This window comes from Tachypleus tridentatus, chromosome 6 (assembly GCF_004210375.1).
Source record: "Tachypleus tridentatus isolate NWPU-2018 chromosome 6, ASM421037v1, whole genome shotgun sequence".
NCBI lineage: Eukaryota > Metazoa > Arthropoda > Merostomata > Xiphosura > Limulidae > Tachypleus > Tachypleus tridentatus.
Window position 1 is genome coordinate 134,383,602 of NC_134830.1, and position 144,179 is coordinate 134,527,780.

The window sequence follows — 144,179 nt, forward strand, 5'->3', positions numbered from 1 at the left end:
AGTAACTTGGAAAACCAGTCTCACATAAAAATTCACCTCCCACCATCTTGGATGACTCTGCGGTAAATCTGAAGGCTTACATCACTAAAAACTTGATTTATGTACTCATGACGGTAACATTTAACTCACTGCTTGGCAAAAAAAACAAACAAACATAAGAATTTCTTGGTAGTATTAAATTCTTTATTCAAGACCTCATATGTGTTAGATAAATACACAATGAAATAATATTTTGACCAAATTGACGTCACATTATAACGCCCTCACGGTTGAAAAGACGAGTATGTTTGGTTGGAGAGGGATTACGAGTCGAGTGCCTTAACCACCTGGCCATGCCGGGCCTCTCCTTGGTAGAATTAAATACTTTATTTAAAACGTCATTTGTGTTAGATATATATTTACAATGAAATAACATTTGGACTAAATTTTCTTCAAAACTATTTGGAATGAGATTTGCGAAGTTAAAATTCATTCATCATTCATTCACCACTCGATTCCATCAAGGAACATAGGGCCCAATCGCTTGCAGGAAGTTGAAATACAAGCTTATAAATGTTTTTCTATGATATATTTCACATTCAAATTAAAGTGACCAAAAAAAGAAAGTTTCAGACAGAATGATGTTTCAAAATAAATTTAACACTGCTACATCTACTATTAACATGATGAAGAAATTAGGAAAAGTGATCCGAGTTCCCGTAGATGGCAAATATCTCACCACCATTCTTCTGTTGACAATAGATCGCGTGAAACAGATAAAGTTCACTTCAGAAATGCCTGTGTTATATAACTTTTATCAGTGATGTGTAGATTTAGTTACTAACCCAGGAGCTCTGACCTTTAGCGTCAAAGAAACAGTGTTACACTCGACACGAATGAAACCAAACTGAATACAGACCAGTTATGATTCACTTCAGTGCTTCTCAATTGGTTGATTGGCTCATCCACTGGTTAATGTGACCAGAATCAGGGTGAGAATAATGAAGTGAGTGGCAGGTCGAATGAGTTTTATCAATGATATAGTTCATCAGTTTTACCAAGTTCATCATCAGGCTCTGCATGTACCAAACATATATAATTTAATCATCTGCGTTCACGTAAAAAAAACAAACAACAAATCTGTCTTAAACTCTAATTATCTCTAAGTTGTCCAAACCCAAACAGTAAATCCGATATGTTTGAAGATAAACAAGTAATAGCTTTTTCAGAATGTTGTTTAGTTAAACAAAATTAAGTTAATATGTATTTATTGTTTCCTTTTTGTAATCGTGAATGTATAAGAATTAAGAGCAGGTGTAGCACATATAGAGTTGCGAACAAGTACCACTGATATCAGCTGAACACATTAAAATTAATTAAACTCATCCTGAGTGAAACCAGTTGGTGGTTAAGATGCCTGACTCGCAGTCTATGAATCACGGGATCGAATCCTATTGTCAAACATGCTATCCCTTTCAATCGAGGAGAAATTATAATATGACGGTCAAGCTCACTATTCGTTGACAAAGAGCAGTCAAAGAGCTAGCTGTGGGTGGTGTTGGCTAGCTGACTACCGTCTAATCTATCACTGTAAAACTAGAAGGACAACTAGCACAAATAGACATCGAATAACTTTGCGTGAAATTCAACAACATTAACAACAACAAAATAATGAGGAGAAAGAATGCAAGTCGGTAAATCGATGAATTTAATTCTGGTGACATTGAGACGAACATTCAGTGCCATATGCAGTGTATCAAATGCCACATTCATAAAAATAAACGCAGCTGATATTTACATACACTGCCTGCCAAAATCTTAAGGCCAATGAGCAAAACGAAAAAAACATGCATTTTGCAAAGTTAGACTCAACCACTTATTTGAGTAGAGCTTCGAAAGATTAACATAAGAAAAAGGAAAATAAAAATAAAAAACCTTTTAGCATTTAATAGGGAAAAAGTGAATACTAAAATTAGCCTAAATACCAGCTGGTTAAAAGTTTAAGACCAAACTGAAATGAAGCGTTAATTGGTAAACATGTAACGAAATTTAGTCCTTTGTGTTCAAGCATTAGCGTTGTCAACATCTCCCACTGACATCTCCTGTGTTACATTGAGTAAAAACATGGCAAAGGCTAAAAAGTTGACAGAGTTTGAACGTGGCAGAACTGTCGAGCTGCAAAAGCAAGGTCTCTCTCAACGTGTCATTGCTGGTGAGATTTGGCGAAGTAAAACTGCTGTTGCAGATTTCTTAAAAGACCCTGAGGGATACGGAACAAGAATTTCAAGTGGTTGGTCCGAGAAAATTTCGCCAGCGTTGAGCAGGAGATTTCTACGGGTTGTCCGGCAAGACACCAGCCGATCATCGAACCAGATTAAGACCCTTACGGACGCAGAATGCAGCTCAAGAACAATAAGACGGCATCTACGAGAGAAAGGCTTTAAAAGCCGTAAACGTCTTCAAAGGCTACGCCTCCTTCCACACCACGAAACAGCTCGGTTAAACTTTGCTAAGAAGCACTAAGCATGGGACGTAGAAAAGTGGACGAAGATTTTGTTCTCTGATGAGAAAAACTTTAACCTGGGACGATAAGGATATCCCACCGGAGACATTTTCTACATGAGACAGTGGAGGAAGTTTCATCATGATCTGGGGTGCTTTCTCCTTCCATGGACCAATGGAGCTTCAGGTTATACAGCGGCGTCAAACAGCAGCTGGCTACATTGGCATGCTGGAGAGAGCATTCTTATTGAATGAAAGCCTTCGCTTGTGTGGAAATGACTGGATCTTTCAGCAGGACAACGCTGCAATCCACAATGGCCGCAGGACAGAGGACTTTTTCATGGTGAATAACGTGGTACTTTTGGACGATCCAGCGTGTTCGCCCAAACTAAACCCCATTGAAAATGTTTGGGGGTGGATGGCAAGGGAAGTCTATAGAAATGGACGTCAATTCCAAACAGTGCATGATCTTCGTAAAGCCATCCTCCCCACGTGGAATAACATTCCAGCCAGCCTTCTGCAAACGCTTATATCGACCATGCGAAAGCGAATGTTTGAAGTTATTCGCAATGACGGCCGTGCAACTCACTACTGAGACCTCTTGTTGGGGCATTTCCTACCCTGTTTAGGACTTCTTTATTGTATGGACTTAATCTTTTGACCAGCTAGTATTTAGACTAATTTCATATTGTTCACATTTTCCCTGTTAAATGTTAAAAAAGTTTTTTTTTTATTTTTTCCCCCTTTTCTTATTTTCATCTTTCAAAGCTCTACTCAAATAAGTGGTTGAGTCTAACAACACAAAATGCATATATTTTCTTTATGTTCATTGGCCTTAAGATTTTGGCCAGCAGAGTATCTGAAGATACTTATAGATACAAGTATGAATAAGTATATCATAAACTAAACGTATTATCTTCTAAATCATATTATTATAATAGTTTGTCTGCTAACTTAATTAAGTTATTCAGTTACAATAGTTGGTTGGGTTTGTTTGAACAATTTTAATTTCATGACATTGTTTTAATATGATCTAAGTTTTTAAGACTAATGTATTATTGTTAGACTTACTGATAACTGTATGAACCATCCTAAAATTAATTAATAATAAACATAGATAAATATATACAATTAAAACAATTCAGTCAGTACTTTTGTATCGTAAATTATTTCCCGAACATCTGGTTTAGGATTGACTTAAAAATTTGATTATAATTGCTATAAAGTTTCTTAATTTGCCTTATAACAATAACGATTGTTGTTCATAGAAACTGAATGTAAGTGACTGTATCTGTTAAACCCTGGTTTTACAGGAGAGCTTTTGTTGGCACTGAATATGACATATGTAGTATGGTTGAAACTGAACGTAAGTGACTGTATCTGTTAAACCCTGGTTTTACAGGAGAGCTTTTGTTGGCACTGAATATGACATATGTAGTATGGTTGAAACTGAACGTAAGTGACTGTATCTGTTAAACCCTGGTTTTACAGGAGAGCTTTTGTTGGCACTGAATATGACATATGTAGTATGGTTCAAACTGAATGTAAGTGACTGTATCTGTTAAACCCTGGTTTTACAGGAGAGCTTTTGTTGGCACTGAATATGACATATGTAGTATGGTTGAAACTGAATGTAAGTGACTGTATCTGTTAAACCCTGGTTTTACAGGAGAGCTTTTGTTGGCACTGAATATGACATATGTAGTATGGTTCAAACTGAATGTAAGTGATTGTATCTGTTAAACCCTGGTTTTACAGGAGAGCTTTTGTTGGCACTAAATATGACATATGTTGCATGGTTGAAACTAAATGTAAGTGACTGTATCTGTTAAACCCTGGTTTTACAGGAGAGCTCTTGTTGGCACTAAATATGACATATGTTGTATGGTTGAAACTAAATGTAAGTGACTGTATCTGTTAAACCCTGGTTTTACAGGAGAGCTTTTGTTGGCACTAAATATGACATATGTTGTATGGTTGAAATATTATATCATATTCTCCTTTGCTTTCATGTATAGGTTCTCAGAATTTCAGTTTATTTCAACTGGTTTAACGGACTGGGTGTTTGTAACAATGAAATGTTGAGTTATTGCGTTACGTAGATGTCATACACGGAAAAACAAATCCCAGGGTGATCTGACTTTTATTACACACTTCACTGTCCACTTCATATCACCTGTAACATATACGTAGCAAGCCAATGAGATGAGTAAGTTCCGTGTTGTTTGTTTTCGATGACGTTTCGAACACTGCGTAGTTCTTCCTTTGTAATATGACCATATGAGATCAACTGAAAAAAAAAAAACCTATACAAATACCGAAAGATATATAAACAACGGTTGCGGACTCAAGTTTCATAAAGCGCTGATCATAAAACATTTTAAACACTTTTGTTGTGACTTTTGTTCCCGTTATGTGTCTGAAGAATGAAGAAGAGACAGCTGTTTCGGCTGGAAGATGCCCGATTGTTCACGGGACTCCACCGATCAAACTGACTAACGTAACCACTGGTAAACAAGTATACGACAGTTTATATCTTCGTTCACAGGTAAAGGAAACGTTCATTTAAGTGTTTAACTCTCCATCAAATTCTAAACTGAATTAACACTGAAAAAATTATAAAACTATATTATGGACGAGTGTTAACTTCAATACGTTTCTTCCGAACTATAGATTTCAGGGATACTTTGCAAACATTTGATGTAGTCAAATCATGAAAGTGCCAGTTTACGTCACAACACTAACTATGTTTATAGATGTTTCTAATGATCATCGTCTTTTGTTTTATCGTTTTCTAATTTCTAATAATAGCATCAGTTCTTTCACTTAGGTTAACCTATGTTATTTTCTTTTTACCCTTTTTTATAATTTGGACAAAGGTGAGTTTTTGGTTTTCACTTCCATTGTTAACGGAATAAACTTATAATAAGCACATCACACATTTCTATCTATATATGCACCTAACTATATTCTGAACTGTGTCATTTCATGTTATTATGTTGTTATGTCTCCTACTCTAGAAAAAAATTTAAAATACCAAAAATGTTTCAATTTTCCTGCTGACTTCAGCGTTAAATACGTTTTGTTCTAAACATAAAACTGTGTGCTTCACTTCATCTTGATCTCAGTTTTTTTTTTAAATTTCATTTGATATGCTAGACTCCACTTGTTGTTTAGTGTAAATACAAGACATGTAATAGCTGGACTTCACTTGTTTAGTGTAAATACAAGACCTGTAAAAGCTAGACTTCACTTGTTTATAGTAAATACAAAACTTGTAACAGCTAGACTTCACTTGTTGTTAAGTGTAACTACAAGACATGTAATAGCTAGACTTCACATCTTTTTGACTTCTGTGTAAATACAGTATTTGCTGTCGCTGGGTTCCACACATTTTATCGGATTGAAAATATATCACCTTTTTATCTCTCTAGTTAGTGGAAATATTAAATTTTCAAGTGTCATGAAAAATCTTTGCGTTTATCTAAAACTATCATACAAGTAGTGATATAAACATGCTTCTGGCCACCTAAGTTGTCCAACCTATCTTCAGACTACAAACAGTATAAATAAGTCTCATTGTTATTATGAACGTATATAAACCAATGTTTAAACGTGTCATTTAATTTCGTTTTGAAATGTTTAAAATATATAATGGTTTATCACCACTTTGAAAATCAAAGTAACGGCAGATCACAAGTTTTGTGTACCGATAACCTTAACGAACCATGACCTTTATAAACACTACTCTTATAATTATACTTGCAATAGGACTGTTTACTTCCGCAACTTTCGATTTCACATGTTTTACTACATCAGAAACTGTACTTTGTTTTTACCCAATGACTCACATTATTTTGTCAACAATGGTCACGTGTTGTTTATGCATGTAAAAATGTATAGAATACGTGAGTGATGACGTCACATATACAAGCACAACTCCTCGTAGAAAACCAATATCACTGTTTTGTGTCTTCAAGTTTTAACCAGTCAAATGTACAAAACGTTAAGAAAATATATGTTATTTAGCATAGAGTAAATATGAAATAGATCAGACTTGTTATGCTATGCAGACAGTAAAGTTATGCGAGTTAAGAGAAAGTTCGATTACCATATGAATAATAAGGGTTGGCTTTAAGATTTGTTAAGATTTACTTAATAGTTTTAGTTTAAGTTAGTGGATGGGACAGTCGAAATATGCCACTATGTCCTTTACTGTCCCCAAATATTGTTATAAACTATGGGGATTTTATGTCGTTTAGTAAAAAAACGATTAAACTTAATTTTTTCTTTCATCTGAAAAGCATTATTTAAAGAAATGGCTTCTTTCTATGATGACATTGTAACATAGTATAACATAGTATTAAAGAAATGGCTTCCTTCTATGATGACATTATGCTATGGAAGAGACTTAATGCTTTATTTAGAGACAGTGAAATGAAAAAAATAAAAATGTTGATTGTCATCATAAAATATTTGTTTTTTAAACAAAATGTAGCCAATCGCCTGTAAGTCACAGTATTGTTATGGTTCACTAATGTCGGGACAATCAGGAGCCCGACCTCCAGGGTGTGTTCGGCCGCCACAGGAAATGTTAAAAGAGGCGAAAGAATTTTTAGAACAACACTACGTGCCTATAGAATCGTAAGTTTTCAGTTTGTAATATAAAAGATGTCTTGATTTAATAGCAAAAATTATTTAGACCATGCATTTTAATATTTCTTGTTTGACCCAGAGACCTTTCCGTATCTAACATAGAATTATTAAAATTGATAAATTGTTTATCATTTAATGAGGAGGGTAATTTCAAAGGATTATTTATATAGTAAAGAAGTGAATATTCATGGTATTGGTATTATGACAATGGCAGCCTATTCGAACTGTACAACAATTTTTAATTTATAAAGTACATTTGAGGTATTTTCACGGCTATTTTAAAATTGTGTGTGTGTGTGTCTTATAGCAAAGCCACCTCGGACTATCTGCTGAGCCCACCGAGGGGAAGCAAACCCCTGATTTTAGCGTTGTAAATCCGTAGACATACCGCTGTACTGGCGGGGGGCATTTTAAAATTAAATTAACTCAAAAAATGTTTGGTCTTTAAAATTACTTCTGGCGAGAATCATGGAAATAATATAAATGTTGTTTTTCACATTAGGCTTACCTTACTGTTGATTTTTTTAGTAATTTTTCTATATCTGCTGTTGGGCTTTTTCTACTGTTGTATTAACTTAAATTATGAACATAGGAAAACATCTCAATATTTGAACGTTAACTATTTGTAGGGAAACTCAGGATGAGTTCTTCAAACGGTGGGAAGAAGTAAAAACTGAAGTGGAAAAAACCGGTACTTACAACCTCACCTCAGAAGAATTAGAGTTTGGGGTTAGGCTAGCTTGGAGAAACGCCTCGCGCTGCATTGGACGTATCCATTGGAAAAAGCTTGTGGTGCAGGATGCAAGACACGTGAAGACCACGCGAGAAATGTTCGAGGCTCTGTGTTGTCATCTAGAATATGCTACAAATGGAGGAAATTTAAGGTTTGACCGATAAAAATTTATGCGAATAATTAATAAATTCTTGGTGTTTTTTCAAGAGAAGCCCAAAAAGAAGAATTGAATATTGGTATTTAAATAACAGTACAATATATTGACTTTTAGAGATTTATTTAATTTGTATAACTTGCCAAACTCTTTGCGCAATTCAACGACCATTTAACAAAAAATTTGTAAATTTCATGCTTTATTTGTTTGCTTCGTATGACGTCAAAAGAAAAATATGTTTGTTGGTTAGATATTAATTTTTATATCAAACATGTGATAATTCAGTGGGTGTCTTTTATCAGGTCTATGATCACTGTTTTCCCACCAAGAAAAAACGAACAGGAAGATTTTCTGCTATGGAACCCTCAACTACTTAGTTACGCTGGTTATCTACAACCAGATGGCAGTGTGATCGGAGATCCAGGTCACGTACAGTTCACTTGGGTACGAGATTTTGAAAACTTAAAAATTTATTTTATTTACTAGAATAAGTCCTTTGGTAAAACATCTTCAACCAAGCTCTTAATGCGTATGTCCTGAAGCTTTCTCTATATCATTCAAGTATATGAGCAAGTATGTATAAGAGAAAACTCTATAAAATAAGAAGCGTTGGTGTAACGCCTTCTCGCATCTCTCATTTCCTAGGTGTGTCAGAGGCTGGGGTGGAAGGGAAAAGGTGGACGTTTTGATATTTTGCCCTGGATATTCTCGGCACCGGGAGAAGGCCCAAAGTTCTACGACATCCCAGACGAACTAGTACTGACAGTCAAGCTTGAACATCCTCGTTATGAATGGTTTGCAGAGCTGGGATTGGAATGGTATGCAGTTCCTGCAGTAGCGAACATGCTCTTTGATTGTGGAGGTATTGAGTTTCCTGCTGCTCCTTTCAATGGGTGGTACATGGGTACCGAGATTGGAGCCCGCGATCTATGTGACCCTCAACGTTATAACATCACTGAGGTAACGGAACTAGATCACTCAATACATTACCAAAAGCTGTATCTGATAGGCCTATGAGTTGATGAAAAAATGCTTCTATATACCATATCAATTTTCACAGGAGAAAGGCACACATGAGTAAAGCAATCTAGATCATAAACAATCTTTTAAATGATCGTTGCTTAATAACATCAACGTCTTTTATCTTGTATTCACTTTTGAACAATTAATACAACATTACTTAATAACTGCCTATTCAACAAGTTTTGAATGGAACACTTTATTGTCAATAGTAATATGTGTAGGTTGTGAGATCAACTATAAATTTAATAAAATCCATAGTCTGGATTTATTAAGAAATATGTTATAAGTGTCAATGGTCATGATCGTCCAGAATATAAGCTAGATAAAATACAGATTATCGTCAATATTGAACAATCTGTGATTTAATACATGGTATTTTTAACGTGGTTTATCCAGGAAGTGGCCCAGAAGATGGGGTTAGATACATCAACACCGGCAACTCTATGGAAGGACCGAGTACTGGTTGAAATCAATATTGCTGTTTTACACAGCTATCAGGTAACGATTGTCCTTCTTCTTTATGTTTAATGTAGAATTTGTTGTTGCACAGAGGCCTAACAACTGCAGTGACACGCACCACTGTTTCTGCTTAGCCTTGATACTATGTCGTGCACTGTTTTATCTTGGTTTTAGTTGTTGTTGTATGTGGGCCTAACAACTGTAGTGACACGTTTCGTTGTTTCTGCTTAGCTTGAATCTATGTCACTGAACGTTTTTTTGTTTCGTGTTTTTGTTGTTGTATATGGGCCTGACAACTGTAGTGACACGTTTCACTGTTCTGTTTAGTTGTAAATACGTTTCTGATATAACATTTGAAAGTTTTCGAGTCTAACCTGTTTATTCTCTTGTATGTCTTTAATTGTACATTTCGCAAACTGGAAACATTATATGGAGACAATAAAAAATATTTAATGCTACAGATGTCAATAATAGCATCTATTTACATCAAATATTGAAATACCTAAGACAATATTATTATTAATGTACTAGTACGCGGGTTAAAAATATAATAGGTTATTCTAAAGAATTTTGTTTACTTCCTTTGTTCCAATACTTTTAGAACATCTAAGAACGATGACTTAAAATATTCTAGCAAAGCAAATTTTATTTAACTTTCAAGTTGTAATTGTTTCAAGTTTGGTAGTCAGTTATTTAACTTTTTGTTGTACTACTGCCGTTCAGGTGGTACTTAAACATTTTATTTTATCGTATTCACTTATTTTTCTTTTTGTTCTCATAAAGTTATAAAAAAGGATTACTTCAACAAAGTCAAATATGTTTTACTAAAGCAAGAGTTCGTTTTTCTAAGTACTTGAATCCAGTTTTTAAAAAGTCAAATTTACATTCCAACAAAAGAGAAGCGTGGTATTCAGAACATTTCCTTACAAGCTTGCTATTTACCAGAAAAATCAGACTTACCGATTAATTCAATTTCTATAAAATGTTTAATAAATACACGGTCCATACACTAGCAGAGCGTTTCGATATCTGTGGTAGACTTGAGTACAGATGTGCTTAACTACAAACAACCAACATTTTTCTTACGCCGCGAAAAGAACAATATTTATCACCACTCAACCATTGTTAACGAATTGATGTTAATGGCATTGTTATATGTAAAAGTATATTTGTATTTCTGAACTCTTGGTTTGTTTTGAATTTTGAATTTCGCGCAAAGCTACAAGAGGGCTATCTGCGCTAGCCGTCCCTAATTTAGTAGTGTAAGACTAGAGGGAAGGCAGCTAGTCATCACCACCCACCGCCAACTTTCGGGCTATTCTTTTATCAACTAATAGTGGGATTGTCTGTCACATTATAACGCCCCCACGGCTGAAACGGCGTGCATGTTTGGTATGATGGGGATTCGAACACATGATTCTCGGATTACGAATCAAGTGCTTTAACCACCTGGCCATGAACAGGCCTTTTGAAATCTTTACATTAATCAGTGTCGTACATGCTATTACAATTTGCAGCTTTTACGGTAAGATCTTACTTACTGTTAAAGGCATAAATTATAATAAAATGTACTATCAATGAGTAAACTCAAAATGAAACTGTTAGAATAAAACTCTGTTTCTCAATCATTTGGATGCAAGGAAACAGCTCGCATCGTTTCCGAACTGTCGCGGAACTTTAAAATGCAACAACAAAACACATGAATATTTTGTTGTTATGTTTGTTCCTTTTTTGTTGTGTGAAATTCTATGAACCGACAAGATGGTTGCGTTGCTTGAGAGAGTAACATCATTCTAGAATACATAATAACATAAAACTGAAAGTTTTCACTTAGCTCATTGGAGCTTTGACTGTGAAGTAAAACTGTTTAAGAATTACTTAGACAAACTCATCAATAGTTTTTGTGTTGTGTGTGTGTGTGTGTTTTTTTTTGGGGGGGAGTTTCTGAAAATAGTCTTCAATTATTAAGTGGACCTCTCATATAACATGACACAGTGCACATTAATATATCATCAGAAATAAGTGTTTCACTTTCACCAGATAGCCTGATGTGGCTTTGCTACAAGAAAAACACACACACACTAAAAAACGTTTTTCTAAAAATCCGTTTTTAAGAAGGTCGGTTTTTCTTTACCGTAGAAACAAAACATCACCATTGTCGACCATCACACCGCTGCAGAAAGTTTTATGAAACATATGGAAAATGAACAACAACAGAGGAGTGGTTGTCCTGCAGATTGGGTGTGGATTGTACCCGCTATGTCGAGCAGTATTACGCCCGTATTTCACCAAGAAATGTTGAATTACGTTCTCAAACCAAGCTATGAATATCAGGTTAGTTCATATTTCTATTACCTACTCTCACTAAAGAAAGACAACCACATTTATGTTAGCGAAATATTTCTTTGAGTTGTAACAAGAACACATTCAATACCGAAATTCTAGTACTCCAGTTCATTTTACAAAGTGTTGGGTTTCACAAATTATAAAATTTAAATGAAGATTAGCATGAGTGTATTTTTTTATAATTTCGAACAGGAAAAAGCATGGAAGAAATTTGACTGGAAGAAAATCTGCAATGTCGTTCTCAAATATAAATTTGTAGCGGTTGCAAAGTAAGTAACAAATTTTTAAATATATTACCATTGTAACTGCAAATAAAACCTATTTAAGTACGAACTTTCTGGTGTCACAGCAGCAATAAGTTAAGATATCTCAACAATAGAATTCTTCCATCCCACAGTTCATCCGAGTGCGGACTTTTGTGGTTCGCTGATTATCGTACGAGTTGGAGAAATACTGTAAATAACTAGATATTCGAAAAATTTTAGAACCGAAACCTTAACTTGACTGAGTAGAGACTGAAGAAAATGTTGAATCAGTTTTTATTTACAACAAAAGACAAGATGTCTGACTGATCTTCTAGATATTCTGACAGAAATCTCCAAAACATTTAAAATCTGGACTAAGAAAGTTGACATTATATACTGTGTTTGTGAGGTAATTTATTTAATAACCAGGGCTCACAAACAAATTCACCAGACATTTTAAATTTAAATTCGGCAATATTCGGTTTGAATACTTTTCAGTAAATCTTTTGTATATAAGGACTTCAAACTGTACAGTATTCCAAATTAGGCTTAATTAGTGATTTGTGAAGAGGTAATAGTCTCTTGTGAGTTGTTATCAACATGTAAATTAACACTTCAAATAATTCTGTTAGCACTGCTTCGGTGGCTTGGCCTGTTCACCACATCCTCTGTGTTAACACTAATGTATAATCTCACACTGTTAGGACGAAACGTTTTCAAGATCGAACGTTTCTAGGAACAGAATACTTTCAATATTACAAACGATTCCTGATTGTGATCCTACAAGTGATTTAAACATTGCAATAAAGTTCGAAATATAAATTAATCCGGTGAAGAAAGCTGTTTCTCTGAGCTTTTATTTAAAATATACTTTTTTTTATGTAAACCAACACTTCTAAATTTTCACAGTTAACTAAAAAAAACCAAAAAACGAGTGTTACGCTGGAAGGTGAAGCAATATCGGTTTTGTGATTATTATTGTTATAATTATTGTTTTCTCTTTTGTGGTCTTGCATGTTCTATTTCATATAAGAATAGTTAACTTTAATGTTTTAGGGCTTTGTGGTTTTCCACCTGTTTGATGGCCAAAGTTCGAAAGAGTAGAGTTAGAGCAACTATCCTATACGGTACTGAGACAGGAAAATCCGAAATGTTTGCACAGCGCTTGGGGCGTCTTCTAGGAAAACATTTCAACACTACAGTGAGTACTTATTTGTTGAAAATTTTCACAATAACTGTATGATCAGTTTTAGATATATATAACTTTCAGATGTACGTTAAGTGATTTTCAAATTTTCTAACTGGAGTCAACATGATGAAACAACAGAATAAATGTCGTCACTTTGGTATTTATTGATGTTATGTACTTGGCATAACATGTTCTAACAAATATTAATAATATATCATTGTTTCAATATTATGTTTTATTATATTATTTGTTTTAACACTTGGACGACCTTCATCTTTGTTAAGGTCATGTGTATGGAGGACTATGAAGTCAGAAACCTAGAACTGGAATCACTGTTTATTGTAGTTACGAGTACGTTTGGCAGCGGGAATCCCCCTGACAACGGAAAAGTGAGTTATCTACATGACCGTTTCTTAAAGTTTGTATGAGTTAGAAAATTTAATCGGTAAGATATTTTTATGTATCTAAGAAAATCGTGAGCCTTACATAAAAATAAGAAGACAATTTAAGTAAAAGTTAAAAAATAATATATTTAGTAAATCAGTTTTTGTGTAACTCAGTTAAATCACAATATTTATTAATCAAGAATCTCTACCATTAAAACATCTGTATTTTTTTATTTATTACACAGCCTTTTTGGAAGCGACTGTTACAAGTGAAGAAAGAACATTTAGTTACTTTAAACCAAATGAAGTAAGTGGTATTATTTAAAATAGTGTTACTGGTTACTTTGAACTATTTGAATTAAATAACGTTAGGTATTTGTCACATTAAATGAGAGTGACTAACATCTGTTATTATCTTTGAAATTATTTACTGAGAGACTAATTATTACGTGGTTATTACTTTGTTAGGTCGGTAGATGGAGGAACAGAAAAGTATCAACTTTTTTTTATTGTTATTGTGATGCATCAACTGGAATAGAAATAGACATTTAGTGTTTATAAACTGCTACACTTACTGGGAGCGAGATTAATCAACTCGCACAAGTGACATTAAGTTTGTTGATGTTTTATAAAAACGTAAATTTCACATGACAATACTTCAAACTGCACTTTATGAGAAAATATAAAGTTTAATTGTTTATAAAAAATTCAAAATTAATTGAGAAACAAATTATAAATTGAAGCTTCTCTAATTTACAGTTTTTCTCCTGGTGGGTCAGTCGTTTGTGGCTCCTTAAGCCAAAATGTTAGTTTCGGTTCCCAGCATTAGACAAAATGCAGACAATCCTGTATGCAATTTTGGGCAAAAAAAATCCAAACACATAATAGCTAGAACCCAGTTTAGAGGTTTAAAAAACAAAAACAAAGTTTTATACACATCTATTATTTTGTTAAAGATCGCCCGAATTTTCTGCTCAAAATTTGCGTTATTTACAATAATAACACAACTTGGGTCATATTTTATTTTTATTTTCACATAAGTGTCATTCCTATTGGGTTTCCACAGAATAGCGCTGTGTGGTATCTTGCTTATATGTATATAAATATACAATGATTTACGTTAAATATACAACTTTTTATTTGCTTAGATTCGAAACCAAATAAACAAGAAGTAACCTTTACTCTTTTAACTACATCTGTCCAAGAAAAAAAAACTGTCTTCTCTTATCACATTATAGAAATGTATACAACAGCGTTTCAAATGAACTTACATCACCACAAGGGGTGGGTTCAGATGCAAGATCAAGCTGGTGTAAGCTTCTGAGTGATAGCCGTTTAAAAAAGTAAATTTTCGTTTACAAACAATGTTTGGAGTGTGTTCACGACCTTTTACATGAAATGTAGATGGAAGACTTCATCTCTATGAAAATTTATAAAATCACCTGAATTGGTGTGAGTAAAGATACATTATACGCATGTTACAAAAAAGGTAAAATATAATGACGCCAGTATCACCACACCAAAGTATCTAGATGGTTAAAGAAGGATAATACACTAATCTTGATTGAAAAAACGTTACGTCGTGACATTTTCATTAAAACCGTTGAAAATATTTTCCTGCTTTGCATTGCATGCATACTAACACTTTTGAATACACCCATATCAACTCTCTATTTTGTTAAAATTTAACACAGACTCATTGCTATCTCTAAAATACGTATATAATAATCCTGTAGTGTTAACATGTTAACTTTTGTTATATGTTATTACAGGTATGGTGTTTTCGCTCTGGGATCGAGTCAGTATCCAACGTTCTGTGCTTTCGGTAAAAATGTCGACGAAACATTAAACGCTCTTCAAGCGAAGCGCCTCCTGGCGGTTGGCTTAGGAGATGAGCTTCGGGGTCAGGAACAAACTTTCAACAAATGGGCAAAAGAATTCTACGAGGTTTGTGCATAAAGTTAACAAAGAATCGTTTATGAAACCGTTTAATATTTCATTAAAATAAACTTAAATAGGTCGATAGATGTATTAAGTAAGAATGTAAATAGCTTTATTTTATGCTGTATTCAAATCATGTAAAAGAAGTCGATATAATGTGTTATATCATGTTCCAACATGCTTGTTAACTCAACATGTAGCCTGATTCTGAATGCAAACAACTTTATATTCCTATACTATTTAAATTAATAAACAAATTGTTTGAAAGAAGTCGATATTGTTTGTAGTATAGGTAAACATTTCCTTATTTCACCGATAGGTGGCCTGCAGTTCCTACAATTTTGCTCTCAGTAGTGACTCTTCCATGATATCCCTGGAATCAGTAAACCAGTGGAATAAAGACAACTTTAGGACATCTGTAGTAGAAGGAATACATCATGATATATGTGAAGGTAAAATATAACACGTGCGATACTCTAATGTAGAGATAAATGAAGTCTTTTTATATTGCTATTTATTAACAAATGGAATAGTGAAACCATCCTGTTTCAGTATAATAAAACTGTGAAATTCAGAATAGTATAGATAAAAAACCATTTTCTAGGTTACAGTAATACAGTTTAGTAGGATATTTAATGTTATTATATTAAATGAATCTTTGTACCATCATGTCAGGTCTGACCAAGGTTCATAATAAGAAGATACAACCATGTAGGGTCCTGTCCAGAGTACGACTCCAACCTCCATGTTCTGAGTAAGTTCGATACAGCGTTATATTATAGAAAACACTTTTTTGAAGTGTCTTATTATATTTTATTTAAAATTACGTTTCGACTTAAAATAAAAAGTACGTTAATCATAATGGCTGTAATAATGTTATTAGATTTCAGTGTTGCAGTTAATATTTCAGTGAGATTACAGATGTCGCTATTTCATGAAGAAATGTATTATTGTTGTCACGTTTTAAGTGACATCTTTTAGAGAAGCTAAAGAATGTGAAGTGATGTTGTGTTAAAAGTACAGAATATACTGACAGATTGTTTTATTTCACGATGGATTTAACTGAAAAGTTTAAGATTAACACTGTCTGAAGATGTTTCAGTTCTTTAAACTTTATTTCAGACGGCAGACAATTTTAGTTCGACTAGACGCAAGAGAAGCCACAAATTTCAAATACGAACCTGGAGATCACCTGAGCGTCTTTCCTGTTAATCCCTCAAAGGTTGTTAACCAAATCATGTCATTTCTGAATGTTTTGGACAAGGCTGAGTCAAACTTAGTTCAAGTAGAAACATTTGTAGGTAAGCTTGGCAAAAAATGGTTGATGTGGTTATTTAGAAACAAACAAACAAACTGGGTATCATAATAATATCCTAAACATCGCTGAATTCCCATGGTAATATTTTAATGATAATGAAAGTTCCCAGGGTAATACCTAAAGAACTCTAAGAGTTGTTATAGTAATGTTGTAATTTATCATGTTATGAATGTAAGTGTTTTAAAGACAAAGGTACTAAGCGATAACATTATTCCAGATGGTGTCTGGCAGCCATATAAACGACTTCCTCCGTGCACTGTTCGCACGGCCCTCTCCAAATATCTAGACATCACAACTCCTCTGACACCTACGATACTAGAACACCTTGCAGCCACAGCAAAAGATAGATGTGATGAAGTTAGGCTTAAAAAATTGAGTGAGGTAAGATAAATAAGTTTGTTCTCAGTTGAGCCTTTACTGTTTTGTTTGATTCAGAATTGACCAGAAGGAAGAACAATAAACAAAGAAGCCTATATTATATTCAGTTTTAATATGTCCAAGAAACTCTACAGTGTGCTTTATCTGTTTTGTTTGTTTTTGTTTTCTATTTGTATGGTAGAAAATCTTTAAGAGTTTATTAATCAAATGGAAAAGATTATGACGAAACATGAAGCCTTTATTTGGTTAAAAATTGTTCACTCTCCGAGTGGCTCAGCGGTATGTCTGCGGACTTGCAACGCTAGAAGCTGAGTTGCAATGCTCGTTTTGAGCACATCGTAAATAGCCCACGGTGCAGCTTTGTATTTAACTCTAAACAAATAAGTAATTGTTCCAAATAAAACTTACTTAGGTGCGATCGTTTCGAAATATTTCAAACGTTTATAATGTTTCGTATGAATGTTGTTTAATAAGTGATTAAATAACCAATATTCACATTAATTTAATTCTCACATATATTTAGAACATTATTAATAATGTCCTGTCTCTAATGATAATTCTTCCAGAATGTAGAAGAATATGAAAAATGGAAGAAGTTCAAATATCCAACAGTAGGGGATGTTCTTGAACAGTTTCCATCAGTTAAAGTCAACGCTGCGTTTTTGCTAAGTCAGTTGCCCCTGCTACAGCCCCGTTACTACAGTATTAGCAGTTCACCTAATGTGACAAAAAATGAAGTTCATCTAACCATGTCCCTGGTCACGTTTCGTACAGAAGGTAAGGAAATAATCAAATCTTTGTACTATCTGAACTCTAATGTATTCGGTTAGTTCATGTTCACATTATTTAACAATTTATTAGATTTACAGTGTTGAAGTGATGACCTGTTATTAATGTATGATAAATAATTTTACCCTACTGGAGATTTTGTGGGCCTGTTTGTTTGTTTTTTTTTGTCTCTCGGTTAAGGCATGACAATCTGTGAGTCTAGGGTTCGAATTCCCATCTTCGAACATGCTCGCTATCTCAGCTAAGTGACGGTCAATTCCAAAACTTTTTGGTAAAATAGTAGTCCGAGAATAGGAGGTGTGCGGTGTTGACTTGAAGCCCGTAGACTGAGAAATATATCATTTTGTTGTAATGTAGCTGAATGTAATATTGTTGAATTTTTATCGTACGCATTCTATGCAATCATTATATTTTCAACCATTAGTGATTTAGCTGGTTGTCAGCCATATTTTACGTCAGTTCGATAATCACATTTATCTTTATTACATAAGAGAAGAAAATAATAACTACCAACAGTTGGAACGTGAGAGGTATTTATTTATTTTGTAACTTTTGTTATTCAGACGGTAGAGGGCCTACTCGATTTGGCGTTTGTACATCATATATGGATGGCCTACCCCATCATGAAGTTTCTTGTTTCATTAGAAGGTGAGTGTGTCAGCATTATGTGAATAACCAAAATGTTAACTTTTAAATTTAACTTTTAACTTTTAAATAATGTAAACATTAATGTTTCGTTGTTTACTTCGGAAATGTATTTCGTAACATGGATAATTATTTTTCCCAGTGTTACTAGATTATGACCACACGATAACAGCAGAACATTACAAGTCACACAAACAAATAAAAAATTTAACAGTATGATACATGTTTGATGGTCGTGGGTTTGAATTTCGCCCACTTTCACCTATAAAAGTTTTAATAATTAATGCATTTAATATTGGTTCTAATAAAACAAAAGGCCTTGTCATGGCCAGGTGGTTAAGGCGCTCAGCTCGTAATCTGAGGGTCGCGAGTTCGAATCTCCGCGCATCAAACATGCTACCCCTTTCAGCCTTGGGGGCGTTATAATGTCACTTTTAATTCCACAATTCGTTGATAAAAGAGTAACCCATGAGCTGGCGGTGGGTAGTGATTACTAGCTTCCTTCCTCTAGTCTTACACTGCTAAATTAGGGACGGCTAGCGCAGATAGCCCTCGTATAGCCTTGTGCGAAATTCGAAAACAAACAATAAAACAAATGACAAACAACTTTACAAGCCACCTATCATATGCTACTTTAATCCGAAATATAAAGGGTTTTAGGTGCAGTATTTCGGTAATGTGATGTACCTACCCATTTAGTAGAGTACCAGGTTTCAATCTGTCAAATCTAAATTTTCATTTATCTGAAATTTTCTTGTTTTGCACAATAGAGTGCGCCACCTTTAAAACTTCTTGTATTTGTAAATAATTTGCAAACAACGGGGGAAGAGTTCTAAAAACGTCATTTGTGTCATTATTATGATTAATATCTAACTATAAATACATTATATCCACCATTATTACGATGAACATAACAGACAATTTGTCTATTTTTGTTTTTATTAGTTCGAAGAATTTCCACCTTCCTGTTGACCAGTCACTACCGGTCATCATGGTCGGAGCCGGAAGTGGCATAGCTCCGTTCAGAGGTTTCTGGCAACAGCGAGAACACGAGATAAAGAAACGATACATCAGTGAAGAAAATAATAACAGGTTAACTTCTACATTTGGGAAGATGGTGTTGTTTTTCGGCTGTCGGAAACCAGGGGTGGATACACTCTATGAGTACGAAACATCTGATTTGATTAATAAAGGTGTTTTACATAAAGTCTTTTACGCTTTCTCAAGACAACCCCTAAAACCAAAGGTAAACACTCCTAGTTTTTAATGTCAGTTGATCTTTAAGAAATATTTATTACGTTGACTGGGTTTAAGAAATGTTCAGTTGCCATTCGATATAGTTATGCTTTAAAGTGCTTTGAATGAAAGCAGTGAAACATTTAAGATCCGGTTAAAACTTTATTATAAATCATTGTGTCGGACTTGTCTAACAAATATTTATCTTTCATTTTGTTTTCTACGTTTTAGAAGTATGTTCAAGATATTTTAAAGGAAAAGAACTTGCTAGTCACCAAGCTTCTCTCAGAAGGTGGCCATGTTTATGTTTGTGGCGACGCAGTCATGGCGGATGGTGTCAAAAAGGCGTTCAAGTCCATTCTTTATGACAGACAGTCAAAAGACGGCAATGATCTGTTTGAAAGACTGATGGTAAGACAGCATTTTGATTTTCTCGATACGAGTGCTATTTTCTCTTGGTCTAATTTCTCCTATGTTCTCTAATTCGTAAATGTAAAAAACAAAACAAAAAACTTCCATAATCTAAATATAATCTAAATAAAGTTCAAGAATTTTTACAAAAATTAATTAAAGGTCATTTTATGAAAATATATTGTCATTGTAAAGTGCTGTAGATTAAAAATTGGTCTAATATATCAAGTTTTTAAAATCTGTTGTTCTCTTATTTAAAAGGCTTAACTTGGGATGGAATGTATACTGTGATGACGTTTTGAATTTCTCGCGTTAATTTTAACTTTGTAATGTAACTCAATAAGTACTTTTAAAATTCTTTTAGATTTAATATTTATTTCTCAAACGGAATTTCTTCCTTGTTAATAGTTTACAATTTAATGTAACAAGAAAATTATTCTATTTGTAATTGTGATAATGACACAGATCTTGTTAGCCTTTAAATTAGAATATATTCTATGTAGTTAGAACTCTATCATTTTTTTTAAAAGCTGTGTTATAAGAAGCTGTGATGTTATTGAGATGTAATTTCGAAAAATAGAAGAAAGTTAATTAAAGTTGTACAAGCTTCATCCACACGTTTAAATTTTGTTTTATTTTCTCAGGCTGAGGATCGTTATCACGAGGATGTCTTTGGAGTTCTTCGTGTGTAAGGTTTCATCAAGTGAAAGAAATATAAATATTATTCGACAGTTTCGTTTTTATTGATATAAATAATATTGGTCCTTAATTTATGTGCTACGTTACAATATATTTTTACAAGGAGGCTAGATTTTATATCGTTGTTATTTAACACGAGCGGAAATTATTTATATCAACTTGTAGATTGATGATATATTGTCATTGTTGTAGCTATGTATAGAAGAAAATCGTTTGTTTTTTTAATAGATTTTGTATTTAAATTAAAATTTTGTAAAAGAGCTGTATCTATATATTTTTGAGATATTTAATAAATGTTATTTGAGGCACAATTTTAGTATGGGTTATTTTTACAACAACATTTATTGAACTAACAAAGAAACAATACATTTTAATATTGTTTCCTTACTTTACTTACTGTACCAACGTTTGACTGTGCAACAATCATGCTTTCACTTATACATGGCCCGGCATGGCCAGGTGGTTAAAGCACTCGACTCGTAGCCAGAGGGTTGCGGGTTCAAATCCCCGTCACACCAAACATGTTCTCCCTTTCAGCCATGGGGGCGTTATAATGGTACGGTCAATCCCACTATTCCTTGGGTGACGATGATTAGCTGCCTTCCCTCTAGTCTTACACTGCTAAATTAGGGACGGCTAGCGCAAATAGTCTTGGAGCAGCTTTGCTCGAAATTTAAAACAAACAAACCATTTAAACACTAAGATTTCCGCAACAAACATTTTTAATCATAGCACAACAGCGTGCAACTTTCTGTATTCAGTAAATATATTTTAATTTCAAAAATCCAAAATTTTCTACAAATTTCTTGGAAGTTTATTACACAGGTAATATATGTATGAAGGTCAAAAAAAGATTATTAGTTTGATAGTACGCGTACCAATGGCTTCAGTCACCTAATTCACAGGTACACCAATTATACATTGTAAATCGAATTTCTTAATCAAATTATTAAATATAAAGCAGAATATCATGGTATTTTTAACATCAAATCGTTGAAGTATTCTTTGTGTTACTATAGTTCTCAGTTTCCAAACAAAAGGTGTAAAGACATAAAATTTAGTAACGTATGTCAAAATTAACCTGATAATTAAAACGGTTATTTTTGTTAAACACAAAGCCTCACGATGAGTTGTCTGTGCTGTTACAATCACCCTGTTTTTAACTTTAGTTACAAGAACTATATGGAACAAATAGTTTGTATATTTAAACTGATTTTCGTGTTACATGTTATTATAAAGGATTAGTTTGATTGATTTTTGTCTTAAAGAAGATTTTACCCCACGATGGTTCAACGGCAAGGCTAATGACTTATAACATTAAAAATCGAGTTTCGATACCAGCTATGAGAAACGCGAAGATAGCTTGTTGTGTAGCTTTGAGCTTAGTAGCAACAACAACGAAGCTTTGTAATTAAAACTGTTTTGTGTTTGTGAACGTCATACCTTTTCACGGTCCAGCATGGCTAAGCGGTTAGGGCGCTCGACTCGTAATCTGAAGGTCATAGGATCGAATCACTATCACACTAAACATACTCGCCCTTTCCTCCCTTGGGACGTTATAATCTGACGGTCAATCTCACTATTCGTTGGTAAAAGTGTAGCCCAGTAGTCGATGGTTGGTGGTTATGACTAGCTGCCTTCCCTCACACTGCAAAATTAGAGACGGCTAGCGCAGATAGTTCCCATATAGCTTTACCCAAAATTCAAACAAAACCGTAACTCTTTACAATGTTACATCTTTTCATATAATGTTTAAATATAACTTCAGTCTGTATGAGGACTTAGGGAAAATAAACCTACGTTGTTTATCAGTGAAGATGCCAACGATTGATAGGACATACAACATGAATCTGAACGTTTCAGAATAACTCGATCAACAAAATCTGAAAGTTTATTACACAGACGATTATTGGTACAATTATAATATAAGATAATCATTAGGAAAATATGAAGTAGATTGATAAAACATGGTTTTTATATATATTACACAGTCAAGTGTGAGCTAATCTCTACTCAGCTTGCAAATAAGCATTCCAATTGAACACATATATACATACATAGCTGACTGGTTTAAGTAGCGAGAACTGAGCTAGTGAAAGGCCATCATATAATTTTAGCTAACGAAATACTTACTGGCCTAACTAACATCCAACAGATGGCGATACAAACCTATTATATATATAAATATTGAAAATGAGATGTTATTAACTAATTAGCACTCGAATAACTGAACGTTTCTGTATTAACACATGGAGATAGGAAAGACATGTTGTGCTTGCATATCACACTTTTACTCCAAGCATTATTTCCAGAACATTCCTAATTTAAAAATTTACAACCAAGCACAATTATGTAATCATCAATAGAGAAGCAATGTAATTTTCTCTCACTCCTGTAAAACTCTAATACAGATGACACCATTCTTCACAAAAATATCTTTTGCCTAATAAACATTACAAATAAAACCGTTTGACACTAATTCACAGACAATATTTACATGATAAAAATACATCCTTTAATAATGAAAAATGATTTCAAGTTCCCATTACAAGAATATCATTTAGAACAATAATCATAAAAGAAATTCAAGCAATGGTGCCGGCATGGCCAGGTGGGTTAAGGCGTTCAACTCGTAATCTGAGGATCATGGGTTTGAATCCCTATCAAACCAAACATGCTCGCCCTTTTAGCCGTGGGGGCGTTGTAATGTGACGGTCTGTGCCACTATTCGTTGGCAGTGAGTGGTGATGTCTAGCTCCTTCCATGTAGTCTAGCAAGGTGATAACTTTAATGGACTCTTGTGTCTCGTCTATCTACGTCCACAGTTTTGGAGTTTCTCCTCTGGCTGGGAAGATGTTGATAGTATTTTCCCAAAGCCAGAACTCCTTCCTGTTGCGCAGGGCTCAGACCTCAGTTCACCATGTTGCCATTTCTTGGCAATGATGTTCTTGATGTTGATTATCATTCCAGTTGTCTTCCTGTTTGTTGATGTGGATGTCCCTATTTCACTTACTGCCGATAGTAGTGTCATCCATGTAACTGGTGTGGCCATGGCGGCTGGATTGATAGCAGTGACCAGAATAATCACAGGAGCTTGTTGGTAATCCAGTGTTGTCTCACTTGGACATTCCCACACCAGATCACCTGATGGCGATAACAATAACTTAGGCTTTTTAAATGTTTGATCTCCAGATCGTTTGTGATTGATGGGAGCTGTTCAGTCCACCTTTCCGGATTAACCAAACAACGGATTAAATAAGATCTTCTATGTCACATGCATTAACTAGCGATGAACTTTCTCCGATGGAATGGTCCTGCATGCTCAGGTGGTTAGAACGCTTGACCCGTAATCTGAGGTTGTGGGTTCGAATCCCCGTTACACCTAATATGCTCGCCCTTTAAGCTGTGGGGCGTTATACGTTACGCTCAATCCCACTATTCGTTAGCCAAAGAGTTGGTGATTATGACTAGTTTCCTTTCCTCTAGTCTTGCACTGCTACATTAGAGATGGCCAGCGCAGATGGCTATCGTGTAGGTTTGCGCGAAATTCAAAAACAAACAAATAATCAATGGACTCCACGAGATTAATAGTCAAGGAGTCTTAGAGTTAGTTATGAAATCCAAGTCCTCGCTTAACATAAAATTCTGAGCATATGGTTTTCATCATAATTATTACCTGTCTTTATATGTAATAATTATTTCAGTATATAAGCACATAAAAAGAATGAACTCGCTACTGGCTAATCGAAAAACAAGTTAGCATGAAGGATCTTCCATAACAAAAGCTGTTAATGTAAAAGGTAAAGTCAGATGAATTCTCATGATCAGAAGCTCAGCAAACGTGAAGTTTGGAAATTCTATAAATGCTCTGTAACAACAATATTTTACTATTAAATTATCTTTAAAGATAGATTACGAAAGCTATTACTGTGGTTAAGTGATATTTCTACAGGCTCATTTATATATCATCTGTACAATGTCTTTCCAAAACATTTTTTGGATGTCTTGGTCCCTAAGGCTTTATTACATCTTCACCAAGATCATCATCATGAGTAAACCTTATTCTCCAACCCAGTTACATTCTCCCCACCACTGCCTGGTTGTTCTGTAAACAAAGGCTGAGCCCAGTGAGAAAGAAATGGGTCGAAAGTGCAGACTAGTTCCTACACAGAACAGCTGACTCAGGTTAGCTGCTGTACAATATTTCACAACTGACTTTGCTTTTCCCTGTAGAATGTCTTCGAGATAAAAGCTTAACAATAGCCAGGTGAGACTACAAAAAAAACAAAAAACACTCCACATTGTTTTTACTGTCCGCCTGAAGCAGTAAAATTTTAGCCTGAATTTCATGCATCAAAACTGCATCATGTATAAAACCATGTCAAGAAATAACCAAATAAAATAATAGGTGCACTAAGTTTAGCTTTTATATGAGATCTAAGTTACTATCTATGAATTTCATTTTATATATTGAAAATTTCACCCAATAAGTAATATTTTGATATGATATTAAAGAAAAGGGCTACAACAGGAATACTGTAGATAATTAACAGTGGGAATAAGATTATGAGTAGGTCACTAGAGATAAATGTTAGGCTTAGTTTAATATATAGTGATAAGAATTGGGCTTGTAGGATCAGTTTAATGGGAGAAAAGGGCTTTTTGGAATGGATAGTTTATATTTAAATGGAGTAGGGTCTGGCGTATTTACAGGGGCTATTAACCCACTTGTAACATAACAAAACGTTTTAGAACAGCACGGGACCTATTGATTCATCTGAGCTGTTACATCCTCTAAACTAAACTAAAACTATTAATACATTAATTTTAGAAATTATTAAAACCAGTTCGTATCTTTCATGTACTTATCAAGCTTTCTCTTCAATCTACTTGAATTTACTGCTCCTCAACATCTGAAAGCCAACCAACCTGTTAAAAAAATAATACCGTCTAGCTCACGATAACTTTTACCTTGCCAAAATTGATACTTGTGTCCTTTAGTTCTAATATTATCACTTTTAAAGTATGGAAAATGATGAAGAATCAACACTATCATCTTCCTATATAGTCATAAATATCTCAATCCGATCTCCCACAGCTCTTTTTTTTCAAGAGTAAACAATTTGACAGATTTCAACCTCTCCTCGTATGACAATCCCTCCGTCCCAGGTACTATTCTAGTAACCCCTCTCTGAACCCTTTTAAAAAATTATGTCTTGCCTAAGGTACGAATCCGAAGAATTAACACAATATTTTACATGTGGCCAAGCTAGTGACTATACAAAGAAACTGTGTTCTTTAAACACGTATTAGTTATTTCTATAGATATAACCTAAAATCCCATTCGCCTTCTCACTAGAAACAGCACGCTGCTTGGACAGCTTTAGAGACTGATCAGTTACTACACCAAGATCCCTTTTTATGACACTGTTAAGGTTATTTCAATCCAAATTCTACTTATAATTCAAATTATGATAACCCATGTGCATTATCATGCAGTTATCATAATTAAAAGCCATTTGTCATTTGTTTGCCTAACTCACTAAATGATCTAAATCCTTTGTAAATCAGCAGCATTTTCTTCCCAACTACCAATAACCAATACTTTAATATAATCAGAAAATTTAAGTAATCTATCGACTATTTCTTCATCTGTGTCATTTGTGTAAATCAAAAGGAGCAAAGGTCCTAAGACTGAGACCTAAGGTTTCCAATCCACTTGCAACATTAATCCGGTTAAGACTGAATTCCATTTGTAACAACCCTCTGCTTTCTTCCGTCCAGCCACTCTTCTTTCTAACTTGCTAACTTATCTCCTGTATAATTTTTACAAGCCTTTTATATAACACCTTATCCAATGCTTTCTGAAAATCCAGATATGCCAAATATACACCCTTACCCTAATATTTCCAAAAATGTCAAAAAATTTGTAAGACAAAATTTTTCTTTGGTGAAATCATGATGAATATCCAGTAAAATTCTAAAGTTTGTTAAATTTATTTGAATAGACTTTTCAAAACGTTTCCCACAACTGGTGTAAGACTAATGGATTTATAATTACTGAGACAATTTTTATCATCTCCTTTGAAAATAGGAGTTATAATCCTTCCAATCCGCTGGTACCTGCCTACTATTTAAGGACTGGAAAAATAGTAGGAAGTGGTTTACATATCCGATCTTTAACCTACTTAAAGACCATTGGTGAAATGTTATGTGGCATAGAAACTTTATCGGTTTTTAAATTCTCCAATTTATCTTAACCAGTTCAGAATTAATGCAGTCGTCTATTTCAGTCTTCTTCCATCTATCAACTGTTCATGATGTAGAATACTGCTTAAATCGTTGTAAATAAAAACCATAGAAAAATAAAATTTAATAACGTAACCATCTCATAATCATCAGACACAACCATTTGGTTATCTTTTCTAAAGGGACTTATCTTCAGTTTGACATTCTGTTTACACTTAACCTATTTATATAAATCCTTACTATTAATTTTTACATTTTTAGTTAACCTTCTCTCATAAATCCTTTTTGATGTCACAATTTCCTGTTTCACCACCTTTCTTAAAATTCTATAATCTTCTGTTTCCTGTCATACCAGTCAATTTAAATTTCTTAAATTTAAAATGTTTTTAATTCTATTTCTTAAACTCTTTGTGAGCCACCTTGGCCTTTTACTTGCAGCTACCTTTTCTTTCTATAACGAATGCTTTTCCTTAAGTATTTTAAAAATATTTTTAAAATCAATATCTTCAAATAACTCAGCTGCCCACGTCAAACAGATAGTTCTTTTCGCATTCTTTCAAAATTTGCTTTTTTGAAATTGATAACTAAAATATCGTTATTTCTTATCTTAATATGCAAAAAACATCAAACTTAGTAGAGCAACGATTACTTGCACCCAGATGTTCCCCAATTTCGACACTCTAAATCATTTCTAGACATGAAGTTAACATTAAATGTAAAATAGCATTGTTGTAATAGACTCCTTGATTAATTGGTGAAGAAAGGCATTTTGAACAGTTTCCTTAAACCCTTTTCCCTCACAGTACGGCTCCAACATTTCCCAGTTTGTATAGCCAATATTAAAATAATACATAATTATTACTTTATTAACAGTTGAATTTTTAATCTCATGGTAAATTTTCTCACTAATTTAATCAGTACCATCCGTGGTCTGTAAGAAGTTTCCACTAAATGCGTTTTCCCTTTTATTACTAATGATCAAAATATTTTTTTTTTCATCTATTGGCTAAATATCTTGCTAGGAACGATGCTATTTTAGATTTATTTTAAATTTCGAATATGCAAATAGTTGAGAAGTTAAAAAAGGAAGGAGGGGCACCTGAGTGGAAGGCAATTATTTTTCTATCAGATCTGGTGTTTTCCTGCATACGGAGATGAGGAATAATGATATTTTGGATACAAATACCAAATAAGCAAAAGTTGAAGGGATGCAACAAGATTTATCTGTTGTGAATTAGGTAACTGAGGTATTTGGAGACACTGATCAAATACATATTCCTTATAAAAAGAAAACGATTGCTGCAAGTAAGAAACCAGGTTGGCTCACAAAGCTTAAAAGAATTAATAAATTAATAAATAATTAAAATAAAGGAATAAAGTAGAAAAACATCACAAAATTAAAAAATTAACTGACTTGATGAAAAATCTAAAAGATCATACAGTATCAAGAAAGTTGGTCAAATAGTAAATTCAGACTTCAAAAACGAAATTTGAAAAAGTTGTTATAAATGTAACATCTTTGAAGAACGATGTAAAAGAAGGCTCATATTCAGTGATTATTACATGACTGATTTATTAAATTCTGTTTTTTCTTCAGATTTAATTATAAAAATTAAAGCAAAATTCCTCCTCTTGAACAGTTGATAAATGGAAATACTATCGGACAAGACGATCATTTTAATTCTGAGCTTCTTAATACAAAATATTGGGAGTTTAATGAATAGTAAGTCTCCTAAGTCCGCAAGGGTTTTGAAGGAAGTTAAGGATATGTGAGCCAAGTAGCAAGTACTACAATTATTGTTTGTAAGTTCTTGAACAGTGGGCAGGTGCCAGAGGACTGAAAGTTGGTTTATGTTACTTCTCTTTTTAAGGGAGGTGATAAAATGTGTTCCAGTAATTATAGGCTTATTAGTCTCACATCAATTGCAGGAAAAGTTTTGGAAAGTCTGGTAAAAGGTGCTTTGCAAAGACACTTAACAGAGTTTAGAATTTCGCCGAGTAGTCATCCTACAGTGGCACAGTGGTATGTGTGCAGACTCACACGACTAGAAACTAGATTTCGATACCCGTGGTGGGCAGAGCACAGATAGCCCATTGTGTAGCTTTGTGTTTAATTCCATTCAATCAATCACTAAGGAAAAATCTTGACTTACAAATCTTTTGACATTCTTTGAAAAGGTTCTGCTTATGTAGATGACAGTAAGAGTGTAGTTTTTGTGCATCTGGATTTCTAGAAAGTATTTGATAAGATGCTACATGAAAAGCTTGTAGATAAAATTATTTCTATTTTTGTGGGGATAAGTTAGCAAATTGGATAGAAAAGTGGCTAGATGGAAGAAAGCATAGTGCTGCTAGAAATGTTCAGTCAAACTGGATTAACGTCACAAGTGAGGTATCTCAGGACTCAGCGCTGGGACTTTGTTCTTGTTTATTTACATTAATTATGTAAAGCAGGAAAGGTCAATAAATTATTTAGATTTGCTTTTGATATTCAGGTCTCAAGTGATGCTGGCTATAAGGAAAATGTTGCTACTTTAGATCATTTAGTGACCCAGGTAACTAAATAAGAGATGGTTTTTCGTTATAATAAATGCAAAATAATGCATGTGAATTATCATAACTTGAACTATAAGTATAATTTGGATCGAAACAACGTTAACTGTGTTAGGAAAGTAAGGGACTTGCTGTAGTGGTTGATCAGTCTATAAACCAACCAAGAAGTGTGCTATTGCTAACAGTTGGGTAAGTAAGATTTCAAACTATATCTATAGAAATGTTGAATATAAGCCTGAAGAGGTTATAATTTCGTTGTATAGGTCACTAGTTAGGCCACATTTCTAGTACTATGTTTAGTCCTAGGCTCTTTATCTCAGGAAGGACATTGAATTGTTGAAAATGGTTCTTAATAAAGCTACTGTAGTGGTGCCTGGGATGGAGGGAATGTCATACAAGTATGGGTTAAAATCTCTGAAATTGTTTTCCCTAAAAAAAAAACAAGAATTAGAGGGGCTCTGATTGAATTGTTTAAGATTTTTAGGAAATTTATTGGTCAATTGGCCTTTGGAATGGGTTGCCTTCAGGCAATAAATATAAGTGAGTTTAAGAGAAAAATTCATAATCGCATCAATGATAATAGGTGGTTTTGAGGGGTTTTAAAATATAGTTTTACTTTAGTTTGGAGCTTAGATGAACCATAAGCCCCTTCTTGTCCCCAAACATCACATTACATAATATAATTTATGTAATTAGAACCTCTGTATTTTCTAACCCTTCAATGATTGTTAGCCTAGTCTATGTGACCAGTATTTATTACCTGATGATGTCATGAAAGGATTCTGCTCTGAACGTCAAGATAAAACTGAATAAAGTTGTCATATAAACATATTAGTTTATTCGTTAATGATTTTTAATTACTACGTTTGCCAAACACAAAGTTCTTTTGGCAATTCTACCCAATGGCAACACTATAGAAAATATCATAAGAACATACGACGTGTTACTGCTAAAGGTCTTCACGCCAGCCATTTGTCTCTGTGGTGACACTTTCTTTAAAAATCTAGTACACATCTCCACATAAGCAGTTTAAAATTACTAAAATTTTCAGAACTTAATTTTTTCGAGTTTTCTATTTCCCAGAACCAAAGATATATTTACAACACTTTGCATTTGACTCAGTCACACTAAAACATTTAAACTTACAACTTTTAAACATAAGAAATAAGCATTGGGACTAAATAGTAACGCTTTAGAAGTCAGTGGCAAAATTATTTCTTATCAAGTTACTTGTTAAATTAACAAATTACCATAATCTTGTTAAATCAATTCAAAAATAACTTTTAAGTCTAATGAAGATGTATCATTACTTCACTTCTGTATTTAAATTTTGTTTTATTAAACAGTCATCACTTAAAAACATATTTTTGGATTTATAATTTTTACAACTCTAAATTCGCCAAAAACGTACGTTTATGAATGGTAATAAATATTATATAATTCCCTTACCTAAATTTAAACAACTTAATAATCCTCCACCCCCAATGTTTCAACGTTAAGTCTAAAGGCTTATAATTTTATAAATTTTTAAAAGTGAATAACTTGTTTATTATTTGAAACAAATAGGTTAAAACCAGGAGATTTTGAGACCTTGCATTAATTCTCATGTTCTCTTAAATGTTTCATTTAATAAACTTATAAATAACGTTGTTTCGTATTCAGTGCAATATAAGCATATCAGTGTCAAATTAGGTCTGAACTCACATCATTGTAAGTAAAGTAAGGAAACAATATTAAAATGTATTGTTTCTTTGTTAGTTTAATAAATGTTGTTGTAAAAATAACCCATACTAAAATTATGCCTCAAAAAACATTTATTAAATATCTCAAAAATATATAGATACAGCTCTTTTACAAAATTTTAATTTAAATACAAAATCTATTAGAAAAACAAACGATTTTCTTCTATACATAGCTACAACAATGACAATATATCATCAATCTACAAGTTGATATAAATAATTTCCGCTCGTGTTAAATAACAACGATATAAAATCTAGCCTCCTTGTAAAAATATATTGTAACGTAGCACATAAATTAAGGACCAATATTATTTATATCAATAAAAACGAAACTGTCGAATAATATTTATATTTCTTTCACTTGATGAAACCTTACACACGAAGAACTCCAAAGACATCCTCGTGATAACGATCCTCAGCCTGAGAAAATAAAACAAAATTTAAACGTGTGGATGAAACTTGTACAACTTTAATTAACTTTTTTCTATTTTTCGAAATTACATCTCAATAACATCACAGCTTCTTATAACACAGCTTTTTAAAAAAATGATAGAGTTCTAACTACATAGAACATATTCTAATTTAAAGGCTAACAAGATCTGTGTCATTATCACAATTACAAATAGAATAATTTTCTTGTTACATTAAATTGTAAACTATTAACAAGGAAGAAATTCCGTTTGAGAAATAAATATTAAATCTAAAAGAATTTTTAAAATACTTATTGAGTTACATTACAAAGTTAAAATTAACGCGAGAAATTCAAAACGTCATCACAGTATACATTCCATCCCAAGTTAAGCCTTTTAAATAAGAGAACAACAGATTTTAAAACTTGATATATTAGACCAATTTTAATCTACAGCACTTTACAATGACAATATATTTTCATAAAATGACCTTTAATTAATTTTTGTAAAATTCTTGAACTTTATTTAGATTATATTTAGATTATGGAAGTTTTTTGTTTTGTTTTTTACATTTACGAATTAGAGAACATAGGAGAAATTAGACCAAGAGAAAATAGCACTCGTATCGAGAAAATCAAAATGCTGTCTTACCATCAGTCTTTCAAACAGATCATTGCCGTCTTTTGACTGTCTGTCATAAAGAATGGACTTGAACGCTTTTTGACACCATCCGCCATGACTGCGTCGCCACAAACATAAACATGGCCACCTTCTGAGAGAAGCTTGGTGACTAGCAAGTTCTTTTCCTTTAAAATATCTTGAACATACCTCTAAAACGTAGAAAACAAAATGAAAGATAAATATTTGTTAGACAAGTCCGACACAATGATTTATAATAAAGTTTTAACCGGATCTTAAATGTTTCACTGCTTTCATTCAAAGCACTTTAAAGCATAACTATATCGAATGGCAACTGAACATTTCTTAAACCCAGTCAACGTAATAAATAGTTCTTAAAGATCAACTGACATTAAAAACTAGGAGTGTTTACCTTTGGTTTTAGGGGTTGTCTTGAGAAAGCGTAAAAGACTTTATGTAAAACACCTTTATTAATCAAATCAGATGTTTCGTACTCATAGAGTGTATCCACCCCTGGTTTCCGACAGCCGAAAAACAACACCATCTTCCCAAATGTAGAAGTTAACCTGTTATTATTTTCTTCACTGATGTATCGTTTCTTTATCTCGTGTTCTCGCTGTTGCCAGAAACCTCTGAACGGAGCTATGCCACTTCCGGCTCCGACCATGATGACCGGTAGTGACTGGTCAACAGGAAGGCGGAAATTCTTCGAACTGATAAAAACCAAAATAGACAAATTGTCTGTTATGTTCATCGTAATAATGGTGGATATAATGTATTTATAGTTAGATATTAATCATAATAATGATAAAAATGACGTTTTTAGAACTCTTCCCCCGTTGTTTGCAAATTATTTACAAATACAAGTTTTAAAGGTGGCGCACTCTATTCTGCAAAACAAGAAAATTTCAGATAAATGAAAATTTAGATTTGACAGATTGAAACCTGGTACTCTACTAAATGGATAGATACTTCAATATACCGAAATACTGCCCCTAAAAAAAACTTTATGTTTCGGATTAAAGTAGCACATGATAGGTGGCTTGTAAAATTTTTTGTCATTTGTTTTATTGTTTGTTTTCGAATTTCTCACAAGGCTACACGAGGGCTGTCTGCGCTAGCCGTCCTTAATTTAGCAATGTGAAACTGGATGGAAGGCAGCTAGTAATCGGTACCCACCGCCAGCTCTTGGATTACTCTTTTACCAACAAATTGTGGGATTAACCGTCACATTATAAAGGCCCCAAAGTTGAAAGAGATAGCATGTTTGATGCGACGGGGATTCGGACCCGCGACCCTCAGAATACGAGTAAAGCTTCCTAATTACCTAGCCATGCCGGGCCATAACAAGTAGAAATCCATCCTTTCAATTAAACAAACTCGTGATAGTTCACAACAATAAAGTTGTGTAGCTCTTGCTTTTTGAAACGAAAACCAAAAAAGCTCTAACTATAAGCAACTTTGTGATTGAACGTTACATTATAACGCCCCCATGGTTAAAAAGCGAACATGTTTGATGCGACGGGGATTCGAACCAGCGACCATCAGATTACGAGTTGAGCGCCTTAACCACCTGGCCATGACAAGGCCTTTTGTTTTATTAGAACCAATATTAAATGCATTAATTATTAAAACTTTTATAGGTGAAAGTGGGCGAAATTCAAACCCACGACCATCAAACATGTATCATACTGTTAAATTTTTTATTTGTTTGTGTGACTTGTAATGTTCTGCTGTTATCGTGTGGTCATAATCCGGTAACACTGAGAAAAATGATTATCTATGTTACGAAATACATTTCAAAAGTAAACAACGTGTGTGTGTTTGTTTTTTTCTTATAGCAACGCCACATAGGGCTATCTGCTCAGCCCACCGAGGGGAATCGAATCCCTGATTTTAGCGTTGTAAATCGGGAGACATACCGCTGTACTAGCGGGGGGCAGTAAACAACGAAACATTAATGTTTACATTATTTAAAAGTTAAAAGTTAAATTTAGAAGTTAACATATTGGTTATTCACATAATGCTGACACACTCACCTTCTAATGAAACAAGAAACTTCATGATGGGGTAGGCCATCCATATATGATGTACAAACGCCAAATCGAGTAGGCCCTCTACCGTCTGAATAACAAAAGTTACAAAATAAATAAATACCTCTCACGTTCCAACTGTTGGTAGTTATTATTTTCTTCTCTTATATAATAAAGATAAATGTGATTATCGAACTGACGTAAAATATGGCTGACAACCAGCTAAATCACTAATGGTTGAAAATATAATGATTGCATAGAATGCGTACGATAAAAATTCAACAATATTATATTCAGATACATTACAACAAAATGATATATTTCTAGGCCCACGGGCCTCAAGTCAACTAGTCAACACCACACACCACTAATTCTCGGACTACTATTTTACCAACAAATTTTGGAATTGACCATCACTAATAATGTCCCCATATCTGAGATGGCGAGCATGCTCGGAGATGGGGATTCGTACCTAGACAAATAGATTGTCAAGCCTTAACCGAGAGACAAAAAAAAAAAGGTCCACAAAATCTCCAGTGAATTAAAATTATTTATCATACATTAATAACAGATCATCACTTCAAAACTGTGAATCTAATAAATTGTTAAATAATGTGAACATGGACTAACCGAATACATTAGAGTTCAGATAGTACAAAGATTTGATTATTTCCTTACCTTCTGTACGAAACGTGACCAGGGACATGGTTAGATGAACTTCATTTTTTGTCACATTAGGTGAACTGCTAATACTGTAGTAACGGGGCTGTAGCAGGGGCAACTGACTTAGCAAAAACGCAGCGTTGACTTTAACTGATGGAAACTGTTCAAGAACATCCCCTACTGTTGGATATTTGAACTTCTTCCATTTTTCATATTCTTCTACATTCTGGAAGAATTATCATTAGAGACAGGACATTATTAATAATGTCCTAAATATATGTGAGAATTAAATTAATGTGAATATTGGTTATTTAATCACTTATTAAATAACATTCATTTATCAATAATTCTACCGAAGAAGTTACGAAACATTATAAACGTTTGAAATATTTCGAAACGATCGCACCTAAGAAAGTTTTATTTGGAACAATTACTTATTTGTTTAGAGTTAAATACAAAGCTGCACCGTGGGCTATTTACGATGTGCTCAAAACGAGCATTGCAACTCAGCTTCTAGCGTTGCAAGTCCGCAGACATACCGCTGAGCCACTCGGAGAGTGAACAATTTTTTAACCAAATAAAGGCTTCATGTTTCGTCATAATCTTTTCCATTTGATTAATAAACTCTTAAAGATTTTCTACCATACAAATAGAAAACAAAAACAAACAAAACAGATAAAGCACACTGTAGAGTTTCTTGGACATATTAAAACTGAATATAATATAGGCTTCTTTGTTTATTGTTCTTCCTTCTGGTCAATTCTGAATCAAACAAAACAGTAAAGGCTCAACTGAGAACAAACTTATTTATCTTACCTCACTCAATTTTTTTAAGCCTAACTTCATCACATCTATCTTTTGCTGTGGTTGCAAGGTGTTCTAGTATCGTAGGTGTCGGAGGAGTTGTGATGTCTAGATATCTGGAGAGGGCCGTGCGAACAGTGCACCGAGGAAGTCGTTTATATGGCTGCCAGACACCATCTGGAATAATGTTATCACTTAGTACCTTTGTCTTTAAAACACTTACATTCATAACATGATAAATTACAACATTACTATAACAACTCTTAGAGTTCTTTAGGCATTACCTTGGGAACTTCCATTATCATTAAAATATTACCATGGGAATTCAGCGATGTTTAGGATATTATTATGATACCCAGTTTGTTTGTTTGTTTCTAAATAACCACATCAACCATTTTTTGCCAAGCTTACCTACAAATGTTTCTACTTGAACTAAGTTTGACTCAGCCTTGTCCAAAACATTCAGAAATGACATGATTTGGTTAACAACCTTTGAGGGATTAACAGGAAAGACGCTCAGGTGATCTCCAGGTTCGTATTTGAAATTTGTGGCTTCTCTTGCGTCTAGTCGAACTAAAATTGTCTGCCGTCTGAAATAAAGTTTAAAGAACTGAAACATCTTCAGACAGTGTTAATCTTAAACTTTTCAGTTAAATCCATCGTGAAATAAAACAATCTGTCAGTATATTCTGTACTTTTAACACAACATCACTTCACATTCTTTAGCTTCTCTAAAAAGATGTCACTTAAAACGTGACAACAATAATACATTTCTTCATGAAATAGCGACATCTGTAATCTCACTGAAATATTAACTGCAACACTGAAATCTAATAACATTATTACAGCCATTATGATTAACGTACTTTTTATTTTAAGTCGAAACGTAATTTTAAATAAAATATAATAAGACACTTCAAAAAGTGTTTTCTATAATATAACGCTGTATCGAACTTACTCAGAACATGGAGGTTGGAGTCGTACTCTGGACAGGACCCTACATGGTTGTATCTTCTTATTATGAACCTTGGTCAGACCTGACATGATGGTACAAAGATTCATTTAATATAATAACATTAAATATCCTACTAAACTGTATTACTGTAACCTAGAAAATGGTTTTTTATCTATACTATTCTGAATTTCACAGTTTTATTATACTGAAACAGGATGGTTTCACTATTCCATTTGTTAATAAATAGCAATATAAAAAGACTTCATTTATCTCTACATTAGAGTATCGCACGTGTTATATTTTACCTTCACATATATCATGATGTATTCCTTCTACTACAGATGTCCTAAAGTTGTCTTTATTCCACTGGTTTACTGATTCCAGGGATATCATGGAAGAGTCACTACTGAGAGCAAAATTGTAGGAACTGCAGGCCACCTATCGGTGAAATAAGGAAATGTTTACCTATACTACAAACAATATCGACTTCTTTCAAACAATTTGTTTATTAATTTAAATAGTATAGGAATATAAAGTTGTTTGCATTCAGAATCAGGCTACATGTTGAGTTAACAAGCATGTTGGAACATGATATAACACATTATATCGACTTCTTTTACATGATTTGAATACAGCATAAAATAAAGCTATTTACATTCTTACTTAATACATCTATCGACCTATTTAAGTTTATTTTAATGAAATATTAAACGGTTTCATAAACGATTCTTTGTTAACTTTATGCACAAACCTCGTAGAATTCTTTTGCCCATTTGTTGAAAGTTTGTTCCTGACCCCGAAGCTCATCTCCTAAGCCAACCGCCAGGAGGCGCTTCGCTTGAAGAGCGTTTAATGTTTCGTCGACATTTTTACCGAAAGCACAGAACGTTGGATACTGACTCGATCCCAGAGCGAAAACACCATACCTGTAATAACATATAACAAAAGTTAATATGTTAACACTACAGGAGTATTATATACGTATTTTAGAGATAGCAATGAGTCTGTGTTAAATTTTAACAAAATAGAGAGTTGATGTGGGTATATTCAAAAGTGTTAGTATGCATGCAATACAAAGCAGGAAAATATTTTCAACGGTTTTAATGAATGTGTCACGACGTAACGTTTTTTTCAATGAAGATTAGTGTATTATCCTTCTTTAACCATCTAGATACTTTGGTGTGGTGATACTGGCGTCATTATATTTTACCTTTTTTGTAACATGCGTAGAATGTATCTTTACTCACACCAATTCAGGTGATTTTATAAATTTTCATAGAGATGAAGTCTTCCATCTACATTTCATGTAAAAAAGGTCGTGAACACACTCCAAACATTGTTTGTAAACGAAAATTTACTTTTTTAAACGGCTATCACTCAGAAGCTTACACCAGCTTGATCTTGCATCTGAACCCACCCCTTGTGGTGATGTAAGTTCATTTGAAACGCTGTTGTATACATTTCTATAATGTGATAAGAGAAGACAGTTTTTTTTTTCTTGGACAGATGTAGTTAAAAGAGTAAAGGTTACTTCTTGTTTATTTGGTTTCGAATCTAAGCAAATAAAAAAGTTGTATATTTAACGTAAATCATTGTATATTTATATACATATAAGCAAGATACCACACAGCGCTATTCTGTGGAAACCCAATAGGAATGACACTTATGTGAAAATAAAAATAAAATATGACCCAAGTTGTGTTATTATTGTAAATAACGCAAATTTTGAGCGGAAAATTCGGGCGATCTTTTACAAAATATTACATGTCTATAAAACTTTTATTTTGTTTTTTAAACCTCTAAACTGAGTTCTAGCTATTATGTGTTTGGATTTTTTTGCCCAAAATTACATACAGGATTGTCTGCATTTTGTTTAATGCTGGGAACCGAAACCCACATTTTGGCTTAAGTTGCCACAAACGGCTGACCCACCAGGAGAAAAACTGTAAATTAGAGAAGTTTCAATTTATAATTTGTTTCTCAATTAATTTGAATTTTTTTATAAACAATTAAACTTTATAATTTCTCATAAAGTACAGTTTGAAGTATTGTAATGCGAAAATTACGTTTTTATAAAACATCAACAAACTTAATGTCAGTTGATTAATCTCGCTCCCAGTAAGTGTAGCAGTTTATAAACACTAAATATCTATTTCTATTCCAGTTGATGCATCACAATAACAATAAAAAAAAGTTGATACTTTTCTGTTCCTCCATCTACCGACCTAACAAAGTAATAACCACGTAATAATTAGTCTCTCAGTAAATAATTTCAAAGATAATAACAGATGTTAGTCACTCTCATTTAATGTGACAAATACCTAACGTTATTTAATTCAAATAGTTCAAAGTAACCAGTAACACTATTTTAAATAATACCACTTACTTCATTTGGTTTAAAGTAACTAAATGTTCTTTCTTCACTTGTAACAGTCGCTTCCAAAAAGGCTGTGTAATAAATAAAAAAATACAGATGTTTTAATGGTAGAGATTCTTGATTAATAAATATTGTGATTTAACTGAGTTACACAAAAACTGATTTACTAAATATATTATTTTTTAACTTTTACTTAAATTGTCTTCTTATTTTTATGTAAGGCTCACGATTTTCTTAGATACATAAAAATATCTTACCGATTAAATTTTCTAACTCATACAAACTTTAAGAAACGGTCATGTAGATAACTCACTTTTCCGTTGTCAGGGGGATTCCCGCTGCCAAACGTACTCGTAACTACAATAAACAGTGATTCCAGTTCTAGGTTTCTGACTTCATAGTCCTCCATACACATGACCTTAACAAAGATGAAGGTCGTCCAAGTGTTAAAACAAATAATATAATAAAACATAATATTGAAACAATGATATATTATTAATATTTGTTAGAACATGTTATGCCAAGTACATAACATCAATAAATACCAAAGTGACGACATTTATTCTGTTGTTTCATCATGTTGACTCCAGTTAGAAAATTTGAAAATCACTTAACGTACATCTGAAAGTTATATATATCTAAAACTGATCATACAGTTATTGTGAAAATTTTCAACAAATAAGTACTCACTGTAGTGTTGAAATGTTTTTCTAGAAGACGCCCCAAGCGCTGTGCAAACATTTCGGATTTTCCTGTCTCAGTTCCGTATAGGATAGTTGCTCTAACTCTACTCTTTCGAACTTTGGCCATCAAACAGGTGGAAAACCACAAAGCCCTAAAACATTAAAGTTAACTATTCTTATATTGTTATAAAATAGAACATGTAAGACCACAAAGGAGAAAACAATAAGTATAACAATAATAATCACAAAACTCATATTATTTCACCTTCCAGTGAAAACACTCGTTTTTTTCTATTATGAGTTAACTGTGAAAATTTAGAAGTGCTGGTTTACATAAAAAAAACGTATATTTTAAATAAAAGCTCAGAGAAACAGCTTTCTTCACTGGATTAATTTATATTTCGTACTTTATTACAATGTTTAAATCACTCGTAGGAACATAATCAGGAATCGTCTGTAATATTGAAATTATTCTGTTCCTAGAAACGTTCAATCTTGAAAATGTTTTGTCCTGACAGAATGAGAAAACATGTTAGTGTTAAAAGGCCAAGGCACCGAAGCAGTGTTGATAGAATTATTTGAAGTAGTTTTGTTTGTTTTGTTTTGAATTTAGCGCAAAATTACACGAGGGCTGTCTGCGCTAATCGTTCTTAATTTAGGATTGTAAGACTAGAGGAAAGGCAGCTAATCATCACCACCCACCGCCAACTCTTGGGAACTCTTTTGCCAAAAAATAGTGGGATTGACCGACATATTATAATGCCCCCAGAGCTAAAAGAACGAATATGTTTGATGATTTGAAGTATTAATTTACATGTTGATAACAACTCACAAGAGACTATTACCTCTTCACAAATCACTAATTAAGCCTAATTTGGAATACTGTACAGTTTGAAGTCCTTATATACAAAAGATTTACTGAAAAGTATTCAAACCGAATATCGCCGAATTTAAATTTAAAATGTCTGGTGAATTTGTTTGTGAGCCCTGGTTATTAAATAAATGGCCTCACAGACACAGTACGTAAAAGATACCTTACGTTCCACATAAAGTTACAAATTTTTCTTTACCTTCATTCTTAGGTTCTTACAATCATTGTTTATATGTGTATAATGTCAAATTCCCCAGTACACTTTTTGAAATTTTTTAAGGTTTCAATTGAAATATCTAGAAGAGCAGTCAGACATCTCGTCTTTTGTCATAAATAAAAACTTATTCAACATTTTCTTCAGTCTCTATTTAATCAAATTAAGGTTTCGGTTCCAGTATATTTTGAATATCTAGTTAATTGCAGTGTTGCTCTAACTCGTACGACAATCAGCGAACCAAAGAAGTCCACACTAGGATGAACTGTGGGATGGAAGAATTCTATTATGGAGATATTTAAACTTACTGCCGCTGTGACACCAGAAAGTTAGTACTTAAATAGGTTGTTTTTTTTTCAGTTACGATGGTAATATATTGTGAATATCTCCTTTATAATAATTTAAAAATCTGTCACTTACTTTGCAATCGCTACAAATTTATATTTGAGAACAACAGTGCAGATTTTCTTCCAGTCAAATTTTTTCCATGGTCTTTCCTATTCGAAATGATAAAAAGATATACACTCATGTTAATCTCCATAAGAATTTTATAAGTTCTAAAATACCAACACTTTATAAAATGAACGGGAATACTAGAATTTCGGTAAGAAATGTGATTGCGAAACAACTCAAAGAAAAATGTCACCAATATAAATGTAGTTGTCTTTCTTTAGTGAGAGAAGGTAATAGAAACATGAACTAACCTGATGTTCGTAGCTTGGTTTGAGTACGTAATTTAACATTTCTTGGTGAAATACGGGCGTAATACTGCTCGACAAAGGGGGTACAATCCACACCCAATCTGCAGGGCAACCACCCCTCTGCTTTTGTTCATTTTCCATATGTTTCATAAAACTTTCTGCAGCGGTGTGATGGTCGACAATGGCGATGTTTTGTTTCTATGGTAAAGAAAAACCGACCTGATTAAAAATTGATTTTTAGAGAAACGATTTAGTTATGATGATATCTTAATCTGTGTTACGACATGTTATATCAGACACCCACTTAATAATTAAAGAGTATTTTCAGAATCTCAAAAGAAAATACTAAAGAATGCCACACATTTCACATAAAAATCATATTATTGGTGAGTTTGTCTAAGTAGTTTTTTAAATAGTTTGACTTCGCAGTCAAATCTCCAAGTGAGCCAAGTGAAAACTTTCAGTTCTATGTTATTAGGTATTCTAGAGCGGTGTTTCTGGTCTCTCAATAAACGCAACCACCTTGCCGGTTTGTAGGATTTCACAAAAAGGAACAAACGTAGCAACTACTGAATATTCATGTGTTTGGTTGTTCTTACATAATAAAGTTCCTCGACAGTCTCGAAAAGGATGCGAGCTGTCTCCATATAATGTTTCCAGTTTGCGAAATGAACAATTAAGGATATACAAGAGAATAGTTCATAAATATATATTCAAAAACGCAAACAGGTGGCATTCGAAAAGTTTCAAATATTACGTCAGAGACGTATTTAAAAACTGTCCATGATCAAGGTTAAACAGTGAAACGTTTCACCAGAGTTGTTAGGTCTATATAGAATGAAAAATTTCACATTAAACATAATGAAAAAGAACAATCGTTACCTGATAGCTGTGTAAAACAGCAATATTGACTTCAACCACTACTCGGTCCTTCCATAGAGTTGCCGGTGTTGATGTATCTAACCCCATCTTCTGGGCCACTTCCTGGATAAACCACGTTAAAAATACCATGTATTAAATCACAGATTGCTCAATATTGACGATAATCTGTATTTTATCTAGCTTATATTCTGGACGAACATGACTATAGACACTTGTAACATGTTTCTTAATAAATCCAGACTATGGATTTTATTAAAGTTATAGTTGATCTCACAACCTACAATATTACTATTGACAATAAACGTGACAATAAAGTGTTCCATTCAAGACTTGTTGAATAGGCAGTTATTAAGTAATGTTGTATTAATTGTTCAAAAGTGAGTACAAGATAAAAGACGATGATGTTGTTAAGCAACGATCATTTAAAAGATTGTTTATGATCTAGATTGCTTTACTCATGTGTGCCTTTCTCCTGTGAAAATTGATATGGTATATAAAAGCATTGTTTCATCAACTCATAGGCCTGTCAGATACAGCTTTTTGGTAATATATTAAGTGATATAGTTCCGTTACCTCAGTGATGTTATAACGTTGAGGGTCACATAGATCGCGGGATCCAATCTCAGTACCCATGTACCACCCATTGAAAGGAGCAGCAGGAAACTCAATACCTCCACAATCAAAGAGCATGCCCGCTACTGCAGGTAGAGCAATCCATTCCAATCCCAGCTCTGCAAACCACTCATAACGAGGATGTTCAAGCTTGACTGTCAGTACTAGTTCGTCTGGAATATCGTAAAACTTTGGGCCTTCTCCCGGTGCCGAGAATATCCAGGGCAAAATATCAAAACGTCCACCTTTTCCCTTCCACCCCAGCCTCTGGCACGCCTATAAAATGAGAGATGCGAGATGTTACAACAACACTTTTTATTTTGAGTTTTCTCTTATGCATACTTGCTCATATACTTGAATGATATAGAGAAAGCTTCAGGACATACGCATTAAGAGCTTGGTTGAAGATGTTTTACCAAAGGACTTATTCTAGTAAATAAAATATAATTTTGAGTTTTCAAAATCTCGTACCCGAGTGAACTGTACGTGACCTGGATCTCCGATCACACTGCCATCTGGTTGTAGATAACCGGCGTATCCAATAAGCTCAGAATTCCATAGTTGAAAATCTTCACAGCCGTTTTTTCTTTGCGGGAAAACAGTGATCATTACCCTGTAAAAAAAGAGTCCATTGAATTACCACATGTGTGATGTAATAATTTATTTCTGACTAATAAACATATTTTTATTCTGACGTCATACTAAACAAACAAACGAAACATGGAATTTACACATTTCTTGTTAAATGGTCGTTGAATTGCGCAAAGAGTTTGGCAAGTTATACAACATTAAAATATATATGAATTAAATAAATCTCTAAAAGTCAAGATATTGTACTGTTATTTAACTTTTCTTTGTGGGCTTCTCTTGAAAAAAAACGACAAGAATTTTATTAATTTTTTGAATAAATTTTTACAGGCCAAACCTTATATTTCCTCCGTTTGTAGCGTAGTCTACATGACGACAGAGAGCCTCGAACATTTCTCGCGTGGTCTTCACGTGTCTTGCATCCTGCACCACAATACTTTTCCAATGGATGCGTGCAATGCAACGCGAAGAGTTTCTCCAACCTAACCTAACCCCAAACTCTAATTCTTCTGAGGTGAGGTTATAGGTACCGGTTTTTTCCACTTCAGCTTTTACTTCTTCCCACCGTTTGAAGAACTCATCACGGCTTTCCCTATATAAAGTTATCGTTCAAACATTGAGATGCTCTCCTATGTTTACAACACTAGAAAAAGCCCAACAGCAGATCTAGAATAATTACTTCAAAATTCAATAGTAAGGTAAGCCTAACGTGGAAAACAACATTTATGTAACTCCTATGATATTTTGTCAGGATTAATTTAAAGACTAAACATTTTTTGAATTAATTTAATTTTAAAATAGTCGTGAAAATACCTCAAATTAGATTTTAGAAGTTAAAAATTGTTGTACAGTTCGAATAGGCCACCCTTGTCATAGTATCAACACAATGAATATTCACTTCTTTACTATATAAATAATCCTTTGAAATTACCCTCCTAAGTAAATGATAAACAATTTATCAATATTAATAATTTTTGTAGCATATAGAACAGTCTCTGGGTTAAACAAGAAATATTAAAATGTATGCTTTAAAGTATTTTTAATTATAATTTTTGTTACTAAGTGAAAAAAAATCTCTTCTTCTACAAACTGAACACTTACAATTTTTTAGGCACGTAGAACTGTTCTAAAAATTCTTTTGCATCTTCTAACACTTCCTGTGACGTCCGAACAGACCCTGGAGGTCGCTGTTGTGATTGTCCCGACATTAGTGAACCATAACAATACTGTGACTTACAGGCGATTGGCTAAAGTTGCAGTAAAAAACAAATATTTTATAATGACAATCAACATTTTTATTTTCTCATTTCATTGTATATAAATAAAGAATTAAGTCTCTTCATAGCATAATGTCATCATAGAAGGAAGCCATTTCTTTAATACTATGTTACAATGTCATCATAGAAGGAAGCCATTTCTTTAAATAATGCTTTTCAGATGAAAGAAAAATTAAGTTTAATCGTTTTTTTACTAAACGACATAAAATCCCCATAGTTTATAACAATATTTGGGGACAGTAAAGGACATAGTGGCATATTTCGACTGTCCCATCCACTAACTTAAACTAAAACTATTAAGTAAGTAAATCTTAACAAATCTTAAAGCCAACCCTTATTATTCATATGGTGATCGAACTTTCTCTTAACTCGCATAACTTTACTGTCTGCATAGCATAACAAGTCTGATCTATTTCATATTTACTCTGTGCTAAATAACATATATTTTCTTAACGTTTTGTACATTTGACTGGTTAAAACTTGAAGACACAAAACAGTGATATTGGTTTTCTACGAGGAGTTGTGCTTGTATATGTGACGTCATCACTCACGTATTCTATAAATTTTACATGCATAAACAACACGTGACCATTGTTGACAAAATAATGTGAGTCATTGAGGTAAAATCAAAGTACAGTTTCTGATGTAGTAAAACATGTGAAATCGAAAGTTGCGGAAGTAAACAGTCCTATTGTAAGTATAATTATAAGAGTAGTGTTTATAAAGGTCATGGTTCGTTAAGGTTATCGGTACACAAAACTTGTGATCTGCCGTTACTTTGATTTTCAAAGTGGTGATAAACCATTATATATTTTAAACATTTCAAAACGAAATTAAATGACACGTTTAAACATTGGTTTATATACGTTCATAATAACAATGAGAGTTATTTATACTGTTTGTGGTCGGAAGATAGGTTGGACAACTTAGGTGGCCAGAAGCATGTTTATATCACTACTTGTATGACAGTTTTAGATAAACGCAAAGATTTTTCATAATGGTCAATCTATTGAAAATTTCATATTTCCGCTAACTAGAGGGATAAAAAGGTAATATATTTTCATACCGACAAAATGTGTGGAACCCAGCGACAGCAAATACTGTATTTACACAGAAGTCAAAAAGCTGTGAAGTCTACCTGCTACAATCTTGTATATAGACTTAGCTCAACAACAAGTGAAGTCTAGCTATTACATATCTTGTATTTACACTAAACAACAAGTGTAGTGTAGCTATTACATATCTTGTATTTACACTTAACAAGTGCAGTCTAGCTATTACATGTCTTGTATTTACATTTAACAACAAGTGTAGTCTAGCTATTACAAGTCTAGTATTTACACTAAACAAGTGAAGTCTAGCTATTACATGTCTTGTATTTACACTAAACAAGTGAAGTTTAGCTATTACATATCTTGTATTTACATTAAACAACAAGTGTAGTGTAGCTATTGCAAGTCTTGTATTTACACTAAACAAGTGAAGTCTAGCTATTACATGTCTTGTATTTACACTAAACAAGTGAAGTCCAGCTATTACATGTCTTGTATTTACACTAAACAACAAGTGGAGTCTAGCATATCAAATTAAATTGAAAAATGAGATCAAGATGAAGTGAAGCACACAGTTTTATGTTTAGAACAAAACGTATTTAACGCTGAAGTCAGCAGGAAAATTGTAGCATTTTTGGTATTTTAAATCTTTTTCTAGAGTAGGAGACATAACAACATAATAACATGGAATGACACAGTTCAGAATATAGTTAGGTACATATATAGATTGAAATGTGTAATGTGTTTATTATAGGTTTACTCCGTTAACAATGGAAGTGAAAACCAAAAACTCACCTTTGTACAAATTATAAAAAAGGGTAAAAAGAAAATAACATAGGTTAATCTAAGTGAAAGAAGTGATACTATTATTAGAAATTAGAAAACGATAAAACAAAAGACGATGATCATTAGAAACATCTATAAACAGCGTTAGTGTTGTGACGTAAACCGGCACTTTCATGATTTGACTATATCGAATGTTTGCAAAGTATATTTGAAACCTATAGTTCAAAAGAAACGTATTGAAGTTAACACTCGTCCATAATGTAGTTTATAAATTTTTTTTCAGTGTTAATTCAGTTTAGAATCTGATGGAGAGTTAAACACTTAAATGAACGTTTCCTTTACCTGTGAACGAAGATATAAACTGTCGTATACTTGTTTACCAGTGGTTACGTTAGTCAGTTTGATCGGCGGAGTCCCGTGAACAATCGGGCATCTTCCAGCCGAAACCGCCGTCTCTTCTTCATTCTTCAGACACATAACAGGAACCAAAAGTCACAATGACAAAGTCTAAAAATAATTTAAAATGAGTTCGTTTGGAAACTTGAGTCCGAAACCAGTGTTTATATATCCTCCGGTCTTTCTATAATTTCCTTTTTCTTGAATATATGTAATCATATTACAAAGAAAGTATTACGTAGTGTTCGAAACGTCATTAAAACAACACGGAAATTCCTGTAGTATTTCATTGGCTTGACGAGGATATGTCGCAGGTGATGTGAAATATAGTGAAGTAACAAAAGCCGGATGTCTCAGCGGATGTAGTTTCCCTTTCTGACAACTTGGTATTGCAAGCGAACGTATTTTTTTTTTTATTAAGATAAATAAACTAGCGACTTATCTGTCTTTCTTCGTTCAACATTTTGTTATTAGAAATAGGTTATGTAGAACCACCCAGTTCGTCAAACTTGTTGAAATAAATTCTCAGAACCTATGACTAAGAACAAAGAAGAATATGATATAATATTTCAACCATACTACTTCTGTCATATTCAATGCCGACGAGGACTTTCGTATAATACCAGGGCTCAGCAGGTATAGCCACTTCTATATTATCAGTGTCTATGAACAACAATCGTTATTGTATGAGGGAAATTAAGAAACTTTATAGTAATTATTAACAACTTTTTAAGTCAATCCTAAACCAGATGTTTAAGGTAAGAATTTACGATACAAAAGTACTGACTTAATTGTATTTATTTATCTATGTTTATTGTTAATTAATTTTAGGATGGTTCATACAGTTATCAGTAAGTCGAACAATGATACATCAGTCTTAAAAATTTAGATCATATTAAAAACAATGTCATGGAATTAAAATTGTTCAAACAATCCGAACCAACTATTGTAAATGAATAATTTAAGTAAGTTAGCAGACAAAGTATTATGATAATATAATTAAAAAAAAAATACGTTCAGTTCATGATATTGTTTTTTTTTTCAATTTCGCGCAAAGCTATTCGAAGGCTACCTGCGCTAGCCGTCCCTAATTTAGCAGTGTAAGACTAGAGGGAAGGCAGCTAGTCATCACCACCCACCGCTAACTCTTGGGCTACTCTTTTACCAATGAATAGTGGGATTGACCGTAACATTATAACGCCCCCACGGTTAAAAGGGCGAACATGTTTGGTGCGACCGCGATTCGAACTCGCGACCTTCACATTGCAGGTCGAACGCCATAACCCACCTGGCCATGCCGGGCCGATTCATGATATACGAATTCATACTTATATCTATAAGTATCTTAAGATATATCTGTATTTTATCTATTCCATATATCAACACATTTTGAAATTGTATAGACATTACACTATATGGCCAAAAGTATATGGACGCCCCTTCTAATTATGGGGTTCGGCTAGTTCAGCCACATCCAGTGCTAACAGGTGCTTAAAATCAACCATACAGCCATGCAATCCCCATAGACAAACATTGAAGAGCTCAGTGACTTTCAACGTGGCACTGTCATAGAATGCCACCTTTCTAACAAGTCAGTCAAATTTCTACCCTGCTAGAGCTACCCCGGTCAACTGTAAGTACTATTATTGTGAAGTGGAAACGTCTAGAAGCAACAACAGCTCAGCCATGAAGCGGTAGGCCATACAAGTTCACAGAACGGAACTTCCGAGTGCGGAAGCGCGTAGCGCGTAAACATCATCTGCCCATAGTTGCAACGCTCACTACCGAGTTCCAAACTGCCATTAGAACCAACGTCAGTACAAGAACCGTTCGTCTGGAGCTTCATGAAACAAATTTCTATAGCCGAGCAGCTAGCTGCACACCAGCCTAAGATTACCATGCGCAATGCCAAGCGTCAGCTGAAATGGTGTAAAGCACACCACTATTGGACTCTGGAGCAGTGGAAGCGCATTCTCTGGAGTGATGAATCATGCTTCACTATCTGGCAGTCTGATGGACGAATATGGGTTTGGTGGATGCCAGGAGAACGCTACATGCCTCAATGCATAGTGCCAACTGTAAACCTTTGTGGAGGAGGAATAATGGTCTGGGGCTGTTTATCATTGTTTGGGCTAGGTTCTTTAGTTTCAATGAAGGAAAATCTTAATGCTACAGCATAAAATGACATTCTAGAGAATTGTGTGCTTCCAACTTTGTGGCAACAGTTAGGGGAAGGCCCGTTTTGTTTCAGCATGACAATACCCCCATGCACAAAGCAAGGTCTATAAAGAAATGGTTTACCGAGGTTGCGTGAAAGAACTTGACTAGCCTGCACAGAGCCCTGACCTCAACCTCCTCGAACATCTTTGGGATGAATTGGAACGCCGACTGCGAGCCAGACCTTCTCGCCTGACATCAGTGCCCGACCTCTCTAATGCTCTTGCGGCTGAATAGGAGCGAATTCCCGCAGCCATGTTCCAAAATCTGGTGAAAAGTCATCCAAGAAGAGAAGAGGCTGTTATAACAGCAAAGAGGGGACCAACTTTATATTAATGCCCAAGGTTTTAGAATGACATGTTCAACAAGTACATACGGGTGTGATGATCGGGTGTCCACATACTTTTGGCCATATAATGTATGTCATAATAAAAAAGAATTCAAATACGGTCACCCTCTGTATGAGGTCAACCTATAGGTTGTTTTAGTTTTAGGTTTAGTAGGCTTTTTTAATTAAAATTGATTATTTAACCTTTTGGCGAAAAAATTTTAACATTCAGATGATATTTGTTTCCATGTTCTTTTTATAATGCTAATCAGTAACATTGTTAGTATTGAAGTTTTGGATATTACGTTCACAATCAAATATTCAATGATTTATGGATCTACGTGTTTCTGCTATATATATGTACAAGAACACCTGCAACGTAAACAAAGCTCTTTCAATAGTCCTGATCTAGTCCATAATTAATGACTGTACGTTTATTCTTCACATATTGTGTTTTTATGTTGAACATTAATGGTGTTTGATGTCTGTATTATTTTAATATGTAGACTTAGTTTTTAATTATTCTCTTCACTTTCATGGGGATATTATCAATTATACATGTCATTACCAACATAATATAAACTTTAAAGATGCTTTCCTAATTTCCATGGTTCAAACATGTATGTTTTGTTTTTAACAGTCAAAATATCTTATTATATTTGGTATAAAATCACGTAGATAAACATTTCACTCAACTAAAAGAATTATCAATTTTGTCCTTGCCTTCTGGCGTATTTCTATTTTTTACTATAAACTTTATCAGTCCTATTTTTACTAAACAAAGATAATGTGAATGAAAACGCAAATGAACATCTTCCGTCCCACCAAACATGCTCGTCTCTTCAGCTGTGAGGATATTGTAGTGTGACGGTCAATCCCACTATTGGTTGGTAAAAGAGCAGCCCAAGAGTTAGCGGAAGGTGGTGATGACTAGCTGCCTTTCCTCTAGAATTCTACTGCTAAATTAGGGACAACTTGCTACAAACACCATTAACGATTTCCCCATCTTTAACATATGTGATGGTATCTAAATACAGTAAATCTCTACCTTGTATGGCAGAAGCAAAATGCATGCTTTATAAACTGGTGAACTAAATTCCATAATTCATGGAAACTAATAAGGGGCTCTGAATCAGTTTTCAACACTACAAATACATCACATATAAAACGATATGAAAAATAGGAAATCTCCAGGAAACGATATGATCACCAGTGACATTTTGAAAGTAAGTGGAACTAAAGCATTAAGACAGATCAAATTATTTAACAAAATATTGAAGTTAAAAAAAATATAACAAAGAAATGGAAAGAAGCCAATATCATCAATCTATTTAAGAAGATGGACAAACAAGATATAAAGAATTGCCGACCCATAAGCCTATTATCTCATTTATGGAAACTGTTTACAAGACTACTGAGAAAAGATTGGAACGAATTTTGAAGAAATACCTACAAAGAGAACAAGCAGACTTTAGGAAAAATATCTCAACAACAGATCATGTAACTAACCAAATAATAGAAAAATCAAATGAATGCAACTTACTATATGTACGAGGTCTGTTCAAAAAATACGCGGACTGTTTGAATTGCGCGGCTCCAGTTGGTTCCAGTGGAATACGCTTGCTGAAGAGTGTGGGATATCAGTTGGATTTTGTTACGAGATTTTGACCGAAATATTGAAGATGCACCGCGTTGCTGCGAAATTTGTGCCTCAGAACTCGTGCGTTTTTGGCCAAACACTCGATCACTGTTCTTCCCCACCCCCCCTACTCACCTGACCTTGCTCCTTGCGATGTTTTCTTGTTTCCCAAACTCAAAAGATCCTTGAAAGGAAGAAGATTTGAGACGATTCCCGAGATTAAGGCAAATGCGACGAAGGAGCTGAAGGACATTACAAAAGAAGCGTACCAGGACTGTTTCAACAAGTGGAAACACCGTTGGGATAAGTGTGTGCGTTGGGGAGGAGAGTACCTTGAAGGGGTCCCAGACCTGTAACTTCTAAATAAAGTACATTTTGTTTTATGACGTCAGTCCGCGTATTTTTTGAACAGCTCTCGTATGTGATTTATAGTTCATGGAAGACAATTTGAATCTGTAGAGTATAGCGCATTATCAAATGCTTTAGCTACAGTTTGTGTCAATCTAACGTACATCGAAATATTAATAGTTGTATATTTACAAACTTAACAAAAATGCAGCTTGATAATGAAGTATCACTAGTGACAGAAGGTTGAGACAGGGTGACCAAATACCTCCAAATTTGTTCACAGTAAGTTTACAAGAAATATTCAGATAAAATGAGTTAGATAATGAAAGTGTAAAAAAATAGATGATGAAACGTTAACATATCTGAAGGTTCCAGATGGTGAAACGTTAACATATCTGAAGGTTCCAGATGGTGTAACTTTCTTTACAAAATCAACAAAAAGAAAATGGAAGCCATATTAAACAGTTTGAATAAGTTGTAAGGAAGCAGGATTAAAAATTCATAAGGGAAAAAACCAGATACATGACCAACTATCGTGACACGGATACCATCAAAACTGAAAATGAAGAGAAAATGTGAGAGTTAAGATATTCAGGACAAATCCTCAAAATGAAAAAAACACGATAACAGAAGAAATTACGGTAAGAACAAAGACAACATGGTGCTGTCTTGAAATATATAAAGAAATTCTAGAGAATACGGTACATGAATTGTTAGATACTTTCTTCAATAAGAACACGGTACATGGATTGTTGGATATTTTCTTCAATAAATACATGGTTCATGGATTGTAGAATATTTTATTTAAAACCAACACATTATAGAGATCATTGGATACTTTTTCGTTACTAACACAGTGCACGGATTGTTGTAAACTTACAATAATTTAAGGATCATTGAACGTAAAATAAAATATTTAGGTAAGATTTTCCCGAAGATTAAGCGTTCTTCATTAAAAGAAATGTTCTGAAGCTAAGCCTAAACAAACTTAAAATGAAGATTAATTTATGAGAGATAAATAATTAAAAAATAAACATGTTTAACAGATATCAGTCGAGTTTACATCACTTAGCTTAGTTTTCAAAAATGAACAGCAAACATTATTTATTACACATTAATAAAATGTTTATGAATTTCTTTGAAAAATCTGAAAACAATAAGAATCTGACGTCAGAGCAAGGAGCTCTTAAAAAAAAAAATCTATATACAAGAAGCCCCTCAGTGACACAGTGGTATGTTTGCAGACTTACATTACTAGAAACCGAGTTTTGACGCTGGTGGTTGTTTGATTGGTTAGTTTGGCGTATTATGACGCAAAGCACCGGTGGATGGCAGAACACAGATAGCCCATTGTGTAGCTTTGTGCTTAACTTCAAACAAACTATATACAAGAGTGTAAACATGTGTCTCAAGATCTGAAGATGACCTAAAAAGGTCAAAACGTTGTTCTCTACTTTATTTTAATAAAAGTTTTAATACCCATACCAGCCGTCTTGAGATACATTTTTGCTTCAAATGGGTTTCTCCTCATCACATATATACAAGAGCGTTCATGTCGAGCACGGGTTTTGGGAATCATTCTCGCCGGGTCAACTTTCTCTTTTTTAACATTTATAATAATTTATTTTTAATAAAGACTCTAAGTTAGAACAGTTTGTGTTTTTGTGTGTTCTTCTTATAGCAAAGCCACATGGGCGATCTCCTGAGCCCACCGAGGGGAATCGAACCCCTGATTTTAACGTTGTAAATCCGTAGACTTACCACTGTACTAGCAAAGGGCAGTTAGAAGAGAAACGAACTCATGCACAGTGCAGTAGCCGTTGTTATCTTATAGTATAAGCGTTGAATTTTCGTTGCAACATTCGCTCGTGCCCGTGGGCAGTTGTTCCCTTTGTCCCCTTCCCGTCCTGTCAGTGGGTCTGTTTATATACCTAAAAGCGTAACGAGTGGTACGTTTTTAACCGTTTTTAAATTTCGTTGAAATAAAATAAGGAATAAGAAATACTACAAAGAGTAGACGACATGAAAGTTAGGGATGGAGGAAGAGGTCTCGTGCACCTGACCCTCCTGGGTTTTCAGAAATTAACCTAACCATATACCCACACAGAAGAAGCGGAAAAGAAATAAAGTACAGACGACGTCACCGTATGCGTAAGTTAGGGGTGGCTGTAGATTGTACTATAGATTACCAAGAAGAAATGTACATGAAGAATGAATCTATCATGCCTTAAAGCTTTATCTGAGAAAGTAGTATTTACATGTGAAGGTTTTTTGTGTGAAATTCTTTATTTGTTCAGAAACACTTAGAGTATCAGTACCGTCGCCATGTTAAGTTTTAACACTTGCTTCTGACACCCAGGTTTCGGAAGCGTCACTAGATTTAATTTCTCTTATTAGTCGATCGGTTTATTTTTGATCAGACCATTCCGCTTGAAGTATCTTTTCTACAAGGGTTGTTCTGTGAGTATCACTTATTGTGGAATAGGCTTAACTCACAAAGGTTTAACCTCGCAGTCATCAAGACGCCATGCACGGCAATCAGGTTTGTTCAACATTTTTCATACCTAACGTCATGTCATGCGTGAGTATCCCAGGCAAATCACTTTAACTGTTTAATGACTCAAATACACAACACTTTCCCTACATTTCTACCCCCTCAAAAAAGAAAATTCTTACACCAAGAATGGGGTTTTTGTTCCAGTAACAATAATAATGGCATATTTAATTAAGATTAAACAGTGATAATTCTTTAATTGTTTATTACGTACTGAGCAATATTCTTCATTTAATTGTTTATTACTTACTGAACAATATTCTTCATTTGTTTATTATGTACTGAACAATATTCTTCATTTAATTGTTTATTACCTACTGAACAATATTCTTCATTTAATTGTTTATTGGCCTGGCATGGCCAAGCGCGTAAGGCGTGCGACTCATAATTCGCGGGTTCGCGCCCGCGTCGCGCCAAACATGTTTGCCCTCCCAGCCGTGGGGGCGTTATAATGTGACGGTCAATCCCACTATTCGTTGGTACAAGAGTAGCCCAAGAGTTGGCGATGGGTGGTGATGACTAGCTGCCTTCCCTCTAGTCTTACACTGCTAAATTAGGGACGGCTCGGTGCAATGGGCTAACAACCTGCTCACTTACATACTTGTTGAAGAATCCGCAAGCGATTGCGGCCCTATGTTCCTAGATGGAATCTACTGGTGATAACTAACTAATTGTTTATTACTTACTGAACAATATTCTTCATTTAATTGTTTATTACTTACTGAACAATATTCTTCATTTAATTGTTTATTACTTACTGAACAATATTCTTCATTTAATTGTTTATTACTTACTGAACAATATTCTTCATTTAATTGTCTATTATGTACTGAACAATATTCTTAATTTAATTGTTTATTATGTACTGAACAATATTCTTCCTTTAATTGTTTATTATGTACTGAACAATATTTTTCTTTAAGTGTTTATTACTTACTGAACAATATTCTTCATTTAATTGTTTATTACTTACTGAACAATATTCTTCATTTAATTGTCTATTATGTACTGAACAATATTCTTAATTCAATTGTTTATTACTTACTGAACAATATTCTTCATTTAATTGTTTATTACTTACTGAACAATATTCTTAATTTAATTGTTTATTATGTACTGAACAATATTCTTCCTTTAATTGTTTATTATGTACTGAACAATATTTTTCTTTAATTGTTTATTACTTACTGAACAATATTCTTCATTTAATTGTTTATTACTTACTGAACAATATTCTTCATTTAATTGTCTATTATGTACTGAACAATATTCTTAATTTAATTGTTTATTATGTACTGAACAATATTCTTCCTTTAATTGTTTATTATGTACTGAACAATATTTTTCTTTAAGTGTTTATTACTTACTGAACAATATTCTTCATTTAATTGTTTATTACTTACTGAACAATATTCTTCATTTAATTGTCTATTATGTACTGAACAATATTCTTAATTCAATTGTTTATTACTTACTGAACAATATTCTTCATTTAATTGTTTATTACTTACTGAACAATATTCTTCATTTAATTGTTTATTATGTACTGAACAATGTTCTTCATTTAATTGTTTATTACGTACTGAACAATATTCTTTATTTTTTCTAGCGAATTACATTTTTCTCCCAATTTGATTTCAAAAACTTTACGTAAATTTTGCTAAATAGTTTAAAAATTTAATTTATATCATTTATTAGGTTAGAAGTTGTTTAATCAGTATTCGTTCGCTTTGTGGAATTTGTGCATATGGAAATATAAGTTTTATTAAGTAAAAAATTCCTCATATTTCACTTGTTATTACAAAATATCAGGCTATTTACTGCTAGTAGAAGTCGTGTGAGTTTCCATCCTGGTTGTGAGTTGTTGAAATTCCGGCTGACATGTTGTAAAGGCTTTACGAACTAGCTCCGTCAGGTGTTGATTTGTAAGGATTACACCTTGCTTCGACTTCACAAACTTTATCACAGTGTACAGTGATTCACAGCGGTATATTGTGCTGAAAATTGAGATGAGTCGCACACTGTTTTTTTTTTTTAATTCGGGATATTTTATTTCTGGAACTTGCTTCCAGAACTCAGTTGTAGAATGGGATTTATGGGTCATTTTTAGAACCAGATCTCCCTGTAGTTACAGCAGATGATTCTGTTACTAGAGGTTCGAGAGTTGGACAACCATCACTGATCACATCAACTGTGAATGGATTTACAAAAAAGGTGAAACAGGGCTTCAGCTTCTTCAAGTCCTCAAACCTGTCTAGGAAATTATCAAGCAGTCCTTGTAATTTATCTTTGTATTCTTCCAGTTTGTGGTCTTTTATTTCAATATCAGGGAATGTATTTACTCTCCTTTTGATATTATCCCCGCTAGTACAGCGATAAGTCTGCGGATTTACAACGCTTAAATCAGGAGTTCAACTTCCTTCGGTGGACTCGGCAGATAGCCCGATGTGACTTTGCTGTAAGAAAAGCACACACACACCCTTTTAAGATTGGGAAACATGTCTCTTTGAAGAAGTTTTATTTTACTCTAAAGAAACAATCTTATCCTTCCCCTAGAGTGCCAAGTTGAGAGTTTGTGGATGATTCATTGTATCGGTAAGGAACATTAGATCTTGCATCCATTCATCATTTGCCAGTTGAAGAAAGAATCTTTTCTTTTCTTCAAGAAAAAAGTAATAGGCTTCAACAGATCCACAAACCTACTTAAGACACTGCTGGTTGATAACCACCTCACAATGCAGTAGAAAGAGACATCACTGGGTTTATCTTCAAGCTCCAGTTCTTCAATAAAATTTTTGAACTGTCGGTGGGTCTTCCCATTTAAGCGTATGAAATTTAGTTTCAAGAACAAATTTCACAACATCTTCATACTTGAAGTATTTGGCCGCCAGGTATTCACGATGAATAATACAATAAACAGAGAGAAACTCTGGAAAGCTGGGATCACTTTTCATAAGTGTAATTAATCCTGCATTTTCCCCACCATTGCAGGTACGTTACCTGTTTCAACACCGACGAATTTTTCCAGTGGAATATCAGCATTTGCTAAGATTATTTTTAATGTCAACATCACGAGTTGTTTCTTTTAATGCCATTAAGTTCAACATCTCTTCTTTCACAATTTCATCAGAGGAAACATAACGAACAAACACCGTCAGTTGTGGGTTCTCTTGTATGTCTATAGCTTCGTCAAGGGCTAAGCTGAATGCAAAGGAATTCTTTAAATCATTTTGCATTTTGCCTGCAACATCAGCACTGACCTAGGAGATACCTGTCTCTGTAGTGTGGCGTGGAGCTGGTGTTTTTGCTATTAGTTGTTGAAGTTTTGTGTTATTTGGATCTAACACTGCAACAACTTCAGCTATATTCTTCTTAACAAATTCACCATCAGAATATGGGTGTTTAGCACGAGCAATATTCTATGATATAACAAAACTAGCTTCAGTCGTTGTATCAACTTCCTTACTGAACGTTGTCAACAGTGTCTGTTGGCTATTTAGTGATGATTTTAACATAGTTAACTTGTATTTACATAATTCTGATTTAGATGAATAACCAGACGAAATGTTTTGTGATTTGTTTCATTGTGGCGTTTCAGGTTATGGCTTTATAATGGCTGAGTAATACATTGCAGATAAGACACAAAGGTTTACCTCCTTTAACGGTGAATACAAAATCTTCCTCCTACCCTGGTTTAAAATTTCTGTTTTCATCTTCAGACTTTTGCTTCTTACAATTTGATGACCCTCTTCCTTCACAAAATATTCACAGACACTTTTGAAAATTTAAAGTGAAAAGAAACAATAAGTTCCAACAAACGCATCGAAACAAAACTTTACAGCACCCAGTATCACACTAATCCTCCGTTAATATCATTGCCCGCAACTTAGCCACACACGCCACAATCACGCGATCGCAAGTCACGCCCACTAAAACTAACTTCGTCAGCACCAGCTTGCACGATTACTAATTCTCCAGCACAATTTCTCTGTAATCCTTGATGATCCGAAATTTCTTTAATTCCTGGCTCAAATTTAGCACTAAAATTAGGAAAACATATTTTCGCGAGCCGCACATTATATGTCAAAGAGCCGCGGTTCTGCCACCCCTGATATAGATAACGGTGGAAATTAGGAGTCATGCAAATGTAAATCTATAGGGTATTTATTTCTACTGCAAATTTATTTTAATACCTGTATTTTATGTCAAACTAGTTAACTGTTACAGGTGATTAAATAAAGGGTTAGGAGTGGGGAGTGCCTTCACCCACAATGTCTCAACTCGTTCTCCCTTTCATTGTCTTCAGCTATCTGTGTAGGTAGTATGAGTTGAGTCGTTGTGGGTAAAGGCACTCCCCACTCCTAACCCTTTATTTAATCACCTGTAACAGTTAACTAGTTAGTTAGTTAACTAACCCGTTATTTGATCATCTGTAACGGTTAACTCTTTTGAGACATGTGTGTTTGGATCACGTCTAATAGATGTAATATCCCTAGTTTGAAACGTGTGTTTGGATCACGTCTGATACATAGAATATCCCCAACGCCTCCGAGTAGCGTAATCACAGATATTTACCGTTATGAGAATAACTACAGGAACTACAGCATTGCATATATATATTAGGTTGCCCAGAAATATATGTCGTTTTTGAACTGCGAAGTTTAGAAAACTATAAACCAGGTTTGTAAAACATGCTTTAATCAAAGTAAGCACCATTTGTTTCAACACACTTTTGCGAACGTGTAATGATGCTGTTTATGCTCCTGCTGTAGAAATCAGAGTTTCTATGGTCAATTAACTCCCTGAAAGCTGCTTCTACAGCTGACTGGTTTTGAAAGCGTTTATTGTTCAAAAGGTTGTCAAAGTGCTTGAAAACATAAAACTCTGTAGGGGAAAGGCCTGTGAAATAAGGTGGATGAGGCAGAACCTTGATTCTCGATTCGTTCAGTTTTTGAGTGTCTTCCTTGGCAGGTCTCATAACGCCGATTTTGGTGATCTTTAGTCAGCTCATGCGGAACCTACTTATCCAACTTTTTTGTCTTTCCAACCAGCTGAGTGCGATTGGTTTTCAAGACTTTCATCTCCATGTCAAAACCTTTAGAACCAACAATGAACTATACCTTCAGTAACATATCCATGGCCGAACGCCTAGCTGATGTTCCGTGTAGTTTCGGTAGCTTTTCGTCCAAGTTCGAAGTCGTAGAAGAAAATCAGACGAAAGTCCTTGTTGTCCATACTACCTTGGGGATTGCGAAACTTACTCTGAGTAAAGTTGAAACAGCAGACAAATAAAACATCTTGTTAGTGACAAACGTTGGATTAAACCAACCAACTATAAGTTACTCAATATTCAGCTTCTAAATGTCATCTTGATAATCCCGACATTTATTTCTGGACAACTTAATATATCTAGTCTCGTAACAGACATCTTAGTTTTGGTTTTTATATTAACTTTCGTCATTGTTATATGTACTGATTTTATTACCTATATTCTTTTGTTGTAATCGATAGCGTTAGTACAGTTTATTCATATACCGCATTTACCGGAGTCGAAGACGCTATTTTTTTCCCCAGTATAAGTCTAAAAAAAATTACCCTGATTCTTCCAGACTGAGAGTTACGTTGCTCATAGGCGTAACCCTAAGCCTAGGGGAAGCGTTTCGACACTAGGCAGTAATCCAAGCCCCACTATACGACCCAGAATGAAATGTATAAGATACTTAGTATCAAATGACAAATAAATAAACAAGAATAGGTCGCCTTACATACGGTGTTGTAATACCGGCATCCTTTTTATCTCCTTAGGCTTAGAATAACGTTGTTAGTGATAATAATACAGATATGCCAGTTGTAAAATAAAGTATACACTTTCAAAGGTAGATATGACAAGCATATAGGTCACAAAAACAAGAAGTGAGCAACAGGATTTATGTACTACAATTCACTAAACAATCCACAAAACAATCTTGGTAAGATTGGTGGAAGTGCTCCTACCTTATTCTTATGTTTATCTTTTTTTCAAAATTTAGCTAATCGAAATAGGGTGCGTCTTTAACGCTGAGAAATACAGTATATATTTATTTAAACCTCAATCGTTTATTTCGATGATCAACTACTTGATTTTGTACAAATTAGAGTACTATGACACTCAGTAAATAAATAAAACAGTTACATTATTTTAAGATACATTTAACAGACTCCTTTTTTTATACGTTAATCAATCCAATATTTGCAATTACTAGAGTCCAGACTTGTTTTTATTATTACACATTGCGTAAGTGTTTCGTAAGAACTCCCATTCTGCTGGTGGACCGGAGTTCGGTGACCGGCAATTGGCACAACACAAATAATCCGTTGTGCAGATTTCGCTTTAATTTAAACAAATATATAGTAAAGCGCCTTTTACCAACTCATAGCAGACTTGTAAGTGAAGTTTTATTATAATACATATATTTTTGTGTGTATTGTCATTTCTAGCAAACATGAAGCAAAATTATTTTTAGTAAGAGAAGAACTAGCTGTCGTTAGATTTTTGTTATTACTGAAAATTTTCTCTTAACGTGAGAATTACTGTTAAACGAATATTTTGTGTTTTAGCACAGTCGTAATATTTCCAAACTGTGGTGTCGAGAAAACCCACTTCAAGAGAAAAATATATATGTAAAAACGAGCCGTTTTTACATATATATTTCCAAACCGAAACATCAAATATACCATATTTAACGTTGTTTCTTTAGAGTCTCCCGCTAGTACAGCGGTATGCCTACGGATTTACAACGCTGAAATCAGGGATTCGATTCCCCTCGGTGGGCTCAGCAGATAGCCCGATGTGGCTTTGCTAGAAGAAAACACACACACACACACACACACGTTTCTTTATAACATGTTCACTACACCGGAATACTTGAAATGAGGTACAAAAATTCGCCTAGTTTGTTGTAATTTATATAAAGTAGCTAATAATTATATGTTATTTATTTTTACTTGTTCATAAGCGGGAAGTGATGGTATTACGATCCACCAATAGGTGCAACTCATAAAACTAGTTCTGAAAAGAATTCACCACCCACTGTCCTAGTGACTGACATCACTAAAAATTGAGTTTATATACTCACGGTGGACACAATAAGCCTCTTTCATAGTTTATGTTTTTCAACAAAAAAACAAGCATAAGAATTCCTTGGTAGATTTATTTGTTTTGAAATTCACGCAAAGCTTCACAAGGCTATCTGCGTTAGTCGTCCCTAATTTAGTAGTGTAAGAGTAGAGGGAAGGCAGCTAGTCATCACCACCCACCGCCAATTCTCGGTCTACTCTTTTACCAACGAATAGTGGAATTGACGTCACATTATAACTCCCCACGGCTGAAAGAGCGAGTATGTTTGGTTGGAGAGGGATTACGAGTCGAGTGCCTTAACCACCTGGCCATGCCGGGCCTCTCCTTGGTAGAATTAAATACTTTATTTAAAACGTCATTTGTGTTAGATATATATTTACAATGACATAATATTTGGGCTAAATTTTCTTCCAAAATATTTGGAATGAGATTTGCGAGTTGAAATACAAGCTTATAAATGTTTTTCTATGAGATATTTCACATTCAAATTAAAGTGACCAAAAAAAGAAAGTTTCAGACAGAATGATGTTTCAAAATAAATTTAACACTGTTACATCTACTATTAACATGATGAAGAAATTAGGAAAAGTGATCCGAGTTCTCGTAGATGGCAAATATCTCACCACCATTCTTCTGTTGACAAATAAGTTTAAATAAATTTGGGTATCTTTCCAATCACTGTCTTTGAAGAAAACATAGAAATAAATTGGCCGAGGGAGGTACTAGTCTCGAAAACATAGGAAAGCCATCAACTTCATTACACAGTTTTCCAATCAATAGAAAATTATAGTCTTTAGTAGCAAATCTCGTTGGGTTGATATGGCGTTGGAAATACTTTATTATCGTGTATTGAATAAATAATCATACCACACGTTTTATTATGGACTTACAACGTTACTTGCAATGTTTTTTTTTTATGATATCTAAACCATTTTAGATTAAAAGTAATAAAAATAGATTTACATAGTTTGCAAGTTATTGTACTCAAATATGTTATATAAATGGTCCAACTGTAATGAAACAATTTTTATACATTCAAATGCTTTTTTAGTTTATTTGTTTTGAAATTCTCGCAAAGATACACTGCGTTATCCGTCCCAAATATATCAGTGATAGATTAGTAAATACCACCCACCGCCAACTTTTGAGCTATTATTTTATAAACGAATAGTGGGATTGATAGTCACATTATGAAGTCTCAACGGCTAAAAAAAGGCGAGGATGTAGAAAGCTTCAACCCCCAACCCTCAGATAGATAATCGAGCGTCTTAATAGCCAAGTTATACCATGTTTTTTAATTACCACTCTTAAAGTGAAACTATAAATTTGATATTGCTGAAACTAATATCCTCTTAAAAGTGATAAAGAATGAAAGTTTTTTGTTTTTTTTTAGTAATGAGAGGCGTACGATATAAATGTCGGATTTGAATGTTTTATATTAATATCTAAAACACGTTTTTATGAAGTTTTTCAGTTAAAACTAGTATTTGGTTATGATATCATCATCCACTTCCTAGTGAAGCACTTTGGAAGTATAAACCACTAGCGATACAACTTGAAACTAACTGCTCCTAGTAATATAATTTGGAAGTATCCACCCCTAGCGATACAACGTGAAACTAACGGCTCCTAGTAATACAATTTGGAATTATCCGCCTCTAGCGATACAACTGATTGTCATTTAGAACACCCAAATGATTTACAGTGTGCATTCTAATCGGGTCAAGTACCCACACTGACTAGTAACTAGGAATATGTGTGTTTCCTCATAGCAAAGCCACATTGGGCTATCTGTTGAGTCCCGAAGAGGAATCGAACCCCTCATTCAGTAACTAGGAGCCGCCTCAATGTTTTACAACTATCTGCCCCTTTGACACCACTCTACGCAACTATGATGTCTCATGATCTTCAATGTTGGATGTTACATTGGAACTCAGCCAAAAATAGTATTAGGCAATTTCCTAAGGAAAATACTTTCTTCTTCAAAGAAGCGTTTTCGTTTATGGGGTTTTTTTCTAGTATGTCATGGGTGTTACATCTGTTTTCGTAGAATGCGAGTAATCTTTTTCCCATGAAAATCCACAAAACGTTGCAAACTACACGTTGCACGCATCAAATACGTGTGCTTCTCCATATATGTAGTAATAGCATGTCGTTCAAAATTACACAGCTAACATTTTTTCCTTTTAGCGGATTATGCTTCTGCACATATGTAGCCATAGTACGTCTTTGTTGAATATTACGTGGAAAGAGTTTATTTTATAAATTATTTACCATTAGATGATACCCGAAACCAATAGTGTCGCAACAAAACGGACAGTTATAAACTCGTTCCTGGGAAGACACTTTTAGTATTAACTACTTTTCATGGGTATTTCCAGTCTAGAATGATAACTAAACACCTAGTTAAAAACAAGTTTGATGTTATAAAATTTCTGGGGCTGAATACATTATTTTAATCACAGAATACTTCCAAAAATATTATCAAAACTGAAAAAAAAATTGCTGTAATTATGCGAGTCTTTTTGTTTTGTGTGTTTTATCATAGCAAAGCCATCTTGAGCTATCTGCTGTGTTCACCGTAGTGAATAGTTTGTTTTGAATGTGTGCAAAGCTATACGAGAGTTATCTGCGCTAGCCGTCCCTAATTTAGCAGTGTAAAACTAGAGAGAAGGCAGCAAGCCATCACCACCCACCGCCAACTATTGCGCTACACTTTTATCAAAGAATAATGGTATTGACCTCACGGCTGAAAGGGTGAGCATGTTTAGTGTGACTGGTATTCGACCCCGCGACCCCCAGATTGTGTCATAGCCTTCTGGACATGTCGGGCTTCGCATCATCAATGTACCGTGAAAAATTATTTAAAATATTTTAAATTGCATAACATTTCGGCTTTCCAAGAGCAACTAAAATAATTTGCCTTAGATAACAGCAGTTTCATTCACAATAAAATGATCTAAGAATGAAGTTTTATTCATAATGCAAGAAACTGAGAAGCAGCGCCATCTGAGAACTGAATAAGAAAACTGATCGGGAAAAAGTGTGGACGTTTTTACGCATATATCCACTTATAGTCCTTGGTAATATAAATAGTTTAGTGTGACACTTCCAAACTACCCGAAAAGACTTGCTGCTATCATGACAATACTAGGAGATAATCGCACTTTACAAGAATGACATACTAGATTCCTAGGTAAGGCGTGGTGGTTAAGTTAACATGCTCGGATTGTGAATCCCATCACTTCACTTTGGGACCTTCTGTACTCTGTAAGTGTAGCCTAATGGCAAGCATGTCTGCATTGTGAATCCTGAGATTCGTGGTTTGTGTTCCGTTGCTTAGCGTTTTAGGAACACGTGCCCTTTATAAATGTGACCTGGAGAATCGCATGTCCGGACTTTGAATCCACGCTTTAAGGCAGTGTAAGCTCTATGAATGCGGCACGGTGCTTACGCTTCCAGAATGTGAATCTGAGGTTCATGGTATGCGTATTATTTTGAAGAGTGTGTGTGCTCTATATAAACAGTGACGATCAAATCCTATAACCAGGTAAAAGTAATCCCAAAGTTGGCGGCGGGTGCTGTTGACTAGCTTCCTTGCATCTAGTCTTCCAGTTAAAATTTAGTTAATTCTGATGGAAACGCTCTTTCAGGAACTTGATGGTTAGAATGACCGACGACTCGCAATCTATGGGTCACGAGATCGAATCCTGTTACCAAACATGCCTTCCCTTTCAGTCGAGGAGATGTTATAATGTGACGGTCAAACAGTAGCCCAATAATTAGCTGTGGCTGGTGTTGACTAGCTGCTTTCCATCTAGTTTTTGTGGTAATTTTATAGCGAAAAACTGGATGGAATCTTATGCTGGTGACATCGAAACAAACATTCAGTGACATGTGCTATGTATCAAATGGCACTTTCGCAAAAATACATGCAGCTGGTATTTGTATATATTACGCTCAATGAGAACATAGCTAAACCTGTAAGGCGAGAAAAGTAGCACAGAGAAAAATGATAAAAACTAGAAATGTATTAAAATGTATTAACTTACAGTTCAGTACAAAGAGTACAGTACAGGGGTCATCGTAATACTTCTGAATTAGAGACAAGAAAGTTGCAGCTAATAAAGAAACGATGTACAAACGCAAAAATTTTCTCCTATGAGGGGAAGGGAAAATAGGTGACAGAGACCGTAAGAGTGCAAACTTTGCCTATGAGACGCAAAACAGGGCTGTTTCCTTTATAAGAAGCAATTAAATATGGTACTGAATAGGAGCCATAACTTTAAAAAATATAGTATTTTATACCTAGCAACCAAAATACGTACTATACGTGCACAGTACCTGCACTATACCATCGCTCCCCAGTAGCACAACGGTTTGTCTGCGAACTTACAACGCTATAAACCGAGTTTCGATACACGTGGTGGGTAGAACCCAGATAGTCCTTTGTGTAGCTTTGTGCTTAACTTCAAACAAACTGAACTATACAACATATTATGTACACATATTCATAACTCATTCTGAGTTCAAGGATCGTTAAACAACATTTATATTTCCCTAACGTTTTATTGAAACCCATTCTTATGAGCATTTTAAAGCAGCCCTGTACACTTCAAAGCATTTTACTTTTCTAATAGAAAAAAAATATTTGTGACATTTTAAAGCAGTGGCTCAAACAAAAAACCATTTTTATCATAAAAATCACAGAATATTAGAAACATTTTACCATAACCTTCAACTTTTATTATGCTATTATCTTGTGGAGTGTATGCTTTGTCGAAGAAGGTGTTGGGAGAGGATTAGGTGGATGATGAAATTGAAATGCAGTTGTTAGGTCATCTACATCACTAACATCCACTGTCCATAGATGACGTAGACTCAGTATTTTCCTCTACTTGAGTACCAGAAGGGCTAGATTTGGATTCCTTGGGTGTTTTTTTTTAAATAAATAATCCAGGATTATAGGATTATTTGCTTTCCTACTTTCAAAGGCCAGGTGGGTTAAGTCGTGCGACTCGTAATCTGAGGGTCGCGGGTTCGCATCCCGATCGCACCAAACATGCTCGCCCTTTCAGCTGTGCAGGCTTTATAATGTGACGGTCAATCCCACTATCCGTTGGTCAAAGTGTAGCCATCTTTCTGTATCTGACAGAATTATTTACTATTCTTATAAACCGTTCACGATGTCCACAGAACCTGTCTCATTATACAGGCCCGGCATGGCCAGGTGGGTTAAGGCGTTCGACTCGTAATCCGAGGGTCGCGAGTTCGAATCACCGTCGCACCAAATATGCTCGCCCTTTCAACCGTGGGGGCGTTATAATGTTACATTCAATTCCACTATTCGTTGGTAAATGAGTAGCCCACGAGTTGACGGTGGGTGGTGATGACTAGCTGCCTTCCCTCTAGTCTTAGACTGCTAAATTAAGGACGGCTAGTGCAAATAGACCTCGAGTAGCTTTGCGCGAAATTCTATACAAATCAAACCAAACTTACTTGCAAATTGTTAGACAATGTCCTTTTGTGCATTATTTAATTAAATAAAACTCATTTACCACGAGTATAAAAGATGTAGGCTTAAACTTCATCGACAATAAAAAGATATGATTTTTATATGTTAAAGGCTTATACTGTTACATGAAAGACTCCAAAATTCGTAAAGATATACACACTATATTGAAAGTTAGAAGTATCAAGTCTAAATACTTTAAACGAATATAAAGAGGTCACGTTGCTGGTCAAATTGAAGGAGATCTGTTTAAATGAAAACAATAAACGCATCAATTTCATTCTTACGTATCGTTAGATCATTACTTTACTAATAGTGTTCTTTCTGTAATGATAATTCTTCCAGAATATAGAAGAGTGTGAAACATGGAAATTCAAATATCCAACAGTAGCTGATGTTCTTGAACAGTTTGTATCAGTTAAGTTAAATGTGCTTTTTGGCGCACTCAGTTACTCCTGCTACATGACCAGGAAAATAGTTAAATGCACTTTTTTCCTTGTCACGTTTCGTACAGAAAGTAAAGAAATAACCAAATCTTTCTAGTATCTGTGTTGTAATGCATCCAGTTGGTTCATGTTTAAATTATTTAGCTATTTATTCAGATTCACAGTATTGAAATGCTAACCTGCTATTAGTGTATGACATATAATTTTAACTCACTGGAGATTTTTGAGGATCCATTTTTCTTCTTTCAGGCAAGTCTTGGCAATCTGTTGGTCGCTGGTCCGAATTCCAGTCACCGAACGTCCTCGCACTTTTCAGTCGTGAGAACACTTTAAGTGACGGTCAATCCCACTATTCATTGGTAAAATAATAGTCCAATAATTGGCAGTTGGTGGTGTTGACTTCTCTCTAGTCTGTCACATCTAAATTACGGAATGCTTGTGCAGATAGTCCTCGAGTAACTTTGCAAGAAATTCAAACCTAATCAGCATTTCGGTCATCTCTTCTGAATGTCTCTAATGTCATTTTTCATACTTTTTCTCTACGACCAATTTGGTTGAATAACTAGTGTTAGTAATACCTAAATTAATAACAATATGAAAAACAATGGAAACATCTAAGGGCAGAGGACTATAAAATGTTTAATTTGATTAGGCGCTGTAGGTGAATCGAATTCTGTTGAATTTTTATCATACATATTTAACACAGATATTATTTTTTTTTAACCATTAGTGATTTAGCTGGTTGTTAGCCATATTTTACGTCAGCTCAATAGTCACAATGAACTTCATTGTATAAAAGAGTAAAGTACTTAATATCATTAACTGGAACGTGCGAGGTAATTATTTATTTTGTTACTTTTATGATTTAGACGGTAGAGAGTCCACTCGATTTTGTGTTAATATGTTTTATATGGATGGTCTACTTTATCGTGAATTCCTTGTTTCATCAGTAGGTGAGTGTGTCAGTATTAGGTGAATGATAAAAATGTTAGTTTTTCATAACAATATTTTTAAATAATTTAAACATATTAAGTCTACGTTGTTTACTAATAGTATTTTCAGTATATTTCGTGAAATGAGTAATTGTTTTTCTGATTGTTACTAGATTATGACTAAATGATAACAGCAAAACATTACAGTTTTTTAAAACAATTAATACATTTAACAGTATAATACATGTTTGATGGTCGTGGGTTTGAATTTCGCCCAGTCTCACCTGTAAAATTTTAATAATTTATGTATTCAATATTGGTTTTATAAAACAAATGGTGAAAAACTTTACAAGCGCCTGACACATGCTACTTTAATCCGAAACATAAAGGTTTTTTAGGTGCAGTATTTCAGTAAAGTGAAGTATCTACCCATTTAGTAAAGTACCAGGTTTCAATCTGTCAAATCTAAATTTTCATTTCTCTGAAACATTTTATTTCGCAGGATAGAGTGCGGCACCTTTAAAACTTCTTGTATTTATAAATAATTTGAAAACAACTGGGGAAGAGTTCTAAAAACGTTATATCTGTCATTATTACGTTGAATATCTAACTACAAAAACATTATATCTATCATTATTACGTTGAATATGTAACTACAAAAGCGTTATATCTGTCATTATTACAATATATATTTAACTTCAAAAACGTTATGTCTATTTTTGCTTTTATTAGAACAAAGGATTTTCACCTTCCTTTTGACCAGTGTAACAGATTTTATATTATTTTAATATCTATGTTTGTTTCAATTTAATATATATTTAGAAATGTATGTAATTTATATTGTTAAATGTGTATTGCCAGGTTCACGCCTGTTCTCTAAATTTGTAGAAGATTTTTGAGCGTAAGAATCAACAGTGTACTAGATATGTGTGCAATATTAATGATTGACAGTATTGTTGCTAAGTGAGCTTTCGAGAACGTCTCCTAAAAAAATTTATAAATCAACGTGCTAAGAGACAGTATAATAAAATATTATTGGTTGGCTATAGTCAGTATACTGTAATCCTCGGAAGCTATAATTGTTATTCATTGAAAAATTACAGAACTTGATCAAGAACGTTTACAGATTCTGAACATCAAAAACCGTTCAACTTCAAAGAATTAACTTCGGACGTTAGTATTTCTCTGATGACATTAAATATTGTCGTCGGTGAAAAACTTACGCGTACTTCAAGTGTACCAAGTTAAAATTAATTTTCTCGTCGTGGACCTAAACCGTGTTACGTATTATAATTTATCCCGGACGAGTCTCCAATTAATTATATTACATATTACCATTTCAAATAGACAGAAATTTATTTTAATTTTAATTTAAAAGTTAATTAAACGTTGATATATATTAAATTTATGATGTTTACCAACAAGATTCATACATACAATTTTCTCTCTTAATACAAATATATTTTAATATACATAAAACAGTACAATTTATGATAATGGTTATTACAAATAATGATTTATACACAAACGTTTTACAAACTTAAAACAATAATGAGTCTTCTATCTCGTCTGGAACTGTATATTTTATCGATGGTTCAGGTCCACCACGAGCGAATTAATTTTATGTTGATACACAGATACACTTCACGTGACGGGAATGGTAGCTAGCTCTATTCTTGTTTGGCCTAATGCGGTTTAAAAGCTTACTTTTCACAAAGGAAGATAGATATCTAACGTCCTCGTATAAATACTAACGTTTGAAGTTAATTCTCTGGAACTGAACGGTTCGTAATGTTCGAAATCTACAAAAGTTCCTGGTCAAATATCTGTAGTTTTCCGATTAATAAATTCTTGTCATAATTATTTGTATATTGACTGTAGAGACCAAAAATATTCTTACACTATCTTCTCGCTTCGATTATAATCTTTAGGCGAAATTCTCAAACGCTCAGTAGGCAGCAATGTAAAACATATATTGTTGATTCTTAAACTCAAGAATCCTCTACAAATTTAGAAAAAAGGCGAGGCTTGTCCAATACAGTATGTATGTAAGTTACATATATTTCTAAATATATATTAAACTAAAAAGCATCAATATTAAATAACATTAAATCCGTTATAACCATCGATAAATATTCGGTTCGAGACCAGACAGAAGGCTGAATAGTGTTTGTGATTTTGTAAAATATTTATATATAAATTTTTATATGTAATAACTATTTGTAATAGCCGTTATTATAAATTATATTGTTTTTATATTAAAACATGTGTATTAATAAAGAAACTTTTATTTATCAATCTTGTGTTCTAATATCATAAATTTAATACTCGTCGACATTTAATTGACGTCCAATTAAAATTAAAAATCCGGCTATTAAAAATTGTACTACGTAACATAATAAATCGGAAACTTGTCCGGGATAAAGTATCATAAGTAACACATGGTTGGAGTGAAATAGGCTTCTGGCAACAGCGAGAACACGAGATAAACAAACGAAATATTAGTGAAAAAAAAAATAATACCAGGTTAACTTCTACATTTGGTAAGATGGTGTTGTTTTTCGGCTGTCGGAAGCCAAGGGTGGATACAATCTACGAGTACGAAACATCCGATTTGATCAATAAAGACGTTGTTTATGCTTTCTTAAGACAACCCATTACAAGTGTCATAACTGTTTTTAGTTTTTAAATAATTTATTAGCCTTTTATAAATTTTAGGTTACAAGTCTTCAGACTTGAAGTGAATTACTGGGGGTGGGGGGGAATTAAGTAAGTTGTTTATACAACTGAAAAGACGAAGCTGCCTGATTTGGTTAGGTACTATTGGTTTAAATGGCCACATTTTCAACAATGAGGACATCTTAAGCAACGCTAGAAAAATGTGTTTACACCTTTTGGTTTATAGTAACTTCTATAATTCTATACACTGTAGTCTCGAAACTATAATGCATCTGAATATTAGGCTGAAAGGTTCAAATATATCTTAGTCTTCCTCTGTGTGGGCCCGGCATGGCCAAGCGCGTTAAGGCGTGCGTGCGACTCGTAATCTGAGGGTCGCGGGTTCGCATCCGCGTCGCGCCAAACATGCTCGCCCTCCCAGCCGTGGGGGCGTTATAATGTGACGGTCAATCCCACTATTCGTTGGTAAAAGAGTAGCCCAAGAGTTGGCGGTGGGTGGTGATGACTAGCTGCCTTCCCTCTAGTCTTACACTGCTAAATTAGGGACGGCTAGCACAGATAGCCCTCGAGTAGCTTTGTGCGAAATTCAAAAAAACAAACCCTCTGTGTGTTTCACGTTGTGTTTGCATTCTGAAACCTCATTTAGTGTGAATAACCTCAATATCATTGTCAGTACACTGTATGACCTATTCTAGAAACAATGTATAAATAACTCCAAGAACAAAGGCATTAATTAGTTCAACATGCTAGCTTCTTCCTGTCATGAGAAATTAATCAATTGTCTCAGCTCACAACAAAAGCTCTGCCAATCTTTACTTAATTTCCAAGGCATGTGTCTCTAAACGGCTGGTATGGATATTAACACTTTTACTAATAAAGAAGAGACCAACGTTTCGACCTTCCTAGGTCATCTTCAGGTTAACGTTGACCTGAATCAAGAACTTCTAAGGCAGTTTTCGAAACCACGTGCTGCCCACATTTTTATTAGGCAAGTGGCAGCACTGCATATGTCGGAATAATTCGGATTGTTTATTGAAATGTTATTTAAAATATTTCCTCAATAGGTCATCAGAACTTAATAATATACAGTATTCCCTCGCTATTCGCGGAGGTTACGTTCTTTACCCACCGCGAATATTGGATGCAGTTTTAAAACTTCTATGTATGAGATTATATACGGTACTGAATGCTTCCCAGACACTTTCTAAAGACACTCTTACTCATTAATACAGTAATAATGTAGTATTATTAATATTGCATGCAGTCATGTATTTCACTAATGTAGTAATGATAATGTAAACACATTTTAATTTTGTACTGCAACAATATTTTAATCAAAAAAGAAACATAAGTACAGGAGGACAGTAACACCGCATGGTATAGTTACCCATACTGTATTACTGTACCGTAAAGTCATTTTTTATGCGTACAACACATGTATTAGAATTGACAGAAAGTGGAACAAATTTAAAGGCAAACTTAGACAGATAAATACAGTACGCACAATTCAGGTAATAATAATACAGTACAGTACAATTCAGTAATAATTGTTCGATAAAGACGTCAATCGATAAAACTGCTTGAGAGAGTAAATACAGACATACCCTCGAAAAGCGCTTTTAGTCTCTATGACCTACAAAAACCCGGTTTACCGAGCATTCGTTTTTATGACGTTATGACGCTAGCCCGGTATACCGGCATACGATGCGATAGGGTTAAGAACCTAACCCGCGAATGGGGAACCGCGAACAGGTGAGGGTATATTGTACAGTGTTTCCTTTCACAACAATATCTATACGATAACTGAGTCACAAGTTCTGAGAATGTCTGTAAATTTAAAAGCAAAACGTTTGAATTTCTTGTTCGTCTTTTTTCTGTTTCTTTTTTATTACACCATAACTCAAAAACAAAACAATTGTGTCAACTAATTTCCCTGAGGGGACAAAAATTAAAACAAAGTATTAGTTTTTCACAACTGTTAGTAACTAGTAATAATTAAAAAAAAAAAAATCATAATTCTAGTGAAGAACAATGTTATTACCCCTTGAAGGTAGCTTTATTACAGAACGTTCTTTTGAAAAGCTTTAATAACCTAGCCCATAATAAATATTACAGCTGGACTTTTTTTGTCTTTTTTTTTTTTTTTGGAATTTCGCACAAAGCTACTCGAGGGCTATCTGTGCTAGCCGTCCCTAATTTAGCAGTGTAAGACTAGAGGGAAGGCAGCTAGTCATCACCACCCACCGCCAACTCTTGGGCTACTCTTTTACCAACGAATAGTGGGATTGACCGTCACATTATACGCCCCCACGGCTGGGAGGGCGAGCATGTTTAGCGCGACGCGGGCATTACAGCTGGAACCTCATTGTATTCAGAAGATGTAAGGATGGCTAATAATAGTCCTTAAAAACAATGCAAACAAAATAACAGGGATGGTGTTTGCATCATCCCTACATGACAGCACAGGTAAGTATTATCATATAACAATACATATAATTATTCAATCACAGTTGAGTTTAATTTATCCTGTTTTTGTCTTTTAACATTATACTACGCCTTATGTCTGGGCTACAACTTATGCACGATGTAAATACTATTCTAACTATTTTGTCTGCATTGTTTTTGAAGAATTAATATTAATCATCCACAAATTACCTCCGTTTTTTGAAAAGTTCTTTATTTACTTGTAATTAATCAGAAAAACGTATTTAATACTCCACGCTTTAAATGGTGCTTTAAAATTGGCGCTAAAAGATATTACACAGTAGATTTGTTTCGATGTTCATTGTTAATTAAGAAAGTTTACTCTCATAACATTTAACGATTTCTTTTATCTCCGATAGCTTAGTTAGAAAACCAGTTAAATTATAGTTGTTTTTGCACATTCTATTTTAGTGATTTATGTTTTAAAACCCACATATGAAGGGTAAATTAATTTTATTGGACAAATATTTAGAAACATTACAGTTATATAATTACGACTGCACAAGTGCATGGAAATATTCACGTTGTGAGATGTAGATTTTCAGGTATTAAAACCAAACATGAGATAAGTCAGTCAATATAATTATAAAATTTAAATAAATATGACAATGTAAAAAGTGAAATTTTGAAGGTAATGAGATTAAAGATGTGGCAATAATTAACCTATTTTTAAAAAATTATATTGTTAATTTTATTTCGAAATTTTCAAAATTCCATATCTATACATCAATGATTTAGATGCAATTAGTATCAAGGCACAGAAACTAAGAAAAACTTTTGATATGCATTAGGAGGTTAAACAACTAAAATACGAAAACAATATGGTAGAAAGAAGTATTGTTTTATTTTTAGCATAAAAATCACCTTGTAGGTGGATCGACGTAACAAAAGCTTCAGATGAAATTTATAGATAGAATTTTGCTCTAAATATTTAAAACAAGCATCTGATTTTCTATGTACAACAGCCTGCAACATTTACTAAAAACTTACGAAATTTCGTGAAAATGCATTTAGTACATTCACAATTATAGTACATAGTTTCATGGTTACAACGTTGATCAAATTACACGAGCCCGAATACTAGGACTTCACCATTCCACATACTTTTATTGACATTATGTAATATTCATTCTATGGGAGAAATCCTATATCACATCCAGAGGGAGCAGAATTTCCCACCAAAACATAAGCATATTCAGTGAGTAACCTGTATATCACTTTGGTTTTCTATATCAATCATGATATATAGCAATTACTCATTAAATCAGCCGACTCACACAGAATTGCCAAATTTAGCTAGTATCTGTCTGACAGTTTGTATCCCCCCTCTGCTAAACTGTCACAGTGGGGTTCAGCAGCAGAGTGCACATAGTCACAACATCTAACACATTACATAACTCAGATGACAGCTTTTGAAATTAATTCACTAATACAGTTGGATTAACTGGATTTCTTGCAGTGCTAAAAACAGGGTTATTCACTGTTTTTCCAACGTCACATCTAAAAGCTATGCTAAAGTATCAACCAATGAGTAAGTCTCAGCTCATTTCACATAATACGTTTGAATTCTGAAAGATTTTCTTTAGTTTTATAACTTCAATGTCACAGTTATTACAGTCTTTGACTTATTCTAGAAATAATGTATAAAAAAATTCCAAGAACAGAGTATAATAGAGAGGTAGCAGAAGAACTTACCACTTGCTGCTGCTACTTATTGTCTCGATTTTTAAAGCTCACCTGCATTTCACTGAGTCTCCTATCAAATAGTGTAATGTTCCCAAAAACTAGAATTATAATTATATTTTTGTTTGTCATATAACATCTGCATTTAAGAGCTGTGTGGTTCAAATACGCAATTACTCATTTTGCAACTGCTAAAACACTGCCACAATTCCATTATTCAGAAATCAATATTTGGCAAAAACTTAATTGTCCTGTCACAGAATTATTTGTACTAGAGGTTCTACTAAAGAATATTGCAGGGACCAAAACTCCATCTGAATTTGGTTTTAAATAAAAATCAATAATGATTAGGCAATCTTTGAGGAGTTGACCATAATATGACACAATACCTAGGCACCTGCAGTTTTTTCATCACAGGTTGAAGCAAGCTATTTTAGCAGTATCCATTGAGATTCCACCTATACCTACAATATAACAAAAATTCATCTTCCATGTCCAAATGCACATTTTACTAATTTCATTTTTAAGCCTGTCATTTGGATCTACTTTAGTATGCTTTCAGATACAAACTCAAATGTATGACCAAGCAGTATTTGGACACCACATCTAAAATGTTGAACAAATGGGCTCTCTATAATACTTCCAGACATTCATCTATTTACATTAAGAGATATTGTGAATTACCACATTCATCTTTATACAATCAGTGCGCCTTAGCCTGAGACCAGATATTCTTTTAAGGCTGTATGATACTCTTTTTGAACACCCACTGGCTACATTCCTAGCGTGCAGTGGTTATTTAATTGAATGTACATCACCTGTGTTTACGTGATGATGAGTTACTGTTGATTGACCCAATCAGTCCTCTGTTTCTAAAATACACCATCATGTATTGAATCCAGGTTGTTTGAAATATCTTTAACTAGCGATTCCAGATGTTAAAAACCAGGTACTCGCTCTTTTCAGGAAGCATGACATAGGTAACTCTTGCATTACAGGTAACCTCAATCAGTTCTACTTTACTCACCATGCCAGTAAACAACCCAGCTGTTCATAATTGCAAAAACTGGGACTTCCTAACTTCTCAGATACATAACTGCTGGAGTAAATGTCCGCATTCTAAACATGAAAGTGTATTTCACGTGTAAGCTTATTGTACAAGACCAATGCATTATGACTATTTCACAATAAACCGTAGAACATACGTATATATACAGAAGTACTATGATTCACTCTGCCACATATACTAACGTAGGTAAATCACCGTTTGTTGGCATGGTCTCTCTGACATTGAATAATTCTCCTGTTGTCCAACATTTCACTTGTTGACAGCTCAGTGCGTTAAACTCCCTGGTAAATTCCTCAATACATGTTTTAAATATTTTAGTTCTAGTAATACAGTCAGAAATGACTACTTTTGTCCTCCAGGTGATACTTCCTAGACATAATCACATTCACCTTTTTCATTCACATCTAATTTACTTTCATTCACTAAAACGACTTTTATTCCAACTAGTCAGAGCTGTGGTTTGTAAAACCCTGACATCCCTATTCAACAAAACAACCTTTATGTCATTTGGTCAGAGTCGTGTTTTTACTTCTGTATCAATCAGAAACTCTCTATCACCCTTGTACTGTAACAGTCCTGAAAAGAAGGTGCTAACACCAAATCAAATGGAGCAAGCTGTTTCTATAGTCTAACAAGTAGATGAGCCAGGTGCTGCTTATGTTAGTTTCTACAGAAATGGTAACAGTACTTACAATTAATTTACTCTTGGTCAATGCCAACAGCATCCTCAAAATATTATGCTCAAAACATTTGCTTTCTTCCAGAGCAACAGCCACACAGAGAGGATCATTATTAGGATTCAGTATGAAGACCATGAAAGAACCACAATAGTATTTTTTCACTGCAAACCAGTAAACTTGTGGTACACAATATATGGGTGGTTGGTTAACTTGGCATAGTTTCAGCTCTGTGTTATGCAAAAACTTCATTATGATAGTTTGTCAAAGTTGTTACTAAAAAAGAAAAAAGCCACTCCAGCTTTATTATTTTCTTCAACAAATTTAAAGATACCATTTCCAAATTTGTCATTACAAACTGCCATCTCACTTGGTAACCCGTTAGTGAGCTTTTTAACAGGGTTGTGCATATAAACAATCAAGACTACGGAAGAGAATAACTTACTATGTAAATGGTGCAAATTATCCAGATTTACATCCAAGCTTTTCATAGCACTTACACTCAACTGTAGAACTGTTCGATTTTTCAATTATTAGCAATCACTTTGTTGAGATACCAAAAGACATCATGAGCACAACATGAAAAACAGTTAAACAAAGAGTGATAAAATACCATCACCAGCTCGTCCTTAGATTGGGAAAACCCAAGATTTCTCCATTATCCATAAATGCCCTGGTGAGACACCACACAATTCCACCAGCAGCCCTTCCAATCTTTCTTCTCAAATTTCGATTAAGGTTGTTTTGCATTATTTTGGCAAGTTGTTGTCAAGAGCTAGTTTATTGGCTATGCACAATTTAAAGAAGCTCCCAAACTGCCCCATGATTACACCACACACTTTTGAAGTTGGTAGGTACCACGCCACTATCCTTTGTCATCCATGCTTCACTGGCACAAAGGCAATTCCTCAAAGCGTAACTTGATGAACCATTCTGGGCAGTTTGCCATCTTGATCCATCAACTGTAACAAAAATGAATGATACTTTCTTTTAACAACAGTAATCTGCTGATTTTACAATTATTTACACAATCCATGCTCTATTTGAACATATAGTCACTGCTGACCAAGCTTGTAAGACCAATGAACAAAGAAAAAATGTGCATTAATCGGTAAACGTGTAACGAAAACTAGTGATTTATGTCCAAGCATTAGTGTTGTCAACATCTCCTGCATTACATTGGGTAAAAACATAGCAAAGGCTAAAAACTTGACAGATTTTGAACGTGGCAGAATTGTCAAGCTGCAAAAGCAAGGTCACTCTCAACGTGCCATTGCTGGCGAGATTGGGCATAGTAAAACTGCTGTTGCACATTTCTTAAAAGACTCTGAAGGATACGGAAAGAGAATTTCAAGTGGTCAGCCCAAGAAAATTTCGCCAGCATTGAGCAGGAAAATTCGACGAGTCGTCCCCGCATGACACCAGCCAATTGTCGAACCAGATTAGGGCCCTTACAGATGCAGAATAAAACTCAAAAACAATAAGATGGCATCTACGAGAGAAAGACTTTAAAATGTGTAAAACACAAACAATAGGGAATGTGTAAAATTCATTCTTTTTTTAATTATATGCAACTCCTATTTCATATGGACACCAATTTTACAAAGGAACAAGCCATTAAGGGCTCATATTTTTAAAAATATACAGCACGGTTAAGATCATTGTTGTCCCACGTACTTTTGCAATTCCTGTACTTTGGTTACACAATTTTTATAAAAAAAAATAGTACATTCCCATGACAACTTTTGAATTACTTCTTCACTAACTTGTAGCACCTAAAATAGATATTAGTATAAATATTTAAAAGGTGTACACTGATAAGCAATTTTTTTCCTCACTGCATTGAAAGGAGGATTTAGCAAAAGTACTCAAAAACCATCCAGATCTGCAATGGCCTCCAGCTTGTTATATTATGACCACGAATTAGGTGTTTTGTGTAATGTACTAAATTACATGTGAGAGTGACATTTCTTTTGGACAAACTATTTGTCATGGACGAAGATAAAAATAAATAAAACCACACAGGAAATCTATATTTTATTTCACACCATTTCAGGGAGATACCCTTACAGATATACACAGCTGATGAAACTTCACATTTCTGACAAAAACAACTATTAGTACTTTAAAATCATGAAAAATTAAAAGCTACCACATAACCGAGTTGTATGAATTGGTCTTACAGATGTAGAGAAATTGTATTGATTTAACATATTTCATTACATGTATATACAATACAGGTTTTATCATTTTTACGGATTGAAGCATTTGCTTTACCAGGATGTCGGACCTAACGCATTCATATCAAAATTGGAAAAAGCACATTTACGGTAGCTCATGGCAGGAGCTGAAATCTTCCGCATACGTGTTTCACCTTTTTTAGTTCCTGCATAAGATTTCTTTTCTGCTGAAACTGAAGGCATGTCAGGAGCCTCTTTAATTGATGAAAGAGGGGCATTGAAGCTTGCAGTATTTCTACCATACGAAAAAAAACCAGAGGTAACCAAGTTGGACGGACTGGAGTGAGACTGATCTGAATCCAGAGACAACTGTTGTAGATTGCTTTCAAATACTTTACGTGTCAATTTAGGAGAGCCGAGTGGAGAAACATTTGGAGTGGGTTCTTTTGACATATTTGTATGGTTGGGTTGGTACAGTAGTGGAGAAGAAGCAGAGGCAACTAGAATGTGTCTTGAATGGGCTTCTGTTAAGATTAAAATAAACAGTGTAGTGGCTTACTTTTTTCACTACACACACATTTTCAATAATCCATTACTCTGACTATTCTAAATATCTTTCCTCAAAGTCAGAACTTAAAGAAAATCTAATATCTTAAGAAATAAAGTTGAAACTGCACAATATGAACAGATGAAGTACTAATTGAAGTTTATATTAATGGAAAACAAACAAATACCTCAACATTCACAATTAAACATCACACAAAATTATAAATCTCATCCTGTATCATAAAAAATTCCTTTTTCACAAGATATAAACAGTTTGAGGAAAAGATTTCATCAATATTTTAAACAGTAACATCTACATTAATTTGTTTACTGGATAACAACTATAACAATAGAAATACTAGTTCTACATAATGGCTCAATAATAACTTCATGATCTTTAGCTTCCTACCAGATGTAATCCCATAAATTACAAATTGATCACTATCACAAGCAAGCAAGGTTAGAACCTTGCATTGTCACGAAAATAGGGTGTTTACCTGGAAACTTAGTATTTCAATATTTCACTATTGATGTGAAACTGGTAAACAAGTATTTCTGTTTATTATAATAAACAATTAATCTGCCACAAGAAAGACTATCTATGGACATTTAAAAGAAATGTTAAATATCATATTTTCTGCCTTTTTTTTTTTTGGAAAGAATGTGTTTCTTTATGAATCACCCTCATTACACTTCTTCCAATATACTTTTCTGTGACTGAATAGTTTCATTTTTTCTCTGTCCAACATACTTTTTTGGTGCTTCACCTATTATTTGTCAAACTCAGTTATTTACACCCAATTATATCCCTGCACTTTTATCTTGAGCTATTTGTCATTTTTTAACTATAAATATCGAATTTAATGTTAATCCAATGAAGTGTTTGTAGTTTTATCTGCTTCTAGCAAAAGGCATAAAAAAGTTTAACCATTGTATATATGATGGTACACTAGCTTAAAATACAATGTCTTGTTTCACACTTCCAAAAAAACTATTATAAAGTAGCAGCTTTTGGCAAGTTCATTCTTATTTCTTTCACTGATACTTAGTATTTAAAACTGTCATACTTACAAGGACAGATAGGGTTTTCTTGTCAAATGTTAGACAAAATCAAATAGAGTTTTGTATCTATACTTTAACATCAATTAAATTAGTTTAAAAACAAAACAAATTAGTATTTACATACAAGATAATATGGAGAGCAGAATGTCAAACATATTTGTTGTTGGATATTGTTGAATTCAATTCTGAATCCTATAAAGTTTTTTCTTTCAGTTTGACAGCTCATCCCTTACTTTCATACAAATTTCCTTACATGTTTTTATATAATGTGAAATGTGCACTTAAGTGTGAAAAGAAGCAAAAAAATTGAGCCTCCTAGTAATTTGGTTAATGCATAAAAATGAAGCATTGTGTATAATACAATTTCTGAAAACAGTACAAAACTTAACTTCTCAGATTATAAATGTTTTGAGTAAAAATCTACATGTTCAATATTGTGTACAAAAAAATAAAATTGTAACCACACATTACACTCATGACAGATTTTGCTTATCAGCTATTAAACTGCAAATATTACTTAGTTTAACTAAATGTTTAATTTATCAACAAAATTATATGAAAAGTTAATTACTTAAGCCTACTTTAATAGGTGTATAATATTGTAGCACATATCATGCAAGGAATAGTAAAAACCAAGAATGCTGGTATAAGTTAGTGAACATACCTTCCATTCCTGCATCAGCAACAAACTGCTGTTTGTTAATGTTTTGAAGAAAATCTTCACCTCGTGGTGATGTTCCTAACACTTCCAGATTTGAGTTACTAACAAGTTTTTCAAATCTCTGTCCAACCCATGCAGAAATGCCATACCTGCGAGTGGGTACGTATTTTGATTCCGAAGAAGATGAGGTCATTTTGGAATTAACTTTTACACTTCGGATATTATTCGAATCAGAAAACACCTAGAAACAAAGTATGGAGTAATATTAATGAATCCCAACTTAACAGTCAATTCCTTACTAGGTTTTATCAAAACAATAACCACTAGAAAAGAGCTAATTCTACTTGTCAGGAAATTTTATAAACAGCTGTTATACATTTTAGGGATATAATGTCCATATAAACCTTCTAAACATACTTCCGAAACAAACTTAAACAGTATGTGTAGTACAAAATTTCATCAAAATATTACCAATACAAAAATGATTCACAACAGACCACTAATAGTTCTCTACAGTTCCTTATAAATTCACTTAAATATGTACCTAAATGAAAAACATTGGAGCAAATGGCAATGGACTGGAAGTAATTACAAGCCTCACAAACGCAACTTAAAACTGACCTTACAAAATCCTCCTCAAATATGCAAAAACATAATACAGAATTTCAATTATTAAGAACTTTATGTATATATTTTAAATGATGCTTTTAATATCAAAACAAACTATAACTGTGGAGATTTAAAAGAAATGTTAAGAATCATATTTTCTGCCTTTTTTTGTACAGAATGTTTTTCTTTATCAATTACTCATTACAGTTCTTTCAATATAATTTTCGATGTCAATGTTTTCATTTTTTCTCTGTCCAACAAAAACTGGCAACATTTTTTTATAGCAAACAAAAAACTTTTCTAGACATAAAATTGTTACAAACAATGCTTTCAATAATGCAATGAAAAGAAATTCAAACATTAACAAGGATGTCAGAAGAGTTTAACTACCAGAGATATTTCATTAATACAGAAAAGGGAAAAAAGTATATACAATTCAACAATGTGGGGACTATAAAATAAGAACTGAAAAGGCTTGCTAACCAAACATGAAATCAAATAAACATAAGAATAGTCCCAAATGTATACCTTAAAAACACAATGCACATAAAGTAAAAGGTTTGCAGCACTTATTTTCTGAAGTTTTTGTCATTTGCACATACAAAACGTGTATTAAATCTTCGATTCCATTTACCATGTGTAACAATATTAAATTTAACATGCAAAGACCTACATATCCACCACATTAAAGAAATTGCTAGTTACAGTCACTTAGTCCTACCAGTACTGGACGAGACCTCCATATCCACCACATTAAAGAAATTTCTAGTTACAGTCACTTAGTCCTACCAGTACTGGACGAGACCTACATATCCACCACATTAAAGAAATTTCTAGTTACAGTCACTCAGTCCTACCAGTATTGGACGAGACCTATATATCCACCATATTAAAAGAAATTTCTAGTTACAGTCACTCAGTCCTACCAGTATTGGACGAGACCTACATATCCACCATATTAAAAGAAATTTCTAGTTACAGTCACTCAGTCCTACCAGTACTGGACGAGACCTCCATATCCACCACATTAAAGAAATTGCTAGTTACAGTCACTTAGTCCTACCAGTACTGGACGAGACCTCCACATCCACCACATTAAAGAAATTGCTAGTTACAGTCACTTAGTCCTACCAGTACTGGACTTAGTCCTACCAGACCTCCATATCCACCACATTAAAGAAATTTCTAGAGACCTACATATCCACCACATTAAAGAAATTTCTAGTTACAGTCACTCAGTCCTACCAGTATTGGACGAGACCTACATATCCACCATATTAAAAGAAATTTCTAGTTACAGTCACTCAGTCCTACCAGTATTGGACGAGACCTATATATCCACCATATTAAAAGAAATTTCTAGTTACAGTCACCTCAGTCCTACCAGTAGTTACCAGTATTGGACGAGACCTACATATCCACCATATTAAAAGAAATTTCTAGTTACAGTCACTCAGTCCTACCAGTATTGGACGAGACCTACATATCCACCATATTAAAAGAAATTTCTAGTTACAGTCACTCAGTCCTACCAGTATTGGACGAGACCTACATATCCACCATATTAAAAGAAATTGCTAGTTACAGTCACTCAGTCCTACCAGTATTGGATGAGACCTACCTATCCACCACATTCAAGAAATTGCTAGTTACAGTCACTCATTAGACATGAAATCAACCCAGCTCACAACCATTACATTTTAAGCAATAAAACAAAACAAAGAAAATTGAGTATCACAAAATGAAACACTGAATGCTTTTTATATTCAGTGTGGAACTAAAATGACATTTGGCAAGATTGGATGTGTTGCAACCTACAAAAATAAACAATCTTGAATTTTTGGCAATTAATGTAATTTAAGTATCATGGGACACCAAGGGGCCCACTTGCCTCTCAAAATTTTGACCATCAATCTCTTCCTCAATAAGCAGAAATCTAATAATGAAATTTAGCTTCAATCCCTTAAACATTCAACAATACTTTTCTTAAACTTCCACTAATGTTGTAGTTTCTTTAACAAATTTACTATCCTTTTGGTTAAACCTAGTTATTAACTGTCCCGAGATTTTAAGTATAGAAACTAGTAAACATTTTTTTTTTTTTTTTTTTTAACTACAGCATGTGATAGATAATATGAATTTAGTGAAAACAAATTCACACAAGTCCTAGAAAAATGGTGTACAGTGTTTACTATTTGACAAGATAGCTTGTGATGGTAATGATCATTGCAAAAATGATAATGATTCATAAGATTAGAATAAATGTATTATTAAAAAAAATTGTGGGCTATAATGTTTAATTTAAATATTAACTAAAAGGTTCATTATATCAAGATGAAGCAAATTTTACAAAATACTATTATAAAGAATATCACAAAAATATTGCAAATTGACAAAGTATCTAAAATCATGACTACCTTGTAAATATGAAAATCAGTGTTCTATTTTTGGCAAATGATGAATGACTGTTGAGTCTGTAGTGTTGGTTAGGCAGACTGGTCCAGTGTTGTATTTAGGTTTGTGAAGTATATTTGGATTAGTATTGGTTATAAGGTATATTCATTTACATGATTGTTTAGCCACGAAATTATAAAAATAAGTTTATTCTTTCTACATTAGTCATGGTTCTTCTGTGCAAGTGCTATTTGCAAAGTTACACAGACATAAAAGGTACAATAACTACAAATAAAAGCAACTTGTGGTAAAACAATGTATTATGTTAAAGATGCACTTTCACTTAAACAGGCAAGGCAAATACAGGGTGGCCCTAAGACCCTACCCATCCATATGTTATGTTATATTCAATTATGCATGTATTATAAATTTGTTTCTTTTTTTTTTCAAAGAAATATGGCCAATGTAAGTACATTTACACTTGAAGAGCATATTGTGACAAGTATGTGTGTACAGGAGTGCAAGAATACTGGTGACTCCCTGGATACACAAGATATAAGGATGGGTAGGGACTAACGGGCCTCCCTGTATAAATAGTCATAACTGTGAATAATCATGTAACCAATAACTATTAGATCATACATCCATAGTAGCAAGATTTGTACAAGTACAATGTATGAATACTTCCATGTCAATGGAAATAACAGTACCTCAAATTTCATTAATTGAAGAGTTGAAATAAACCAAATTAATAATAATTGGAAATACCATTTCAACTAATTTGTTATTTTCAGGGAGTCTTGACACTTATCGATTTAATTTAACCTTTAATTAATGTAAAATAATAGTAAACAAATCACTAGGCCACACTCCAAAATATTTCTGTTTGCTGTAACCTATTGATAATCTTTTTATGAACTGTAATTCAAAATTTATTATGTACTAGGGGAAATGCAAAAGCACAGAAATGATTAATTATGTAATACATGCTATGCCTTAATTCATACTTATAATTCTTAGAAGAAAAAAAAGTTCATATTACTGGCGAAACCCCCTTTCAGCTGTGGGCAATGAGCATATACCTTGTTTGTTAATGTCTTAATATATCATCACCGTATACCATATCATTACACAAAACCAGTGTAAAAGTTTATATAAAACTCTTAGCCCAAATTAAAAAAAAAAATTCATGAAGAAAAAACCTGGTTCTAAAGCTTTAATCAAAGTTTAAGTTACTAATACTAGTAATATTATTACACGAATCCTATTTAACTTTGTATTTCCCACCCTTACAAGCAATCCAGATGGTTCTCCAATCTTATGGTAATTTTGAATATTTTAATCAAAACCTTTAAAATTATTCGACAGGCCAGATAATATTTTAGTACTAGTAACCTGTATGCATACATTCTTATGGCCTCGTAACCTTTTGTGCATAAAACTTTATCGTGCAATAACTGTAATTTGCTAAGATTATAGTACCAAATATTTCAATAAAATACTCCATTGTGAGGCTTCATTAATAGAAGTTTTATCTGTACAAGACCAAAAATATTATGATAATGATTATATATATATACATAAATTAATAGTATTAAGTTAAAATTAGCACTTAGGCTTACCTTACTTAATTTCATGCTAATTACTATACTACTACTATTAGTCTTACAGAGTAATTGAACTGGGAATAAAAATCCAACATATTTGATCTAACAAACTTGTAACTTCGTAAACTGTCAATTACAATATATCGTCTGGTTTACATCTGTTTGGTAATGAACAATAACCTCGTCTTACAAAGTATCTACTTGCAATATCTCTTACAGAATAAAATATTTAATGAATCTACCACTTACGAAAATAAAGAATGCATATTGTCATTTTTCGACATTCACACAGTTTAGAGCAACGTCAGCAGCTCAGATACAATACGAATTACTCAACATTTATTCCTTATTCTTAATTATCGAGCTGGTAACAGAGAAATAACCAGATAACGAGATCTACAATTGGAGCATGCTCAGTTTACGAAATGGATGATACAATAACCTTGAACTACATGACATCGTTTCCAAATACGTTGTCAAGCTGATCTGCGTCAACATGGATGACGTCCTTAAGGGTTTAGATTACCTCGACAAAACTAGTTGTAACCATTTCGTTCCGATAAATAATTAGTTGGCGTCGAAATATAATTAGAGGTATAATCAACAAAATTTTAAGTTTTTTTTTCACTATTCATTCTAATACATGTTTTCTGTTTAATCTCTTATTTCCCATAAGGCCACGGTATATGACAAACTACGTTGGCTAATGAGTTCTTATTACATGTACAACGGATTTATTTATTTTTATGTTTTACAAATACTCAGCCTTTTCCATGAAAGTGAAAGTTGTTGATTTAGCCCTGCATTTGGCTTCTGTAATTAAATAAAAATCTATGAGATGAAAAGAAAATTATTATAAATATTTTCAAATAATTAATATTTGATTGTTTCTTTGTTTTTTGAATGTCGCGCAAAGCTTTTTTTGTTTGTTTTTTAATTTCGCACAAAGCTACTCGAGGGCTATCTGTGCTAGCTGTCCCTAATTTTGTAGTGTAAGACTAGAGGGAAGGCAGCTAGTCATCACCACCCACCACCAACTCTTGGGCTACTCTTTTACCAACGAATAGTGGGATTGATCGTCACATTATAACGTCCCCACAGCTGAAAGGGTGAGCATGTTTGGCGCGGCGGGAATGCGAACCCGCGACCCTCGGATTACGAGTCGCACGCCTTTTAACGCGCTTAGCCATGCCGGGCCTCGCGCAAAGCTACTCGAGGGCTATCTGCGCTAGCCGTCCCTAATTTAGCAGTGTAAGACTACAGGAAAAGCAGCATCACCACCCACGAATAGTGGGATTGACCGTCACATTATGACGCCCCCACGGCTGAAAGGGCGAGCATGTTTGGTGCGACCGGGATTCGAACTCGTGACCCTCGGATTACGAGTCGAACGCCTTAACACGCTTGGCCATGCCGGGCCCTTAATATTTGATACTTAGCATTTTTACTCTATATTGGTAACTTTGTAAGGAAGCAGTAGAGAAACGATTTCATTATAATTATTGTCGTGATATAATGCCAAGTATTTAACAACCTGGCGGGTCAGCAAAGGTTTACAGGTTTATATCGTCATGTCTTTCAGTGGAACAGCTCTGGTCTACAAACTTTTAGCGTCTACAACGCTAAAATCAGGGGCTCGATTCCTCCTCGATGAACAAAGCATATAGCTCGATGTGACTTGCACTTATATCATTTATATGTAGGGTTTCGATTCCCGGTGGTGGGTAGAGCACGGATGGCTATTTATATAGCTTTTTATATGTTTTCAACTTTTGTTGCAGTTCAAAATCGTTGGCTGCGGTGAGGTTTCTTGTTTATTTCTCTCTGCCCAGACTTCAAGCGATCAAAGGTGAAGTTACAACTATCAAGGTCCCTCAAACCGTTAATATAGCTAACACGAAGATCTACATCTTCATGGCTTTTAATTTATTATATAAATTTTACACAGTATATAAAAATCTATAAATCTGTATACGGAATTAATACAGATGTTCTTTAAAAATAATCAGAAACAAACGAATTTCCTATACGTTATCCTTATTTTTCTCTCTACCGAGGGTGTTATTTATTTCTTACGAAATATATCTATTGTAACAACAAACGACATTCAATATATTCGTATTCTAAATGCTTGAAACGCTTGTGATGTAATAATAACATTGAATATATGACATTTAACTCTTAAAATATTACTATTATTTAATATTTTATTTTCTGTTTTTTCGTTTATAAAATCACGTTTTCATGTATCTTCTTCAGTCCCTATCAAGTCCCTAAAGCAATGGTTTATTATATATATTTTACTTGCAGATGTTACAGGTTATCGAGAACGTGTAATATGATAATTGTATTTGGCAATTTTTTACATCAATAAAAGCTCTTTTCCAAACCTTTACATGCATTCTTAATTAAATTACTTTGTCTTTTCTATTGCAATGTGGAAGATCTGGATTATAACTATATTACATATTTCTCATCTCTTTTATTTAATAAAAGGAACACTTATATTTCTCATAGAAAATCTAATTATTTTTGTGCTTACATATTTATATAGTTTTATAAATAGACATTGTTTAAGAAATACGACTAAATTCCTCTCGCTTTGGTTACCTATTGTTTTGGGTCATATATCTTTAGTGTCACAAAAACTTTCTCTGAAGATATATTGCTGTAAAGGCAATTTGTAAATTTTTATACCAACGCTACTAGTAATTTCGAAAGAGTTTTATTTATTTTATATTTTAATTGAAATGAACAAGGATACTGTGAGGTGTGACATTATAGGTATTTCTGTTAGTTCTATATACGTTTGTATTGCCTCAATCTGGATCGCTTTTAGTTATAACAACGTGGTAGCATGACCAATCACAAGTTGCATAACATTTTATCACTAACTGCAAAGGTACTTTATGCCTATATTTATTCCCGTATTTATCATGTGTTCTTTAGGAATCAAGACATTCTGACTAAGGAAGATTTATTATTTCTGATGGATAAAGGTTCAAGATTCTGGGAAAGTCCAAAAGTTAATTGAAAATACGCAAAACAAGTAATTATCACATTCCCAAGTAAATGCTTGGAATAAAACAAAGAAATTAAGAGTAACACTGCTTATAAACTGGATAAATAGTTAAAAAATTAATCAATAAACATAATTTACTTTAAAAATTCACTGTTAATAACACCGAATTTGTTGTGAGTAAAAATAAGTATATCATGAAAGATAATTATCACTCTCACAAATAAAGTAGCTAACAACTTTGTTTTTACTTGTAAAAGTAGGAAGTTTTATATTATAACTTCATGTAAAGAACTAGGGTCAACTAAAACCTTCAGTTTAACGTACTTTATAAAAGTGTTAAAACCGATGTGAAAAGTATAATAAATAAACTCATTTTATTTTTGTCAAACTTTGGACTTAATTTGAAAAGATCAACCAGTGTTACACTACTATTATTTTGGATTCCCAACTTTCGGGAATAAGCCTATATATGTATTGTTTTTTATGCAATTTGGGAATCTAATCATGATAGGTAATGATCAGAAATATAGGATAGAGAATTTAAAGAGATGCTGCAATGTTATTAAATGAATAATACAAATTAGTGTATAATTACTGCTAATACCATTGAATGTAAATAAAGAATTCAAGGCTTTAATGCTATAACAACAGATTGATTTCATTCATCTTTACACTAGTTTTCCTATTGAGAAAATTAAAATGACTTTCATCAACAGTTTAATAATTCAAGCAAATTACTTCTACGCATTTGTATATAAACACAGAAATTTTTATGGCAATATCACTGATAGGAGTTACTAGTGTTGTATTTTAAAAAGAGTTCCTATAGACGATGAATTTTATACTTGATAACACACGAGCAAGTTGATAAAAAATTTTCCGACGGATACAGGGAATTCCACTGGGAGATAGCTTTATAGCCCTCAAGTTGTAGATATGTATTTATTTGCAGCAGAATTTTCACACTTTACAAATCTTACTAGGAAAAAGTAAAGTTAAGCTTTGTACTTCATTCAAACTTACAACTTTGTGAATGATATTCTAATACTAAGTTATCAATGTTTTCTAGACGCATCCTTACAAATTTATCAACCAAAGCTCACTCAAGAAAAACACTACTCTACTACAAAAAAGCACAATACTTTGAATAAAATAGGCACTTTCAACTATAAATTTCTATATATTTTTTTTCATTCAAGTATTTGAAACAAGTAATGTAAAATTAATTCAGTTATGTTGAAAATTCAGCAATATTCTTGATAAAACCTGTGGGATTAGAAGTTTTATAGAGCGTCACAACCTCTTAAGACCTTTCATAACTACAACTTGTTTCCTTGGGTTGTTGTTTGGGGTAACAATAAACAGCTTTAGTGTACAGATTACCACTGGTTTTTAGCAACTGTTAGTCTTAGTTGAAGATCCATGTTTTTCTATGGAGTAGCAGGTAGTTAACTCAAGTATTAACCCTCTGTGATAATCTGTTTGTTCTCCAGTAGCAAGGATTCGAGAAAAGGATAAGCAGTGATTAATATTTTTGGATTTTTATAGCAAAACTCGGGATTGAAAATCCAAATTAGTTCAGCCGATTAGCTCATGACCTGAACTTTTCTTGGAAAATATTGTCAAGGTATAAAAGAAGCACGTGTGTCATATACTACAAAATTCATGCCAAATGCATTCACCATTATGACAAAACACATGTTTGTTCCAAAAACTAGTTACTGTGTAAGTTGCACAGCTTCATATTAAACAACACATACACGGATGCCTTTGTCAGAACTTTTTACTGAAACAGCTATCTTATAAATATACTAGTCTTTCTTTTCCTCAGATGACTTTTATGAAGTTTAACTTCGCAGACCTATATAATCTATATAGGTAGCTAGACACTTAGTGCCAATTCTCTTTTGGGCATCGAAGTTGGCCCTATGAATCACTTTATTCTCCATTGGGTCGAATCAGTGATGCAGCTCATAGATAACTGCCTTCCTGTCATCTTGGTGCTCTTTAACCAGTTCTTTGATTATATCAAGGACAGAACCATCTTAGCTCAGGATCAGGTATGTACACTTTATTTCTGAGTTCATCCATTCCAGGTCATCAGAAGTGGATAGTGTTAATTGAAACAATGTTCATTAAACAGTCTACTAATGAGATGCAGTAAATATACGGATTTACAATGCTAAAATCAAGGGTTCAATTTTACTTGGTAGATACAACAGATAGTCTGATGTGGCTTTGATGTAAAAACACACACATATTCTGTTAAAAATAAAGCAGAAAACAATGAGTGTTTATTTATTTATTTAAACAAGACAACTGCCTTATTAGTGAATGAATCAAAAGCTTATTCCCCTCGATACATCTATTCACTTTGACAGTCAAATAGGGTTCACAAAGTATAGTGGTTCCAATATTGCAAGAAACATCATATGTAGTCTTTGCAGTAGCTTTACTACGTAATTGTTCATTTTCTAATGTATTCGTGGGCTCTAAAATGCAGCCACAATACACTCGATCAGAGAAAGGATATTATATTGGTTGACCCAACTACACTAATGTCTGGAGTCGCTATAAAGATCTCATGGGCAGAGCATATACTATACACTGTCGAGAACAACAAAGACATATTTTCAACTAGAATCAAACATAATTCAATTATTTTCTGGACCACGTGTCTATATCAAAACTGCAACGAAACGGATTTAAGAAATAATTTAATTCTTTTTATGCTGCTGAAGATGGTAAGGAAAATTTACACACCCGCATATCACACTTGCAGTTGTGTATATATATGTAATACCAGATACATATTGAATATTCCTTGCCAAAATCTCTAAAAATTAAATCGTGACTAATTAAAAAAAACAACAACACACACACACAAAATGAAATTTTTGAAAGACTTTATTGCCAATCATTTTAAACTTTCACATTTCTAACTTTTCATTTTATAACTTAGTTTTATCAGGTTTATAAAGTAAAAGGACCTACGTTTTTAAGAAGTAAACGTTCTTCACGTTGGTGCGAAGACTAAATTTCTTTGTGGTTATACAAATTATATTTGCATACTTCATACCTTAATAAACAGTTCATATTTATAACTTAAACATTTCCTCCAAGTTTATTGAAAGGGATTGTTTATCTTTATTACTTTTTAACCATTTCAATTTTGTTTGTTCGTTGAAATTCGTAAAAAGCTACTCGAGAGGTATCTGCGCTAACTTTTCCTAATTAGGCTCGGCATGGCTTGGTGGTTAAGGCACTTGACTCGCAATCCGAAAGTCGCGGATTTGAATCTCCGTAACATGAAACATGCTCTTCCTTTCAGCAGTGGGGGTGTTATAAGTTATGGTCAATCCCACTGTTCGTTGGTAACATAGTAGCTCAAGAGTTGTCGGTGGGTGGTGATGACTAGCTTCCTTCCCTCTATTCTTACACTGCTAAATTAGGGACGGCTAGCACAGATAGCCCTCACGTAGCTTTGTGCGAAATTCAAACCAAACCAAACCTTTTCCTAATTTAGAAGTGATAGATTGGAGAGAAGGTAAGTAGTCAACACCACCCATCGTCAACACGTGGACAATTCTAATCGAACTGACCGTTATATTATGTGGCACCTACGGTTGAAAGGGCAAGCATGTTCGATGATAGTATTCGAACCCATAAGACACATATTGTGAGTCGAGCGCTCTATATAGCAGGCCTTGCTTGTTTGAATTCATATTAGTTGTGGACTACATAATTAGCTTACAGTTGATAAGGAAGTTTTAGCAATAGATATTTAAAAAATAAAAAGGAAGAAATGCTTACAACGTAAAATATTATCATGCAATAAAGTTACACAAACAATATTAAAGTTTGTTAGCAGTTCTTTCTTTTATTATACGAAATATAAACAGTAAGTGTGAAACAAAGGTATACCAATTTGTCTTTACCATTTCATAAAAATATATGAAGTGTAATTGTCCACCTATACGTATAATTGGAACTAATACAAGACCCTTAAACATACTGACCACGCGGGTGGAATGTTGGCGTGAGTAAAATTAATTTAAACGTTTGAAAATGGGTAGAGCAAGAGGAACAGCTAGAAGAAAGAACAAAAAGTATAATTACAGTGTAAACAAGAAGAAAAAACACAGGAGGATTATGAAATCAAAAACACCGAAAATAAGCTGGTATACCACATTATACTTTAATCGTGCTGTTGTATTATTATGTAATTTATCTTTACTTCAGACTGTCTGCAGTTTGATGTAATGTTCCTATTTTTAACTTAACTGTTACACCAAGATCGACAGAGTCTGTAATTTTAAATATAAACACGACTTTATACATGTAGATTTGTACTTTTTTATTTTAAAGTGTAACTATAACCACTGCAGTAGCGTAAAAATTACTCTTGGAAATCTTCTGTTACAATACATCAATTAATGAGCAAGAAGGCCTAAGAGATGACAAACGAATTTCATATTTGTGTTTGTAAAGAAAGTGTGTGTGTGTCTATATACATGAATCCATATTTTTTATTCTTATAAACACAATTTAAAAATAATTTTTTGTTATATTTCTGGAAATAAGTATTATTAATCACATAATGATATTGCTGGGGTAGTTATATATGATGTGCGGTTAAAAAAGGAAAAGTATTAGTAGTTTAAATTGCATATTTAAAAGAAGTACTTTACAAAAATAACAAGGAATCGATTTTGTGAATTCAAACTATTTCACATTGAAAGGAAACAATTTATTTTTTTTCTCACAAACTTAATACTGAACATGATACAAAATGAGTTTTTAAATTTGTATGGCAGGGGAACTATGAAAGAAATGAAAATTCAGCAAGTTTTGCTGTTGTTGCATGTTTTAGAATACAAGTGTATCTGTTTTTCTATAAACTTATAAATCTAAGTAACTGAAAATAATCTAGCATGGCCAGGTGGTGAGGGTATTTGACTCATAATCTGAGGGTTGCAGGTTTAAATCCCCATCACACTAAACATGCTTGCCCTTTCAGCCATGGGGGTATTATAATGTTTGGCAATCCCATTATTCATTGGTAAAAAAGTAGCCCAAGAGTTGTGGTGGTAGTGATGACTAGCTGGCTTCCTTGTAGTCTTGCACTGCTAAATTAGGGACAGCTTGTGCAGATAGCCCTTGTGTAGCTCTGCACAAAATTCAAAAACAAACAAACTAATAGTAGGTGTGTCTGTTTGGATATCTGGGCTCTTGAATGCAGGGAATGTCGCAGTTAATTTTTGATACATTGTGTATGAAGAGATGATCATCATAGACTGTCTCATGATTTGTCTATACAGTGTGGTCTTTACTGCATTCTCAAAATATTGTTGTTTAACATATGTATGAGTATTGCCCTTTATGATGAAATGTTTCAGTATTGTTGTTATAAGAAATGGTAGGTTGGTGCCAGAAGATTGGAAGATGGATTTGTTTTGTTTTTTCAAGCGAGGTTATAAAAATTGTACATGCAATTATTGAGCTATTAGTTTTATATCAGTGACTAGAAGAGTTTTTGAAAGTATTCTAAATAAAAGATGCTTTGCAAATTCATTTAACAAAAAAGTTTATGGGATAGTCAATGTGATTTTATCCCGAGAAAACCTTGAAATATTTTGACATTCTTTGAACGATTGAAGAGTGCTACTTACGAAGAACTGGTCAATTAATTACTTAAATCTGCTGATGATATTGTGTTTTACAAAAAGATTCAGATCATATAGTGAGTTGGGCAATAAATGTCAGATGGGTTTTAATCATAATAAATGCAAGATAATGCATGTGGGTTATCATAATTTGAATTATATGTATAATTTGGATGGGAATAACCTTAACAGTGTCATGAAAGAAAGGTATCTTGGTGTGATAGTTGATCAGTGTATAAAGCCAATCAAGTAGTTTGCTGTTGCTAGTGGTAGGGCAAATAGGATTTTAGGTTCTATCTACAGAAATGTTGAACACAAGTCTAAAGAGGTTATAATTTTATTGTATAGATAATTTGGAGAACTGTGTACAGTTGTGGACTCCTTATTTTAGGGAAGACATTGAATTGTTGGAAAGGGTTCTTTACTGTTCATGTCACAAGACTTTTAAAGAGTTAGATGTCAAATTTCATTAAACTACTTGGTTTACATTATACCAATTAGCATAGCATAAAATTGTACCTAATAATTCATATTTTAATGGTATATAGCTTTTAAGTTCTTAATTTTATAAGTCAATATTTTAAAATAATCTTAAATTTTCCCCTAGTGTAAGAAATGTGGCCTTTTTTTTTCTTCTCTCTCTCTGTAGGAATCTCCTCATTTCTACTTTATTCATCACCCCTTCAATAACTATAAAATTTAACATACATTACTCACTATAATATCATTGCTGTGACAAAGCATACTTTTATTAGCCTTGAGTCTTGTTTGGTTACGAGTTTCATTCCCATAGAAAAGAAATTGCATGGTTAGTCAATTTGACTGAGCCCATGTCATATTCACTCACCTATTACAAACCTTACACCCACTACAGTACTATATAATCAGTTCTTAGTCCTTTAATGTTCTTACATGTATGTTTTATGTGGTACATTGTAGTTAAGAAAGCTATGTTACACCCTTTAAAAAGTTATTCAAGAGTGAATCCATAATGCATGTTAAGATCATGTTACTTAACATTGTTTCAGATGTATGTCCCATTTTCCAAAAAGGCATCATGATGCGTAATGGAGACCTCTGTATTTTGTTCTAAATGCTTTACATTGTTTGTCATAAAATAGATGTAGTAGTTCTAGACAGAAATTAAAAAAATACATAAACAGTTGCTTTAATATTACATTTTTTTCATTGAATACCAAATAGCTATTGTAGTATTAAGTGTGCATTGAAGCTAAAATGGATACTGTTAATGAACGAGTTTTATGCACTCAACAATATTAAAATCTGTCTGATATTTATGTTTTTATGTTTCTCTTTTAATACTTAACACTAAAAAGTGATTTCAACCCTTAAGGAATGTTTGTTTCACCAGTTCTCAGTGATGGTTATGTAGTTTTTCATCAGTTACTTGTACACAAATAATTTCCCATATTATAAGCTACATTTATAACTCAGGTTGCTTAAATATTTTTAATTATAGCATTCAGTAAAACCTAAACAGTGAACAGAAGAATGTTTTGTTCAAAATCAAAATAACTCAACTATGTATATATAATTTCTTAATATAATTTTAAACATAACATTTGAGGGACCACAGTCTCCCTGTTGACCCATTACAGCTGTCCCTCTAATTTCCCCCTTGATGAAGGAACCTCCCAGACAAGCTTTTGCTTCTGTACTCTTACTGCCTGCAAAGACTCTTATGAACATATTATCCAGGTGGATTTCATATCTCTAAAAATCTTACTTTAATTAGCTATAGACAAAAAGGGACTATTTTGTACTTCAAGGTTGTCCATCCCTGTACACCCACTGTTTGATAACGTAAAAATTTAAAGCCATCCTTTATTTTTCAGGAAAGCACTGATGCCTCTTTAACTCTTGTAAAGTACTAGCCTCCACTACTTATGTTAAGTCATTCCATGAGTCAGTTATCCTATTTCTTTTGTCATCTCTTCTTAAAGACATTTTTCCCTCTTCCTTTTGGTATGTAGACATAAATATTCAAGTGTTTGCTTTTGATGTCTTTTGCACCTGGCAGTACATCTGTTGGACCTGATGATGCTATGACATGCTGCACCATCTATCTCCTGCTTCTTTTGATGTCCTTCTAATTGTCTTTAACCAGATCTGGCAGGAGAATGTTTTTCCTTACGCCTGGCACCAGGCTATTATTTTACCTTTCTCTAAGCCAGGGAAAGATCCCAAGATTCCTTCAAACTACCGTCCAATTGCTTTGACGAGCTGTCTCTGTAAGACCTTAGAAAGGATGGTTAATGCTCATCTTGTTTGGTTTCTCGAATCAAACAACCTCCTCTCGCCCATCCAGTGTGGGTTCTGATGACAGCACTTCACCACAGACCACCTTATTCGACTTGAAACATCAATCAGAGAAGCTTTTCTCAAATGCCAACATCTTGTATCAATATTCTTTGACATTGAGAAGGCTTATGACACAACATGGAGGTATGGCGTTTTGCGAGACCTCCATACATATGGGTTACGTGACCATTTACCCATGTTTATTAAAAAATTTTTAATGGACAGGAGATTCCAAGTTAGTGTGGGTTCGACACTTTCCCATTCTTTTGTACAGGAACTTGGAGCCCCTCAGGGCTGTGTTTTGAGTATCACACTTTTCAGTGTAAAGATAAATGCCATCACTAAACAACTCCCTCTCACTATTGCGAATGGGCTGTATGTCAATGACTTTCACATCTCATGTCAGTCATCGAACATGAGATATATTGAGCGGCAACTACAAACTGCCCTCAATCATGTACTGAAGTGGACTATGGCAAACGGCTTTAATTTCTCTCTCTATAAAATCGTTTGCATGCACTTTTGCTGCCAACAGGGTATTCACCCTGATCCTGAACTTCATATCAGTGAAGTTTCACTGCCAGTGGTCCCTAAGACCAAGTTCTTGGGGCTTATCTTTGACCGTAAGCTGACTTTTATGCCACACTTAAAGCAGCTACGGGTCAAATGCACAAGAGCACTGAACATCCTTCGTGTCCTCTCTACTACCAGTTGGGGAGCAGATCAATGTTCTATGTTAAAGGTATATTGTACTCTTATTCGATCAAAACTCGACTATGGATCAATGGTCTATGGCTCTGCTAGACCCCATTCATCACCACGGACTTTGATTCTGCACTGGGGCTTTCCACACCTCTCCAGTTCAAAGCTTATACGTTGAATCTCATGAACCTTCTCTGCACCTTTGCCGTTTGCAACTATCTTTACTATATTCTTTGAAACTTCGTTCCTTACCAAAGCATCCCACCTGGGGATGTGTTTTCCTTCCTCAGTGGGCTGTACTTTTTCAGAACAGATGATCTGCTATTGCTCCATTTGGCCTTCACATCCAGGCGCAATTGGATGACTTGGGTCTGTCTTTGGATAACATTGCAGATTCTACAGGTCAGCCCATCCCACCATGGCTTATTACAGCCCCCAGTCATCTGAAAAAGGCAGATACTCCAGATTGGAAGTACCATCATTTATTTAATGAAAATCTTTCAAACAATCATTCCATTCCCATTTATACAGATGGTTCCAAATCAGGTAATTCAGTGGGCTCTGCTATGGTTTGCTGTGGTTCGGTGGTTGTGCGCAGAATCCCCTCTACAGCTTCTGTGTTCACTGCTGAACTGTATGACATATCTCTTTCCCTGGATCATATTGAAGCTGAGCAGTACTCCAACTGCACTATTTATACTGACTTGCTTAGTTCTCTACTGGCCTTGGAATCGCTTCACGTTGGCTCACACCCTGTTCTCACTGATATTCAAAACTGACTGGCCCATTTCTCATTAACTGCTACTTCTATCCAGTTTTTCTGGATACCAGGCCATGTTGGTATTTGTGGGAACGAGCTTGCAGACATGGCAGCTAAATCTTTCTGCTCCGGCACTATCACCACTGTGCCTTTCCATACATGGACTATGGTCTTGTATTCAAGGCTCGGCTCCATGCCAGCTGGCAGTCCACTTGGAGCAAGCAACGTGACAACAAGCTTTTTCAAATAAAACCCTATATTGGGCTTTCACCATCTAGCTTCCGTAAGGTTCGGAAGGAAGAAGTTGTTCTAACTAGACATTGGTCACAGTTTTTTAACTCATTGTTTTCTTTTATCTGGAACTGATGCACCAGTGTGTAGTTTGTGTAACATTCAAATCACTATCAGCCACATTTTACTTTCTTGCCATCATTACGATTCTCAAGGATGGCACTGTTTTAAACGTTTTTTCCCAGGGTTTATCTGTAACATTGGACAGTGTTATTGGTGATGGTGACACTGTCCACCTTGATAAAGTTTTTAGTTTTTTATGGTCATTAATCTTTTTAATCTCATTTTAGTGTTGGATATTTATTCATTACACCTTTTTAATTGTGGTTCCCTTTTCACAGTTTCATTCTCTCTAGTTCAATTTGACATTGAAAAATGGCCAAAAAATTAAATGACTTGACACCAGGACTGGAAAGGCCAATTTCAGGTGACTGACAGCGGTTCTTGTACTTACCTGTTAGTCTTCCTGGTGGGTTATGATCATTACCATTTTGCTAGAGAGTGTTCTTTACAACTTCTCTTACTCTGCTTTCTCTCTTAACATTGAAGACTAGGTGTCAACATTGATTTTATACTTTTTCTGTTTTTCAATGATGTTTTGTTTTACCTTCATTTCCTTTTCTGTATTTTACTACATTTAATTTATTTTTACCTTTTTAACGGATGTTTGGCACAGATAGCCTAGCTGCATTGTGCCATAAAACACTAAATCAATCAATCAATCAAAGTCTTTTGCACATTATATCACAGAATATTTGTTCTACTCTTCCTGAATCAGCCTTTTCTACCCAAAACACTGGTTGAGCTTAAGGTCAAATATATTTTCATTCCCACTTCCCTCCCTTCCATTTCTCACTTTTATCATCATTACTGTCTGGATTGTTTTTTATAACCAGTGTGGGTTCTCTGTTGTTACATGGTTCGCACTGCTCCCATTTGTGGTTCCTCTTCTTATTTGTTCATTTATTAGAATCCTTCCCCTTCCTATGATATTTCTCCTGTTACCTTTACAGGTTGGATTTGCCAACTTATCTGCCTGGCTTATGCCTTCCTGCATCTTAATGATTGTTATATATTGTTAGTCTTTTCCGATCATATCTATCACCTTTTCATGTCCCTAGTTGTTCGATTCCATTGTACATTTCCCTTGAGGAGATCTCTTAGAGAAGATTCTGTACTTTCAGTTTACCTCCTCTGGGATCTAAACATCTATCCATCTGTTTCCCATGTGTAGCAACCCATGAAAGGGAGGAGAGGATCATGGTAGTTGAAGGGTCCAACCCTAACACACCACTTTGGCCTTGAATTTCTGTCATCTTTGGGTCCCCTCAGGGTCAATAGGCAGGTCCACTTGGGCAAGGATTAATAGTGTACCAGTTGGTGTTCAGGTTATAGTGCTCACAAAACCCTGGTGTTGCTGCAGTGTCCTTGTTTGGCATTGTAATGCATACCCTTGTATGTCTCCATGGTGGATGAGGTCAGTGGTCATTAAAATGTAGCATCTTTATTATGGATATCCCATTTATAAAAAAAATAAATAAAACTGAGAGAATTGAAAAAAAACACCAGAAAATGACCACACATAGATGACTGTTGTACAATCAACACCACAGTCAGGTTATGTATCTTGATTTCTTGTTATCTGTTTCTTATCTGAGAAATCCTTAGGGCAGATAACCCCCTTTTTTATTCAAAAGGCATTAGAGGGGCTTGCTGGCTCTCCTACTAAGTCAATAAAGAAGTTGCATTACCTGAACTGTAAGGTACAGACATACTTTTTCAACCCTCAGATTTTTCCAGTGTCAATGGTTTGGTCACTCAAAAACATCATGTTTTGGTTTTTTAACAAGTGTTCAATGTGATGGCAAAGATCAAGACACTTACTAGTGCAAACTAGAACCACACTGTGTTTACTGTAGTGGTCCAAACCCCTCTTACTCTATTTCTTGCACTAAATGGATAGATAAGAAAGAGGTGCAATGTTTAAAGACTATAAATATCACCTACCCAGAGGCTCAGAAGTTATTATCTCCCACTCCATCTTGGACATATGCTGCTGCACTCCATTTCTCTATTGCAGTGGAAGCATAGACAGATCTCTCTGTGCCTCCAGCAGAATTGTTTGCAAAACATTGGAAGAGAATTTTGCCCTCATTGGTTAAAAGATTTGATGAATCTACATACTTCCATCTCTGTCTCTGCCACTCCTTTCAGTGACTGCCTAGTTCCATTCCCTTTGGCTTTGAGTTTTAGTGTTTCCTTAGATCCATCCTCATCTACAGCACTGAGAATTAAAATTACTATTTGTTCATGCCATCAGTCTTTGGAATCTTTGGCCACAGACAGAAACAGACCTGCCTAATTTATCCAGGGTAGGATCCATGGAGGTTTATAGACCTTCATCCAATAAAGAAGAAAAACATGGTTAAAAACAGAAGAGGTCCTTGTTACATTCTCCTTCATGTAAATAAAAATAGTGGCTCTGATCAAGTGTAAATGTTGTTGTTTTTTTTGTTCAAATATAGATGACGCAAAGGATTTAATTTATTTTTACCATTTTGAGTATCTATCCTGACAGGAAACATTTCTGAAACCTGCTGATATAGTCACCCCTTGGCAGTTTTCTTTGTATAGAATTAGCAGGTTGTGTGATGGACAAGTGCATGGAGGGGTGGCACTGCTGGTTGATCAGCATGTGTCCAACCTGTCTCTGCCACTTGATAAACCCTTGGAGGCCATAGCCATTCATGTTTCCATGGGTCAAACATCACTGTTTGTTCTCTTCACTTGGTTCATGAAGAGATCTCTGTTCAATTGGACCTTGATGCTCTCATTGAGCAGTTACCATCTCCATTTTTGATCTTGGGGGATTTTACTAGACATAATCCCTTCTGGGATGGTGCTGATATTGATGGGAGGGGTCGTATCATAGAGCACATGCTCTTGGATCTCAATCTGCCTCTCTTCATACTAGCTCTTATTTTTATGCACCTCTCCAGTCTTTTACTGCTATTGATCTTTCTATATGCTTCCCTTCGCTTTTCTCTCACTTTTTTTGCAGGGTTGACAGTAATCCATGGGACAGTGATCATTTTCCTATCATTTTGAGAGAAACTGGGCATGGTCAATGCCACCCAAATGCATGCCTCAATAAAGTTGGATCAGGCCGACTGGCCCTCTTTCACTGCTCTCTCAGAACTTGATCCTGCCATTGTCTGTAAGTCATCAATAGATGACTGCATGGCAGCAGTGACTGACGTATTGTCCAAGCAGCTGCTCAGTGTATTCCTCAAACTTTGACATGTTTCCTGCAGTATTCTAGTCTTTGAAATCCTGAATGGCACATAGCAAGGAAAGCTCAAAAATAGACTTGGGATACCTTTCATAGGTATCCCACACTTTTAAACCACAATGCATTTCATTGGGCTCATGCACATGCTTAGCAAGCCAGAGGTCAAAGCCAGAAGGAATCTTGGATTAAATATACCTCTAGTATCTCTTCTATCACCAGTTCCAAAGTCATATGAGACAAGATTTGGAAGGTTAGTGAACAGTATACTTCTGTCTCCCTCTCTGTATTGCTCTCTGATGAGCAGTAAGTTGCTGATTCTCAGAGCATCTCCAGTACTCTTGGCAAAAGTTTTTCTCATGCACCTAACACTTCTGCTTCATCCCTCACATTCTTAGCCATCAAGACACGGGCAGAGCAATCTGGTCTTCCCTTTTGAGCTGATCGTCTCTGTGACTATAATCGTCCCTTTACAGTGGTGGAACTCAAGCTTGCTCTTCATTGGTCTGACAATACATCAATCAGACCCAGTGATATTCATTTGGAGATGCTGCTCCATCTCTCTGCTGCCTCTCTTGCCATCCTTCTGGTTGTTTTTTTTACTGGATTTGGCATAAGAATGTTTTACCTGATGCATAACACCATGTTATTGTAGTCGATTTTACTAAGCCTGGGAAGGATCCCAAGACTCCTTTGAACTACCATCCAATTGCTTTGATGAACTATTTCTGTAAAATCTTAGAGAAGGTGGTTAGTGCTTGTTTTGTTTGGTTCCTTGAGTCAAACAACCTCCTCTCACCCACTCAGCCAGTTGTTTGGCCCAGATATCCCAGTTGCTTTGCATTAATAAACCCTAAACAACCAACCAACCTGACCACCTTGTTTGAAAAACAAAATAGTCTAATTTGCAGATGACTTTAATCATACCACAGTTACTATTACACATGAAATTAACAACACATCATTCCTATTCTCTTTGTATTTTTGAACACTGCAATCAGATTGTTTTTAACCCTTGTTTTATTAAAAGAAAATAAGTTTAAGGACCTTAACTTGTCCTTATATGTCAGCTCTCCATCCTGTGAGTTATTTCAGTAGCCTTCCTTTGTAGTGTTGCCTCCATGAGAATAGCATGGGAATGACAGACTCTTTCTATTAGAAACTTCCAACCTCCCTAGCAGCCCCTACCTGAGATATTCGTTTAAGAATTTTAAATTCTTTACTTTGTGACTCCTGCCTATGTAAAAATTAATTTTTTTTGCTCTCAAACATAACTATTTGTCCCCATCCCCAAAATAAAAAAAAAAAAAAAAAGAATTCTAGAAATGCCGATGATCATTTCAGTCCTGTCAGACAACTCATTTTTCCTGTGAAAGTATGGAACCCAAGACTGAACACAATACTCTATATAAGGCCTAATCAGAGATGTCTATAAAGAAACTAAAATGTGCATTGATTTATATTCAATATTCCTGAAGACTATTATCCCTCTTTACAGAAGTTCCAACCACTGAGAAGACCCTAACCCAACTATAGACATTCCCAGTAACCAGTTAGCAACCCTCATAGAATTCGCAACGATAAAGACAAATTTCATATACAACAACGAAAACTATATACAAACAAATGGCCTAAGCATGGGCAACCCAGTATCACCAGTTCTAGACAATATTTTTATGACACAATTTGAAACACAAGCAATTAACACAGCATTACATCCACCACTATATTGGTACAGATATGTAGATGACACGTTTATGGATTCAAATCTACAGAACACATACTTAATTTTTTCAATCACATTAATTCTATACATCCCAACATTAACTTCACATGTGAACAGGAAGAAAGCAATCAAATATCATTTCTTAACCTCAAAATTACAAGAACCGACACACAATTCAAAACAGAAATCCACCGAAAAATCATCCACACTGGACTATACATTCCTTGGGACTCAGCACATGAAACAAAACAAAAACTCAACATTCTAAGAAACCAAATAAACACAGCCATAAAATTATGCTCACCAGATTCAAAGAACCATAGAAAACATTAAGTCACCTAGACAGAAAGCAAAATCAACCAACGTAAATATTTGAACACTGCAAGCAAACAAATAAACACAACATAACCATAGAAAACACTCAAATACTAAATAAAGAAATAAACATAAACAAATGCAAAATTAAAGAAGCCTTACTTACTAAATAAAGAAACAACAACAAATGCAAAATTAAAGAAGCCTTACTTATACAACAACTTAAACCCAAAATAAACCAATATAAAAGAATGCCTTTATACCTATATTAATATAATAAAATAAATAAAATTATATATTCAAACATCTAACACCGCCCTCTACATTCCGACACTCAGTTACACAACCCCTTTCAAACACGTGGTCAGCTTCCTGTCAGTTACCTCTTTCTTTGTGAACCTGACGATGACCGAAGAAGGTCAAAACGTTCGCTCTTCTGTGTAAAATATTTTCTCAACCCAAAACGAGCCGTTTTTGCATATAAATGTTTCTTTGTTGTCCACAGGTTATGTTTGGATTGTATTCAGAGAACTGATAATTCATTGAAACATTTTTGTGACTTTGCTAAATTTTCTAATAATGTGTAACTAAAACATTTGATTTGTCCTACATAAGAATAGTGTTTCAGTTAGCAGTTTTCCTTAATCAGATGACCTCTGGAATATGTACAAGTTCTGTTCAAATCTACAAACTAAGGTTGCTTGGGAGAGGAGAATGTTTACACTGCTAAATCTACTAAATGTATTCATGTAAAATATGGCAGTTTAAAAGTAAATTGTCTAAGTTTATAGCACACAATAAATTGGATGTCTTATAAAAGTATTTGTACCAAAAATGTGTGAATTAATGATTCCAGTCTGGCTCAGATTCTGACACATCTGAATGCAAGATGATGCTCATGTGAGGACAAAAAGTTTTTGTCCATCATACAATTTGCACAACATATTTGCATAACCCTAGAATTTCCAAAATGCATGAATGTAGTTTTTTTCTGGTGTTCTTGTATATTGTGTATGTTTTTATTTATTTTTTTTTTATAAATAGATATTGCTAAATCTGTAATATGGGGTAAAAATGAATAGTTTAAAATCTGACAACAAATATTTAATACCACATTGAATGCATTTATTAAAAGGTCATACTGTGAATATAAAATTATAAAAGATGGCTGTGTAATTAATTGAGGTAATTGATGAACTATAAGCATTGATGAGCATCGTAAAATTTATTAATTGAAATTATGATTAAATTGATTAATCTCAAGAAATTGTTAAAATTAGTGTTTTTAATTATTACTATTTTTGATTATTCAGACTACTCAGGAATTAGAATATTGTCATTTTGAGTTTTCAATATTAGTTTTGATTAATTAATTAGTATATGGTAAAAATTGTCTAAGGCAGAAACCTGTACAAGCTGGAAATATAAAAAATTTCCAGCATTATCTTAAGATTTCTCTTTTAAAAGGCCCTCTATATGGCAGAACCTGCATAACGCAAAATCTTTCACCTACCTCATCTATCAACAAGTAGTATTGGAACCTGAATAAGACGGAAAAAAGGTTTTTGATTAAATATTAATTTCTTATTAATAATTTCTTTAAATATTAATAAATTCTTGTTTAATTAATAACTTGTTTAAACTTTCAAATGTTAATTTAGTCTTTTTACCTCCATTACACATCGGTTCTGCAGCCATTAGATAATAAATTATACAGTGTATAAAATTGAAATACAGAAAATTGATGCTTCAGAATATTATTGCAAATATGGACAACTGTAAGAGAGCATCTGAAATGACCATGAAAATTGACGTGTTAGATGCAATTGCATTTTTAAGTCATTCAGTCAAATTTGTAAAAGATGAATGTGTAATATAGTGCTTTAAAAACTGTGAAGTTATTCTTGATAATGGTGGAGATTATGGAGAAGTTGTTTGTTATGGTGATTCTAGTGAAATCCAAACTCTGATTGAAGAGATTGATGCAGATGATTCTGTGAATGCAGAAAGTTTTGTAAACATTGACAAGAATGTTTTAACAGAAACTGGTGAAATTGATTTAAAATCTGTAATAGACTTACAAGATGGTAACAGTGTAAGAGATACAGAAGGTGAACAAAATGTAAAAGATAGTGAAGAAATAGAAATTCCTACTTCATTGTGAGTGCTAAGTTATACTAACACTATTAAATTGTATGCAAAAATGAAAGGGGAAAATGAACTTCATGTAAATGGGCCCAGTGTGGCTAGGTGGTTAAGGCACTCGACTCGTTACCTGAAGGTTGCAGGTTTGAATCCTCGTCACCCCAAACATGCTTCTCCTTTCAGTTGTTGGGCATTATAATATGACAGTCAATCCCACTATTCATTGGTAAAAGAGTAGCTTAAGAGTTGGTGGTGGGTGGTAATGACTAGCTGCCTTACCTCTAGTCTTACACTGCTAAATTACGGATGGCTAGTGCAGATAGCCCTTGAGTAGCTTTGTGTGAAATTTGAAACAAACCAATCCAATTGTGAAAAGGCTGTACAATTGTTCTCTTTTAATTACATGAGAAAGCCCATTAAAAAAGAATGTAACAGTTGAAATTGGACACTTTCTTCAAATAGATTTGATTAAGATTTTGTGTACTTGTGTATATTTTGAGTGTCTGTTTTTGTTCTTAATCTAATAAATATAACATAAACAGTGTAATAACTTTATTCACAAACATCTTACTTCTCTTGAGTCAAGCAACTATAATTTTCTGCTAAAAAATTATATATAATTAAGGAAATGCATGTTCACTGTCTAAGTCAGAAAATCTGCTTAAGCAAGAAATTTTACTCGGTCCCGTGCAATTCTGTCTTAGACAGGTTTTATTGTATTAGCGTCATGTCCCCTGAGAGTAATCAACTAATCAAAATCAGGGTTTCTTATTATTACTATTTTTTATTATTCCAACTATCCAAGTAATTAAAGATCATAGAAAGATTGTGTAAATCTGTAATGTGTTTAATGATCTGGAGGAATCGCTTCAGTATTTTAGAGAAAAAAATTAGACTATTATGTTTTTCCCATACTTTGAATTTCTTAAATTAAGTTTCAAATCCAAAAAGTTACATTACATCTTCTCACATAAACAGCTTTCCTTGTTTAGAATTGCCCTCTATATGCAAAATATTTATGTGCATGCTTCAAGCCTTAAGACTCTTACCCATCTGAAATTGAATAATTCTAATATGTCTCACATGCAAATTATCAAGTGAGAACTTTTCACAAATAATTATGAGTTGCACTAGCTTGATACATAACTTTCTCTCTTCACTTCTTGTTTGGCAGTAATTGTGTTATGTTTGTGCTCACTTCAAGTATTTTATTTTAATTTTTCTTCCATGTTTTTGTATAAATTTCTCTCAATAACTTTATTCTTTATTATGTAATAGTGATATTTGTATCTTGAGTTATTCTGAAGTGGAATTATTTTACATTCCTACCTGGTTATGGAACTTATTACAAAAACATTTTGTTTTTGTCAACACATTGGTGTTTGGTTTTTCATTTTTGCATTATTTATTCCATGTTGGTTCTTGAAGGTTGTATGCTTTTACCACATTTACATAGGCTAAAGATCGTGGTATTTCACAGGAAGGTTTTTTGCTTTTCCTTGTCAAATGATTGATCACCCAGTATACAGACTTGCCCAGGTCTCATCTCAAGCTTGGGGGTGTACATTCTTGAAATAAAGTCTGCTGACTTTGGAAAGATAAGACATTCTGCTGTTATGGTTTTTGAATAATTTTATTGGTAATTTATTGGTAGTTATTTGGTTCCATAACACTAGTTTCATTAGATTGATTAATGCTCATAGTTTAACAGATTAACAATTAGTCTTAATTGTATCTTTCCTCCTTTACCATTTACCTTTGGCCTAATATCATCTTTGTTATTTTAATATGACCTGTATTTCCCTATCTTACTTTTATATCAATCATAGAAATTGGAGAACATCTAGATGCAAGTGATCATTGCTCTATTAGGTTCAATGTTTTACTGTATATAGAAATAAGGACTAAAATCTGTTTTTGGTTACAAATATAAGAAAAACTCAAATTTTGAAGGAATTCAACCAGAATTATCTGTGGTAAAAGGGTAATTGAGTTTTTTGAAAATGCTTTAAATGTGGAACATTTTTAAATATTCAAGATAAACATATTTCTTATATAAAGGTAAAGGGTAGCTGTAAGTAAAAGGCCACATTGATTTACAAAGAGATTAAGAGATAAAGAAAAGCATAAAGAAATTAAAATTTAGTGGTATAACAGAAGATTTAGAAGAATATAAAAGATCAAGAAAGTTGGTGAAACAAGAAATTAGGACATCAAAAAGAATGTTGTCTGAAAATGTAAAAGTTAACAGTGAATATTTTAAAAAATGTATTAAGGGTAAACATAATGTTGGAATGGGAGTAGATTATGAGATAGCTGGGTTATTAAATTTTGGTTTTTATTAATGCAGATTTAAACAGTATTCCATGCCTTGAACAGTTGATAAATAATAATGAGATCAAACAGAATTACTGCAATAATTCTAAACATGTGAAGAAAAATTGGACAGTTTAAGAAAATATGGCTCGTGGGTCAGATAATATTTTCCCAAGATTTTTAAGGAGTTAGAGTGGATATGTGATCCACTTGATACTATTTTTTGTCAGTCCTTGAAGAATGGGCAGGTACCAGAGGACTAGAAGTTGGCTAATGTAACTCCTCTTTTCAAGGGAAGTTATAAACATTGTCTCTGTAATTATAGACCCATTGGTGTTATGTCAGTTGTGGGAAAAGCTTTGGAAAGACTGTTAAAAGATGCTTTAACAAGTTTAGAATTTTATTAGATAGGCAACATGGTTTTACTAAGGGAAAATATTTCCTTACAAATCGTTTTTGAGGCTTAACAATAACAGTGAGGAGAGTAGGACCAAGTGACACAAATATAAATATTAGCAAGGTAGGAGTCATCTTCAGCTGAGATAGTTTCACATTTCTAACAGGGTGGGTTAGCCTTTGAAATGGGTTACCTTTGGGTGTTTTAGATTCAGTAAATTTAAGTGCATTTAAGAAAAAGTTTAAATATGTGAATGATGAGGGCTGGTTTTAATTTTTTTTTACATTTTTAGGTATTTTAATTTAGTTTAAAGGATGGAATAGCTAAGATGGATCAGTAGATTCCATGTTTTGAAACGTTAGTTTATATTGTATTTTATTTCTTGCTTACATCATGTCTCATATACACACTTCCTTAACATTATACAATCACGTTTCTTTTTTATTCTTATTTGTTGTTCTTCCTATTCAAATTATTTTTTTTTAATAGTGCTTTTTTTTTTTTGTCTTTCATCATTTATACCTCTTACAATCAATTTTGTTTGTGAGGACACCTGGGGGTTTGGGTCCACCCTACCTGCTTAGTGTTGCTCGTCTTCCTCGTATAATGGCTAAACCCATTCTGTGACAACCTAGATTTTGTCAGTTTTTCCTCCTGTTTCTCCATTTCTTTTCCTGTGATTTTTCCCCCTTTCCTCCCTAATCTCATTGGGCTTAGATTTTGATTTGATTGGCTTTTTATTGAGTGTCTTCTTCCTATCGTCACTTCCTGGTGTCTTTGTTCCAATCATGCACTTTCCTTTTCCATTAATGTTTACCATGCCATCTGTTGAATGTACTTTATATGTCAAGCACTAAGTCTACATCTCATACATCTGCTATTTTGTATCTCAGGTAGCTGTTGCTTCTTTGTCAGGATACCATCATCCACCTGTTGCCATCTTTCATTTTTTCATGAGACTGTTGCTGGGTAAGTTACCATTTAGTGTATGTATGTGGATATACATACATACACACATTTTTCAAGGATATGCCCCTCTTTATGGATCCTGCTCTAGGGAAATGGTAGTTGTCCAGGTATACTTAAAACTATGAAATTATAATTTTGACTGCACAATGCATACTGTGGGATTGGGGTGTTCACAAGATTGCTTGCTTGTAAGTTTGTCTGTTGTGGGTCATACTTATTCATGGACTACATGGGTAAGTCTGAAGGTGACAGCTGCCATGCCATGCCTTGCACTGAATAAATTGTTGTGGTCTGTTTTTCAAAATGTGGTTTCATTGTCATCCATTGCACTTTTGAAGATGTCATTCATCCTGACTATTCACCATACTTTCTCACCTTCCTTTTCTTTTAGCAAAGTTTAAAGAGTCTTTGCCACTTTCAGTTCCTAGCTATTGGGGTGGCAGAATGTGGAAGCATTCTTCTGAATATATTAATGACACACACACACAGAGAGAGAGAGAGAGAGAAAGATGGACAAACAGGCATAAATGATTATAAAACCATTAAATTGAGAATAGAAGGCTAGTATTCTGCTGGTGTAGATGGCACAATATCTTCCACTATATATTGTGGGAGTGAGCTGTCAAAATGGAAGTTTGGATCTTTTATCCTACCTCTATGGTAGATGTCAATCCCCAGTGGCTAAATTATGGATTTGGAGCTGAAAGCTGAACTAATCAATGCAAGTACTAATAAAAATAGTAGTTCAATAAAATTTTGAATGTGAGTCAACAATTGAACTGTATGGAAAGGGTTAATTCATTTGTATTCTGTTAAAGCACATCTAGTTTAATTTGAAATGAGAAAATGGCCATAATGTCAAATAACTCAAAACCAGGACTGGAAAGGCCAACTTCAGGTGATTAACAATGATTTTCGAACTACTTGTTAGTCATTCTGGTGAATTATAATAATTAAAATTTTGCTACAAAAAGTCTCTTAAAACTTGTATTATTGTAGTTTTCTTTCTTACTACTGTAGACTAGATGTAAAAATTGTTTTTTATTCAAAAATTAAACTTTGTTTTGTTTTACCTTAATTTCTTTTTATGAATATTAATAACTTTAACGTTTTACTGGATGTTTGGCGCAGATAACCTCGTTGCTTTGCGCAATAAAATACCAAACCGACCAACCAATAGTAAGAATAAAATGCAAGTCTCTTTTTGTTTATTCGTTAACCATAGCTTGTGTTGTTATTACAGTCCAGCAACCATGTAAAATAATTTCAAAAATATACAGTTTTATTGAAATGGATTTTAAAATCTCTTTCAAGAAATCGGAAGTTTATGTGAATAAGTGTGTTGTATCTGAAATAGTTGAACAGACCATAAAATGCACTTGTGCTGCCTTACTCAATTGTTGCAAATACAAATATAATACAACTCCGAGTCTTGAATAGGTAACGAAGGAAACAATTGGAAATTTAACATGGTAGCAATGTGGACTGAGGAACTAAAAGGTTACAGTTTCTTGAAGGTGTCTTGGTGCTGTGGGGTGTTGGTTTGGTGACGTTTATTCAGTTAAAATGTCTTCTCTAATTTAACATTTCTAATGCTTGGCTCTTTATTTAAGATTACAATGCTTTATCATGAGTTCTTTTTTTGTTTTTCTATTCTGTATGGTGAATCTGGTTTTGGTGATATATACGTTATTTTGTAATTAACTTTGGTATTTTTGATACATGACTTTAGTTTAGGACCAGATTCTTGAGTGAATTTTAAGTCCACAGAAATTTGTTTGTCTACTTTGTAAAAATCCAAATGGTAAACTTTATTGTATAATTCCTTGTTTTTCTTCAGTATTTATTTTATTTGTGAGATGAGTTTAGTTTTTTGTGGTGGTGGTGGTTATAAAGTTTTTCAACAATAGAGGAAATTTGTTGGTGTTAACAGACTTAAAATTGTTTTAATATCTATATTTGTTTCAATTTAATATATATATGAAAATATATGTAACTTTGTTCTTAATTCAAAAATTAAACTTTTTGTTTTATCTTAATTTTTTATGAATTTAAATAATTTTACGTTAATTTTAACTTTTTAGCAGATGTTTGGTGCAGGTAACCTTGTTATTTTGCATCATGAGACACCAAATCAACCAACCATTTGCATTGCCAGTATTCAACTTGAAATAAGTACTTTGTATTCTTTAATGTTGAACTTCATTCTAAAATATCTTGTCTGATTATTAAGACTGCCAGAAGTCTTCTTAATAAGAAATGTTTCCAACAAAGTTGACTGTTTCATATTAGAAAATAGTACACTCCAAGAGATTATCCAAATAACACTGTACAACAATTTTTTTGAAACGTTTTGCTTCCTGAAACGTTTTTGCTGATTGTGACAGGTGCATGGTGGGTATGCACAAATATAGTTTTGGTTTTGCTTCATCACGTAGGAACTCTGAGAAATAGACAGTTAACTGTTTACCAGCAATAACATATTTAATTGCGTTTGTTTCTAATACACTATTAAGTTCAACAAAATTAAGTGTTTTGCTCCTGATTTTTGTTTGTATTCAATGTCCGGTGCATCACGTTGCAGTGTCCGACAGTAGTCAGCAAGCATTGATGGATTTCAGTTGCCCTGATATCGTTTTTCCATTGTAGCAATGTCCTGGTGAAACCTTTCATCCTGTTTGTCACTGACAGCACTGTGATTTGCAGGGAAGAAGTCCAAGTGTGAGTGGAGGAAATGAATCTTGAGTGACATGTTGTACTTCATTGTTTTGTATACTTTGAGAAGTTTGTCTACCAGCTGAATGTAATCTGGGGCTCTGTAATTGCCAAGAAAATTGTCAACAATGTCTTTGAAGGCTTTCCAGGCAATCTTTTCTGGCCCAACTAACAAATCTTCAAACAGCTTGTCATTCATAACATGTTTGATCTGAGGGCACACAAAAATGACCTCTTTGATTTTGGCTTCAGTTATTCTTGGGAACATCTGTCTTCAATAACGAAAACCTTCGCCTTCTTTGTTCATTGCTTTCACGAAATTCTTCATAAGTCCCAATTTTATGTGAAGAGGAGGCAAAAAGGCAGATTAGGGTATTCAACTGACTTCTTGTTTTTGGCAGAGAAACCAGACACATTTGTCAAATAGAAGTAATAGTCTATCCCATGGTCTTTCTGTTCTCGCCATATAATTGGGACAGCAAATGGCATTGTCTTTCGAGTGCCTCTGAGCCAAGCTCTCAGACAGACAGCACATGTTGCACAACAAATGTGAGGTGCCCATTTCTGGTCTTGATCACCAATTTTATAGCCAAAGTACAGATGATATGCTTTCATCACAAGAGCAGTCATTGAGTGTCTCTGGTGAACAAGTATATACTCGCCACAAATATAGTAGAATGTAACGCAGATGTTATGACATCGACGAGACATATGGACCGATGCCAATTGTCCTGTAAAACGTCTATCTAATTTACTTGTTATGGTTAGGGCTTGCACATAATCGGTAAAGTCATAATCGATTAATAATCGGAAAAAATTTTCATAATCGATTAATTGTTACCTCTCCATATTATTTATAAACGGCCGCCACGATTCTTGTAATGGATCACATTTTGCATCATAACTCTGGAAAGATATGCCCCACTGAAAAGTATAATATATTAAAGTAAAGCTCAGGATGTCGACAATCTAAAAAGTCATTAACAATCAGTGCAGTTACAGTATATTTTGGTGTAATTTTTCTGGTTTACTTTTTTCTGACTTTCACTGCATCAGCTGTTATTGTGGATATAATAACAATGGCTCATGACTATTTTTAAGTCAAAAATGGGCATGTGTTATAAATATATCAAAGCTACAACATAAGAATTTTATTAAAATTTTCTGTATATCACCAAACAAAAATTACAAAGATGCAAAAAAATACCCATGTATATTGACCATGTAGTAAACGAACAAAAGAAGAGTTCTAACTTCCAAATCCGACTATTAACAGGATTACAGATTTACAACATATTGACAAGTTTTAACTTTAATAAATTTTGTAGTTTTTTAAAAAAGAACTTGTTAAAAAACTTAAAACTATTTAGTGTTGATTCATGTCAGTACTCAATAAATCAATATTTATTCTTGAACAGATCCTTTAGGAAACACAAAGCATTGAAAGTTTCATTGGAGAGACTTGATCTTATCTTCGTAATAAAAAGACCTGCTGCAGAAAAACTTCTTTCTGCCTGAACGCTTGTGGCTTGTATACTTTTCATGTCATGGTATAACTTAAGGACATTCTCACTTCTTGTCCCAGTTGCTTTATATGATTTCAGCTCATCTTTCATAGTTATATTTTTTGAATCAACTCCCTCCAGTCCCTTGTCGAAAGTGTTCATAGCCTCCATATACTCCTTATAAAGTGAGACAGCTGAGTTCTCTTCATTTTTAACTTCATTTTCAGGCTCAACTGATTGGTCTTTATCCTCTGCGTTTTTCTCCTGCATGTTATGCAATCTTTCAAATGTATGCTCTCCAATTTTTTTTATATTTCCTTTTGTGCAATAAACAAAGTCATATCCTCATTGACTTATTAACCCAGGGTTGTGAAGGTAACAAAGAAGTGAAACAGCATCCCTTTGTCACCTGGGAGTGTATCTGTCTAAAAGATGCTTATACAATTGTTCAGCTACGAGATTTTCTTGGCTTTTGAGTTTAGACAATAAAAAATGAACTGAATTTTCAGCTTTTAGCAAGTTGTTTGCTTCAGAGCAAAGATTTTTCAGCATGATTTGGACAGGTTTCAGAGCATCAACAAGGTTGTCTAATGTTTTCCACTCATCATCAGTGATAGTTTCAACTGACCCAATAATTCTCAGAGCTTTGGGTACGCAAGCTTTAACCTTCACAAATCTTTCTATCATTATCAAAATACTGTCCCATCTTGTTTTACACTCAAGAGACAATTTCAGTTCTTTTCCAAATTCACCTTTAATGAAGTCCTGCAATTTTTCGTTTTTTAATGGTGACTTTCTAAAGAGTTTGCATATTTTTCTGACTTTGTCAATCACTTGTTGAAAATTTTCGTGAATCTTACCATCTGAATCATCAATATCCTTTATTTGTTCAAAAGTAAAACAGCTTTCACCATCTTCATTATTACTCTCTGTTTCATTGTCACTTGCAGCTTCTAAATTCTCATCTTCTTTCTCACCCTCATGTTCCTTGACCTCCTTCCTTTTTGCATATAATACATCACAAACTGCCAAGTGTATAGTGTGTGCGACACATTGCTGGTGAAAGGGGCTAATATCACTTCCAAATTTGACCATGACTGAAGCCCCATCTGTTGTACATCCGACAATATGATGGTTGAGGCTGAGACCAAAATCTTCAAGTTTCCTGGACACAATTTCTATTGTTCTAGCACTTGTTAAAGATCCACAGATTTTTGTTAATACTAGAGACCAGTGCTTTTCATCACTATGAACATTGATATTGATGTAGCGTCTGTTTTGAATTGACGTATATTCATCAAGGGTCAAGGAATATCTAGCACCAGACTCAACCTGGGCTTGAAAATAACTGCGTAATTCTTGCTTTTTCAGTAAAGCATAATTTACTACTATTTTTTTCACGCCTGAAACACTGGTTGGTACAGGTTTATCATATTTCTTTTTCTTGAGGCTTTCTTGTATAAAGTGACTAGATGCAATCTGTTTAAAGCTCAGCCCATCCAGACTAGCTAACCTCGCAATCTCTTCATCAATGTCAGGTTCCTTGATGAAACCATCCAATGGTCGTTGAACAGTGCCCTCAGTGTTAGGGTCAATACCATGCATCACACGTAGATGGTAAAACAAAGAAGTTGACCCACCAATACATTTCAACTCTTTAGTACATATTTTACATTTAGCACCAGCAGTATTTTTATCGAAGTGTTCCCAAACATTAGATTTCCTTTTTTTAGAACCTTTCCCCATTTTTGTGGTAAAAAAAGTGGTAAAACGCTATTTATTTAGTTCCGTCTGTTCAATATTTGGTGACAATGCGCAATATCATAGAAGCTATCGATTAAACCCGAGCCGAATTACTTGCACAGAATATATCTACGTCATCTGATTCACACATTTTTACGACTTTTAGTGAAAATAATCCCCTTTGGAACCTCACTTCAAAGTCATTTTTACAATGCTTTCAGAAGGTGACAACCATTTTTATCAATTTAGAACATTCCTTGAGCATATTTAATAATATAATGTCATAATATTATAAAAGAAATAATTATGAAAGAAGTAATTATGACGTAAATAATAGAATAATTAATCACGACGTAGCAACAGCGTAGTTTTCGAAGTTTTCCCCTATCAATAATATTTTATGATATAATTGGTATATTGCACACCAAATGCTTCCAATGTAAACTAAAATGCCTGAAAATACTTCGAAAAAGAAATATATAATTATGTACGTAACGCAGGGCAATAACTTTTTTTTTTTTTACCATCGAGTGACTCGATCTGCCATTATCGCTCATACAACTAGCTTAGCCGATTATTTGCGATTATAGAGACCGCTAACGGTTAAGCAGTAACAAGTGTTAACCGATTATTAATCGGTTATTTTTAACCGGGTGCAAGCCCTAGTTATGGTGCTACTGAGGCAATGCTATATTCTTAAACAATACGTACACACTATAAGGTCTATATAAGTTAGGTCTCTTACAGAAACAAAAATTTTGGACATAAATATAAGAAAAAAACATGACAAACTGAAAATTTTGATGAAATGGTACATGATCAGCAAATTTGGATGTGATTTTCATGATCAGCAGCCAAAAATCTACAAGGAACACCCAGCAGTGTTCAAGAAGCAAAAACTTTGTTGTGCAGTGTAATTAATATGAACAATAAAAACAAAAGTCCCAAAACAAGCCCCTCAAAGACATTAATAGCCATATTTTACAGTAAATCTCATCATCCATTTTTCTGCTACTTAAGTGATATTAATTTGAACATACTTTTCAGTTTGGTTAGCTCACTTTACAGAGTTGCCCACTTCTGTTGAAGGTTACATAAACTTGTATATCATAGTTTTAGAAATATCCGATAAACATTACGTCTTCTAGGATAAAATTGAACCGATAATTTAAACTAAAAAGGTTATTGAAATTTAAAACAATCATATTTTGTTTCAAGGGGTTTTAAATAATGTTTGTAAAAAAAAAAAAAGTCACATTTATGTTTTCATAAAGTGTTTTACTTCTTTGTCCTTTTTTTCATTCAGCCAACCAATAAGAGATGCTTGGAATTTCAGGAAGAGTGTGTATAGAAATTTAGAGGAAATGGGATTATCTGCAGATCCCAATGATGCTATGGAAGTTACAGTGAAACAGGTGAATATATAGTTCAAGTGTATATTTACTGTGAATTATACATGTATATATTCTATTACCAAATAATAATATATATCTACTTGTATACCATTGTTTTTATATAATACATACAGTCCTACGTTTTTCAAACCATTTTGTGACTTTTACATTTCTGTAGTATTGTATATACTTTTTATTTTCTAAATCTCTGTAAAATAGAAATAGTGTAAAAGGATGGCTAATTAAAGTTGTTTGGCTTCCAGTGTTGTGCTAGGGCCCACAACTTTACATATTTGTAAAAGATTGTGGAAAGTCTTGAAATTTAGTCTTTAATGTTCTAGATTTTAAAGGTATTAGAAACACCCAAATTAGTCATGAATACATCTTTTAAAAGAGTTGTATGTTATTGCCACATAGAAAAGAATTTAAAAATGCAAATAACCTAAAAGTACTTTTTAAATGAGCTCAGTATAAAATTTAGGATTCTATAATGATAATATTTATAATTCTCATCTTTGGCTTCTTTTCTATCCTTATTTAAAAATGATCTTAAATGTTCTTTGTACAAAATGTGCACTATGTCAGTTATAGTATCTGTAATTAAGCACAAAACTAAACAGGAGGCTGTCAATTATAAAATGGCATATTTCAAATTATTAACGATCTTATGCTGATTTTTTTTCTTGCTCTTGTAATCAAAAAATAAATTCTATGTTAATGGATATTAAGATGCATTTTGATGTTTTTCTTAATGATCAAACAGGTATTAATAGTAAGTTTTTCACTTGTAAATTGGTTTTTAAGCAGTACTGACTTACTGTACCTAATTAAAAATACAAATGTAAATGTTTTTTAATTTGTGAGCCAAAAATTTTACTTTGGGTTCAATATTGTTATTTTTGTAGAGAAAAACTGGCCCTGTAGAAAACACTGGAAAGAAAAGACCAACAATAGGACATGTTGTAAAAGGTATGTGTTTTTTGTTTACAGTATTTAAGTAGTGGGCATAACAGCTTAGTTACTTTCTACTTTACATTGCTGTTTCCATCTGGTTACAGTTCAAGTGTCATCCATTTCTCTTCTGTTTCTCATAATCTTCTACAACTTTTAAACTGGAATTGATGAGAGAATTTCCAGGTTTATGGTGTTATTGTTTAAAGATTCTAAGGTTCATAGTACCTACAGATTTTATGCTAGCTATCTATGCACAGTTGTGGAGAAGATGATGATTATTCATTCTATTTGAATTCTTAAATCAGACAACCTTCTGTCAACACATTTTGTGTTTTCCACAAGCAACAGTCCACTGTGAGCAATCTGAGTTTACTAGTATTATCTATCAGTCAGGTGAGTCCTTTTAATAATTGGGCACTTTGTTTCTTTTTATCTTAAGAAAACTTGTACTATTAATGCACAAAGGTTCAGCATATAACAGACCTCCCTTTGTAATGGTTGCATGACCTTTCACTCATTTTCATCTGTAACTTTTTTTGCATAGAGATCATTTGAGATGTCTGTGGAACATATATACTGATTCTTCTTTCACTATACTGATTCTTCTTTCAACAGTTATGAATAGAGTAGGAGTATGTCACACTTTTAGCATTCAAACCAGTGAAACTGCTGAACAACTTCCTCACAGAATTGTAAACTTATGGCTATCAGATTTCCTGAAAGTAATCAAATATGAGATATATTCTGCAACTATGAACATCTGTCAATAAATTGCATAACAGAACTACTGCAGGTGGTTTTAAATTCAGTCAGATAAACTGTGTATGCACTTACTAATCAGTGATGATGAGAAAACCCACTTGTAGAGAAAAATATATATGTAAAAACAGCTGGTTTGGGTTGAGAAAATATTTATGTAGAGGGGCGAACAACATTTGACCTTCTTCAGTCATCGTCAGGTTCACAAAGAAAGAAAGAGGTAACTGACTGATAGCTGACCACATATTTGAAGGGGGTTGTGTAACTGAGTGTAGGAATGTAGAGGGTGTGCTTAGATGTTTGAATATATATTTTTAATATAGGTATAAAGATGTTCCTTTGTATTGGTTTATTTTGGGCTTGAGTTGTTGTATAAGTAAGGCTTCTTAAATTTTGCGTTTTTTTGTTTCTGTATTTAGTATTTGAGTATTTTCTATGGTCATGTTGTATTTATTTGATTTGCAGTGTTCGAAAACGTGTGAAGGTGACATTTTGTGTTTGAATCTGGTTCCATTTTTCTACTTGTTTTTCCAATATAGAAGTTGTGGAGGTTATCACATTATATTTTATAAATAATGTTGGTGTGATGTTTGTCAGTGTAGTATTTACATAGACCTTAGTTTTGTGCTGGGTTTTTGAATAAATTTGGTATTAACTGGAATGTCATATTTTGTTACCAGTTTTTTCTAAATGTTGGTTATTTGTCTGCTGATGTCGGGAATATATGGTATGCAGCAGTATATGGTTTCGTGATTTTTTTAATTTGTGAGATATATTTACTTTTGTTAGTTAATTTTGCTTTTTGTCTTGGTTTGTGCATATAATGTTTTCTACAGTTTGTGGAGGAAACTTGATTAAGTATTGTTTTATTGTGTATAATTCGTCATTAATTTTTTTCTAGTGAGCATAATTTTGTGGCTGTGTTTATTTGGTTTCTTGATATGTTGAGTTTTTGTTTTCTTTCATGTGCTGAGACCAAAGGAATGTGTATAGTCCAGTATGGGTGATTTTTCAGTGGATTTCTGTTTTAAATTGTGTTGAGGTTCTTGTAATTTTGAGGTTAAGAAATGATATTTGGTTGATTGCTTCCTGTTCATATGTGAAGTTAATGTTGGGATGTATGGAGTTAATGTGATTGAAAAAATTGTGTGTTCTGTGTATATGAATCCCATATGCAGTGTATGGATACTAGGATCTTACAAAACTTACATTAACTACCTGAACTGAATTTGAATATTTATTGCTTAGCTTGCTTCATGTTACCACTGTGATTGTTATGATTAGTTTATCTTGATATAATTATTTCTATCTGGTAAAACAGATTATTTCAAGTTACAAGTTATCAGTCTATACCTTCACCAAAAAATGTTTAAGATTAAGACCACAATCTAGAATATTTGAATACGTGATATTTCTAATATTCAAATATGAATTTCGTGCTATTTTTCAGATCTAGAAAAAGAAGTAACTGTACCAAGGGATAAAGGTTTGAGGTTACCTAAAGATGTAGTTGTGTTTTGTACATATATGCTTGACAAATATGGTGATGATTATAAAGTAAGTATCAGTGTTATTATTCAGTTTGTCTTCTTACCCTTTAATGGATATTTCCAAATATTGGAAAAAAATTATAGCATTGAATTGTAACAAACTTGAGTCATTATTTACATACATAGAACTGAAATAAACGGTTGTAACGAGTAGTAAGTAAAACACATCAGGTTAACCTGAAGGTGACCTAAAAAGGTCGAAACATTTTATTCTTTATTTTAATACTCATACCAGATGTCTTGAGAATTCCTTTTAAGTAGAATTTTCCTAATTGTAGTACTTCAGCTGTGAAGTTTGATACATTTCCCACAAGTCTTTAGACGTGATAAGTTATTATCTTGTGTACAGAAATATTCAGTAATAGTAAATAAAACCCTTAGCCGTAAAGTCAGGGTTTTTGTAAGAGAGTACTTGCATTATGTAATGTGAATAAAGAACATGTTACACGGGTGTTAGACTTGCCACCCATAAGGAACTAAATTTTTTGGTAACTTTCAGTAGTTACCATAAACAGAGCATATTCTTATATTCTGTAATGGGTGTAATATTAGAATTTAAAGCTTTTTTTCATGCAAATAATAATGAATGGGCAGGTACTTATTGTAAATATTTGGATAAACTTAAGTTAAATAAAGGTCTTGTCATTATTAAAGGAATATTTCTTAGACTTGTCCTTTTGGCATTTGTTTAATTAAAGTAATAATGAAATCTGATGTGTAGGTAGGTCTTGGTTGCCACTAACAAATGAATTTCGTGTAGAGACAAAAGTTTCTTGTAATTTTTCCTCAATTCTCTTTTAGAACTCATGTAATTGTTTTTTATACAGGTATGTATACATATATTAATATAACCTGTGAATAAACTTGAGTAAAAAAAGAAAAACATAGAGTGGCTTAATTTTTAATATCCAGTTCTGTTGTTCTTTCACCACATCAGTTATACTGCTTTCAGGGAATTCCATTTATTATTGGAAACCCAATACAAGGGCAAACAAAAGAATAAAACAAGACTTTGTGTAATGTATAAGTAGGGCACTTGTAGTTATCTTTTATTCACCACAGTGAACTCGTGTAGGATTAATGCTTAATTCTCCTGAACTATTCATCAGACAAGCTGATTAAAATATTAAAATTATATGTAAAGTTTGTCTGTGTTATCTAATCATTATAAGTTTAATACTTTTTCTTTCAAGGCTATGGCTCGTGATCCTAAAAACTACTACCAGGAAACTCCAAAAAAAATTTTTCGGATGATCCAGCAGTTCAAAAATATTCCTGCACAATGGAATGGATATCTGCGAGCAAAAGGACTTAAAACAGAAGCAACAAATGAGTAAAGTAGTGAAATTTGATGTTACTTGCTGGAATTGGACCTTTACACTCATTTTGTGGAATAAAGACAACAGGTTTTATTTTAGTGTCCTTGTAAAATGAGTTTGAATTGGTTTCTGATTTTTGCTCATAACCTTCTATATTTATTGTCATTGCATAAAAAGTTGTACCATTGCATATTTTTTTATGCCCATCTGCATTGTATACAGTAAAGTACACAAAATTGCAGTCAACAACTGCTGGAGGGCAGTAGATCTCTTTCTTTTCTTCTTCAATCACGTTCTGACATGTGCACAGATGATTCAATAGTGTATACTTCATGTTTCATTGTCTGTATGAAACAGCTTGGTCCAGTGGAGTGAGTGTTTTATTTGTGCATACCAAAGTCACTGTAAAAAAGTCTGCTTTCTTGGGGAATTCAATACCACATGCAATGAAGAACAGAAATTGAAAACAGTACTTGGTATCATATTCACAGCAGCATCATGCAAAGATGTGGAACACTGACTTCAACAGAACAAGAGCACAGTGCCAGATGGTAGTTTGAACATTTTAACTGTGTTTTTGTGGCCAGAATGTTACAAGGTTTCTAAAGTATGTCTGCAGTCTTTTCTTTAGAATTGCTGATTCCTTTCTTTGCAAATATTGACCTATAACCATCTTGTATTGCTGCTTGGTTGTTTGACATTTATTGGTGCAAAGCAACCATGCTCTGTGTTAAACAACCAATAAAAGTGAAAAAATGCCTAAAGATTTGGTAAAAACTAAACAGAAGTTAAAAGGCCAGTAGTCTACAAAAAACACTGAACTTGGACAGTGCCACCATTGCCAATGACAGCATTTAGTGTAAGCAGAAAAGCTTAAGAAAATAAATGTCTAAAATAGTGCTGCCACTGATGTTCATAAGGACAGTGGTGACTTAAGTGTCACAAAGCCCACATAAAAGCAAATGATGGATTAAAAAAACTGACCAATATGTAGCTTGGGAAAGACAACTTTCTTCCATTGATCTGTATGGAAACTAGGGGGCCAAACAAGAACAGTAGGTTTGATTTGGAAAAGCTTGTTGTGCAGTTGCTCAGCCCAAATCGACTGCCAACTCGTAAATCTGTACTTGTTCCACACATGGGCTTTAATATCTCCAGAGCAAATGGACTTAGCTGGGATGTGAGAATGCTTGTTCCATAGAATACCAACAGGGCCAAGTATCCAGAAAAGCTGGATAAAAATGATAACAGTGAAACAAAATCTGTTGTTTCATCATGTGTATGAGAACTAACCAGTAGAAAGCTAAGATAGTTTGTGTACTGGTCAGTTTCTACTTGATCAAAGGCAACAGAAATTGCATACAGTTCATGTGTGAATACAGAAACTGTAAAGATCTTGTGAGCAACCACTGAGCCACAACAAACCATAGCAAAGTCACCTCATTTCAAACCATCCATAAAAATGGCAAAGAGAAGATAGTACTTACAATCAGGAATATCTGCCTTCCTCAGAGGGCTCAAATCAAGGTCACAGGTGGGAATCATTGACTGAGAATATCCTCTTAGTGATTTTTATAAGTTTCTGATCAGTTATTCAGGTCATCCATAGAAGTAAGTATATATAAGGGATCATTTCCAAAAATGGAAAGAGATGAATGGGGGCCACTCAACACATATAGGAAAGATAAAAGGTTGTTATTTTATATTCTAGCTTGTCAATATCAGTAATTTTAGTTTATACTTTGTGATTAACATCACTGCATTCAACATACCATATAATACACTACAATGTTTAATACTTAAGTTATCAGGTTACTAGCATAAACTTTCACTTATAAACTGGTGTTGTTGTTAGTAATCTACACATTTAAGTGTTTACCCTTATCAATTGGATATAACTTGTGTTTTGGTCAGTAGCAGCATAAATACTATTTACATTTAACAATTTATTCTTTGTGTAAAACATACAAATGAATGTTGTTGTTAAAGTATATAATATCAGGTGTTTGAAACACAAACTTATCATGGGATTATAACATTTTTCCTTGTTCACCAGAAAATTAATAGATTGATATTGGTACTACCCATCTGCATGTGTCTTGCTATTTTCCACATTTTGATACAAATAGAAGGAAATGTAATACATCAGCAAAATGGCTTGCTGAGACCACATGGACATAATGCTCTTTTCTACACAAGATTCATTGATCCCAGAAGTTATTTGGTTTCTAACTTACGAAGGTGTGAAGTTTAATAAAACATGGGGCAACTATGACTTGTCCACAAAACCTCCATTCCAAGATCATGCTTCCTGATCACATTGATAATGATAAAATATATCTAAAATTGATTTATAATATAACTACTAATTTCATTTTATTATTAAGTTAACATGCAACTGACTGCATTATGAATATTTTAAATATAAATCACAAAAGGTTTGATGTTAACATTCTAGCCAGTACTAAAACTTCAGATGATGAGGATGGTGACTGCTGTATAGAACTTAATGATTCTAACAGTCGTTGACAAGTCAAAGTTTGGGCTATTTTTCTTCCTTGGTTAATAATGATGTTCAGCAGAAATAAAGCCTGAAAATACAGAAAATAATATGGGCTGTTTAAGCTAATATTATTTTACAATATCTTGGTACAGATGTTAACACTTTTGTAATCAATACCTTTGCATTTTTTATGAGTATAGTATATCAAAGTTTATATTAAAAAACTCTGTTCTTTGCTCCAAATCATCTATAAAATGTGCATTATCAATATTTACTATTTGTAATTTTTAAATATAGACCTTCCCTCTGCAGAGATAAAATTTGCCAAGGTTCTCAGGCTAATAAAATCAAACATATTTGCCATAGAACTCTTTTGCTTTTTGAAAATTACAGATTTCCAATTAGTTATTATATCAGAGGCCTTTTTTATTTACATGTGTAAAAATTTTCTAACTGTATATATGTTTGTTTTTGTTGTTGAACTACTTTTACAGTTTACAAAAATTCACTTGTAATTTGTAAAAGGAGCACAGAGGTAACTTAAGGTAAATACTACCATTTAGATTTGTTTTAATGCTATATATAGCACCTTCACCATACACCTGGGGTGTTGACCACCAATGTGTAGACAAAGTTTTTTTGCTATTATATTCTTACTGGAAACCTGTAAAGATTTTAAAAATATTCTTGTCAGTCTTACCATGATGTTATGCACCTTAACTACTGAAAATATAAATTTGTTTTTCAATAAAATGGACTAGCACAATGTTAGTAAGCTTTTTGCTAGTAAATAGTGTATAAAACCAGTCTTTCAGGTCAGTGGTTATGCATGTATTAACAAAACAGTACATGGCTATGTTATGTAATAATTTTTATTCGTTATAACATTTACCAAAAATTCTGATTTAGGTAAAAAAAAATAAATCCAGTGGTTATGTTGCTTTATATGGAACTTCAGCCAATGGTTACTTTTATTATTTATTATAAAGACACCTAGATTGGAAAGTTAATTAAATTATATTTTGTTTAGAAACTGCCTTTAATTGGAGTCGAATAAGAATAAAATTGTAAACACTACATAATAAACTTCAACTGAATGGAAATCAAAGCTGAAAATTTTCTGGTTAAGTAGAGTTGTTATAAAAGTATAACCACATCAGATTATGAGAAATAAAACTCACTTGTAGCTTGGCTTCTTCATGGCTGTCCAACATTGGTACCATCACATTGTTAATTAGTTCCTCTAATCTGAACGTGGGGAAGTTTGGTTTCACTAAAATTGAAATATGCATATTAAAAAGGACTTCTGAAAAAATAACCTTAATTACAATGTATGTTTAGATGAATTAAAAATAAAGTATGACAAACTGATATCATTTAAGCTATCAGCTGCTCATTTATATTAACTTTAGCCATGTCCTGAAAGTTCAATCACAATGCTTCCTGTTTTTATGTGCAAACTCGCCCTTTCAAAATACACATTGAATAAAACTTCATGCCAATGTTACATTTTCTATATACCAATATCAAATTAAAATGGATTAAGATACCACTGAAGTATTGTAAACCTAATATCTCCACCACCCTACAACTGAGAGCTTTAAGTAAAGTTGGATGTATTCTTGTGAGTGTGAAGAACCTTAATGACAAATATTTGACAACTTTACTTGTGCCACAGACTAATTAGTTTTTTTTGTGTGTGTGTTAATACTAGAAGGAAAACTTTTCCTGTTTTTGAATAATTTTATGCTATTGTAACTTATTTTTCCCTGAATATACTGTTTTCATAAAACCTCTAAAAGTGTATTGAAAGTATTAATAATGGAGCCAAAGTGGTTTAACATAATACTTGTAAACTATCTAAAACATTTCTAAAAAAGTTGCATACATTATAATCTCAAAATAAGCAATTTATTTTGATAATGGAAAAAAATACGAGTATACTACCAATAGTGTTTCCAAGAAGTCGCACACATTCTAATCTCAGACATTTAAAATCAGACTGTAGCAATTTAGTAATACAGGAATAATCTGGTACAAACAATGCTTCTTCACTAACATCACCTACTACCATGTTAGTAAGACATCGCAGAATAGACAAAGCCACCTATAAAAGAAAATATACATAATTTATGAACTTTATATCACATTAACCATTCATGTTTTATTACCAGTAACCAGAAATATTTCATGAAATATAAAATAAAATTATTTTTGATGGAGTTATTACACATTTTATGGAAGAAAGGTCATAAAAACAAAATATCATAAAAGTGTGGAAAACCTATATCCCCATATTTTCTCTGGGAGTAGAAAAAATGAGCATGCCAAGTATGCCTGTATAATAAACAATGGATTAAAGTAATTGTTTATTTGGAGTCTAGAAAAGTTTAGCCAAAGCACAGACTCTTCTGTCTTCAATTGTGAAGTCCTGTGACATTATGATTGTTAGTGCACAGTGCAGGTAGCATGGCACTGTTCCTAATTCTAAACTACTGATTACAGGGAAGTAATTGACTGGCAACAATTACTTTTCCTTCATAGTTTATAATTAATGTTTGTGTCATTATTTTCTTAAATACCAAATGACTAAAGTAAATAAGATTTTAACTGTGTGTGTGTGTACAAAAGTGGCCCTTTCAAGCATGGTGTAATGACTATCATGTAACATTTAAAATACATTTATAAAACTTTGTTCTAAAAGCATGAACACACATGGTGTGAAAATATAGTTTATAAATTCAGTTCTTACATTATATAAATTCTAACATTAATATTCAAATTAATATTTAAAAAATTTTCCAACTTCATCTTTCTTTGCAACCTGATGTGTTTGACATCAAGCTCAACCTCAGAACATTTTAATTTAAAAAAAAAGCTGTTGAAGGTTCCAACCAATTAGGCACAGAAATTAAAATTAAAGTTTTAAAAACAACTTCTTAAAACTTTATGAATTTCATACCATATTAACCCATCGATGAACAGAAATGAATTATTCCCAGCAAACAGAAAAACTGGAAAAATTCAAGAAATTTCTAGTAAAAGCAGATAATTACAAGAAAACATGTGAATAGGTTAGCATAGAAACTGTTAAATATTTCTGGAACCTTCTGATCAATACTGCATAGGAATAATGGTATGGCTCATTTTATTTCATATTTTTCAACATTTCATTTCCTTGTACATTGATTTTTCTACTGTGAATGCTATGATAGACAAAATATAGTTTATGAAAACCAAAAACACTTGAAATTCTATTAGAAAATTCTAAAAGTTATGCAAACAAAATATGAAAAACAGCAATGATTGATTGGTTGGTTGGTTTGGTGTTATATGGTGCAAAGCAACTAGGCAATCTGCACCAAACATCTGGTAAAAAGTTAAAATTATTAAAATTCACAAAAAGAAAATAAGGTAAAAACAAAACATAGTTTAATTTTTGAATTAAAAGCATAAATAGCATTAAAACCAATTTTTATATCTAGCTTACAATGATAAAACAAAAACTACAGTAATACAAGTTGTAAAGGTCTTTCTGTTGCATAATTGTAATTATCATAATTCATCAGGATGACTAATGGGTGAGTTCAAACATCAGCTTTAGACCCATGAAGTTGGCTTTTCCAATCCTGGCTTCGAGTTATTTGATGTTATGTCCATTTACTAATTTAAAACCAACTTTCATTCTTAAAAGGGAATCACATTAAAAAAACTGTCTAATTTATAAATTAAAAACTTAAATAGCATTTAAAAGATCAATGGCCTTTAAAAAATTAAACATTTCTAAAGCGCATGGTGTCACTATCTCCAATAACACTAACATTATGGATAAACCTTGGGATAAAGTTTAAAATGGTGCCCTCATTGAGAGTCAAGATGATGGCAAGACAGTAAAATGTGGCTTATTGTGACCTGAGTGTCACACATACAACACATTGGTACATCAGTCCCAGATAAAAGAAATCGATGAATTAAAATGTGACCAATGAGTGGTCTAGTTAGGACAACTTCCTCTTTCTGATCCTTATAAAGTGCAATAGATAGTTTTATTTTAAAAAGCTTGTTTTCATGTTGCTCACTCCAAGTCGACTGCCAACTGGCACACAGTCGAGCCTTGAATACAGGACTATAGTCCATGCATGGAACAGGCACAGCAGTGATAGTGCCAGAGCAGACAGATTTAGCTGCGATGTTGGTAAGCCTGTTCCTGCGAATACCAACATGGCCTGGTATCCAGAAAAAATGGATAAAAGTAGATGTTAAAGAGAAATGGGCCAGTCAGTTTCGAATATCGAAGAGAACAGGGTGTAAACTAACGAGAAGCAATTCCAGAGGCTAGTAGAGAACTAAATGAGTTAGTATAAGTAGTACAGTTTGAATACTGCTTAGCTTATATATTACCACATACAATGTGATCCAGGGCAAAAGAAATGGCATACGGTTCAGCAGTGAACACAGAACCACAACAAGCCATGGCAGAGCCCATACAGTCACCTGATTTTGAACCATCTGTATAAATAGGAATGGAAGGATGGTTCAAAAGATATTCAGCAAATAACAGATAGTACTTCCAATCAGGAGTATCCACCTTTCTCAGATGACTCAGAGAAATGTCACATTTGGGGATTGTAATAAGTCATGGTGGGATGGGCTTACCAGTAGATACAGCAATTTATCCAAGGACAGACCCAATTCATCCAACCATGCCTGGATATGAAGTCCAAAAGGAGTAATGGGAGATCATCTGTTCTGAAAAAGCATGACCCACTGAGGAAGAAAAACACAACCCCAAGTGGGATGCTGTCGTAAGGATTGAAGTTTCAATGCATGCAGTAAAGACAGTTGCAAACAGCAGAGGTGTAGAATAGGTTCATGAAACTCTGTGTATAAGCTCAGAACTGGGGAAGTGTGAAAAGCCCTGGGTGATGAATGGTATCCAGCATCTTCAAGGTTGAGGTCCTGGCAGAGCCCAAGACTGGTGACTCATAGTCGAGTTTCGATCAAATAAGAGCACGATGTATCTTTAGCATAGAATATTGATCTGCTACCAAAGTGATGGAAGAGAGGATGTTCAGTGCTCTTGTACATTTGACTCATAGTTGCTTGATGTGTGGTATAAAGGTCAGCTTACAGTCAAAGAAAAGCACCAAGAACTTTGTCTCAGGGACCACAGGTAGCACAACTTCACTGATGCAGAGTTCAGGATCAGGGTGAATACCCTGTTGCAGCAAAAGTGCATGCAAATGGTTTAAGAGAGAGAAGTTAAAACTGTTTGCTGTGGTCCACTTTAGTAAATGATTGAGGACAGTCTGTAGTTGCTGCTCAATATAGCTCATGTTCAACGACTGACGTGAGATGTGAAATTCGTTGACATAGAGCCCATTTGCAACAGTGAGTTGTTCATTGATGACATTAATCTTTATGCTGAAAAGTGTGATACTAAAAATACAGCCCTGTAGAAAACAACGATGAAGTGTCAAACGCACACAAGCTTGAAATCACCTGTTCATTAAAAAATTTTTAATAAAAATGGGCAAATGGCAATGTAACCCATATAAATGGAGGTCTCACAAAATGCCATACCTCCATGTAGTATTATAAACCTTCTCAATGTCAAAGAATATTGATACAAGATGTTGTAGTTTGAGAAAGGCTTCTGTGATTTACATTTCAAGTCAAATCAGATTGCCCATGGCAGAGCGCTGTCATCAGAAACCCACACTGCATGGGCAAGAGGAGGTTTGATTTGAGGAATCAAACAAAATGATCATTAACCATCCTCTCTAAGGTCTTACAGAGACAGCTCATCAAAGCAATTGGATGGAAGTTTGAAGGAATCTCGAGATCCTCCCCAGGCTTAGGGAAAGGTAGGACAATAGCCCAGCACCAGGCATCAGGTAAACACTCTCCTGCCAAATCTGGCTAAAAACAATCAGAACAGCAAGAGAAGCAGAAGATATATGGTGCAGCATCTCGTATTGTACATCATATGGTTTGACGGATGAAGGGCCAGTTTGAGTTCCACTAGTGTAAAGGGGAAATTATAGTCACAGAGACAATCAGCTCAAAAGGAAAGAGGTGATCGCTCCGACCGAGTCTTGATGGCTAAGAAGGTGGAGGATGAAACAGAAGTGCAAGGTACCTGGCAAAAGCTTTCACCTAGAGTATTAGTGATGTTCCAGCTATCAGCTACTTCCTGGCCATTAGAGAGCAAGATCGAGAGGGGGACAGAATTATATTGCCCACTAACCTTTCGAATTTTGTCCTATATGACTTTGGAACTGGTGATAGAAGATATGTTGGTTGTGAACTTAATCCAAGATTCCTTCTAGCTTTGATGTCTTACCTACAGATTTATGTGCACAGGCCTCCTGGAAAGCAATGAGGTTTGAGAGTGTGGGATACTTATAAAAAGTATTCCAGGCTCGTTTATGAGCCTTCCATGCCAAGTGACAAGCAGTATTCCACCACAGATGAGGATATCGTGGAAAACCTGTTGATGTTTTAGGAATACACTGAGCAGCTGCCTGTATAATACAGTGAGTTATTGCTGCCCTGCAGTCATCTATCAACAGTTTACAGACAATGGCAGGATTAAGTTCTGCAAGAGTAGTGAAAGAGGGCCAGTTGGTTTGATCCAGCTTTCACTGGGGCACGCGGGACAGGTGGCATCGACCATGGCTAGTCTCTCAAAATTATAGGAAAATGATCACTGCCTCGTGGGGTATTGTCAACCTTCCATAAAAAGTGGAAGAATAGTAAAGGGGAGCAAACTGAGAGGTCAATAGCAGTAAAGGACTGACTAGGTGCATGAAAATAAGTATAAAAACCAGTATTGAAAAGAGAAAGGTTGTGATCCTAAAAATATCAGCACTTCCCCAAAGGGGATGATGTCCATTAAAGTTCCCCGGGATTGAAAAGGGAGACAGCAACTGTTCAATAAGAGCATCAAGGACTGACTAATCATAGGTTTCTCCAGGTGACAAGTAGAGAGAACTAACAGTGATGGTATGACCCAAGGAAACATGGATGGCTATGGCCTCCAAGAGCATGTCGAGTGGCAAAGACAGGGTTGGCACATTCTGATCAACCAACAGTGCCACACCTCCATGCACTCGTCCATCACACAGTCTGTCATTTCTCTACAAAGAAAACTGCTGAAAGGTGACTGTATAGGCAGATTTCAGAAATGTTTCCTGTAAAGAAAGACAAACAGGATGGTAGGAAGCAATCAGTGCTTTGATATTATCCAGATTAGAATGTAAACCTTGACAGTTCCATTGTATCAAGGTGGCCATTTCTTTTTATGTGTAGACAAACTAGGTGAAAAGCCCTTCTATTTATGACCTCCATGGAACCTGCACTGGGTCAATTGGGCAGGTCTACGTTGTTGAAAGAGGAGTCCAGTGACTGAGGACATGAACAAAAGATTATTTTGCATCTTGGGGTGAGAGAACAAGTACCCAAGGAAATGCCCGTACCTGGAACCAAAGGAAGTGGATCTAAGGATCTGCTGGAATGAATGGTAGGGACAGAGATGGGTGTTGATACTGATTCATCAACTTTTTTAACCATGGAGGTCAAAATAATTTTCATTAGGTTTCAGAATGATTCCTTAGGAGGCACAGAGAGATAGTCTGCACTGCTACTGTAGTAGTGGAACAAAGTGCAGTAGCATAGTCCGAGATGAAGTGGTGGACAGTAAATTTTGAGCCTTAGGGTAAGTAATGTTTTGCATCATCTTCAAACGATGCAACTCTTTTTCTTCCAACCATTTAGGGCAAGAACAAAAGTAGGATGGGTGAGAGCCATTGCAACTGACACAATAAGGTTCTTTTTCACACTCATAGGCATTGTGATCTTTGCCACCCCAACAAGCACATGTGAAGGAACTGCTGACACTGGAAACATCTGAGAGGGTTTGGAATGTATGGCCTTACTTTGCAATTAAGATAACCTTCCTTGATGGTGGCAGGTGGATGCGGTAATGTAAATGTTAAAATGAGGACATTGGTTGGCATCATAATTCCATCTTTGCACGTGGAGATACACTTCACTGCAAAAGCTCCTTGAGTGGAGAAGCCAGCAGAATCTCAGACTCGGGGACGTTCTTCAAATCCCTCTCAATAATAACTTCTCATGACAAATTCAAAGTAGCATGGGGAGTAACCTCAATGGGTATATAGTCAATCGCCTTTGAATGAGTTTAGATGTGGATGTTTCCACCGATATGTCACCAGAACAAAGCTTTTTGACTGAACATGGAGAGCCAGCAAGTCCCTCTAGTCCATTTTGAATAAAAAAGGGAGACATTTGCCCTAAAAGTTTGTCTGAAAGAGAATGTAATACAAGAAAATGTGGTACAGGTGTTACAGATATTGAAGATTGCTACTCAGAATCTTCAAGACATGGTCATTTACCTATGGACTGTTTTTCACTGTTTTATTTAAGTTTTTATTTGGAGGATTCATAATAAAAAAAAAAGGAATATTTCAGTGCCCACTGACCCCACCCACCCATCATGGAGCCCTAGGAGGGAACGCACTACAATAACAAACAATGCCATTACAAAGGACATTGCAACAATGCCAGGATTTTGTGGGCACTATACCCAAATGCCAGCATCAGATACAATGTCCACAACACCAGTTGAGAACATCCAACTCTGGTACTTGGTTGACCCTAGCCCAAATGGACCAGCCAATTGACCCTTAGGGGGCCAGCCCAAGGTTACCCATCTACAGAAATTCAAGGCCAAAGTGGTGTTAAGGGTTGGATCCCTCAACCTCAAGGATCCCCCCCCCCCAATTGGTCACCACACAGGGCAAACGTGGGTGGGTGTTTAGATCCCAGAAGAGGTAAACTGAAAGAACAGAACCTTCCCTGGGAGATCCCCTCACCACATACAGGAATCCACACCAAGGGGAACAATAATGAAAAGAGGTATTTATAATGGAAGCATGAAAGTCTTTTATTTAAACAGATTCTGTAAAATGTTTAGTAGAAATATTTCTCTCAGAAAATTCTGTTTTTGTTTACAAAGACTTTTGATGTTTCATGAAATAAATTCAGACTTCTAGTATGTACAATTTCACAGTCCCAGGGTTTCTAATAGGCCAAGCCACTTCCATAGACATAATACAATTACTTTTACTGCTGTTGTATACATGAATATTTTGTTTCCAGCCTTGGAACAGGCTATCCTCCCTCCAATAATCTATTCAATGTTCTTATGGTATAATCAGTTCCACATTTCCCCATCATCACTAACTTTCTCAGTTTATATGCTATTTTGCTGATTACCTTATTTGGAGATTTTAATACATTTCCCAAGGAATACTTACTGACAAGAAGGTCCAATTTCTCATTGAATGATATGCTGTTGTAGCCTGGATAAAAAATTACTGTTGTCAGATGAAAATTACAGTCACAAAAATTTAATCTGTGTTCTTTTGAGAGAACCTGTCTTGTGATGAAATTCAGGGAGTCTGTTGGAAGTATGCTATTCACTTTTACTGGTTATTCAAGTAAGTGCATGCTTGTACACCTTACATTCTGTTCTTAATGAATTCAATCACCTAGCTTTGACCACTTACTATTCAAACACTAAATATTCATTTCTCCACATGGTTTCTGCCCATGCAGTCATATCCTTTCTGATTGAACTATGCAGTATCAGTCTCTGTTTGTATATCCATTCCATAACTTCAATTGTGTTGAGCAGCACAGCTTTTACCTCCACATTCTGCTACCAATCTTCATTGTAATTAACTTTAATAAAATCATTTTTCTACTCAGTTAACTACTTTTGATGTGCTCCAGTGGATATGTTTCTTGTTTGTGGGTTCTCTAAGTAATGTTTGCTATTTTATTTATTGTTGCCTTCATTAATAATACTGGTTATAATAGTTTATATTTTGAATGTAATTGCTTTTCATTTTCATTTGCAGTATATTATTATACTTTTATTATGTGGATTATTTGCATTATTAGGTTAGTATCTGTATTATGAATTAACAAAATTTCCTGAAGTGGTCATACCTAGCAACATATTAGGTTTACACAAACCTATTGCTAACAAGGCTATACACCTGTTGAAACATTGCATTGTAATCTTTATAAGTTGAAAGGTAGGAAGAGTATGTTCAATTATGTATATGGATGACTAGGTTGATTTTTAGATTCACTTTAAGTACATAGCTTACTCTAATTGGAAGTTATTATTGACCTCTCATGTGTTCTCTCTCAAGTACTGATATAATGAATGAGATATTTTTTTCTGAGTAGTGCCTGGATGACTAGTCATCTTTGTCTTGTAGTAAAGTGTAAGATGTTGGTTTGGTTCTACAGTCGTTCTTCTCTTGGCTGCATAATTTGTAACTTGGCCATTGCTGACTGTTATCAATGCACACAGGTGAACTCCACCTTTACAACAATTACTTCATCAACATAGATATATGGGGTCAATTTGTGGTATTCAATTATACCGACTAAATCTGCTGTGTATACATTGAAGAGGACAGGACTAGCAGAAATCCCTGTGGCTTGTCAAAGCCAATTTCAAAAATTTAAACTGACAGCCCCTACTGTCCAGCATATAGAATTTCCAGGCTCAAGTGTATGCATCTCACATGTGAAACAGCTCATACAGTAATGTCACACTTGCCTCAATATTTGATGCTGTGAATGGTTGCTGTGGTCTTGTTTCTCTCACCTTAGTATACAATCTTTTTCCTGCAAGGTTTATTATAAATCACTGTTGCTATTTTTTCCCATAAGCTTTGCTTATACATCTCACGCTGATATTGGTCTTTATTCCTTAAGTATGTAATGAAGGGTTTGGCAAACAATTCTAATGAGCAGTTTCTGAGGTCCTTTTCCATTTTTCTCTCCACTGTTGACAGATTTCAGCTACTTCTTTTTATTCTTGTATTTTTTTTAGCTACTTTATATTATAGCTGTTGTAGTAAATTTTTGAATTACGGTTGAAATGGCTATTTTGATAATTCTCAAATATATTGCACACTTAATAGAACTGCATCCCTTTTGTACATAACTTAACTCTTTGTTTACATCTATGATACACGAGATCCCCCAATTTCTTATCAATTTATAATAGTAGCAAATCAGCTCTTCATAAGACCAAATTCGCAAAGCTTTTCTGATTTACAGTTTTTTTTTACCAAAACAGAGCCCTGATTAAATCCATCTTTATGTAATACTTAACAGTCAAAAATAAATTAAATTAAATGCAATGTCTAAACATTCAAGAACTATCTTCATAAGGTTTTGAAATAAAGTAATTTTTTTTCAGGGGTTATCAATTTAAAGTCTACCTGATGATTCCTCTACTGGTGAAATCATGGTTGTTAATACTATTAACCCCCATGTTCAATATATAAAATAGGTTGCCTCAATAAAAGCTAATCAAAACTCTTTATCATTATTTTAAACTTACATCCATATCACTGATTTCACTTAGCCTCTTTGCTAATGTCTGACTGATTAGTTGCCAATGAGGTGTAAGCTCCCATGGTCCTTCTCTGAATAGAAAGGAATAGAATGATTTTCAGTTATAGTAATATTGTAAAAATACCTGTGATAATTTACAGGTAAAAAAAATGTCATGGATGCATTTTTCAATTTTGAGCACTTTTACACTTTAGTTGTTTTAATTAAGATATTTTACTTACACTCCTAATAAAAAAGCTTAAGTACAGACTTTTATTTTTACTTTTTTAATAATGTCAAACATTATTCTACACTTCTACCATGAGTTCACTAATAACAACCTAACAGAGAAATGAATGCTACATTATCCTATAGTTCTACATCAGGGCTGGCCAACTTTTTTAACAATTGTGTCATATTAGATTGAATTTTGATTGAGATGGCACTAACCCCCAAAAAGCACTTCAAGATACACACAAATAAGGAGAGATGGTTCAAGTAGTCAAACTATGAACTTTACTTTCTCTTTCTCACTAAAGTATTGACTCTTAGAGTGTATGAAATGCTTACCAGAAACAACACTACATTTTATAAAACAATTAATTTAACTTGTATTAATAGAAAATTACAAACAACATTGATGATGAAACAACAAGTTTAAGAACCAACTTATATCATCACCTATAATAACCTTTTTACCTTCTGACATTTCTAGTTACCATTTTATAGTCTTTTATCTGTTTATAATAAACTGTTATTCTGGATCAAAAAGTCAATATAAGCTGGAAAATTGTAAACCTTTCAAAACTTATTTGGAGATAAGTCTAAAATGTGTACTGTATTCTTCTCCATCATATTACCTACAAAAATGGGGAAGAAAAACTTGTCTTTTTTAATTCTGAAAAACTTCTCAGGAAATGAAAAACCTATAACCTTGGTTAATTAAACTGCTGTCTTCCTTCAACTCTGAATATCAGGACATGTATAAAAAAATCACTAATCACCGATGCTCTAAATTTACTTATTTCTTACTTACTCACTCCCAAGGCGAAGCATTATTTCTGAAAAATCAGTCAGCATTCTGTGTTTTATATCTGGCCAAGTAATAATATCAGAAATGAGTTTTACAAGGTTCAGGTCCACAAGATTCCTAAATAAAACAAATATATTAAAAATGAGAATTTGTTTATTCTTTAGTTCTATTGATAAAAATACATTTTTAAACAATATAGTAATCACAATGAACCTTTGAGATGTTTGTTAAAATAAAATGTTTTCTGAGTACCTTAGTCTTTAATTTTTGTTATGCCATATAATTTAGTATGATTAAGTAACATTCACGAAACTGCCTGATGTTAAACCCAATAAAGTACCAATTAAATTAACAAATTATGATTCATACTTCAATTAACAACACATTAATATACAAACTTGCTAATATTTAGTGTGTTTCTTGCCTTTCACGATAAATTTTGCAGTTTATCTAGTCAGTTTGACAATTAAAAAAATCTCAGGTTCAAAAATGCAAGCATTTGGCACCATGCCTGCTTGTTATAAATCATTAAAAAAGTACTTTAACAAAAAATAATGTGTGTAACTGAATCATAAAATTAATACTTCTATTTTCTATTTCAAGTAATTTCAATAATCAAATTATTGAGATTAAATAAAAGACATGATATATAAACAAGAGAAGCTAAAACTTTTGCAAGCTGTATTTGTCAAAGAGGATTAGGCCTTCAAAGCAAGTCACATAACTACACCTTAGTACTGGTATACTGGCAGAAATACAAAAAACAAGGTTCTGCCATTAGGAAAAGAAAATAACATATCAAGAATACATTTAAAATGCAAAGCAAAAATAAAGAAACAGACTAATGTTATGCTAGCAAGAGAAATCCATAGCTGCAAATATCTCATTATACAGTACAATAAATATTGAAATCACCAACACTATACAAATACATACTATGTAAGTAGCATAAACGAACTCTGTCATGAAATATATCTAACATTAATAATGTTTTCACAGATAACACACATAAAATTATTCATATTTTCAAACAAAACATGTGAAAAATCTATTAACCCAGTATTCTGGCCACAATGTTAGGGTTTGAATATTTAAGACCAGTTACACATCAGAAATTCAACTGATGTACCGTCTACACTGCACTCCTTAGAGAAATATAGCATATCGAATAGTCTTCTAACAAACAATAAAATATTGGACTTTATTAGAAAAATGTTAATTTATTGTTAAAACTAAAGTAATCTTACTATTAATTCTTTCCTTTTCAGTTTACTTTTTGGCTCAATATTATTTGATTACAAGTTACAGTTTCTACAGGTACGAAGGTTTTTTGGAACAGATACAACATTTTGACTACTGGTGAAATCATTCTCAAGCACACAAGTTTTAACAGTAAAGAAGGTTTTTTTTGTTATTAAATCAATATTCATTGATCTAACAATGTATTTAAAATTAAAACATATTGAGAGACTGTTACATGTTGATTTAAATATTCAAACCTTTTTTGCTGTTAAACTTCTGTACTTCAGAATGATTGCCACAGCTGTAATCAGAAATATAAATTTACCAAGGGCAAGAAATTTCAATCAGCTGGGGGTGTGGGGAATTGCTCTAAATCCCCTAACAAATAAAAAAGATTGAAATTTTAGCCCTATCACAGCAATTCTATGCAATTCTCAGAGGGTTTTTGTTTTGTTAAATTTACACTTTACCCACAGGGGTTTTACAAGCATACATACAAGGACAGGTGTAGATTTATTGTTAGTAGAATAAACACATGCATAGCAGGTTTTGGAGAGAGAAAAACAAAGACATAAACATCCACACATTTGTCATTTTTTAACATTCCTTATTTAACATTATCCCACAGTATATCTTATGAAATACATAAACATTTATACAAACTTGTAGGTACATTCCCTTCATTAATTTGTGTCACGTGCATAGTGACGCATACTTATCTTCATAGTGTTCTACAAGCCATGTCAGAGTATCTACCCTAGATGGCCCCCTTGTTTCAGAAAAATGAAGTATAGATACTCTATATGATGCACTGAAGAGGTTTTGCTCAGTTTCATCAATCAAGTCACAGTCCATAACTTAAACTGAATTTCTATTAGATTCCTAATGGAAGGAATCTGTTTACAACTGTTGGTCACTACCAGATTTAAACAATGGTTTCTAAAGTATACAAAGTACTTTTCATTTGAGTATCAGTCTTGAATTATTTGTTTTATGCCAGATAATCCATCATTCATAGTACTGTACTCATCATACCTTTGACCCCGAAGTTTTGTGAGATCAAAACCTCAGTTGTTCCAAGACATACAACATAACATGTGACATATTTGCAGCATCAGTTCTTTCAAACTTAATAAAACCTGTAAAATCTTCATGAACTTCATTTTCAAAAAGATATTGTACTGCAACTGCCAACTAGATTGAATAATCTAGTGATTCATCTGCCATTATGTTTAAAGGTGCTGACGATATGCAGTAAGAATTTCCTGAGGTCGTTAGAAGGTACAACTGTAAAACTATCAACTTTTGATTTACACTTGATGAAAAAGTTGAAGTTGCTATCTTCTTCATGTAATTTATCATTCCAGTTGCCCCTGAAAAGTTTATTTGTCCAGACAAGTGTAGTAATTATATCAGATATTGACAGTAATGCTGTTTGGTTACTCTCAACATGATTTTTATATGCTTGGCCAAAACTGAACTCTATGTTATCTTAACTAACAGGTGAAACTCACAAGAAATTTTCAGATTTCTCTGTGTCTTTCACTTTGATTGTGAGACTATACTATGGTTCTGTTACTGTTTTCTATGACTTGTTTCCACTCACTGAAACTAGTATTTCCATACTGTTAATACTCATGCTTCTGAGTAAATGCATTAGACATAAAAACCAGAATTAATGGACAAAATACCTCAACCAAGGTTAAGTACTTTCCCATGTCAGACAATATTTGTATTTCTTTACAATTGGAAAATGAAAATTCTTAGGAGGAGACCATTTTTCTGTTAAAAGTACTAGTTTATGCTCAGTATCAACATCAGGCAAAATAACTGGATCCAGTGAAGAATTATATTTTGACTGACAATTTGGCGTATATGTTTTTAGTTCCAGCACCTTACATGGACCATAGTTATCAGGATAAACGCTGAGCATTTTGCTTATAGGTTCCAAGATATAATCTATCTTCATGTCATATTTATCTAAATACAAAAATATTAAACAATTTATTTATTTATGATTTGAAAAACAATTTGCATTCCATTTACCTAATAAACATGTGTTTCATGCAGTATTCAAGAAGTGAATATTTCTCACATGTACCCATACTTCAACAAAAAGTCAAAACTGGTTTTATATCACCACCTAGATTAACCCATGCTGACATATAACATACAAGTATTTCATTTACCTTTTTATTGGAGAAGTTTCCTGTTTAGAGCAGGATACGTTTGGGACCTTTCTTGATTTCATGTGTGCCTTATATAGAAATTGGTTGAACTTCAAATGAAGTTTGTATACTAACACAAAGATTCTCAGTTTGTCACCTGATGTGCTGTATGAAGAGCTGAACAGACCCAGATAGTGTAACAGTGGTACCTGAAGGAATGACATTCCCATGGCATTTTGAGAATGAGAGTCCAAACAAAACATGCTATCTGATTTAGAATCCTTTAAAATGACTACAGTGTACTGATGTCCCACTAAACAACATGAAGAGGTAATTTCAATGCCTTTCATGATGGTGTTTTAAGGCTATAATATTGCTCATCTACTAGTGCCTTCCAGTCACAGCAACATGTCTTGTCACTTCATACTTAAGTTTTTTGTCAAAGAACTCGACAGGTCTTTAATAGACAACAATAATGAGGTGTCAGTGCTACTAGTCACTGTGTTGTAAATGCCATCTCCAATGCTCACAATCCCATCAATGTCACAAGCAGACCAATTTTTAGTGAACTTTAAGATGCTCTGATGGCTGCTGCAAAACACACAGCAACACACTGGCAACTTATTGAGCAGGTGGAAAATCTTTCCAGGTCATTCTGGTGAAATGAGCCCTCAGCTGCCTAGATCAGAGAAAATATTAAAAGCAAGTCATGGTTTTTTTGTTTGTTTTTTTTTACAATTATGCACCAGTGAATATATGTATAGCTTGTGAATGACAGGATAAAAAATTGATAGTTCTTTGATAAATAAAGCATGTGATCCAATAGAGGAAGAATGTTATATAGATAATATACTGCCTAGAATAGTGTAGTAGCATTACATTTTAAACAGTTTTAATTTATCCAAGTTTTGTTTTAAATGGGGGTATCACAATCAAAATTTCTGATTCATTAAATAATAGATGGCTCTCAGTTAGTGACATGCTTGGCACGAGATGTAATGCAGTCATTGTATCTTAGTTTTAAATGCAAGAGTAGCAGAGTACATTTCCAAAATAAATAAAAAGTTAACACAACTGGTATTAGGTTTTATAAACACTATTCTATACAACACAATCAGTAATAAGTTTCATAAATGCTATTCCATATGCAAATTAGTAAGTTGTCACTGAAAACAAAAATTGCTTGGGCAAAAACTACTGGGACATTTTCCCCAGTTGCACAAGCTGGTTATGGCCATGAATATTACTTCAGTGACTGAAATGTTGTGCTTTTTCTAAAACATAATTGTACTAACTGTAAAAGCTGTAACTTGTAATGTTACACTCTTTAACCATGACCAAACAAGTATTATCTACTGTTAAGTGAAGTGATATGCTAAAAGTATAAAAACACATGGGAATTTCTGTTCCTAATAACAGCAATGGATATTTTGGACTAAGGAAAAAAAAAATCACAGCCAGAATGATTTTCCACAAAATGTTGCTGCCTTGAAATGCATTTCAAACAAAAGAAAATAAAATTTATATGTAATAAATAATGTTTTGTTTTTTTATTTTGATGTTTCTGGTTTACTTATCTCAATTTTAAAGATAACATGGTGTATGTATATCAGTTACCATTAAGAATAAATTTCCAGAACACCAAAAATTCAGTTAAGAATTTTTTGTTTTAATGTAACAGTACCATTACTTATTACCAAAGTATTTATAATGATGAAACACAAATACAGCATGATAATGTTTATGTTCATTAATAAGTTAAAGCAATAACAACACAAATATCACACAAATCTTACATTATTTACAATATATGTCTTACCATATTGAAATATCTTTCCATTTAGTATATGAACTCAAGGCAAAGATACAGGACTCAATCACATTTGTGTGTGGAGACTAACAATACAGAAATCATAAGAATAAATACATAAAATACAGTAAATATATACTATATTATATGTGTGTGCAAGAGCACAAATTATATACTTATACAAAACTTCACTAAAAATTGCAACACATACAAACCAGACTGATATTTGTCTACTTTCAGTTATTGTAGAAATACTAATTACATTTTTATTTACATATATTATTACCACAAACTTATCAATCACACTGCTTCAGGACATCAGTGTTTCATTTATCCAAAAACTTTCACATGAATAGGCTGTATGTAGCATAGCTTTCTAAAACAAAATTCACCAATGACAAAAAGTATGAGTTACCTGGTGTTAAACTCGGTGTTTCACAAATAAAGAAACAATACATCATCAACATGTATTGTAATAGCAGATTTTAGTTACTAAATTAACAATATTTCTAAAAGAATAAAACAAATATTAAAAGATGGATAAGAAACTGAATTGTTATTCCAGGTTTACAATTTCTGAACAGTTTTCTTGAAATAGTCATATTAAATTTTGATGCAAAATATTTTCTGTAGAATTTTGGTCCTAAAATAAAAGTCTGAATTTGAGTCACTTAAAAAATTATGAAAAATTATGTTATAGCAATTGCAGAATCAGCAGAATTTTTTGGTTTTACAAGAACATATAAATTAAAAATGACATTCAAAACTTTAAGGTTATGCTAATACATTTGTATCTGTTTCTAAATTATCTTTATGACAGAAAACTTAATCCTATATCTTCTAACTAAATACACCTAATAATATCAACAAGCTGATAAAATAACTCCTTGTAAAACTATCTGCAATATTTTACACATTTGTTTGATTTTAGAATTTTGCTAAAGTTACTTAAGGGTTATTTAAACTTGCTGTTTCTAACTTTTATAGTTATAGACTAGAAGGAAGGCAGCTAGTGAACTCCATCTACCATCAACTCTTGGGCTACTATTTTACCAAGAAACATAGAAATTTACCATCATATTTTAATACCCTCATGACTAAAAGGGTGAGCACATTTGGTAAGAAAGTTCAAACTCATGACCCAACAGACTGCAACTGACTGCCTTAACCACCATGATATACCAGGCTATTTTAAGTTTCTTACAAAGTACTCTTAAGAAACCTTTACACATAAACAATGGTATGGCTAGAAAATTAACATTTTGTAATTAATTTGCAGGTTACCTTCCCCAAATATATTTCAACATGTATTTAACTGTACCATTAGTAAGCTGACAAGTGCAGCTTCAAGGCCTTGATTTTTTAAGTACTTTCTACATTGCTGACAATCAGCTGCCATGTTCCCAAGAGCCCAAGCTGCTTGATCCTGTAAAGTAAAGAATATGTAAAAAATAAATTAAGGTTTTACTTGTATATACTTAGTTTCTTAACATTCAAAATCTCAGTTAAACATTACTGAATCTTACTTTGTAGCAATTTTCTCCTTTAATCTGTATCATTTAATATGTTTACTGATAAGACATTTTTTACAAGAAAGTTTACTTTCATATTCATAAAGTACTAAATCATATTAAAATAAGTTTGTACCACCTTTCAAAATATTAAAAATATATTTTCATACTTTTGTATCAAATATGAAAATGTTTCAGTATTATTTGATTGGCAATTGGAATATCATAATTAACTAAGAAATGAGAACTATACTTTATACTACACTGATCAATTTAAAATAT

The 144,179-nt window shown here is 33.7% G+C and overlaps 5 protein-coding genes and 2 long non-coding RNA genes across 9 annotated transcripts in view; 4 read left to right on the plus strand and 3 right to left on the minus strand.

Moving 5' to 3' along the window:
- The first annotated feature begins 4,879 nt into the window (after window positions 1–4,879).
- Window positions 4,880–21,400, plus strand: LOC143253723 (nitric oxide synthase, inducible-like). The gene is made up of 21 exons (XM_076508025.1): window positions 4,880–5,029; window positions 6,980–7,125; window positions 7,767–8,021; window positions 8,327–8,468; window positions 8,670–8,984; window positions 9,444–9,545; window positions 11,646–11,840; window positions 12,045–12,121; window positions 13,154–13,298; window positions 13,571–13,675; window positions 13,918–13,979; window positions 15,445–15,619; window positions 15,933–16,065; window positions 16,289–16,367; window positions 16,736–16,914; window positions 17,149–17,312; window positions 17,876–18,086; window positions 18,662–18,746; window positions 19,689–19,989; window positions 20,211–20,390; window positions 21,035–21,400. Exons 1-21 carry the CDS (start codon window positions 4,895–4,897, stop codon window positions 21,080–21,082), a joined length of 3,234 nt encoding a protein of 1,077 aa, XP_076364140.1. The 5' UTR covers window positions 4,880–4,894; the 3' UTR covers window positions 21,083–21,400.
- Window positions 21,401–31,687: 10,287 nt separating this feature from the next.
- LOC143253725 (nitric oxide synthase, salivary gland-like) lies at window positions 31,688–47,781 on the minus strand. Its single transcript, XM_076508027.1, has 21 exons — window positions 47,523–47,781; window positions 45,167–45,312; window positions 44,403–44,657; window positions 43,949–44,090; window positions 43,439–43,753; window positions 42,866–42,967; window positions 41,987–42,181; window positions 41,703–41,779; window positions 40,205–40,349; window positions 39,828–39,932; window positions 39,524–39,585; window positions 37,889–38,063; window positions 37,443–37,575; window positions 37,141–37,219; window positions 36,594–36,772; window positions 36,195–36,359; window positions 35,394–35,604; window positions 34,722–34,806; window positions 33,095–33,395; window positions 32,695–32,873; window positions 31,688–32,053 (listed from the first exon to the last, which is right to left on the minus strand). The coding sequence occupies exons 1-16, from the start codon at window positions 47,655–47,657 to the stop codon at window positions 36,196–36,198; spliced, it is 2,409 nt and encodes an 802-aa protein (XP_076364142.1). The 5' UTR covers window positions 47,658–47,781; the 3' UTR covers window positions 31,688–32,053; window positions 32,695–32,873; window positions 33,095–33,395; window positions 34,722–34,806; window positions 35,394–35,604; window position 36,195.
- LOC143253726 (uncharacterized) lies at window positions 44,636–47,659 on the plus strand. Its single transcript, XR_013029824.1, has 2 exons — window positions 44,636–44,763; window positions 47,464–47,659. It is a non-coding gene; the product is annotated as an uncharacterized LOC143253726 (long non-coding RNA).
- A 6,474-nt stretch (window positions 47,782–54,255) lies between the features above and the next one.
- Window positions 54,256–89,497, plus strand: LOC143251738 (uncharacterized). Its single transcript, XR_013028647.1, has 3 exons — window positions 54,256–54,259; window positions 54,506–54,650; window positions 89,270–89,497. It is a non-coding gene; the product is annotated as an uncharacterized LOC143251738 (long non-coding RNA).
- LOC143253724 (uncharacterized) lies at window positions 79,286–86,813 on the minus strand. Its single transcript, XM_076508026.1, has 3 exons — window positions 86,570–86,813; window positions 81,714–81,951; window positions 79,286–79,965 (listed from the first exon to the last, which is right to left on the minus strand). Exons 2-3 carry the CDS (start codon window positions 81,901–81,903, stop codon window positions 79,535–79,537), a joined length of 621 nt encoding a protein of 206 aa, XP_076364141.1. The 5' UTR covers window positions 81,904–81,951; window positions 86,570–86,813; the 3' UTR covers window positions 79,286–79,534.
- Window positions 89,498–93,327: 3,830 nt separating the features above from the next.
- LOC143253728 (nucleolar protein 16) lies at window positions 93,328–122,291 on the plus strand. Its single transcript, XM_076508032.1, has 5 exons — window positions 93,328–93,523; window positions 117,510–117,618; window positions 118,503–118,566; window positions 120,761–120,867; window positions 122,054–122,291. Exons 1-5 carry the CDS (start codon window positions 93,411–93,413, stop codon window positions 122,195–122,197), a joined length of 537 nt encoding a protein of 178 aa, XP_076364147.1. The 5' UTR covers window positions 93,328–93,410; the 3' UTR covers window positions 122,198–122,291.
- LOC143253727 (uncharacterized) overlaps window positions 121,807–144,179 on the minus strand; it is a 46,938-nt gene continuing 24,565 nt past the window's right edge. For all 3 annotated transcript variants that reach the window (XM_076508029.1, XM_076508031.1, XM_076508030.1), the window contains 7 exons: window positions 143,708–143,812; window positions 142,396–142,472; window positions 137,170–137,283; window positions 136,141–136,225; window positions 126,630–126,789; window positions 125,864–125,955; window positions 121,807–124,770 (listed from right to left, as the gene is read on the minus strand). In XM_076508029.1, the coding sequence (XP_076364144.1) occupies window positions 124,609–124,770; window positions 125,864–125,955; window positions 126,630–126,789; window positions 136,141–136,225; window positions 137,170–137,283; window positions 142,396–142,472; window positions 143,708–143,812 (795 nt within the window). In that variant the 3' untranslated portion in view covers window positions 121,807–124,608. The remainder of the gene's footprint in view (window positions 124,771–125,863; window positions 125,956–126,629; window positions 126,790–136,140; window positions 136,226–137,169; window positions 137,284–142,395; window positions 142,473–143,707; window positions 143,813–144,179) is intronic.

Excerpts from the sequence above, each read along its gene's own strand:
- LOC143253723 (XM_076508025.1), top strand. The coding sequence starts at position 4,895 with ATGTGTCTGAAGAATGAAGAAGAGACAGCTGTTTCGGCTGGAAGATGC. Across the intron at positions 13,980-15,444 it reads GTTACTTTAAACCAAATGAA|GTATGGTGTTTTCGCTCTGG; the intron begins GTAAGTGGTATT and ends ATGTTATTACAG. Across the intron at positions 16,368-16,735 it reads CTCCAACCTCCATGTTCTGA|ACGGCAGACAATTTTAGTTC; the intron begins GTAAGTTCGATA and ends ACTTTATTTCAG.
- LOC143253725 (XM_076508027.1), bottom strand. The coding sequence starts at position 47,657 with ATGTGTCTGAAGAATGAAGAAGAGACGGCGGTTTCGGCTGGAAGATGC. Across the intron at positions 45,313-47,522 it reads GTTTATATCTTCGTTCACAG|CCAATCGCCTGTAAGTCACA; the intron begins GTAAAGGAAACG and ends CTGCAACTTTAG. Across the intron at positions 36,360-36,593 it reads TCAAGTAGAAACATTTGTAG|ATGGTGTCTGGCAGCCATAT; the intron begins GTAAGCTTGGCA and ends ACATTATTCCAG.
- LOC143253724 (XM_076508026.1), bottom strand. The coding sequence starts at position 81,903 with ATGACCTCATCTTCTTCGGAATCAAAATACGTACCCACTCGCAGGTAT. Across the intron at positions 79,966-81,713 it reads TGCTGATGCAGGAATGGAAG|AAGCCCATTCAAGACACATT; the intron begins GTATGTTCACTA and ends TAATCTTAACAG.
- LOC143253728 (XM_076508032.1), top strand. The coding sequence starts at position 93,411 with ATGGGTAGAGCAAGAGGAACAGCTAGAAGAAAGAACAAAAAGTATAAT. Across the intron at positions 93,524-117,509 it reads AAAACACCGAAAATAAGCTG|CCAACCAATAAGAGATGCTT; the intron begins GTATACCACATT and ends TTTTTCATTCAG. Across the intron at positions 118,567-120,760 it reads AATAGGACATGTTGTAAAAG|ATCTAGAAAAAGAAGTAACT; the intron begins GTATGTGTTTTT and ends GCTATTTTTCAG.